This window comes from Cucurbita pepo, chromosome 8, assembly GCF_057944985.1.
Source record: "Cucurbita pepo subsp. pepo isolate OVF chromosome 8, ASM5794498v1, whole genome shotgun sequence".
NCBI lineage: Eukaryota > Viridiplantae > Streptophyta > Magnoliopsida > Cucurbitales > Cucurbitaceae > Cucurbita > Cucurbita pepo.
Window position 1 is genome coordinate 10,679,046 of NC_141805.1, and position 135,451 is coordinate 10,814,496.

Consider the following 135,451-nt stretch of genomic DNA (forward strand, 5'->3'; position numbering starts at 1 on the left):
AAACGTAAAGAATGGAAAATAACTACTATAAAAAGAGGAAATAAAAGAAGAAACCTCAACAGCTCAACAGCCCAGAGATAGAAAAGGAAAACTTCTTAATCTCTATGAAACACTAAACAGACCCTAAAATGGTTCATAAGACAGAAAGTTGAATGCTACCTTAATATAAACAACCATTGTTGCAAAATCATTGACGGATTTTCTTCTATTAGCATGCATATAAAATATTTAGACAATATTCAACCTGGTTTTCAGTTTTTATCGCAAGCAATCACGAGATGAATGAGTTTAAGTCGGAGATCTTAAGCAAATAGGGCGAAAACTATACATGTGGTGAATATGAACAGTAACAGTCGACATAGAAAACAGAGTATTCAGCATGATCTCGAGTCGACATAGAAAACAGAGTATTCAGCATGATCTCGAGTAAGGAAATATCAAAGAATATTCACCTACAAGTGAAATTGAAAGTTCGGGGATTCATATGGCTGATCTCAAGAAGGCCTTCAATGAACGGGCAGAAAGTTTCTTTATGTGAAGTGGGGTAGAGGAATTCCATTAGAGTTATACAGACCCCCTACCTGTCCTGTCACAAAAATTGGTGAGAAAATGAGACACATTGAATGGATCATATTCATATGCCAAACTTTGAAACTTCTAGTGCATAGATTCTGCCGGAGAAATCATTTAAAAGTGATTTCACAATTTGTTAATAAAAATAAGGAGAAAAAAAAAACAGAAAAAAAAAAGAGAGAAAATACTTCATAATAAAATAACAAAGTCTTGGTAATATAATATTTTTTAAATTGAATTTGGGGCAGTATAAAATTAGTAGGTATGTTTTAATACTATCTTGAATGTTCCGAATCTATTAGACTTTTTAAAGTTCAATGACTTCGAAACTAAACTTGTAATTTATCCAAAAAAAAAAAAATCTAATATCATAAATATTGGAAACTCAAAAATAATGTGTTCACGCCTTCACGGTGCAAGAACGGGAGAATAAGAAATAGACCTGGAAAATGGCTCGCAAGCATGGCTTTCTAAAGAGCGTAAGTTGCTTGAAGATACTCCACAATTTCAGCACTTTCAAACATACGCACCCCAGTGTTGGGGTCATCCAAGTATGGAACCTATCAGCCATTTGGTGCAAAATATCATTATTATCTTTGCTTGTTGGAGAACACTCAAAACATGACTAAGAAGTACCTGAAAGTGTCCTGCTTTCTCGTACAACTCTTGTCGTTTCGGGCTCCCACGAGCGCAACTGAATTAAATAAAACAGGAGAAGTAAACATCACAAAATATTGATGTACTTAGCTTTACTAAAGCATTCATTTTAAGAGACTTTACTTATGTACTAAATGCGGTAACTCCAACTCTACAAGTACTTCACGAACAAGTTTGCAAAAAGGAGAACCCTGACAGAGAAGAGAAGCATCGAGATTCAAATATAATGAACTTATAGCATTAAATTTTCAAATAAGTCTCTGATTAAATGACCTCATATGCCCATATTTCTAGTGGGGCAGGTGGTAGCTTTGATGGCTTATAGATAGAGCCCTGCAATTAAACGGAAGCAAGGTTATTTACAAAATTACCAAGTCTCATAAATTGAAGAGGTAAGAATTTGGAAATATACCCTGCCCATACGACCAATCATAGCAAAGCCTTCTGTCAACGTCTGCAACAAGAAGCTAAGTAAAATATAGCACAATGATGAGAAACTTATTACCTTAACCTATTACAATTTTTTTTTTTCTACAGGTCAATAAATACTAACAAAGAAAAAAAAAAGGAGTGAACTACGAACCGTCAAAAGTCCAAGAGAGAGAGAAAGAGGTACATTTCCATCGCCTACATGAACAAAAATCATAATCGAAAACTTGAATGAAGAAAATTTGATAGGGTATGTTTTGATCACTAAAACTGCTCTAATGGTTAAATGATGAAAATTAAAAGCTTTAGGAGTGTAATGCTCAAGCATCGAAGCAAAAAAAAGTATCATTTCCTACTTCAGCATTGATATGATGGAAAAAGTTCTAAAATTATGAAAAAGAGATTCAGCCTGTTAGGAATAACGACTCTCCACAATGGTATGATATTGTCCACTTTGAGCATAAGCTCGCATGGCTTTGCTTTGGGCTTCCCCAAAAGGTCTCATACCAATGGAGATATATTTCTTATTTATAAGCCCGTGACCATTCCCTAAATTGGCCAATGTGGGACTTTCTCCCAACCATCCTCAACACAGTCTTCTCCTTCTCCTTCTCCTTTAGGAAATCAAGGTTTAATGAACAAAGAAAAAAATAATAATCTATTTTCTAAGATATAATTAGGGGAAAAATTTATTGTATCAATTGTGAAAAGTCCTCACCATAGTTTTGAACCAGATACTTGATTATTTCATCTGATTCATACATTGAAACTCCTGTGTTAGGATCAACCTGCAATCAATTTTTCAGTAGTGGAATAATTGAGCTTCCATGCATTATCAACTATTTTGAATGAAAATTCAAATTTTGATTTGCTCCAAATAATGAATGAAATGGAAAAATGATAGTTTCAAACCATATATGGAAATTGCTGCTTTCCTCCCATCTGAAGAACTTTGGGACGGAAGTTTGGACCATTCCGAGGGCATGGATAGAATAGAATATCAAGATCTAATATAGCAACAATTTCCCTGACCTGCGAACACCCAAAAAAAAAAAAATAATAATAATTAAAAAAAGGAAATGTCATGGGAGTAATGAAAAAAATGGAAATGCAAGATCCTTCATTTGATGAAGTTCTTTTGGAGTAAAATTACCTTCCGACAGAATGGACAACTGTATCCGTTGATGACAATCCATGAATTGGGATGGTAATAAAAAGAAAGATTGAAGTTAGTTTATACTCAATCATAGTAAATTCATAACACGTCAAAATTTGAACAAAAAGGTCAGTCTAGGCTTTGGAACACAAATACCTCTCAAACTCATATATCTCAATAGGCTTCGTGGGACGAGGTCCCAACTTAGAAGTCTCTTTGACCTTGAAACCTATTATTAATTTAACAAGTGGCACAGATTGCAGGCAAAGACATCAGTTCAAAAGATCCTACTCCATGATCATAGCTTTTGGTTATAAAAATTGCCAAACGAGAAAATCTATCTCGAACTAGTTCAAATAGATAAAAAGAAACTTGTGAATTCCACATTCTTTTACATTCGTAAGTGTCCAAACAAACTTACACACCTCAACTATACTATTTTCACAAGACAATTGGAATTCCACATATTTAAGTGAAAAGTTCTAGGATAAACATCTTGTAGCTAATCAACCAAAAAAAAAAAAAAAAAAAAAAAAAAAGAATCTAATAAGAGTACTTACCAGCAATTTCAAGAGCATATTTGTCTGGGGGAAACTCATTTTTGGGAACCAATGATGCCGAATACCTAGCAAAATACAGCATAGAAGCAAGCCCATTAAGAACATTCCAACTTCCAAGCATCCATGGTCACACTCAACGAGAGTTATGTTACTGAAAGCTCATTCTGAGCGTCTTATATAGTTGCAATACGAAAGGCCATATTACCGACTTTAAACGAAAAATTAAAAGAAAAAAAAGGGACTAAACTTTTTACATTTTAGAAATAAAATAGACAGAAAGTTTCATACCCAGAGACAAATATACCAGTACCAAGCCTAAATACCAAGGCAAGAGAAGCGCCCAAGACATCAAAAATCTTGTCCGGTCTGACGCCGAAACGCTTAGGCTCCGGTGGCTTGAAATTGGGCGGAGGAGAAAATGAAGATGAAAACCCTACGTTTTCGTTTTCTTTAGTCCCCACGGAAGTTGAAGAACTCTCAGACGGCCGTGAGGTCGCTCGAATAGAAATTGAGCTTTTCGGGGTTTTAGTGCTCGGAAGTTGTCTTAAGAACAGAGTTGATGACAAATTCAGAGCTCCCGCCATTTTTCCGCTCCCGATTCTGACCTCCTGCTTGTCTCCGGAAGCTGGAAAGGTTAAGCACGTGATTTGCAGGCGTAAATTGAGCAAAAATATATTAAGTTAATAATAGGTGGTCCGGAATGTGACAAGTACTCTAGTTTAGCATTCTTTTCCTATTTATCCTGGGCGTGTGGATCGGATTATTTGCTATCCCTCAACATGAAACTACATATCGTCACTTTCTTCACGTCGCCTTGCATTTCGAACTACATGTCGTATGTTGCTTGTAAATTGTAATGTAATCCCCATGAAACTTGGGCCTCCATTACTATCTATCCTCTTATTACCCAATTTCCACCTTTTTGCCATTTTGACTTAATACCCTTTTATAAAAAACTAATTTCAATTGAAAAAAGAAATCAGATTTACAAATTTTTCTAAACTATTAAACTACTGAAATTCGTAAAAAATGACCAGAAAATTCATGATAATGGTTGAGTATATTTTCGACTTGATAAGTACACTTTTGCAAATAAAGATTGAAGAGTTAGGGATTACATAAATACGATGTAGAGTGGGGACGCCCTCATCATCCTCAATCCTACAAGAAAAATATTAATATTTCATAAGTAATTCAAATGACTTAACTGTCATTCTATTCTTTTTTTTCCCGTAGATTTGCTTTTAATCAAGCATATGAATATGATTTGTACTTTGAACTACTCTCTTTTAGTGCTCTAAGAGGTTGGGGTGGGAGCCTATTTTCTTTTATATTATATATATTAAAAGAACTATCCAATCAAACACAATAGCTTCCAGAATTTGTTTCTTGTTTTATTACTGTAGTTCACCTATTCTGAGTCAATATGTATCCAACCATCCATCTTCAAATCCTATTCTTACCCTTCACTCAGAAATCGAAGTTCTAGCAGTAGGATTTCCAGCTAAGCATTCAAAGGCAGTACAATGACTAAGTAACCAACTCTTTGGCTATACGGGACAATGTCAACAAAGTCGGTAAATAAAACGAGAAGAAATGGAACATCCATACGAGTTCTCACCAGGTGGAGTCGGATTTTCATCGCTACGCAATGTCTTACAAGCTGCTTCTAGTCATCTCCAGCCGGACGCGGACCTGCTATTTCGTTCCACCTCAGTTTCCTAGAGCTAACAAGAAGCAGGTTAGATTTTTTAATCCCAAGGTGGGAAATAGTGAGGTAAGGAATGAACTGGTAATAAAAACCTGAAGCTAGAAACCTGCTAGGAATGAACAATTTCCCAGGAGTTCATTGCATTTTGATGCAAACAAGCTAGAAACCTGAAGCTATAATTCTCCAGGAGTTCATTCCTAATAATTTAAAGAATACAGTCTCTGTAGTTTCCATCTATGATCACCAAAACAAGGATAAGAATAACAAACAGAATAAACAAGCTATGACGGAGAAAATATAGGGCAGACAGAGGTTTGAGATCACAAATCCCAAATACGGAATTAAAGTCCTCGTTGTATTTCTGTCTCACCTCGTTATGCTGCTGTATCTAAAAACCTTTATAGGCTGAAACCGCCAATTCAATGAACAAGGTCAAAATTATATAAAAAACTACCTATTCCTAAAATCGAAGTTCACATTTGAATTCTGGGCCAGCCAGCACAATTGGAGTAGCAGTTGGTTTTCCAATCCAATTGATATTACAATTATGAGGTATTTCAACTTTATATCATTCCACATTTTTCAGTTTGTTATAATGGACATAATCCCGCAGAATAAACATGAAGTTCAGTGTATCAGCATTTATCCAACTCCAAGGTTAATGGAAATTTAAACCATTATATCTGAGAGGTAGACCGGGATGAAATATTGAAGCCACTGGCATGTTCAAATCTATAGTATTGAGTTCCATTGGTGCACTATCCATTACCTAATGGAGCTCTATTTATAAGTGAAAGTGACATTTATACACACATATACAGTCCATAATATGAGTAAAAGGGGACTGTACAGCAGAGGTGAATTTCGAGATCGTATGATGGTAATGATGCTGCTATATTTCTTTCCTCTCAACTTCAAGTGCAATCTCATTTCGACGTTGAAATGGAAGAGTAAAGGGTGGATTATACTGCAAACCGCATACATAGAGAGTTAGCAACTATCAAAAAGCAAGCCAAGTATGCATTATGAAAAAACAAAGATATTACTTATTTTGGATAATCATAATACCTGTGCTACCTCCACAAAACTACCCGCTTTAACTTGAAACTCCTGGTCGTTCTTCAAAGCATCCCTTAACCTAGTTTCTCTTCGTTTAACTTCTTCATCAGTGACAAAACCTAATTGAACAACCAATAATAATAATAATAGTAAGAAACACGGTTGATTTGCGTAAAAACATTTGGAATCGAGGCTCCTGAAAATGTCATCTCACTATCAGCAACATTGTTTCAAGTGTTAAAAATATTGAAGTGTGATGATGTAAACTTGGCAGCAAATATTTAGTAAGTAATTGTTCAAAGAATTTGAACTTTTCCAGCAATATGCTTGGAGACTATGAAATGGTGCAAATTTTTCAATGAAGTATTCTACATAGAAAGAGTCGAGTTTCTAGATTAAATAGAAAAAACCTGAAAAGGCTATAACTGCAACAATTTTTCTTGGGACTTCTTGAATCCTAACAGAATTATCTTGGGGCACTGGCAAGTTTGGACCATATTTGGAGGGCATTACAAATGACATCTTCCACTGATCTTTACCATCGACCTGAAAAAACAAGGATGGAATAAAAAATTTACAATCTCAAAATGGAAACACATAAATACCATATATGAATACGAGAATGAAGGAAAGATGTCTAACTGGTGTCAACATCTGAAGAACTTACATTTTTCGTAATTACAGGGGTTGTCATATCCATTTTTTCCCCATCAGATTTGGTTTGGCTCGTCAAAACAGGTGTTGTCATTTCCATTGTTTCTTTGGCCGTGTTCTAGTATTACAACCAGATTTAATATTGGATGAAAAACAGAGATGAAGATTAACAAATTTCATCTCGGATGCTTCAAATCTACCTTACCGAAAAGGTACCCCGCCAAGACATTGAAGGATTGAGATGCGCCATTGAAATCAAATCCACTCTTTCCAGGCATGGTTGTTTCCGCTATAAAGTAGGGCTGTTCAACCGATCATTGCCATAGTTTGTGTGAGCTAATTTTTAGAATAAGTCGGTATTATGTTTAGCAATGAAGCAATGAGTCTGTACAAAAGTAAATTGAGGAGGTCGAAAATTATACCTCAACCTCTCTTATCTCGTATTCGTCTCTTCGACTTAAGACCTTGAACTTCATAGTCTCGAGATCAGGAACTAGGTTAACTCAACACGAATTAATAAACTAAAAATAATAATAAGACACAGAAATACGAACTATACTACATTAGAGCTAAATCGCAGGACAAAACTCGCAAGTGAGAAATTCACAACCTATCACACAGTACAAACAAAAATACAAATACCTGCCATCAAAGCCTCCTCTAAGTTCCGACTCTCGAACCTTTTAGGCAACAAGTATTTTGAAGTTTCGGAAGCCAATTCCAACAAGACTGCAGAACAACCGAAAAAATAGCGGATTAAACAAGAACAACAACTGTATCTTCGAGTTCAATCAATTACCAAATAAGATAATAAAATATTACCGCGCTGAGAGAGAGAATATGTTTGGGAAGCGAGAGCAAAAACAAGAGAAACTCGAGCTTCCTGGGAGGAAATGGTCCTTCGCGACTGTGAAGAAGCTACTGCAGTGCTATCCTTGACCGTAGAATCAGCGAAGATGAAGCTTGAAGACGATCGGTGACGGATTCTCGAAGATTGAGGACTTACAGATCCAAACGAGAGGACGAAATGGTTGCAGTGGAGCATTTTTTTCTTCAGCGATTTCAATGTTCTGTTGCAGAGAGTAGAGTTTGTGAGGCCTCGGTGACGGTTGAGTATATTATTTCCCCGCGAATCCACTCTCATGGCGTCGCCACAAGCCACTCTTTAAGATGGGCTGAAACTTCAAGCTTGGGGCTCTTCTCTGGGCTGAATCTTGAAAGATAGGCCCAAACCGCAACATCTCAAGTTGGGCTATCCCGTGGGCCGGGCCCAACAAATGGTATATTTTACCTTTTGTTTATTACGAGCTCGTTATGTATGACCGTAATTCTCATAATTTTTAAAACACGTCTACTACGGGTACGTTTCAACACGTTTACAAGGAATGTTTCATTCCCCACTCCAACCAATGTGGAATTTCACAATCCACTTCCTTGAGCCCCAATGTCCTTGTTCACACACTAATTAGTGTACGACTCTGATACCATTTGTAACAAACCCAAGTCCAACTCATTGTAACAGATTTTGTTCATCATTACCGTCAGCCTCACGATTTTTAAAACACGTCTATAGAAAGAGGTTTTCACACCCTTATAAAGAGTATTTCGTTCTCCTCTCCTACCAACATGAAATCTCGTAAATAGACTTAGAATAGTCCCGAGTAAAGCGCAAACGACACTGGAGCAAACTCGTGACTTGGATTAAGTCCAACCCAAAATGTCTAGGATAAGTTAAGACTCAAAAGTGAAGCTTAGTAAATCAAACCCAAGTAGATAATTTAGCACAAATGATTTGATATTTTATATTATCATTTGGATTGTGTAAATTAAGCTAATTTTGTAGATCAACGATAACACGATTATTTAATGTTTGTGTCGACTTATTTTCCCGGGTAATTGACTGAGATACGCGTTGAAGAACAAAAGGGTGGAGAAAGAATTGAAGAAAAACAATCCCGTCGCTTCCAAATCAGAGCCACTCACCGTAGGATTGTCACCCACTGCACCTATTTCGATTTCCATGGCCAATTCTTGAAAGTTTTATTCAAATTCCTCAAGTTTATGCGAATCATGGCGACAATCTCCACTTCTTTCGCCATTTCACAGAGTTCTCGCTTCTATTTCCACCCTCTCATTACTCTTAAACCCTCAATTTGCTTAAAGCCCTCTCCCGTTACTTTTCCGGCCATCCATACGCGGATTTCGCCGCTAGACTGTAGGGCAAGGGGTTCGGTTCCGGTTGTGAGAGCGGGCATTGACATTCCTTCCGATATCAGACCTGGAAGGTCAGTGGAGAGCGACAAATTGCCGACGGATGTGAGAAAGAGAGCGATGGAGGCTGTCGACGCGTGTGGAGGGAGAGTAACCATTGGAGACGTTGCAAGCAGGGCGGGACTTAAGCTCAATGAAGCTCAGAAGGCTTTGCAGGCTCTAGCTGCTGATACCAATGGCTTTTTAGAGGTATTTGTTGTTAACTCATAGAGTTGCATGTAAATTTAGGCGCTAAACCAAATATAATATTGCATTGGATATGCAAGAGTAGTTCATCTTCCACCGGAGATGACAAAAGGAAACACTAGTTTTGTTATATCTGTAGACTGTAAATGTAAACTATAGGCATTTTGAAGTTCTTAATTTTGTGACTGCAAAATTTTTCAAGATGTTCTTAACAGGTTTCTGATGAGGGCGACGTTCTCTATGTTTTCCCCAAAGACTATCGTTCAAAGCTTGCAGCCAAATCGTTTTGGATAAAATTTGAACCTCTCATAGAAAAGTCAAAGGTATCGGTCAGGGAATGTTGGGTTTATCTCTGAATTGTTAGTGTTAGGGAACAATTTTTGTGTGTTTAACGGCATTCTTAACTCAATTTTCAGGCCGCTGCCGAATATCTTGTCAGGGTTTCGTTTGGCACGGCTCTAATTGCTTCAATCGTTCTTGTATATACTACAATTATTGCTCTTATTTCAAGCAGAAGGTTCGCACTTTATTTTCAATAGTGAATCCTTTTCGCAATCCTTGATCATGAATAATATAGAGTACTGGTTTGAGGTAACTTCAAATTATTGATTCAAGTTTAATGATACAGTGAAGAGGATAATCGCGGAAGACGTGGCAGATCATATGATTCAGGATTCACATTCTATTTGAGTCCGACTGATCTTTTCTGGTAATATGTTTTTTCTTTGTCACACAATTGACAACTTTGTTTTAGAGGACTTTTGGCCATCATTCATCCTGTTTGCGTTGTGTAAGGTACTGGGATCCATATTACTATAGGAGACGTCGACTACAAACAGAAGATAATAAGATGAACTTTATTGAATCTGTATGTGATTAAATGATCTCTAGTCTTTATTACAATCCTGTTCTACTTTAGCTCAGATTTAAATGTTAACTTTGAAATGGTCTTCTTTTAGATTTTCTCATTTGTTTTTGGCGACGGGGATCCAAATCAAGGAATTGAAGAAGAGAGATGGAAGTTGGTAATATTTGAGGACTGTGTTCAGTGGTCCGTTACTTTCAATATTTTATTTTCCCTTTTTTCTTCTTGCCTTTTCCTGTTGAAATTTTTACATGAATCTAGTGTCTTAGTTCTTAACGAACTCCCTCGTTCTGAAGGGGTTTTCAGTTTTGTGTTCCTTTTCCTTGCTTTTAACTTTTTCCTCTCTTGGATGACCTTTCTCAGTATGAATTTTTATCACGATTATTGCTCCTCGAAAGACTCCCCTGTTTTATTATGAAGTTACATTTAATGTTTTTAGTTTTCTGTTTATTAGAAAAGAGTTTGTTGGGACAATTTACATAAATGACGTAGGACAAAAAAGAAGCAAAAGCCAGTAAGCCGGTTGCAAAGTTTCTTGACATGGATGCTAATTTCGTAATCTTTCTAGATCGTCACTGTTCACCTTTTGTTAATATTGGCTTCATTTTTGCCCCATTGTCATGCTTATATTGAGTTAAGGAGAAACTTTCTTTGCATTATCATCGACCATGTACCACTAAGTCAATCTCAGCCTTTTTTTTTTTTTTTTCTTTTTTGCACTTTTCTGTAATATAAAGTTAGTTATAATTGTTATCTAAGAGTAGTTTGTAGACATCATATGTATATGTAACTATTGATATCAGTTAACATTTTGAGCTATACTTGCAGATTGGGCAATACATCACCTCCAACGGTGGGGTTGTAACTGCTGAAGAGCTTGCACCTTATCTGGATGTGACAGAGGGGAACACAGTAAGTTAATGTTAGACTTTATACATTGTTCTTTGGCAGGCGTCAAAGAAGGCTTAAAGCGCCTGCAGAGGTCTTCCCAACATCTGCACTTTCTACCTTTACCCAAACAAAAAGAGTCCTCTCCTTTAGAATGTTGCTAAGACTGATAATTGATTTCCAAGGGCTTTTCAACGTTGACAAAGAACAACAGCACAAAATCCAATTCTCAGGAACAACACCATACTAGCTGATTATAATACTATGCCGTGGAGCTGTCTCGTGCTAGGTCCTTAGACTCCTTACTGTTAAAATTCCTCAAGATTTTGTCTATATCCTTTTAAACCCTGCTGGAAGTTTTAAGGATAGAGTAGAAGTAGTTGGGTTAATTGGTTGAGGTGCTCCAATTCCGATCACCCTTCAGCATGCTTCCACTTATTAAGGTTGCAAGAGTCCAGAGCAGACATGCAGAATATCTTAAGATTTGGGATTTCTCAAAAGATCCAAGTACTGAAGGGACCAGTCACCAACTTCACACTTGAAATCATCAGTCACTTCTTTCACGTTTGATAATGTCAGTCAATACCAACCATAATGAACTTAGCAAAATTGACCTTAAGAATTGGTGCCTTCTCAATGATGTGAATAATTTAGTCGTGGTTGCCAACCATCATTGATTGGCGGCTATTTGACATTTTGATGGGTAGAATCAACTCATATTTTATTGTAATTCAAATCTAATTTTTCTATTTGACTTTGTTTCATCCTCTTGATGATTGCAGGATGATGAATCATACATTTTGCCAGTTCTTTTACGTTTTGATGGCCAACCTGAAATTGATGAAGAGGTATGTTTAACGAGGTATGAAATGCTTGAATGGGTACAAATAGCTCTAGTTACCCATATTTGAGGTCAATAATATATGAACATAAGTCAGTTGCTACCTTGAGCCTTGAAGTGGTATGCTAATACAAAGCTATGTAATGAATCAATGATATGGTTTTATTGAAATGAAGAATGAAATAGTACTGCATGATGTGAATTTAGACATTTTGTTCTAATTCTATTAAATTAAAATTAGCCCTAAAAGCTTAAGCTATTAATGTTGGATGAAATTTTATTATTTGATAGAATATTTTTGGAGAGTAGTTGCCAGTAAAAAAGGATTTGTTGGAAGTGTGCAAGGTGCAATATCAGCTTCACATTCAGGGTTGGGTAGAAACAAGAAGATAAATTTTGAGGGAAAACAAAAAGGATTTTGAACATGTTAGGGGTAAAATTTGTCCTTATTGTTAGTATAAATATGTAAAATCTATAAAATTTGGTGTTTATAATGACTTTCAATATTCTCTATGGGAAACTTTCATAACTTTATGTATTTTTTCCTGAAGTAATAATTAATGCGAAAAGAGCCAATTGAAAAGCAATAATCATGCTTAGTGTTGCCTATCCTCTTCTGCACTCTGTTTATTGACATGTCACTTCGATTTCTATAAAACATATATATAAATATTCACTAAAAGTTATTTATTTATAGGGAAATATTCTATATCGATTTCCCTCCCTTCAGCGCACAGCTTCTTCTCAGCGGAGTGGAAGGAAGGAGTATGTGGGTAGAAAATGGGCTGACTGGGTTGGAGGGATTGAGAAATTTTTCAAAGAGAAGAAATGGGTCTTCAGGTACCGTGGTTAAGTTTCTTCGTCTTGTTTGGGAGTATAATTTAAATTTAATTAATGATCAGGACTTTTTTTTGTCTGCAGTAAAACAAGTTATTCAGAGAGAGCAATGGCCATTGGATTGGGAGGGCTTAATCTGTTTGGTGTTATAGTCCTTGGAGCCGTGTTGAAGTATGGATATTTAGACTGGATTGTTTGGTCGCGGTTTCTGAAAAATCTAATAATTTTCCCCAATTCCATTTTTGAAGGGATGTTGCCGTTAAACCAAGTGGACTTATCAAATTTGTATCAGATATATTTCCTCTACTGCAGGTTTGGTTTGTTGTAACTTCAAAATTCAGAAATTTCTTTAACGCCATTTAATTACTTTGGTAAAAAAAATTGTGATCATGAGAAAACTGTGCAGATATATGCTGGTTCTTTCTTCGCAATTCCATTGGTCCGGTGGTTCATTACCCAGAAGAGAAATGCTGAAATAGGAAAAAGAAACCAAGCAAGGCAAAAGCGTGCCCAAGCCCTTGAATTGCCAGATGTGTCACTCAGGCGCAAGGTAATTAATATTTAGATCACCAAAATAAGTTTGCTCCTCAGTAGATCTAATCATCTGTTTTAGGAGCGGATTGGTGCCAGATTTAAGAAGAAAGTACCATATGAACAAAGCTCTATTTTGTTTCTTTTTCTCCTCCCCAGTGTTCTGTTTTAGCGTCATTTTAGTACCCTGGTGATGTCTATTTCAATTCCTGCTTCTTAATCTCTTGCCTCTGCAGCAATTTTGTTTCATAATTTTTTTTTGTATTTTATTTACTTGGATTTGTTGCTCTTGCTTTTTCGAATTATATGCTCGTTGCTCTTACTTTTTCGAATTATATGAAGCTTAGAATCTAATTCTTTGTACAATCTTATCAGCTCCTCAGTGCCCGAGACATGGCCCAAAGAACTGTGATTGGTCAGGATCGAATTGTATATAGTACTGATCGAGACTTAATTGAACAAAATTATGAGCTCCAAGAATGGGAAAGGAAATTCCGAGAGATTGAAAAGTCAGATTAGAGGACTGGCCAATTGGTAGGGTATTGTATCTCACTCTTTAATCACTGATTGCCATTCCCCTATTGTCATAGAGCTTGCGAAGCTGTATTTGCTGTTTATGTGCACTTACCGTAATGATCAGGCTAAAGGATGAAATTAATATTTCTGTAGATAATTTTTACATAATGCAACGGCTATTAGACTGCAAATTTTTCTTCATTGATAATTTTACTACTGACGGGTAGATAGGTTTGGTGATTTATCTGTCAGGAGAATTATACCCCAAAGGTGAAAGGAGAGAAACTTCCTTAGACTCTTAGTCCAAAAACTTTCTTAGTTAGGTCTTTGTTTTGTCTTTAGGTAGACTTCATAGAATAGGCAGAGAACCAACAATACAATCAGATGAAAAATGAAAGAACCAACTATACGATTAGATGATTAGATGAAAAATGAAAGAGAAGAATATAATTGGGCTCATTTTTAGAACATAACTCAACTAATTAAGACATACTTTTGATCTCTGGGTCAGAAGTTTGAATCTCCCCACCCGACGTTTTGTTGAATTAAAAAATAATTCCTAAAATGTTGGGAAGTCTCATGAATGTTTGCTATGACCAACATTGAGATGGAAGTGTTGGATAATCCAAACACGAACTCTAGGAAGAAGAGAGGGAACATGAAGAAACTGAATAGTTAATATAACTTAGTTTTGATTTTTTTTTTTTTTTTTTTACTTCAAAATAGATGTGAGTTATGAATACACAAAAGGCACACAAGTAATACGACCTAAGAGTTTTTTTTTTTTTTTTTTTTTGGCAACTAAATGTAGTAGGGTTAGCCAGTGATCAGGTTCACACAAGTTGACCCTTCGACCTCTTCTTCATTGCATATCACTCGTTTATTTATTTTACGGCGGTGAATTCGTTCCCGGGCCTTGTACACACATCTCACTAGTTTATTTCTTTTGTAGATCCATGATTCAAGGTCTCGACAACATCCCATGCTCACAAAATCACTGAGATTTGATCAAGCTGTTGATTAGCTCGCAGGGTATGTGGTTCGCTTTTAATTTTGTTTGGTGAACTTGAACCTCCGTTGTGGGAGACTGCTGAAGACTGATTCTGCTTCATAAAAAGTTCTTTATTTTTTAGGATTAGACTGCATAATAATTATTCACTATGTTAAAAAAATTGATGGGGGCAGGCTGGGAGAATTGGTCTTGGTAATGGCAGATTCTTATCCTCATCTCTCTTTTTAACGCTGTAAAATTAAATGAACCAAATTGAAAATATAGCACAGAATAATTTGCATTTCTTGTTTGGCTTCCACATTCAACAGAAAAATCTGTAAATTGATAGCTTCAATGATGTCTGCATACTGTCCTTTGGCTGTGCGTTTTTCTAAAACGATGTTCCCAAAACTTAGCTTGGAGTTTGAAAACGCTTGTAAGAGAGAAGAAAGCAAATAAGTTCGAGTCGAAGTAGAACTACAGTATTTATAAGCTTAAAGGTTGGTTTTATGCAGGACAGTAAAAAACTGACAAAAACCAACAAACCGAACCAAGTTCACCGCTCGGGTTGGTTATTTTAGCTTATGTTTGATATGTTCACTTATTGTTTAGTAGAAAACCAATTTCACGGTTCAATTCTCAAGCTTATACTTAAAAAAGAGAATCAAATGCATAAATTGTTGTAGTTTCTCATTCTACCAAATTGATCATCGTTGTAATTGACATGTACTCGCTTTTAGATAGGAGGTTTAAATCTTAACCCACCAAGGACAAATTTGCCAAAATTCTTTCAACCATCTAAGTTATCTAACTCCCTCTATTCATAAACTAGAACCCAAGTCATTGCTTATGCCACCTGCTAAAATCCCAATAACCCAGATCCTCTATTCTCGATGATCAAATATAATGCACAAAAGCTTGTAACTCCAAACTCAAGCAAATAAAATATGATTAGAATCTCATGAAGAAACACAAATGTTCCATGTCAAAAAGACAACGTTTTTCCCATTGGAAATACATTCTCATTTATCATCCTAAGCCACCAGTTTTTACCTCTTCAATCCATGAATGTGTAGCTTTCAAGCGGCTAATAAATTCATTCTTCCGATGGTCTCTGCCCCAAAACTGAAATGTCCTCGTACCGTTTCTGCACAGTTGTAAGACCATCATATATCGTAATAGAGTTGGGAATGAGTTATGAAAGCTATTAATCAATATAAAAATTGTTTAGTAGCATCTTGTGCAAGCAAGATTGTAGTAGAAGGATGGATATTATAGATCAACATATAATAGGAGGAAAAAAAAAAAAACAAATAAAATAGCGATGATTGCAAATTACATTTATATAATTTGCCTAGCATGTAAATCCCACCCTTATTCTTAAAAACAGTTTTATGTGCCCTTAACTTCCTTTTTTTCCTCCCAATTTACCCATCTGCTAAGCAGGACATTCGTAAGTAAGAATGAGAAGTCATAAATACTATCTACTTTGCCAGTGTGGTAACTCTAACAGCCCTTCTTCACCAACTAGCAGCAACCTTAATGGACGTCATGGAAAAAATAGACGTTCCATTTCAGACTTTTTTTAGTTCAACAACATGCGGGAGTGAGGATTCTAACATCTAAGGATATAATACCTTAACCATTTGAATTATGCTTAGGTTGGCTCCATTAAGACCTTTTAGATTCAAACCAACTTGGGAAAATGTTTTTAGTGACTCGCGTTATTCATTACTGACAGCTCACTTAACATACAAGTAAAAGGAACCAACCCACTTAAGAAACAAGTAAAAAGCAGCAATCAAAAGCCTAAGTGCTTATAAAAAAATTGTTTTTGAACCATGAGGATATTGAATAGACAGACTGCGTAGGTGTGGTTTATAATTATCCCACGAAAATTCTAATACAGCCTTAACCTTGTAGAAATTAAGACCTTCCAAAACTTAAGAACACAAAGAACGATTTTAAAAAATAAGGAAGAACGAAAAGAAAACACAACAGATGAAATCTGATACAAGTACTACTTTATTGTCATTTCCAAATTCAATCTGTACCGAATGATGAATGGCATTTGAACAAATCTGACAAGTCCAAATAGCTTGCTTGTGTTAAAAAAAATATGAGAATTTCATATGCATCTTGATGCATTACACCTGGAAGTCATTTTAAACCAGATGATGAAATAGAAAAGATAATGAAAATGCAAGGGTTCTGCAATGCCATAATCTTCAACACAATAACCACAAATAGAAGCTGAAACTGATCGATAATTTGAAGCTGATAACAGAAAATGGGAGCCAAAACATCCGGAATAAAAAAATCAAGCATTCTGGATTGGACAACACAATAAAAGCCAAAATGATAGTCTATGTGAAATGTGTATATAAAAAAGCAAAGTAAATCATGTATGTGGGTAGGTTCCATACCCCGACATTGTTGTACTCCCAGAGCTTGTGAACTCCATAATCCACAGCCTGCACCAATGGAAATCCAGGCATTAAGGTAAAAATAAGATACCATAAACTTAAAGTAACAACACAAAACCAAGCAACTCATAAGTCCCACACTACAATTTAAGATGCTCAGGCCCATTACATAACAGTGCATAGAACAAACGAAGAAACGTCCTTATGTTTTTTTTTTTTTTTTTTTGGTTACCATTTCCACTTTTCATTATCGTGTAAAATTTAAATAAATAAATAAACGGAAGTCCTTTTCTATTGTAAGCAGACTAAATAATGGCCGAATTCCGCATTCCATACATGAAGAAAACATACTAAGTTACTTTACATAAATTAAGAATCTGCACACAATCGTGAAAGCAATTCATAGTAATATTTTGAATCAGTTCAATCATGTAACCGGACTTTTCAATTGATGCCAGAAACCAATATATGAATCCTCTACTCCTAATCAATTCTCCTTGTGCAGATAAACCATAAATTTCAATACAGTTCCACCTACTTCTTCTAGCCGGCGGCCACACATGAACAAGCTGTTCGTTGAATTTTTTTCATGGATCAGCGAGAAATGACCAGTCAATCAGGCAGTTTAATACCAATATTTAGTAATTTGCAAAAAAACTAGATCCTCAGATCAAACGCGGAAACGAAATTAATGAATTGACAATCCAAAAAAGAAACATAACAGACATAAATTAGCATAAAGATGAGGTAAACAACATTACCCGTTCTCCGACGAAAGCACCGGCGATGATGAAGGTAACGTAAACAGAATTACGGCGCATAATCACTCTGTACAGACCTTCGAAAAGGCCTCCGCTTCTTGAACCTGCTGAATTCATTGTCGATGTTCTCGCGAGTTCTTTGCCTTCTGATCTAAGCGTTAGGGTTAGCAAAAACTTCTCGCGCCTTTGGTTGAGAGAAGATGGGAATGGAGTTGCTTGATTTCTCGAAGGCGAACTATGAGGAACTTGACCGCAATGGACCGGTTTGAATTTCTAGAATAACCGTTATCGGTCTAGTTGAACCGCTTTGGTTTAATAGAATACTCCGCCTCCTAATGTCGTCTTTGGAATAACCTATAAAAAAAAATTTTAAAAAAAAAAAAATCTTGAACCAAATTAATTTTCTAATAATTACTTTTAAATTTTATTAATTTAAAATGTGTTTATTGTAATTTATTTTATGTGGTTTTAAAAAATAATAAATCAAAAGTATATAGATATCAAAATATTACCATTAAAAGAAGGTCACAACAAGTGGCGTCCAAGTGGCCAAAAAAATAATAAAAAAAGGTACAAAAATGTCATCATCACCGTTCAATTTCAAATTCTTAAAATAACATTTCAATTCGAGAACTTTTTTTAATAGATACTTGCACTATTGACCTGTGATCCCGAGCACTTATTTGTTATTCACAATGATATGAGCCCACTTTAAAGATAAGGACTCGTAGCAATAAAAATGTATTCTTTCCTTATAAATCCAAAATAATTTTCTAAATTAGCCGATGTGGGACACACTCCCAACAATTCTCAACAATCCTTCCCTCGAACAAAGTACACTCTCCAGCATGGCTCTAATACTATGTCAAGAATCACGACTCTCCACAATGGTATGATATTGTCCTTTGAGCATAAGCTCTCATGGCTTTACTTGAGTTTTCCCAAAATGCCTCGTAAAGATGTATTCCTTATTCATAAATCCAATAAACCCATGATCATTCCTTAAATTAGCCAACCTGGGACTCCCTCCCAACAATCCTCAATAGCCGGTTTTAGTTTTAGTTTTAGTTTTTTTTAGTTGGGTTGAGTTAAATATTCTAAAATTGAAAATTTGGTTCGATTTGTGGGTTTATATATATATATATATATATATATATATATATATATATATATATATATATATATATATTTGTCTTGTCGATCAACTAACTTAAAAATATGATTTATAATCCAACAAAACTATACTTTAAAAAACTATTTAATTTTTGAAAATAGGATTATAATCCAACGTAACCCTACTTTAAAAAGTATTTAATTTTTGTAAATGATGGGAGCGATATAATGTAACTTTGAAAATATTTGATATTTTAATTTTATGAGACTTTAATTACTAATTTTAACAAAAAAATAAATAAATAAATTTATGTCACCAATTTTAATAAAATAAAGTTTTATGAGTATGGCACAAATCATAATGGAATAACTTTGTTAATATTCGAAAATTTTAATAAAATCTTAGCTATAGTTTCTTATTTTAAATTCTATCAATTTTATATCATACTGAATTTTTTTATGTAATTTAATTTAATATGTAATATTAGATCATACATATTTCCAGTTTCCAATTTCAATAGAGCCGTGAAATCATTGTCTTGCTTCATTAAAGCGTTAAATCTCTGTAAGCCGACGACACGTTGAGGAGAGAACCCGCGGCGGCGCGTACTTATCCCTTCGCCGGCCATTAAAGTCTCCGGCTGCGTGGAGCTAGGGCTTGATAATCTTCCTGCTTTGCCGGCGATTTGGGAAAGAAATACCATTCTTGTGATGGAGCTTTGGGATGGCCGATTCGAGCTCAAGGAGACTGCAAAGCTTGAAGGTCACACTGATCGGGTATGGAGTCTGGCCTGGAATCCCGCCACCGGAGCTGAAGGAATTCCACTTGTTTTTGCGTCCTGTAGCGGCGATAAAACCGTTCGTATCTGGGAGCAAAGTCCTTCCTCTGGTTCGTGGAATTGCAAGGTTCTATTTCATCTGTAGATTTGTATTAAATGGATTATTATTAGAGTAGTTCTTGTGGTATTCGATTTTAACCTGGATGGAATCACTTTAGTTTAGTGGAAATTGTTCATTGAGTTGGTAGTTCTTTTACTACGACGTTTTCACGAAATATTTGGATTAGATGACTAATCGAACCAACTCAAGTTTGCATCTAAGAAAGTTCCTCATCTTCCAAGAATTCGTTCTGTTTATTTTGCAGTTTTATATGTAGGTGATTGACATTAGGAGCTGGAATGCTAATGTAGTGTTGTTTGCAGGCAGTTTTGGATGAAACGCATACTAGAACTGTTAGGTCATGCGCTTGGTCACCGAACGGAAAGTTATTGGCAACTGCAAGCTTTGATGCCACCACAGCTATGTGGGAGAATATCGGGGGTGACTATGAATGCGTTTCTACCCTAGAGGTAGTGTTCTGCCTATCAAGTATTGTATGCATTGTCACTATTCATTGCAAGATTTTCTCCTGATGATCTATATGAATACTGCTATCTGCCATTTTATTGTCCTTGTCTTATCCCAAGTATCAGTACATTGAAAAAGCTGTCTTGTTGGTTGACTTTTAGGGTCATGAGAATGAGGTCAAAAGTGTATCTTGGAATGCTTCTGGTTCTCTACTTGCAACGTGCAGTCGAGATAGAACTGTTTGGATTTGGGAAGTATTGCCAGGAAATGAGTATGAGTGTGTTTCCGTGTTGCAAGGACACACACAGGATGTAAAAATGGTTCAGTGGCACCCAACCCTGGATCTTTTATTCTCATGTAGCTATGATAACACTATCAAGGTACCTAACTCTTAGATGGCTTTGAAGACTATTTCAGTTACTTTTTTTCGTCTGCCTTTGGAAAGTACTTTGGATTTGCACAGGTGATATTAATTTATGATGATGAAACCACTTCAGGTTTGGGCAGGTGATGATGACAATGATGATTGGCACTGTGTTCAGACTATAGATGAATCTAACAAGTACATAACTATTTCGTTTTTCTACCATGTTTTCCTACAAATCTATCATCATTTCCGCAGGGCAGTTAACTTCAGTCTAACTAGATTGAACTTGATTATGATTCGGATTTTCTTCTCAGTGGTCACTCTTCTACTGTTTGGGCCCTTTCTTTCAATGCAACTGGAGACAAAATGGTCACCTGTAGGTAGGCTGTGTGTGTGGCAGCAATAAAATTTCAAATTTTCTTGGAAATTCAAATTACCCATTTCTTCATTCATTTGGAGTTAATAAGAAATGATTTCAAACCAAGTTTTAAATTATTCCATTGGGTGGATCTAATTTGACCATGGTCTAGTTTTGCAGTGATGATCTCACCCTTAAAATATGGGAAACAGATGAGACAAGGTTGCATTCTGGGGATGGCTATTCACCATGGTGAGGGATGCAAAAATTTCTTCTTCTTCTTCATCATTGTAATTATTATAATATGGCTTTGGAGTAATGAAACTTATTGATCTGATAAGTTTCGATGCAAGGTTCAATGTGATATGTTTTTTTTATTTTTTATTTTTTATTTTTTATTGTTAGTATATATTGGTTGGTAGGTTTTTGTGCTTAAAGTACAAGCATTGGCTTGGAAGGGTAAGAAATATTCATAATATATATCATGTTTTCTAAATGACACGGTCTCCTTTGATTAAAACCTTGTAAGCAAAGGAGTTAAAAAGGGATTGTGGGTGAGATAAACATAACAAGAGGGACTAATTTACAGAAAGATAAACATATGAATGTCTTGATGTATATGCGTGCTCATGAATAATGCAGCAGTAAAGTACTTCATGTGCATCTAAATACACAGTCAACGTGATAATGTTTCGGTGGGTGGGGTCTAATAACTCCCTTTATTTCATTCCTCAATGAAATTTGCTCCTATTTCCAAAGGAAATGATTCTTTTTTTCTGTAGTTATACTTAAATGGGTTTATTAACTCCCTTTAGTTTCTTCTGTTGTTCAACTTGTACTATGTCACATGCTTCTGTTGCCACCCATTCATAGATGTTTCGGATCAATTTAGTGTGAGAGGCATACTCAAAGAGTTGGTTCTTTAATGGGACCATCTTATTTGTAGCTTCGTTTATCTCCAAATATTATGCTACATCTGTTTTTCTGTAACCATGCTGATAGTTCTTTTATCTGGTTTTGTTAGGAGGCATACTTGTACTCTTTCTGGAAATCATGATCGAACAATCTTCTCTGTTCATTGGTCAAGGTAATATTACACTATTTTGTGTAAGGCTTTCATTTAAGGTATATGAAAGATTTTTGTTTATCTTGTGCTACCGTGTCTAAAGATGATTACTCCAGTAGTTAGCAAGAAATTAAGGTGTTCGGAAATTTGGTCATAGTATTATAATAGTAGAGTGCTTAGTTTAATTTATTCTCCATTTTGGAGCCTCTTGACAGCCTGAATAAGACAAACTTTCATTTTTTCAGTGATAATTCAGTTTCTTACAAGAAAAGAAAAGACAAGAAAATCATTTTTCAATGTATCCGTAACTCAGTTGATGAGTAGCTTTATTTACCTATATAATGCTACCTTTTCTCCCCAATTAAAATTATCAAGAGAAGAGAAGGCTCCCTTCCACTAATAAACACTTAATTCATTTCATCAAGAATAGATACATGAGACATTATAAAAAACCAAAGGGTTACCAAAATCATCGTATATTGGAAGTCTTGATGAAAAGTGTTTTCTCAGAAGAAAAAAAAAAAAAAAAAGTGCCCCACATGTACTTCACCTCAAGGAATCGGCTTAGCTGTAAATACAACTGAACTAGACCAAATCCCCATGAGTTCAAAATATCTTACTGTGGCCTCCTATTTATGTTATTAATTATCATAAAAGTTTCTTAACTAGTCAAACATGGTATGAGTTACGTTGACAACCAAATGTAAAAGTAGGGGGTTGTCTTGTGAGAATAGTTGTAATGTGCGCAAGTTGGAAAAGTTGGAAAGTTTACCGCACGTACTCGCTGCAGGAAATTCACTTAGTAATAATCTGTATTGTCACCCACAAATTTTAATTGGGTAACGTATTATGGTTTATTCTATGTAACTTTTATATTACCTGTGCTTTGCAGCGTTTCTTTTGCATCTTATATTGTAATTTCTATTTAACCATACATCTATGTGGCTGATGATTTTTGCACGTGAATGTGACAGAAACGGCATAATTGCTAGTGGAGCAGCTGACGATGCTATTCGTTTGTTTGTGGAGAATCAAGAGAAAATGGTAATGGAGGCTTGCCTTCCCTTGTTATTAGCATTTGCTCGCATCTGTACTATAATGTATCTAGACATGTGTATTACGATATCATTATTTCGTATCTTTTGGAAAATTTTTGTCATGGTTCGGTGCAGCTTAGTACGATTGTTGGACTGTTGTTTGTTCTTTTAAAAATATTAATGTGGGCCTACAACCTCTTAAAAGGAAGTAAAGATATGTTAAGCTCATGTTAGCATTTAAATATGCTATTAGTTCCAAGATGCAACATATTGTGGAACTTTCAAGTGAAATGAAACAATATTAACCACTCCCTTTTCATCGCAGGTTGATGGATCTTCATTCCAGTTGCTATATAAGAAGGAGAAGGCCCACAACATGGATGTAAATTCAGTGCAATGGAGCCCAGGGGTAAGGCTCTTATTTCAACCTGCAAAATGTTTTACACTAACTAGCATTTAAAGTTATTAGCTCATGACTGGAATTTAACTATAGTCATGTATGGACTTCGAGTAATCGCATTTGATTTCGTGGTGCTACTTTTTGTTGACTCAAATCCTACAGTAGCCACCATCTTGCAGCACCACCTATTTAAGATATCAAATGTTATAGAGTTAAACCGTTGTTTCATAGGATTAAGTTGAGATACACACGAGCTAGTTTAAACGAGAAAAAACATTGAAAATTTTGTTGACTTAAACGGTTGCCGAACTGCCCTCACCGTCATCGGTTCAAGTGAAAGTTCAAAGACCTCAGGTTTATAGACCCCTTTGCCTTGAGCTGTTAACTTCTGTCTTTTTGCTGGTCTGTGATATTTCAAATGACTTATTGCACCTATTATCTCTACTACATACGAGATGCCACACATTTTTCCCAGTCGTCGTTTCGATTTAAATACGAAGTTCTATCGTTCTAACCTTTTGAATCCAACTTCTGTCAGGAGAAGAGGCTTCTTGCTTCAGCGAGCGACGACGGTACAATAAAGATATGGGAGCTGGTTTCTGTTAGCTAATCCCTGAATTAACTTTTCAAATCATGGTTGTCACATAGCATTTTTATTACGAGTAACCAAAGAGGATCATGAATTATGTGAATTTCCAGCTGGTAGAAAAGTACCCATAATTTTGTGAACTTGTGTTTTGGGCCACTCATCTATTAATGTCTTCGTTATAAAATTTTTAATGGTATTGTTGAGTCTTGTTTACTATTTCTGCTTTTAAAGTTATTGAAAATTCTTCTCATAGAAATGCATAAGTGTTTGTTTTTGTATTTTGATTGTCCAATCAAGTATTGTGAAAATTCTTCAAAAGTACCTTTTTTTATGATCTAAAGTCGCTTTTTTTTCTTTTTTTTTCTTTTTTTTTTCCATAAAAGTTATTCCAAGCCCACTTTGAATGCTTGGTTGTGATTTAGCTATCCAAGTTGTTATTGGAGAATCTTATATCCAAGAATTTGATATTGGGATATTTGATTATCCAAAGCTTTAGATTACTAATTTTTTTTATTCCGGGAAGAAATTATATAAGATATTCTAAATTATGAAGCGATCCTAAGTTTTTAAAAAATGAGTCAAATATTATAAAATATTTAAAGTTAAATTACAAAATTTAGTTCTTGAAATTTTGAATTTGTGTCTATTTGATTTCTAAACTTTAAAAAATTATTACAAGTTCATCAACACTTAAAAGTGGGTACGTTTAATATATATCAATAAAAAATGGAAATTTTAAGTTTTGTGTTGATAAACTAAATTTATAATTTAAATTTTGTGTTGATAAATTAAATTTATAATTTTGAAACTTGATTAAACAAATAAACAAATTTAACCATGTTAATTGGATATTTAAACTTAAAACACAAAATTACACGTGGCCAAGTTTTGTAAACTCTTTTATTTATTTTACATAATTTAGTTTTTTTTCCTTTGAATTTTGCTTATTCTATATTCACGAAAACTGTAAAATCTTGTTTTACCTAAAATAAAATAATAAAAAAAAAGAGTCAAATACAGTTTTTTTTTTTTTCTTTTCAATATAACAAAACTATATTTAAAATGGATTATTTGAAAATATTTTAATGAATTTGTAGAGTATTTCATTGATTTGCAGAGGACAGAGAGAACGAAAAAGAAGGGAAAAAAAAAGTTTCATAGTTCAAAAAATTTTAAGATTTTATTTTAAATAAAAAAAAAATAGAGAGAGATGAATAGATGCAAATAAATGGTAAGGGAATAAAAACAATTAACAATAATAATAATAATAATAATAATAAACAATAATATTATTGAAGGAAAAGCATGAAGAATTCATAATTGTATTAATTAACAATAAAATGGAAAATCAAATGGCGAATGAAATAAAAGCAGTTTTGTTTGATTGTGTTTCCATTCAAATTCCTCTTCCCCAAATGTTGGAAACTAATAATCTTCAGAGCCTTGGGAAATGAATTTTCTTTGTTTTTTATTTCAATTAATCCTAACAAAAATTGACTGTAAATTCAGCACCTGTTCTCCACTCTGAATCCGCCATTGTTGGCCCTTCTTCCTTCTTCAACCAGCGCCGCCCTCGCCAACCCGATTCCAGTCGGAAATAAACAAGCATCGAAGCCGGAGCAATCAATCCACTCCTTCAGAAGCTCCTCTTGCCCCCATATATCCGGTACCCAGACTCGCCCGGCCATCTCCCGCCGGTGCCTCTTCAGCCTCTCCCGTCCGCCTTCCTCCTCCGCCTCCGCCGCCGTTGTCGTCTGTACTTGCATTTCCTTACCCGCGGCGACCTCCTGCACTTCCGATTCCGAGCGTTTTTTCGAAGCCAGAGACTCCAGTTCCTGTTCGATTCCGATTTTCTCCGCCGGTACAGGAGCTTTCTCGGCCGTCAATGGCGGCGGAGGAGGAAGAAAAGAATGAGGACGGTGAGATTCCATCTTTCAGAAACTGACTGGAATCTCTGTTCTTCTCATGCGGAAAAACCCTAGACGAAAGCTCGGTCCGCCATGGAAGAGGATTGTGGCGATGAATTTAGAGGGATTTGAAGAGTGAAGTCGAAATGAAGGAATGAAGAAAAGAGAATCCACATGGAGAAATCGGAGGCGTAGATTTGTAGGAGGAAAGATATGTGGTTTTGGTTTTGATTGGGAATTTGGAGCATTATGAGGCTGATGTTGATTTTGGTGAGGTCCATATGTGTTCAATTCATACACATACATTCATTCTACAAATTTCTTTATTACCAAACACCACCATCTTCCTTTATACACATATCTTTCTAATGTTTTTCACGTCTACAAATCTTAGCTCATCATTTCGAACACGGGTTTAGTAAATCGATCCATATTTTTTTACCCACGTGTCGAAAAACTATACAAATGAGTAAAAATGATTCAATGAAGCTGTTACACCGAGGCTTGTTTCAAATCACTAATGAATAAAATTGACATTATCAGTTTGGAGTCTAGAGTCTTAAGTTATGCAAAAAGAAAGATTTTACACCGACCCAACACTCGTTCATGCTTAAAATAATGACGAACACAAAGTGATGTTAAAACCTCCAAATTGGTACAAATGTGGTTTTGGGTTTAGAATATTCAAATTACCCAACAAAGAAAGCCCTTAAATTTTTTAACGATGAATAATTTTAAATTCACCGTTGCTATCAAGTGGTCCCGTAGCTCAGTTGGTTAGAGCGTTGGTCTTATGAGCCGAAGGTCGCGGGTTCGAGCCCCGCCGGGACCAAAAAAGTATAATAAGCTTTTTTATTATTTCATTTACTCTCGTTTTTTACCACAAACGCCAGATCATTACTTTCATTGCTCTCGTTGTATCGTATGTACTTCATTTTACAACGCCTTTACAAGCTCAGAAGAAAACGGAATCAAATCCTGTAGATGGAGGCAGGTGAAGAAAGGAAGAGGAACAGCACACAGCTCAAATTCCTGCAACACAGTTAACATCTGCTGCTGCTGCTGCTGCTGCTGGATGCACCAGGTTTTTCTCTGAACCATTGCAAGTTTTTAGGGTTTTGTGTTCACCATGGCTAACCACATTTGAGCATTTTGTTTCACCATGGCTACCACATTTGAGCATTTTGTTTCACCATGGCTACCACATTTGAGCATTTTGTTTCACAATGGGCAACTCAAGCTTCTCCTCATAACACCAAGCTTTTCCTTCGCTCTTTCTGCCTTCGTTTGAACGTTCTTTGTTCCCTCCAGGTACTGCAAAAATGGAGTTCCATCTCACAAATTACACAACAATTGCTAGCTATATGTAGCTCAAACCTCTATGAATTTAGAAACACATTCAACAAATTAGGATTGGTTCAAATCTATTGCTTGCTAGCCGATATTTTCCACTTTGGACTTTTCATTTCAGGGTTTACAAAGGCTTTTCCCCTCCCAGAATTCCACTCAACGTTTTTAAAACGTGGTTTGTTCCCCTCCCTAACTGGTGTGGGATCTTACAATCCATCCCTCTTCAAGATCCAGTGTCCTTGCTAGCACACTGCCTAGCCTCCTCACTCACACATCACGTGATGTCTAACTCTGATACCATTTGTAACAGCTTAAGCCCACTCACTCACACATTGCGTGATGTCTGAATCTGATACCATTTGTAACAGCTCAAACCCACTACTAGTTGATATTTTCTATGTTGGACTTAGTGCGTGATGTCTGAATCTGATACCATTTGTAACAGCTCAAACCCACTACTAGTTGATATTTTCTATGTTGGACTTAGTGTCCTTGTTGGCACACCGCCTAGTCTCCTCACTCACACATCACGTGATGTCTGACTCTGATACCATTTGTAACCGTTCAAGCCCGAGCTTATTCTCAAGGTTTTTAAAATGCTTTTGCTAGAGAGAGGTTTCCACATCTTTACCAAGAATGTTTTGTTCTCCTCTCCAACCGATGTGGGATCCACAATCCATCTCCCTTCAAGACTCAACATCCTCGCTAGCATATCACTTAGTGTCTTGCTCTGATACTATTTGTACCAGTCCAAGTCCAAACTCATTGCTAACCGATATTGTCGTTTTTGAACGTTCGGTTTCGAGTTCTCCTCAAAGTTCCTAAATTACATATAGATAGGAAGAGGTTTCCGCTCCGCAACTAAGGTGGGATCTCACAATCAAGAAAGAAGAAGAAGGAAGGAAGGAAAGGGTACCTGTTGCTTTCCCTTCCTCTCAAGCTCTGCCTGTTCATGTTCCAAAACCAAAAAAACAAGAACACAAAATCTGGTTAGAATCGCAACAGTGGACAATTGCTGTCTAAAAACATCAAATGTTTTCACATGATGTTGCTTACCAAGGCCTGCTTAAGCTGTCCATTTTCCTCTCTTAACTGGTTCAGCTCTGCTTCTAACTCCACCGTGTAAGCCTGTTTTCTAGCTCTGGACCTCGCCGCCGACTCCCTGTTCTTTATCATCCTCCTCTGTCTCCTCTCCACAACTTTCTCAACTGCCCCATCAATCACTCTCTTCCTACCTCTCAACCCAAATTGATTCGACTTATCCACTTGATTCCCGCACATTCCATCGGAGGAAACTGGACTCACAGGCGCCGCCATCCCCAACGGCTGAGCAGGCGGATATCCTCCTCCTCCGCCACCACCATAAGGAGCCTGTGACGAATAAAAACTGTTTCTTTTCCCATTGCTAGCATACCCAGTTGAAATGCTACCACCGCCAGCTGCAGATGTACTGAGTCCAATAGGCCTTGAAACATGACTACCACCAACGGCGTGGTTGCTATTCTGGTACAAACTATACTGCTGCGGTGGTTGCAATGCCTGCGCCACTCCTGCTCCGCCGCAAGGCTCTCGAACAACCCCTGCTTTGATCAGAAAATCCTCCAATGTCATCTCCCCAAAAGTGGGTTGGCGCGCGGCGGACTCTTGTGAATTGCTGTTTTGACTCTGCCCCTGATGGCTCTTATGAATCTCCGACCAAACCTCTTCCACCGTCTTCCGACACAACGGCGAAGGAACTGTTAGTGAACCTTGGCGACCCAAGCTGGCTTGCTTCTCTATATTGCGTTTCCCCCACGACGCTCCGGTCACCGGCAGGTGAGTCTGAGTATTACTCAATGCCGCCGCAGCCGCCACGGCAGTGGCGGCGGAGTGGCTGCCACTGATTGCTTGGTTTTCCTCCGCCGTCCAAATGCTGGTGAGGAACTCATCCATGTTCATTGACCCAAAATTCTTGCCACTCTCACAGAGAGTATGCTGAAATTCGTCCAGTGTAAGAGAGTAAATGGAGGATTGTCTTCCAAGGGAAGAGAATCCATTGTTTTTGAGCTGCTGCTCAGACTGCAATGGCGATTCCGCTTCATCATGAGACAACATTTCTGATTCTGTTATCACCATCTTCAAGTTCTTCCAATATCTATGAAGATCAGTGAAAAAAAAAAACAAGAATATCAGAGATTTCATTAATGGATGGAGAAGAAAACGAGCAAAATTTCCCTTTTTTGTATTAATTTTCAAATGGGTATGTCAAAAACTCCAAATTTAAAGAAACAGAGCTTTAATGGCGGAAACAGGGCAGCCATTGAAGCTACCTTTAAGAAATGGGGGAAGCAGTAAAGATGAAGAGAAACAGAGACTGCTATTGCTTGTGTAAGCTTGAGACTTTAAACCATCAAATCCAAAGCTTTCAATCTAACAGAAGCCGCCATTAACGAAGCTTTCTCAAGCTCTGAATCTCTGCAACAAAATACGAAGCTTGAAGACGACAAGGAACAGAGCAGCGTGCTTAAACTACGGCCTCTTCAGTATATATATATATATATATATATATAGCTTTACTGGGTGTCTTGAATTAAAAGGGTCCTGGTAAATGGTAGCCTTTTGATGACATTGTCTTGGGGAAGAGCCAGAGACAAAATAAGGAGAGGTGGAGCCCACTGCTTAAATTCCTCGAAGGAAGAAATTATATTTATTTATTTATTTTGTTAAGAGATTAATTTTTTATTTTTTATTTTAATTAAGGATTTGAAAATTGGAGGGCGTTCTTCTTTTGTTTGAACCTATCTACGAAGTCCATGACACGTGCAAGACACGTGGCTCTGTTTAGCTTTTCTTGACACTGTCTGGACTCTCGTAAACGAACACGTATTTATTTTTTGCCTCTAAGCTGGGTGGAGATTCTGTGTAGCTAGCTTACACACCTAAGTAGTGGATATCCAATGAGCATCTTCCACGTTAGCTGTTGTTTTGTTTCATTGGTGAATGCTGGGTAATTTTAGCAGCTTTAGGGTTATGACATAGAGGAGAGGTGATCTGGAGGGTACTTTGGATAGCGATATCGTCGCATGCAAGTTGGGATAGCTGAAGCCTAGGCACGTGGCACTTTTTAGTTGGCTATTTAGCTGTTTTTTTTTTCCTTTTAATAATAATAATAATATTTTATTTTTTTAACAAATAATATACTGAATATATTTTTAAAATTTGTTTTGTATCTAATATATTTCTTTATTTTTAAATTATTAATAAATCTTTATTTATTAAAAAAGTCTCTAGAATTGAATTTTTTAATTTAATGTCTAATAAATTTTATAGACACGAAGATAGTTAGGGTCAACTATAAATTCTTATATACAAAAAAATATCATATACTTTGGCTTTTTAGAAAATCTCACTCCTATATTGTGGAACTTGTAGCTCGGCAACGGCAATAGGAATGATTTATTAACGTTTTTTAGATTTAAGTTCAATGTCATTCCTGCCACAACAATTTTAATGTATAAATTCATCTCGAATGCATCCTTGAACCTAGATTCTCTCCTTGAAATAATAGTTTGAGAGATTATTCGACGTGGTTATAACTTGAAAGAATATAGTGGCTCTCCTCCGAAGTCCTATCCTATCCCTTAGACGTATGGTCAAAACACAATTTTTGCAATTTCTATCTCGTATATCCAACGTATAAAATTGTAGGCAAATCATCCTAGCATATGCCAATAATCTTAGGTCAAGTGAAAAAATATAGAAGATTTTCAAATCCTACCTAATTTCCAACCAACAAGTATCGTCTAGTCTCAAGTGATTATCTCATAAGATTAGTCAAGGAGCATACAAGATAAGGTCGAACACGACATCATTACACACTTCGACATAATTACACACTTTGAACCCTAAATTTCAACCATAAATTTCAACCATCAGTAAGAGAGATGTTGGTAGACGTATCCATTGTGGTCATCTCATGCAATGTAGTAGCAAGGATGAGAGACAAAAATGGAGTAATGAAGAATCACCAACCCAGCAGAAGCTGTAATAAAAGCCTATTTATCATTAAGAAGAAGAGCTTTAATGATGGATTCAGACATACCATCAGCTATGGGAAACCAATGACCGGCACCCGCTACCTCGTGATAATGAATCCAAGGAAGCTGTTTAGCAATGTATCGTTGAAGCGTGACAGGCACAATCTTGTCTTCATCTCCATGCCATAAATGGACAGAACCTTCTCTTTCTGGGAATGGGTTTTCCAGATTCAGAGGACTGAATTCCCACCTCCCAAATCCAACAATGGCGTCCCTGTGGATAGATTCCTGTTCTCCTTGTTGGGTAGAAACATGCTGAGAATTTCATGCAAGGATAAAATGTTAGCTAGTTAGCCTACTTTAGCTTTAAAGAAGTACAACAAATATGGGGTAGGTGTTGGAAATTATTGGGAGTAAGTCTCACATTGGTTAATTTAGTGGATCATGAGTTTATAAGTGAGGAATACTATCTCCATTGGTACGAGGCCTTTTGGGGAAGCCCAAAGCAAAGCCATGAGAGCTTATGCTCAAAGTGGACAATATCATACCATTGTGGAGAGCCGCGATTACTATCATGGTATCAGAGTCATGCCCTAAACTTAACCATATCAATAGAATCCTCAAATATCGAATAAAGAATTGTGAGCCTCGAATGTGTAGTCAAAAGTGACTAAAGTGTCGAACAAAGGGTGTACTTTGTTCGAGAGCTCCAGAGATACGATTCCTAATCAGTACGGTGATTTGAACCTCCTAGATACCAATTATCACCGAGCATTGCGTAATAGATTGATTAGTTTTGAGGGACAATGCTAGAAGCATTTTTAAGTTCAAAAACTTATTAACCACGAACTTGAAGTTTGGATCCAAATTGATAACTACTTGGTTTTTGAAAATTAAACCTAGAAATACTTTCACCTATGAGAACTTGAGTTCCGTTCTTTCTTTCTCGGCTATCATAATGGACTATTTTGATTCCAGGATCATATTTATAAGCTTTGTAACATAGGAAGACAGCCTTTTACCAGGATTCAATCCAGAATTCCCACTAATGCCTTCCAAACTTGTTCAGATGAATATTTTTCATTCCCTCTGTCTCCCAGTAAAGGCATTGCAAGGGGAAGCAAGACATCTTCATTTGGAACATATCCAATTTTTCCTCTCCCATCATGACTACTCGTTCAGTTACTCCCTCTACTATTTCCTGTTGGACTGTCCAACCTAAGTGTTTCCCACACAGATTTAAATTTCCAAAAGCCACCAAATGCCGATATCTTGGCTCCTACTACTCTCAAACAGTACTTTTTATACCCTTCACTCTCCCTTGTTATATTATCCTTATTTACTCTTTCTCTGTCTACTGGACAAATACGTACCCTCGTCATAGTGCTTACTCCTACCATATATTCCATTGGATTCACCAACCCCTTAACACTAATACAAAAGACAGTTCCTATCCTTACCTACTCCTATCCAAACTCCGTGTATTACATCACACTACTCATTCCATCCTTTTCCCACCAACCCTAACATACATAAAATGAAAGAGCGTTCTAAGGTTCCTATCAATTTGCCTCACTTCTATACGTGCCACCAAACAGTTTGGCAAACCTAATGTTATCCTTGTGTATTTGTAGCCTCTGCATTTCCCCCTCGTATGTATAATTTGTCTCCTTTCCTAATTCAACATTGTTTATGGCAGACTTCTGAATGTACCAAACCAACACTTGAGGGGGTAGGACGTTGATTTTTCCACGTTTACTTCCATCCCACCTCTCAGATTTGGCCAAGATTTTTTATTTTTTATTTTTTATGTAAGAGCATAGGAATCACCATTGTGCACCATCTTTATCATTTAAACAGTCAGCGTTGAATAAGATAAGATCCAAAAAGTAGAAACCAAAGTTTCATAAAGAAAATTCACATACCGCACATAATTCCCTGTCCACTCGCTTGGATTGGAGTTCTTTGTCTTGACGAGATCGAATGTTGGGATTAGATCCAACAACACTAGAAGAAGGAAACCATTTTTGTGTATACCACCAGTAGGTAAGCCAGGGGGTGTAATGAGCAACACGAACTGCCCACTGATCCCGCTGAAACTGCTGATAGAAAGCTTCCTTTGTTAAGTTTGCAGGGAGCCCAGGCCACCAATAGTTAATAACTGGCGCTAATAGTGCTGCCCCTGCTAGCCTGTTAGGAATATATTTTAGACAGCTCCAAACAGCCTGACTACCCATGGAAAACCCAACAACATAGAATTTGGATCCTAGTCCCAATTCATCAGCTAGCTCCTCTATATCAAAAGCAATAGTTTTCGCAGTTCGTTTCGGATTTGGATCGCTCTCTCCATAACCAGATCTGTCAAATGATACAATGTAGATTCCTAGGTTTTCAATTATGTCCTGCAAGATGTCAATAGAGATTACAATTGAGTGTTTAGAAGCATTTCCAGAACAATTAGAACATTAAAGGGAGAAACATAGATGATACCGGGGAGATGGTGTTTGCAACAATGGCATCGTGTCTGCAAGAACCAAAGCTATGGACATAGATAATTTTGAATTTAGCTGAAGCTTTTGGAACCCCATGCTCCTTGTATGCCAAATACCTACCGTCTCTAAGCTTTATTCTTGGTGCTGTGATAGGAGGACCATCAGGGGAGCCACATATTTTTGGTGCAGGAGGCTGGATTGCCTGATAACCCCAGGCCAAAAACCCAAAAAAGAGCAGCACTACTGTACTTTTTAGCAATCCTGTAATTTTAAGTTCTAATCAGAAGAGCAGTAGATACAACGGAACAAGAACAAGAACAAGAACAAGATGATGTTAAGAGAAAATCAATCATGTTATTTGTTCTATAATAACATGGAGACTATCTATAATCTGTAACAAAATGAAGACCCATTCCTACTCAGATTAGATTACAAGAGCGGCTAAAAGCCAAACGTAACACGGCAGCTAGTTCAATGCTTGAAATCCACAATACTACTCCGCTTAGCAGTAATGACAATTGGGGGAAATAAAACTGAAGAAATCCAATAGATTAGTAACAAGGAATAACAAGAATATGTCGCTAGTTTGATGGTGTAGACAAAAATTTCATGCCCGAGAGATTCAAAGCTGAGGTTAGAAATTGAAAACAGCACCATAAACTACAGATTAGGTCGATTTTGGTCATTGCTATAGCTTAGTCAACTTCATTAAAAACAAACGGAGAACTACAATTCCTCGTTACTTCCATCTTCAGATCACCAATTTCTTCAGAAACGAAATAAGCAACAACGCGTATCATTGACGTGCGAATTTCAGAATACGAGAAACAAAGAACGCCTAAAAATTCTAACAAACAGTGGAGAAAATGGAGATAGGAAAACCTGAAGAAATCGGGGAAGAACTGCTCTGCTTAGCTCTCCTTGTATGAGCTCTGGCCGATGCTGCGGAAATCTTCCTGTTCATACCACCCGCCATTAAAGCCCTCGGCTACTCGAGATCAAGTCAAATGGATAGATCTGAAGTGGGAAAAACAAAGAACTTCAAGCGCGAAGATGGCCTTTGTGTTTGTGTTTGTCAAAATAATATAGTTTTTAATTTTTTTTCTTACACGTGTCTTTCTTTTTCTTTTTTCTTTTTTCTTTAAATATTCTGTCTTACTACAACAAATTGATCTTGGAATTTATTATTATTATTATTATTATTATTATTATTATTATTATTTTATGAACTTGTAGTTGACCGATTAGTTTGACTTTTACTAATATACAGTTTGATATTTGTAAATGAACAGAAGTATGACACAAATAAATAATTTATAAATACAATTATTTTTATTAATTTTGAGTACATGTTTGCCTATATATATAGATAGATATTTCAAATGGGTCGTAAGTCGTTATGATATATTTTCAATAATGAATTTGAACAACAACGTGCCTAGATTGTCTTGGTTTAATAGTAATAACAAAGTTGAGACGAAGATGAACTATTATTTAACTTGAGACGGAGATGAACTATTATACATAAATGATCTCAAATGAACTATAAAAAGTGCATTTAAATCCATCCATCCCTCGAAGTAACAGTTGCTCAGGTGTACCGGTTGGAATTAGATTTATTGAAACACTGAACTTACTATTAGAATACTTAAGGGTTTAGTAGGATAAATTGTATGTTCTATGGTTATCATGTGATACTATGACGTTTAAAAACGAGCCACTAAGGCATGTGGTATTAGAGCGAACTTCTCCTAGTCAGATGTAGTTTGAAAACAAATCAAGAAAGAAGCTGGTAGACATGACCCTCAAGTAAAGGAGATGGTACATGAATGAACAGGTACCGCGTCTAGATAAGAATGACCATGAAAATAGGAAACCTCATTGATCAAGACATACGGGGTACAAATAGATGGCAACAACATAATCTAACCGAGCTCGTCTCGATGATCGAATACCTATCATCAAAACGAACCAGGAAAGACATAAACATTAGTCAACTACCCAACAGTTACATGCTGCAGCCAGAAACAGCCTCAAGATTCTGGTAACAATCGTGGAGGCCTTAGATAACAAGTTGAACTGTTCACTAAAACTAAAAGCTGAAATGTTTGTGGAACTTACTCCATGGGAGGAAAACAAAACAATTTTGCATTGTGAACCAACAATGAAACAATACGACGACTCGACATATCCTCCCACGATCTATCGATATATCCAGTAGATATCCTTCCATTTCTTTCCAACCAAAGGAAAGAAAAGAAAACTCTCATCTCTTACATATTTCCTTAGTTCTTATAAAGACAACATCTATGGTTCCTTGGTGGTAAGACCAACAATGCACAGAGAAAAGATCTAAATGATTTCGCCATGAACCCGTATCGAGAAATAACTATCTATCATCCCAAACAACCTTCCACCTCTATAACCAAGCGACGTGCTAACCCAATTCTTTCTTCAATATCTTGTCAAAAGAGAACCAGAAACATCAAACCAGATCAGTTAAAAGAGCCTGCCTGCCTACTACATTCTTCAAACCTCTGCTGGTTATCATATCAGCAAGGGCACATTTCACTACAGTAGGAGGTACATACAGGGACATTGTAGTGTATGAAACTACCTTCTCAGAGACCCATTCAGTAGATAAATAAAAAAGGCGAAGGGAATACATAACAACTTAACCACGGGCGCATTACTAGGACATTGAACATGATCCCGCTTATAGATACGAAGTTCAAAAGCTGGTCAAATTGGTTCGACACATGCAGACGATGTTTCGATGGCATTCGATGCTTATGTCTGGACACTCAATTCTTCCAAAGAAAAAGCCTAAAGACCAGTTTTAAGTCTTTCAAAACATTGCATGAAGACACTGTGATACTAAGACAAAAGAAGAAGCAAACAACAGGTTCAAAATCCAAAAGAAAAGAGTGGAGGCCAATCATCAAGATAAGATGCAACTAAACTAAACTTGGTTTATCTCCAAGATAATTGCTCAAAGGGGCATTGGTAACGCTTGGATATTGAGGTGGAGGCAATCATCAACCAAGCATACCATACAAATAACTTGAAGTGTAGATTCAAAACAAGCCATTCTGATACCTACAAGTAAACTAGCTTAACTCCCTTAGAACTCAAGGACACATTTGTAATCCTGTTTATCTCCTACAAAACTAACATGAGAAATGCGGACCATCCTGAAGAACTAAATAGAGAAATTAAAAGAACAAAGATATCTCATTTACCACATCAAGTATCCAAACTCTACCCATTTCACGTAATCAATATAGTAACAAAAAGAAAAACAATCAGGACTTGAGTGTTTTCTTTTTTTCAGGTAAGAAACGAAAGAATGCCAATGCTGATCAGATCAGAGAAGCATTTGCATTAGAACTAAAATATAACTAACAGAGAAAACAGAGTGAAAATCAAAAAACAAGCATACGCTATCAACCCGCGGTGCTCATCTCCACCATCAGCCAGAGAAACCATGAGACTCGTACAGATCCTCGTCGCCCACAACACAAAAACTCCGGCGACAGCGAATCTCATTATACCGGCTTGCGGTAGGAACAAGGACACTGCCGACAAAACCACAACCGGCAACATACAGTACCCAACCACGCTAGTACATGTGTGAAGGTTCAAATTACCATTCCGTCCGGCCAACATATTGAACACAACATATAGAAAGATGGAAGAAACGACAATCCATCCCAGAATCACGCCGAATTGGATCTTACCGGCGAGCAACTGGAAGAGGCCGAAGAACATGTAAAGGAGAATCGGCCCAGACAAGTCCGAGTCCTTGTGCACATCGGGTCTGACACGGAACGGATTCAGAATCGACTTGGTCTTCTTCCAGATTTGATCCGGATGGATCCCGAGTTCGTCGAGCAGGGGTTCTTCGTCTTCGAAATTAGCACCACCAGGGACAGACCCCCCAACAATAGAACCACCATAGATGCTACCGGAGGATGTTGAAGCAGCGGCAGCGGATCCGATGTCAAAGGACATAAACGGAATGCTGGAGCCGGTCGACCGAGGAGGCTGAAATGGCGCGGTCGCCACCCGCCGTTGTTGAAGATTGGGGTTGCCGCCAGAAGGGAAAACCACTGGCGGTACAGCGAATTCCTTCTTCACCGTCCCCATAGATTGCAGAAGAACAAAACTCCGAAATCTGAAACAGATTGAAATTCAAAACAGCTCTGAATCGAAGAATGATTTTGAGGTTTAGGGATTCGCCTCGCGATCGAATGCTCTAAACGTAGTGAGAGAAATGGTGAAATACTCGCGACAATTCGAAGCTCTAGAAAAGTAATAAAAGAAAGCGGTTTATATAGTACAGATTTCTAAGGGTATATCTGACTTTTCCCATTCCGTTTTTACTGGTTGACGGCACTTGTGGACAGGTTCTAGGCTAAGAATTTTCTAAGTGACTTAATGTGAGGTACGAAATTACATCTTTACCACCGTTCTTTATGGAAAACTACGAATGGGTATTTCTTTCTTTCGAAGTTTATTCATATTAGGAAATAAATTGATGAAGTCATTAAAATGATTTAATTTCTAATTATTTAGAAATAATCCTCTTAGAATTTTCAACCTTAATTACTAATTATGTTGCCAATTAAAAAATAACCCTATCCTATTAATTTGATTAAAATATTCAAACAACCAATAATATTTTTATTTTGTCTCGTCTACAAATTTATTTAGATCATTTTCGTAACATATTGTCCTTGACTTAAGAGTCAATTGGCACGTCGATGAACTATATACCTTCAGTGTCTTTACCTCTTAGCTCGACACTCTCCATCAATCTCAACTGATTATGAAATTTTGAGTTCCTACTCGAAACACAGTATGGTAACTAATACAAATTTAAGGTTTTATTGTCGTTAGCAGAGTTTTGTATATAAGTAGAGCACAATAATAAAATTTTCTTTTTTTATGAAATTGAACATGGAGTTATTAACACGTTAAATTAGTCTGAATTAAATAAAAAGAATTATATTCACACTAATTAAAAATATATATATATATATATATATATAATGGAGCGGATTTATTATTTTGATGTAATTTAATTACTTTTCTAATTTGCTAATTAGAAAAGAAAAAAGGTTGTTTGACTGACATGTCTCTCGCCTTGGGGGTTAGTCGAAGAAATTGCAAAGAACGAGAAGGGAACCCGCCGAATCGACTCGGCGTGCTCGAGATGGCGGGTTGTAGGAAGCGAGGCGATTTCGAACCGTGAAATTGACGGAAAGCGATTCAAATTCATCTCGGCCTCGATTACTTGGAATACCTGCCTTAGTTCTGCGTTTTAGGTTTGCTTGGATTGGGAAATCTAGCAATGGAGGAGGAAAGTTGTTCGATCTCCAAAGCAGTGGCAGTAACAGCCTGCACGGCCATGGCTTTGTTCTACGTCGCCGTTCTCTATGCTCCTACTTTGATTCTTCGTCTACCGCCTCCTACTTCTCTTCAAGTTTACATGACTCGACGGTTTCTGTGCGCCTTCATTTCCACCGCCGTCTCAGTCCTCGTCTGCGTTCTAATCCTTCCTGTAAGCTTCGATTGCTTTTTTCCGGTCATTAGTTTCTGAAAGAATGACTGTATAGTCTGTTTTTGCTATGAGCTGCTCCTAAATCATCTCCGGTTTTCCTTTTTTCGCATTGACACGTTTAATAATCATTTATCTCTGTTTGGAACATTCTTAGGAGAGAGAGAGAAAAAAGTTCGAGGCTATTCCGTTGTTAGGAAACGTTCTGCTACTGTTCACTTAAGGCAAAATGATCAATCAATATATTGTCAATACTCTGTTTTAGTAAGAACTATTTTATCATGTGAACCACTAGTAAACTAACCGGATTTTTTGAAGTTATTTATTTATGGCTTTACTTTGTGGATTTTAGAAAAAATGAAAAGAAAAACGAAGTACATTTTGGTTTAAAGAATGTATTGTTCATCTTGAGCTTGCAGTCAGGGGTTATCAAGCTTAACTGAATAACGAACTTGGATCCACCGTACCGACTAATAGAACTGGGGACAAGAATTCATGTATACATAAACCGACTGGTGTAGGATATAAAATGAATGAATCAATCTAATGGGTAAATTATAGATTTGAGATCATTACTTTTTAATTACCATGGAGAGGGGACAATTTGAGTTTAGCTTAGTTGCTTAAGGCATATACCTTCAACCAAGCGGTAAGTGCTCACCTCCACACGATGAGAGTATTACCATAAAAAAAGAAAATATTATGTAGACACGATTTCTTGTTACTCGTTCTGTAAGTTACAATAGATCTCTGGAATTTGTAATTCAGTTAATCTTTGTTACTCATTATAAGTGCTTAGTCCATATCTTACATATTTGTCTGTGCTAGATTTCTATCAAAATGCTGACTTTCTCCATCTCATGTTGTTTTATGCTAGATAAGAAAAATGGATTTTTCACTTTTATTAGCAGCTTATGGCATCCGAGCAGATCATATTGTAAGTGCAAATATCTTCTCCTCTGTTAGATAATACCCGTATTATCTAAGGTTTTCTTTAATATTTTAGTCAATTTTAGAATCTTGTAGTCTGCAGATTGGAAAAGTAAAATGAATCCTAACTTGCATCCTGAATTGCTATTTTATCTATGAAACAGTGGCAAGCTGTGGTCTTTCCTCTTTCATTGACTTCTTTAATGTACCTTGGATCAATGGCCTTAAAGTCTTTGTTATTTGTGGATTCATGGGGAGAACATATGAATCACGGAGAAGGCTCCCTTTTGGACAGTGCCATATTTTTTTGGACAAGATTTCTTGATTGGGTGCTATTAACGGTCTCAAATGTTTTAGCTTGGAGAAATTATGTTGTGGTGAGTACTCCAACTTTTCCATTCCATTTTTGGGTCCTCACTGTTTCCATCTCTTAAGTGATGGTAGTAAATGGATTGATGGTAGTAATGGTAGTAACTTTTCCATTCCATTTCTTGGGTCCTCACTGTTTCCATTATTGGAGAAATTATGTTGTGGTGAGTACTCCTACAAGTAATGGTAGTAACTGGATTGATGTGGTTACCTGATCACTGTCTTCAATCACTGAAGATTCATGATTTGGTTGGGAAGGCTTTGACTGACGTCCATGTTCTGGATGCTACTCGGGGGTAAAATATGCTTTGATTTTGAGTTCGTGAGTTGCCCTTTCTATAAAATTCAAATAGATTTCTTTAGAGTAGGTCATTATATGGTAATAAATTATTCTTTACGCTATGCTGAACCTTTTTTGCTTGGATTTGTTGGTTCATATGAAAGGTTTCATTTTGCATCACACATTTTTTGGACAGGCTCCACTAACTGAGGAGTTGGTGTTTAGAGCATGCATGATACCAGTTCTTCTATCTGGGGGATTTAAACCAACCACTGTGATATTTCTCTGCCCCATTCTTTTCAGTCTGGGTAAGTTAGACACTTCATCGTTTTGGCAGTTGAAACTGCCATACGTTAGAGTTTGTGAATGTACTCTCGTTTGTTCTTTATGGGGCATGACCTTATTCTTCTCTGTACTATTTGTTCTTTTCAGGATTTGTTGTTTTTCCCCCTATTTATATGAAATATGGGGCAACATTTCAAGGGTTTCATATTGAGATTTCTTGTTCTTGTACCATGTTAAATGACCACGAGACCTATAATGTATAAATGAAGAGATCAATTTTCATTGAGAAATATGAACTGTAGACCTAAGTTCGTGCTGATAATTAGGATGAGTTAATATTTTTCTCCCATGTATTTCAACATTTATTGCTTACATTTGGTTTTAGTTTATTAATTTGAATTGTTATGCGACCACTAGACTTTGAACATTTGGTCGTTCTGTGAATTTACTCATACTGGTTTCCATCATCACGTTGCAGCACATTTAAACCACTTTATGGAGTACTATGACAAGCAGAACAACAACTTAACCAAAACAGTTATGGTTGTAGGTACAAAACCTTTACCCCCTGAAAAAGGTTATTTATATTTTTGTTTTAAATGTTTATAAAGGATGTGTATCAGTTTTGCTTATTCTTTTTCCAGGTCTTCAGCTTTGCTATACTGTGGTATTTGGATCATACGCAAGTTTTCTCTTTGTGCGAACTGGTATCTGGAAAACATTATTTTTCATGCTATTTATTTTATAGGTCTTATTTTTTGGTTCTTTTGTTTCAGACTGCTATTCTATAATCGATTATCAAGTAAAAAGAGATTTAGATTCTAACTGTTGAACATGCACCAGCTTCAAGCTGAAATTGGAATGGAATGATTGTCAAGATCTTTAAATGTGCCACTCTATATAAGCTCAAACAATTTTGCAATGAAGTTCTATTTATATATTTTTTATATATCTTCTTTTATTTAGTTGTAGTCTTGGACAGATCTCATTTGTTTCATGGGAAGCATGTGTTCGCATTAATGCATTTCTTGATGATAACTAATGTTCTTATCAAATTGGCTAGATTAATAATGATACGGTCGCATTAAAAATTTGATGATGCTGATAAGAAGGTTGATTTTTAACATGACATCGAATATATTTGTAATTATTCTTATTAATGCTATTAGGAGGTAGACTGTGGACAATATCTTTTTGGTGCTTTCCTTTAGAGCTCTTGCTTAAGAGTTTTGTAATGAATATCCTTGGTCACTTCCAATTGGAGTGTTTGCTTTCCGTTCGTTGAAAGTAGCTTCGATATATTTCATTGCCACCAAAGAAGAAACATGATATCTAAGATAGATTGCACAAGCCTGGCCACTAACGTTTAAGCATTTGTAACCGTTCAACTGAGGATGGATTACTGGAAGAACTTAATTAACTATGGGAAAATAGTATTTGGTAATGTTACTGGCGAACTGATGATATTATTTTCCCTAATGGTGTAACTAGTGTCCGGAGTGGTATTGCTTTGAAATCTTGCTCTTGTATCATCCTTCGTAAATTGTTCATGCCATTTCTATGGGTTCTCTAATATCGGCGCATGAAGATGTCGCACTAATGCCGGGTGTCATATTCCTTGCAGGCCATCTTCTTGCTCCGTTAGTTGCTCATGTCTTTTGCAACTTTATGGGATTACCTGTGCTTTTTTCTGGAAGAAGAGGTATATTTACATTTTTCTGATCTAAATTCATCGATAACCCATGATAATAACATAAGAATCAAACATACTCCCTTTTCCCTTTGTATAGGAAAAATATGTTCCAAATTTCTCGTCATTATTACAATTCCATATAATTAGACTATTCTGTTCGCTACCATTCTTTATGAGAAGGTTTTCTACGTGGTCATTTTCTAAATGCAAATAAGTGGTTGAATTGGTGATCAGTGACCGCCAAAAAGAATGTCAAGAAAATGATAAATCCCTCTGTCTAGTGCTCGAAACATTCTCATTTAGGACTGGATTGGAGTCAATAGTGCAAGTTGAATTGTTATAGGTTCATTAATAACAATTCTTAAATTGCTCTGCACATTAAATACCACATGCCAAAGCTGAATTTAACCCTTTGTGTCAAGTTGATGTTTTCAACATTTTTTTTTCGCTGTTCATTTTTTTTATTAATTTGTCTGAGTTGAAAATAACTTTATCTAAACATCACAGGAGTGGTGAGCCTGGCATTTGTAGTTGGAATGGTGGGGTTCCTATGGCTTCTTTTTCCCATGACAAGTCCACATTTGTTTAACGAGAAAACAAATAACTGCAGATGTTGGCATGGACATTGTTCTTGGAACTAGACTGAAAAATCTTAGATTAGAGAGAAGGTTGGGAAGAAGAGAGAGAAAGAGAGGGAGAAGTAGAAGAAGGAATGTTCCTTTATTGAGCAATGTACGAAGGCTGTTTAGTGAGTAGAAAACCTGTGAATATATCTTCTCTTGTTTGCGAGTTGCAACAAGAATTAGAAAACACAAAGCGATTTGAATGGTTAATAGACATTATTGATTGTTGTTTGAATGAAGGTGTTAGGTAGCCAAGGATGTTGTTTTGGACCAAAGCAATAAAAAATGCTTGCATACTGAACCAGTTTCCATTCAGCTTCTGAAACCCTTCCACTCTTTGTAGATATTGTAATGATGGCCCCAAATCCGTAGGGTACCCTCCAAGTTGAGGATCTATCCATCCCCCCCCCCCCCCCCCCCCCCCCCCCCCCCCCATAACTTAGCTTCATCTTGGTTTGAGCTGAACTTCCATGGAAGAAGTGTTGAGAATGGTCAGAAAATGAAAGAAACAAGGAAGAGGGAGGGAAAATGATGATGATTATGTATGATGGGTTTAAAGGGACCAATTTGGTTGTTTTCCATGAAAAAGGAAAAGAAATTCAAATGGGTCATCATTTCTTATTACCCTTTCTTCTCACATTTGATAAATCTCGATGAATTTTCCTCGAAGGCCTAGGAGGCCTACAACAAACAGCCTCACACTAGCCCTGTAAACGCCCATTGAGTTTCTGGAGCTTTTGGAGTTTTGGATTGGACATTCTTCTTTATGCTATATGTTTTTTATTCCATGTCTCTGCCTGCACAGCTTCAACAGTTTTTTAGATTTAATTTTTTTTTTTAATGGTCAACCTGGCAACACTTTTATGGGCCATTTTCTTTATATATATATATATATATATATATATATATATATATATATATATATATATATATTGAATCAACTCTTTCATTGACTTTTCACTGTTATTTTCTTTTATCCTTTTGGTGAGATGACGTTTACCTACTGTTTAGATTAGATCCTCCCATCACTTTCTTCTCAGATGGAATACGAATGAAAAAGCCCCCTTTCTTATCTTTCATTTTTGTGAAAAAAATCATAGATTTTGGACTTTTAATACTTTATTTTGAAAATTTCCCTTAAACTTTCACATGGGTTTCAAAAATACCTTTGTGTTTTTTTAAATTTTATTGATATACTTTTTTTTTAAATTATAAAAATATATTTATCGTTACTACTATGTTTCAACTTTATTAAAAAAATTGGTGTATTTTTTTTTTTTTTTTTAAGTTTGGTATTTATTATTTGGACTTTTGAATGTTTCAAAGTACTTTTGTTTGTACAAAATTTAGATTCTAAATTCACTTTAATTTGATAAATAGTTAACCAAGTTCTTGTTTTTTTTAAAAAAAAATCATTATTTAAACTTCAAATATTCAACTGATTTTTAAACATTTCTTTTCATGCAAGGAAGCCACATGTCACCTACAAAAAATATAAGCCCATGGAAATGCTACGTAAATTCAGAACCTAAGGGAAAAAAATAAAAAATAGAAACATGGATGTAATCAAGCTTTTTTTAAAATACATCCACGTGGTTTTGTCTTAAGTAGCCAAAATCCTTTATTCTTTCCTACCTTTATATATCTCATACATTTTGTTTTTTGATTTTTTAGAAGAGAGAACGGAAAGCAATGTTTCTAATCCTTCGAATAAGTTAGTTGTGTGAAATTTAGATTTTACACACAATATTAGCATATGCTCTGAGTCTCGAGTTAGAGAAATATTAATTTTTTTATACATTAATTTTTTTATACATTGCAGCAAAGATTTGGCATTAAATTAAATGGGTAGTAAGAAAAAAACAATTTTTTTAGCAAACCCATTTTAAAATTTTAATTTCCAATCACAATTAGACATTAAGAGAGAGAGAGAGAGCTGATAAGCTGAAATTGATGTTCCCTTAGATAGGCTGATACATCATTTTTAAAGTACAGAAAAATCCATATCCTAACCCCCCAAAAAAGAAGATATAAAAAAAAAAAATTAAAAAAAAAAAAAAAAAAAAAGATAGAGAAGATGCTAAAGCTACAGACTACCCGCTACTGTAGTAGGCTATGGTAATTCACAAAAAATGAAAACAAAATAATAATAACTTTAGTGGGGCCATGATATCATCACCATCGTCTTCTTCCTCTTCTTCTTCCTCCATTGATATCAACGTGAAGAATTAGAAGGATTTGTAAGAGAAGCAGAGCATAGATTAAGATCAGGGATCGATTTCGTTTTCCCTTTGGACAATTTCTGCTTCAGTTCTGAAAGAAGAGCTTGATTTTCTTGGTTCAATATCTGTGCTTTCTTCCTCAGTCTTTCATTTTCCTTCATTATGTAACAGTTCTGCAAGTACAGATCCGAATTTAGCCTCTCCATTCTTCCAACACTTTTGATTTCACAATATAATATATCTATATCTATATCTCCTTCCCTTCTTCTTTATCCTGAAACAAACAAGAACAATTCACTCAGAAAATTTCTTCAAAAACAAACAAACAAACAAACAAACAAAAAAACCCAAAAACAGAGTAAGAAGATGAGTTAGGAGCAAACAAGTCGAAGGCTCAAATGGGTTTGGATTAGAAACTGAGACGAAGCTTTAGGCGAATACCCATATATAAACGACAGCTGAAGAGAGAGAAACATATATATATATATATATAGAGAGAGAGAGAGAGAAACAGAGAGAAACAGAGTAAAACAGAGGAAAAGGCGAAAGGAAGGAGACAGAGTATTGTAACAGCAATGGCTTCTTCTTCTTTCGGTTGCCTAAAGCTGAAAGGAAAGGATAATTCTAAAGCTAAGCACTTAAAAACATCACAAGAAGCTTCAAAAAAAAAAAAAAAAAAAAAAAAAAACTTTGGAGCTTTAAATACATTTCCCTATGAACAAACAAAAAAACACAGAAACAGAGGAATTTGTTTGAAGCACATAAAAACCAGGTAAAAAGACATCAAACCCAAAACAAAAACAACAAATTTGCACCAAAAAAACACCATTTTCTTCACAGAAGAAACAAATAAGCCACAACACAAGGGCATGTCCCTACCTTTCTGGGTGAAATGGATGCAAAAAGAGAACTTCAAGAACATATATATATATATATATATAGAGAGAGAGAGAGAGAGAGAGAGAGAGAGAAAATGGGTTGGTTGTTTTTTTCTTTATCTTTTAAAAAAAGATCACCTTTTTTGAAGATGGGTTTGTGGGGAAAAGAGAGAAGAGAAGAAGAAGAAGAAGAAGAAGAAGGCGAGGGACAAATGGAACAAAGAGGCTGTTAATTTATAGACTCATAGGTCTAGAGAGAGAAAGAAACAGTAAGAGAGAGAAACAAAATAATATAAAATAAATAAATAAAATAATTCTATAGGGACATTGAGACAATAGACATGAGACATGCCCCTCTTTCTGACATAACAATCATTTAACTGTAAGCATGGATGGCGGCCGGTTATAGGAACAACCTCAAAAATATTTTCCATTATTTTTTTAAACCCAATTTATTATAATTTTCTTTTTGTTTCTTCTTCTAAATTGCCTCTTCCAACTTATTATCCAAAAACATTCAAAAATCTTTTATTTTTTTTTTAATAATTTAATTAAGCTAAATTACAATGTAAGAATTTAAACGATAACGTATCGTCCTAGAATTAAATTCTCGAGAAATGAAGCGAAGGGTACGAAGCGTAAATAGGAGGAATGTAGAAGGGTATTTTGGTCATAAAATCCAACCTTATGGGGGGTTTAAGAGAGGGACAATTATGGGAGTTACGGCTAAGGGCATGTAAAATGATTCGCAATGATGGTGTGGATTGGCTTCTAAACCATCATCACAACCTTCTCAATACACCCACCAAATCCTTTTGTTTTCTCTTCACACCCACATATATATATATATATATATATATATATATATATATATATATTGCTTTTAATAAATTATTATCCTAAATTTTGTATGTCTATTTGTAGCCTCCCTTTCATTTACCTTTCACATTTCTAATCTCTTTGTGTTGGTAACTATTGGCAATAATCATTATTTTTCCCCTTTTTACCCCTTTTTTTTGGGGTGCACTTACAACTTTTCCTTACCCACTTGTGTGTTTATTTTGGGGATTTTATACCTTACTTGTAACCTTATATTTGTTCGTTCATTACGACCCCACTCAAAAATATATGTTAGACTTCAATTCATCTCTATTTCGAGTGAAAAATATTACTTTTTTAGCGTTTTTGTTTGACGGGTATTTGTAATATTTAATGGGTTTTTCAAAACGAGTAGAAAGATCTTAACTTTATTTAATTCATCCCTATTTCGAACGTAAAAGATTACTTTTTTAGTATTTTTGTTTGACGGGTATTCATAATATTTAATGGGTTCTTCAAGACAAGTAGAAAGATTTTAACTTTATTTAGTCATGTGTATTTGAAGAAAGCTGAAATCATAAAGCTAGGTATTTGAACGTGTTCCAGCTAAACACATAGTATTTATTCTTTAAACCAGAGATGTTTAACATGATTGTTCGAGCTAAGTTGGAGATATCGACTAATTACTTTTTTGGAACTATGTCTTCATGCTTACGTAAAATAGCTTCACGATTCAACTACTTGGCCTTATAATGGTTAGGACCATTTTTAACCCTTAGAATATGAAGCAATTGATGATGGTATTTTGTTGTTTTACATTATTATAAACCATTATTGCAAGGAAAGCAAGGATAATGAATGAAAGCATTTTGAAAGCAATGGACAAAACACAAAGAAATGAGGAGAAGAAGAAAGAGTTTGTATTTTTCCTTTTCATTGGATAGAATTGGAAGAATGAAAGAGAAGGGTAGGAGGGGGCCAGCCAGCCTCAACCCCTCTCATGGGTTATGAGTAGCTTAGTGTGAAACATCATCACTCTATATCATTTTAAGGGTATTTTCGTCATTTTAACTTCTCTCAATATGACTGTAAGGGTATTTTCGTCATTCTAACCTCCACGTCGAGCTTATCCATCTCTATATCTTTGCATCAATGCAATCATAGATACTCAAAGCAACGAAGGCTGGTATTGCCAAAATTACCTTTTTGCCCCTCTATAGCTTTTACCCTATTTGGCTTTTGAAGTGTTTAATGATAATAGTTATTGAGTGGTAGGGTGGAAAGTACCAAAATAAAATTATTTGCATGGTTGGGTAGCATTAATTTAGTTTTGTTTGATTCTTTTTTTCTAAAGTTGTTTTTATATTAAAGATTTTGACGTGAGTTTTTAAATTACCGTAACGTAAATAAAATAAAGATACTACAACTAATAAAAAAATAGACCACTAAAAATGTGAGCTCGAGATTATCATTCGTAATTTGAGAGGACATCAAAGGAAGACTAGAGAACAGTGATGAGCACTTAGTCCAAATTCTACGAGAAAAAAAGAAAAGGTAAAAAAATTTTAGGGTTGAATTGTTGTCGTCGAGTTTTATTTATTTTTAACGTGTTGTTTTTTTTACCAATTTATATACATATTAATCTATCTCTCCACGACATTTAATTATTACTCAATTCGTAAGATTTGAGGTCAGTAGCCTCCATGATTGATGTTCTCTATTATTTATTTATTTATTTTTACTTTTGCAATTGTCTCGAAATGACCACGAAGCTAATCCATTACACTTATTATTCTAGGGCTTTATTATGCCCGACAAAATAAGCCATACAAGATTTTTCGAACGCAAAAAAGTTTCTTATTTAATGATTGACACGGGTAATATAAGTCAAAAAGAGAAACTTTACGATTTTATAAATTAATTAATTTTCTTTTCTTAATAAAAAAAGTGATGTTTTTTAGACAAAACATTTGTTAAAAACATTTTTATTTCCAAAATTACAATAGAAAAATTGAGAAACCCATCATAATTATTTTGAAATTTTTAATTATGAAATTTCAAGAGAGTAATGAATAAATTAAAGAATTATATGATTTAATCATAAAAAATTATTAAAGTAAAAGAATTACTTAAATAGAAACCAAATTTAAAAGAATCTTTTTCAATCCTAAATGGCACACCCCGTAATTATTCGGAAAAACATGGGTTAAAGTATAATAAATTAAAAAAATATACGCATTTATTTAGAAACTTGACTTAGAAGATGACAAGTTTGAAAATCATAATATTTTGTCAGTTAATTATATATTAGAGAGAGAGAGACACAAACATGCATTAAATATTAATATTAATTCAGAATAATTAAATTAAAATATTTTCCTGTATCACTTTTTCCATTTTTTTAATTTGATTTTATTTATTTATATACTTTATTAAATTACTAAATATATGTTTTTATTTAAGATAAAACACATATTATTCACATGTATAAATTGAATATTAACAACTATTTTGAAGGTGTTTTTCTGTTTTTTTTAATATTTATTTTTTTTTATTTTTATATCATAAATTTTAATTTTTTTTCTTCGATATAGATCAAAAAAAAAATATTTACGATTTGAATATATTTCTAAACGTTAACCGTCACAATTTAAATTGATTTAATTCTTTATTAATTATAACATAACAAGAAAAAAAAAATCAATTTAGATTCTATTAAGAAGAAAAAATAAATTATCAGAATAATTAATAGTATTTGGTTGAATTATTTGATATTTAGTCAATATTTTATTTGGGCATTGGGAAATTGCTGAAATTTTTAGATTTTTTAGGGGTCAAAATTGAATATTTTAAAACCCATGTCTGCAGAAGCTAAATTTCATGAAACCTAGGGATATGGCTGCAAAGAAAGAAGTGGGGAAGGTCTGTAAATAGAAGTAAATATGGGGGCTAACAGCCGAAATGAATAAAAAGGGTTATAAATTGGGTCTGCGACAAACCAATCATGACATGCCCTAAAAATAATAAAGGGACTTGTGATTCCTTACCTTATCCATCCCCCTCTTAAATTGCCCCACAACTTGCCAATTTGTACTTAAAACTTTTCTTTTCAAATCAACCCCTATAGTTTTAATATTTCACGATTTTGGCTTAAAACGACGTTAAACTATAAATTTAGTCCTCGAACCATTCTTCTTTTGTTCCAAATCAACCCATTGAGCTGTGGCTTAAGAACGCCTTAACTAAACCTAAAAGTTAACTACTCTTCATATCTTCTCAATCCAGGTCGTCGTAATAGACAAACACATGACTCAACGTGTATATTATGCACGTAAGAAAAAAACAAAGAGCACAACCACAACGGTCTGAAGCCAAGTAAATGAAATTCTTATTATCATCTAAAAAATTGATTATTTTATTTTCATTTCTACATTATTATTAAATCGAAAAAAGTTACAATAATAAATTTTATAGTATACTTAATCAAGATAATATAATGTCAATATATACATAACTAGAACATTAGGGTAATTAGTTTGCTTGGGCTATAAATGGAGGGCCTCACTATAATTATTTAGGGTTAAAATTAAAAGGGGATGAAATTACTGAAATGGCCCACAAGGGAAAAAGGAAATGAAAAGGGTAAGGGAAGGGCAAAAAAGGGAATGGAAAATAGAGAGGGGGCCTTTTTTCTGAGGTCATTTATAATGATTTCACATAATAATAATAATAATAATAATAATAATAATAATAATAATAATAATAATAATAATAATAATAATAATAATAATAATAACAAAGTGCTGCATGGCTAATGATTATTTTCTTTTACATTATTACGGGTTAGTAAGTGCATTGAACCCTACACGTGAGTTACCTTTTTTTTTTTGGACCACACGTGTGGATATTTTAATTATAGAATTTCTTAAACTTCCACACGTACCACATTTCTTTTCGTTTTTTTTTTCCAAGTATTTTATTTTTAGAATTTTAAGGATTAAATTTATAACTACTAATTATTTGTTTTTGTTATTTATTCTTAAATGTATTTTTCGAAATTCAAACCAATTTTTAAAATCTAAAAAAGCTATATATGAAATTTGATTAGGAATTCAAATGTAATTATAAGAATGGTAAAACATATACATACTTTTTTAAAAAATAAAAGTAAACACGGAACAATTATGGAAATAGGTCTAAATTCCAAAATAAATAATAAATAATAATAAACATGTTTTGCTACGAAAATTCTTTTTCAATTTTAGTGGCAATGATTAGATTTAATTTATTAGTTTAATGGGTCAAATTTAGCAACAAAATAAAAAATATATATATATTGTTACGTCAACTTGAATCAACTCAAGGGAATTATCTTGTTGATCGAATATTTAGAGTAAGAACACATGTTTGAGATTCAAATCACTCACCAAGTAAAAATTGATCATGTCAAACTTGAATGATTTTCCATGCAACCTAAACTACATAAAATTATAAAGAAACTTAGACATGGGTTAAAGGAAAGCACAAATGCTCTATTCACTACATTTTCCAAGAAACTTAGACATGGGTTAAAGGAAAGCACAAATGCTCTATTCACTACATTTTCCAAGTCTCTTATATCGAGATAACGTACATGACTTTATAGAGTCTCAAAATGAAAACTCTTAACCTTCTATGAGTCATTCCAAAAGTTGTAACTTTCATACTTTATGACCCTAATTAGCCACTATGTAAATAAGTCTTAAAAACATAACTCTAAATTATCATAAACCCAAAACTTATAGTCATCCAAGAATAAATGGAGCTTGATTTTTTTTTAATGTGACATGGATTGCGATATCTTGTGATAATTTGAACATTTTCTTCACATCTTCCTTAAATTTTATTTTGTATGATTGATGTTCGAGTGCATATCACTGGGTCTCCCTACTTGTATATGATTTTATAATTTTTATTGAATTTAAAATTAAATTACAAATTTACTCTCTTTTTAACTTTTAAGTTTGTGTGGGTTGGTTTATGATTTTTTTAAAAAAAAATCTAAAAATGTTTAAACCTATTAAAAAAAATGCGAGCAAAAAAAAAAATTAATTAGTTAATAAAAATGTGAAATCTTGAAATAGAGACAAAATGGAAACTATGAAGGGTAAAAATGCAATATTTGGAAATTTATGGGAATTTAAAAAAAAAAAAATAATAATAATAATAATAAAACCCCATACGATTCAAACTCAATCCCAAGCGAAGATAAAGTGCTCTCAAGATCAGGTGGAGTTTCCTTTCTAGGAGGTTAGACAACTTTTAGGATGTCCAGTCCACTAAGTTTTTCTGTTTAAAAGAATCAAGCAGCTAATTCCCATTTGCTTCCCATAATCTAATTTGTGATTATGATCCATCACCAATCTAAACAAAACTTGACAACAGCCAAACACCACTTTCTCATAGAATCATCATTCTAACTCTAGATCGCTAAGAAGTCAATTCTAGCTTTGCCAAGCCCACTAATCACACTAAACAACTATCTACACATGCTACATTTGGTTGTCAAATAAGTTTCGTAGGACTTCGAATTATTGGTAGGTGGCCGAACTCATTCCTTCTATACTTTGTTTTTCATTGGCCCCGTTAACCACTACTAGGCCGGCTCATAGTGTTAGTACTCTTCCCATATTTACAAATCATAACCCTATAAATCAAATCAAGTTATATCAACTCAAGTGTAGCTCAACTGGTTAAGAATGTACCATCAATCAAGAGGTCAAAGGTTCGAATTTCATCTCCACACGTTATTCAATATAAGTTATACAAATTCGAGATATTATAATCCAAAGACATTAGAACAATTCTAGGTTTCTTAAATTTATCAAATATCTTTTCTATTGTTTATCCTAATACACCTACCAGAGCAAGGGGATGGGACAAGCAAGGAAGTTTCCAAGTGTCATCTAGATGAGATCAAGGTGGGGGCATAACGAAGAGATAGAAGTCAAATTCAAACCCTTTTTCTTTTGCTTTATAGCCTTTTTATCAATTACTTCAGCCCATTGCTGGGTTCACTTTTTTGGTGCTTTAATAATCCTGTTTAGATTTTGCAAATATTAAACAGGCACCATAGATTGTTTATACTGATTACCAAAGAATAAAATCCAACTTTCTTTTACCGAAAAGATCTATTAGGAGAAAGAGTTCCTCAATATTCCGACTAATCAGCAATCAAGATACCTCTACTTGATTTTCTCACATCCATATCATCCTTTTTTGGCCACCAGCAGATATTGTCCTTGAGAGGTTACCACACCCTTGTAAGGAATGCTTCATTCCCCTCTCCAACCTACCTCCCAAGTCTATCACTAGTAAATATTGTCCTTTTTGGACTTTTCCTTCTAGGCTTCTCCTCAAAGTTTTGAAATGCGTTTGTTAGGAAGAGGTTTCTACACCCTTGTAAGGAATGCTCCGTTCCTCTCTCCAGTTGACGTGGGATCTCTCAGAAGGAGAATCAATAATGACTCTTGTTTAACAAATTGGATCCTCAGCATTTTCTAAAGCCTAAATAATGATCCAACATTCTGTCCATTAGAGGCTAAATGACACCACAATAGGATCATCTTCAGTGACTCAACCTTCTTCATCTCTTATTTTATCTGGTCATGACTCTATGACATAATATCTATTAATTTAATACATCCATTTCTAACCAGTAAGCTTTTAGTCAGCATCAACACTATAAGCAGACTACCTAAGATCATAATATTAAGGGGAAGGAAAGTCTCCTCATAAGATCATGCTATTATATAGAGAGCTTTACAAAAGATGTATGATAAGGGAAAAGCAAAAGGCATTTACTTTATCCAGTGATTATTAAGGCCAATAGATTTCTTTATCCAGTACAAATGAGGGGCCACCATTCTTTGTTCACATTCATTTAATAGGTGGCCACAATTACTCAAAGAATTTAATAGGAAAGTAGTTAACATCAGAGCCACAGTTTCAAAAATAAAGAAAATGACATTAGTATACTGAACAGACATCCTCATGAATCCAATATGATATTGCTTATATTTTAGGAGGCATAAAAAAGTGGCAAGGAGGATATCAATGATTTGCCATGGATATATAATTGCAAGCTATTGATCAATGGCATATTGAAAAGCAAAGTGAAAATAATTGTGTTTATGAACAAGATTCAACCTGGCGACAATGGGAGTCTCATTTGGCTTGTGAATGGGGGCCGCAATGTTGTCAACTAGATGATCTGTGATTACAGCTTTCTCAACTGCATATGTCAGGAATTTCAGCTGTGATTCTTCTTAACCATAATCACTCACCATTGTCCTATGCAGTCAAATGCAAGACATACTTGAATGTACCTATAATACAAGTAAAGAAGGACAAGGGGGTGAGAGTGCATAATATTAGAGCTAATTATCAAGTTACCAAATACAATGCTAAAGAAGATACTATACAAATCCAGTAGACTAGTTTTGATATTTTTGGCTACATGCAACTTTTTCAACAACAAAATGAACAATATTCTTCACATCATTAAACATGTTAATGAATAGAAAATGAGTTATTGCTGCTGCCTCATATTGATTATGATTGAAATATGGAGTCATGAACATTATTTCCTAACGATGTGCAAAACAACATAAATCAAAAAAGATAAATTGTAGCATTCCTATTTCAAAAAGCTTAAACGAGACTAAAACACAAGAAGGAACCAAAGAATATTCTAGTCGAGGTGTGCGCAAACTGACTCAAACACTCGCGGATATGAAAACAAAATAATCACAAGTATTTCCCATTAAGCTTTTCAGAAAAAGTGACCTCAGATCAAAGAACTATATGTTCTGTTTGATTAAAATTGGCTAATTTACTAAACTCCTGCCTAACAGAATAAAGATGAATCTACTGAATTGACTGCAAACATTCAACTCTTAAAAGTTGAAAAACAATCGAGTATCAACCATGTAGCAAATGCACACAGCTAACCTATTTTAAGTTTTATTCAGTGAAGAACAAGAGGACCTAATAACTTGAATTTGTGTTATCTTGAACCATGTTAATGCTTAATAGTTAAATAAAGAAATGGACGCACTAGCAACTAGAAGAACTTCCACAAAAGAAAGGTAAGCATCCAAACTCTATCTTTAAAGCATGCAATGAATAAGTCCAATACGTTGGGCATTTGAGAACTCTAAACCATGAAATATGAGCACAAAACTTCGTCTCTTCTTGTCTGACCTTCCGAGAACATGCCATAAAGGTCCCTAATAGACAAACACGAAACCTCCAGATCGGAAACCTAAAATTCTGATCCATACTTTTCTTCTGCTGTTCATTTTACAAAACTTCCATTAATCTTAAACTAGAATCTGCAGATTCCAATTCGCATGAACAAACGAAATCACATGAGATTCGATACACAACGAAGAGAAAAATTCTTGAGCTCAAATTTCAGAAGATCGAGATCAAAGAAAATCGCTTACTGTTTTTTCCAAGTAAATGCGATACAGAGATTGACAAAGTTGATCGGGAGAAAGCCCTAGGATTCACCAGACATTGATCTCGGCCGTGGAAATTCGAATTCCAGAGCACCAATCAAACGCCGCCGTCTATTCCCTCCCTCCTACGGGCGGGAAATATTGGGCTTGAGTATTGGGCCACCCCCAATTATTTTAGCCCAAAATGGGCCCATCTCCATGGGCCTACTCACAATTACATTTTTAGCCCGTTCATCCTTTATATTATATTTTTATTAAATATGTTTTAATTTATTTAATTATTTATCATAACATCCCCTAACTTAAATGGTAAGCAATTGATGTATTTTCTCATAATTTAAATTTAGATTCCCTTGTCTACATTTCTAATATAATATTCTCACAAACTTTATACTAAGTGACTTTTATGTAAATATAAATTAAATATATTCGGATTCCGTTTCCATTAAACCCTTTTATTGTACACATTAAATATATTACATATTTTTAAATATTAACAAATTTATTAAACATTGTTTTTCTTTTTTAAACTTAAATGGCTGGCTCACATGTTTAAAATATATTTATAAAATAAATAAATAAATAATATTTTATTAAAAAAAATGTCAAAAATGTTGGATGATGAAAGTCCCATGTCGGCTAGTCAAGTTTCCTCGAAGGCAGTAAAAAATGACTAAGACTCCAAAGGAGTTGAGCCTCGATTAAAGAGAGGTGATGGATGATGAAAGTCACACATCGCCTAATTTAGAGAATGATTATGGGTTTATAATCAATGAATACTCTCTCTATTGATACGAGTCATTTTGGGGAAACCTAAAGTAAAGTCATGAGAGTTTATGCTTAAAGTGGACAATATCATACCATCGTGGAGAGTCATGTTCGTCTAACAAAGAACAGTGGCCAACCCAAAGAAGTGTTAGACGCCACAACTTCGAAGCACGATGTTTTAAACGTCGCGTAAAAAGCTAGCAGAAAATGGAGCGGTTGACGTAAGAATGGTGAAGGGCAGGTGATTTTATCATTGGCAGATTACTATATAAGCTATTAAAGAGAGTGAGTACAGTTTCATTTGGAACATTTGGGTAAAGAAACAACACAACTTCAAAGAGATTCCAATTCCAATTCCAATTCTAAGCTCCTTTAATGGACTGCAAAAAGCTCCTCTGTTTCTCTCTCCTCTGTGTTAAACCTAAAATAGATCATAACTGTATATACTAAAATAGTCTAAGATTTACTAGTTTATGATTTGAAGGGTTTGTTACCAAATCTATGATTTTATGGTTTGTTACCAAATCATAGATTTGGAATGTAATCTTCATTATACGCATCTATAAATACATGAGGTCGTGACCCATATAGGTCATCGTGCCATTCAATCTAACATGGTATCAGAGCCAAGGTTTATTTTTTAAACTCCTCGCCATGTCTTCTTCCTCCTCTCCATCCACCATCTCCAACACCGTCTCAACTACCATGGCGACTTTTGGCCTTAAACAATATCCAATCCCTCTACACCATGTTGTCACAATTCGTCTAACCAAAAACAACTTCATCATATGGCGTGCCCAACTCCTCCCCTACCTACGGAGTACGAAGCTTATGGGCTACCTCGATGGCACCAATGTTGCACCTGCCAAGCTGATCCCTTCCTCAACTGCTGCTGGTGCTGAGCTGGTCTCTAATCCGGCCTATAATCAGTGGTATGATCAGGATCAACAAGTCCTTAGCGGCCTTCTCTCCTCCATGTCTGAGGAGATTCTTCATGATGTGGTTGCCGCTACTACGTCCAAGGAGGCGTGGGATACCCTGCAGCGGATGTTTTCATCGTCAACTCGTGCTCGCACTACTCAGATTCGTGTTGAGCTTGCCACGTCCAAGAAACGAGATCAATCTGCTGCAAATTATTTTTGCAAGATCAAAGGGCTAGCCACCGAGCTGGCCGCCGCCGGCTCTGCCTTGCAGGATGATGATGTGATCGCGTATCTTCTCGCTGGTCTTGGCCCTGACTATGATCCCTTCGTCACCTCAATGACTACCAAGAGTGAAGCCCTCACCCTTGATGATGTGTTTGCACATCTAATGACGTATGAAGCTCGCCAACTACAACACCAGGCTGAACTTCAGTTAAATCTTGGATCTTCTGCCAATTATGCTAGTCGTGGTGGTCAGCAGAAGAATCGTGGGCGTAGGGATCGCGGTCGTGGTCGTTCTCAAGGTTATGCACCCTCTCGTCCTGCTGGTGATCGTCGTGGCCCTTCTGCTCGTCCTTCCTGCCAGATCTGCGGCAAAGTGGGGCATACTGCTATCCGCTGCTGGCATAGGATGGATGAGTCCTATCAAGATGAACCTTCTTCTGCTCCTCCTACGGCACTGGCGGCTACTTCCTCTTACAAGATTGACCCAAATTGGTACAGCGACACAGGCGCTACGGACCATATCACCAGTGACCTGGATCGTCTCGCTGTGCGTGAACGTTATCATGGAGGTGAACAAGTTCAAGTCGGCAATGGAGCAGGTTTGCGTGTTTTGCATACTGGTCATTCTCTAATTAATACTGCTACTCGTCCTCTTGCGTTGCGTAATATTTTGCATGTGCCTGAAATTTCCAAACATCTTCTTTCTGTTCATAAATTTTCTCGTGATAATGACGTATTTTTTGAATTCCATCCTTGGCATTTTTCTATAAAGGATCGACAGTCGAGGAAAAGTCTCCTAAATGGGAGGTGTGAATCTGGTCTTTATCCTATTAAGCCATCCGATGTCGATAATCTCAAGCACGCCTTGGTGAGCAGATCTACTACTCACGCCCAATGGCATGCTCGTCTTGGACATCCTTCATCTCAAGTAATAAAATCCATTTTGCGTCTAAATAATATTTCGTGTGCTAGTGAGTCATCTTTGTCAGTTTGTAATGCGTGTCAGTTAGCAAAGAGTCATCGATTACCATATACTAGTTTTTCCCATAGGTCTTCGTCACCTTTGGAACTTATTTTTTCGGATGTTTGGGGCCCTGCACCTCCATCTGTTGGGGGTTTTAAATATTATATTAGTTTCATTGATGATTTCAGTAAATTTTCGTGGATCTATTTGATGCATGATCGTACAGAAGCTCCTCGTATATTTTTGCAATTCCAAGCTCATGTTGAGCGCCTCCTAGATACTAAAATCAAGTGGGTTCAATCTGATTGGGGTGGGGAATATCAGAAAATTCACAACACATTTTTTCGTTCCCTTGGAATTGGTCATCGTGTTTCGTGCCCTCACACACATCAACAAAATGGGTCTGCTGAACGCAAGCATCGTCATATTGTTGAAACTGGCCTAGCCCTTCTAGCTCATGCTCATGTACCTATTAAATTTTGGGACGACGCGTTTCTTACAGCCACATATCTCATCAATCGTCTTCCTACTCGTGTCATCGATAAAAAATGCCCCTTAGAGCTTCTTTTTCATACCCCACCAAATTACTCCTTATTAAAAATTTTTGGGTGTGCTTGTTGGCCTCATCTTCGTCCTTATAACAAACAAAAGCTCTCTTTTCGATCAAAGGAATGTGTCTTTCTAGGCTACAGTTCTTCACATAAAGGGTATAAGTGTCTTGACACCGATTCTGGTCGTGTCTATATGTCTAGAGATGTCATATTTGATGAAAATGTTTTTCCATTCAAGAGAGCCTCACCTAATTCTTCCCCAATCATGCAGTCGACGCATAATGCCCCTGATTTGTGCACCTTGCATTTGGGTAATAGCAGTACTAATTTGGAGAATGATCACATGCATATGTCTGGGCCTACTAACTCTTTGGATGCAGAAAATTTGGTGTCTACATCAGCTTCGGAATTGCCGCAACAATCCTCCGCGTCGCTGCCATTCGAATCGGCGTTGGTTGTTCCGCCAATGATTGAGGCATCGGCTTCTCCGCCAGCAGATGATATTGCGCAATGCCCGGTCGAATCCTCGGCCGTTGGTCAACCAACTGCTGTAGCATCGGTTGCTCCCCTCGCAACGGCTGATACGGCCGTCCCCTCAAATGTGGATTCTGCACCTACTACTCATCCGTATGGTACTCGATTGAAGCACAATATCAAGAAACCCAAGGTGCGTACAGATGGAACAGTAACATATCTTGTAGCTCGGTCTTCTGCCTCTGAACCTACTTCACATATTACTGCTATGGAGCATCCCCTCTGGCGTCAGGCAATGAATGATGAATTTCAGGCACTTCAAAAAAATAAGACATGGCACTTAGTTCCTCCTCGTGCTGGTCTTAACGTTATTGATTGCAAATGGGTTTTCAAACTCAAACAAAAGCCAGATGGCTCTATTGATCGCTACAAAGCACGCCTGGTTGCTAAAGGTTTTAAACAGCAGTATGGCGTCGATTATGATGATACCTTTAGTCCAGTTGTTAAGCCCACTACCATTCGGCTCTTATTATCTCTTGCTATTTCTCGTGGTTGGGCTATTCGGCAGATTGATATTCAAAATGCTTTTCTTCATGGCCTTCTTAATGAAGATGTTTATATGAAGCAGCCCCCTGGATTTGTGGATTCTCAACACCCTGGTTATCTCTGCAAGCTGGATAAGTCGCTTTATGGCCTTAAACAAGCTCCGCGTGCCTGGTTTTCTCGCCTTAGCTCCAAACTATTACAGCTGGATTTTACACCTTCAAAGGCTGATGTCTCTCTTTTTATTTTTAACAAAACGGGCATTCAGATGTATATTCTCATCTACGTTGATGATATTATTATCATCAGCTCATCTTCTACGGCTACTGAGAAACTTCTTACACAGCTTCAGGATGATTTTGCCGTCAAGGATCTTGGTATTTTGAGTTATTTTCTTGGGATTGAGGTCCGCCATACTTCTAGTGGACTTATTCTGACACAACATAAATACATTCGAGATTTATTAGCCAGAACCAATATGCTCACCTCCAAAGGTGTGCCCACACCTATGCTTCCCAGTGAGAAGTTGTTATTGAATGGTGGTGAAAAGCTCTCACCTGAGGATACTACTCGCTATCGAAGTGTCGTTGGTGCTCTCCAATATTTGTCTCTGACACGTCCTGATATATCCTTCTGTGTCAACAGAGTGTGTCAGTTCATGTCCTCTCCGACTTCTATACATTGGGCGGCAGTCAAACGAATTCTCCGTTATCTACATGACACTATTGATATGGGTTTGTGTCTTACAAAGTCCAGCACTGATTTGTTGAGTGCCTTTTCAGATGCTGATTGGGCTGGGAATCCTGATGATCGTCGAAGCACTGGAGGCTATGTGATCTTCTTTGGTGGCAATCTTATCTCTTGGAGTTCGAGGAAACAATCGACAGTTTCTCGTTCTAGTACGGAAGCCGAATATAAGGCGGTTGCTGATGCCACTGCCGAATTAATTTGGATCCAAGTTCTCTTGCGTGAGCTCGGGATCTCGCAAGCGCGAGCGCCTAGCCTATGGTGTGACAACATTGGTGCCACCTACCTATCCGCCAATCCAATCTTTCATCGACGGACGAAGCATGTTGAGGTTGATTATCACTTCGTTCGTGAACGAGTATCGACTCGTCAGCTTGATGTTCGACTCATATCTTCCAAGGATCAGCTCGCCGATATCATGACAAAGCCACTGCCAGCTCCTTCTTTTAGCTATTTTAGGCGCAATCTGAACTTAGTAGTACATCGTCCAGATTGAGGGGGGGTGTTAAACCTAAAATAGATCATAACTGTATATACTAAAATAGTCTAAGATTTACTAGTTTATGATTTGAAGGGTTTGTTACCAAATCTATGATTTTATGGTTTGTTACCAAATCATAGATTTGGAATGTAATCTTCATTATACGCATCTATAAATACATGAGGTCGTGACCCATATAGGTCATCGTGCCATTCAATCTAACACTCTGCTTCTCTCTCCTCCCAGGTTCTCCATTTTCTCTCTCTAAAAACCCCCCCTTCCTCTTCCTTTCTCTCTCTACAATATATATATTTTTTAATTTGTTTTTGGGTTGCAGAATTATATGGGGTGGTTTGGGTTTCTGCTGGCGGAGGTGGCCACCGTCATCGCCACCGCGTGCGGCGGAGTGGACAGAGTCTTGGTGGAGGGGAGCTGTCGGATTCGAATCCTAGAAAGCTGTTTGTGTTTGGGGATTCTTATGTAGACACCGGAAATAACCGGAAACCGGCGGCAAAATCTTGGCAGTATCCTTATGGAATTACTTTTCCCGGTAAACCCACCGGCCGTTTCTCCGATGGCCGTGTTTTGACCGATTACCTAGGTAACCCTGAAAATCTAACCGTCTCTCTCTCTCTCTGTTTGTCTTTTTTTTTTCTTTTTTTTTTTGTGCGTGTATTTTGAATTATTAATTGTTTTGAATTTATTTAAGATTCATTTAATTTGGATAATTATGAAATTATGTTATTTTTAAAATTATATTGTTTTTAAAAAATCATTTATTGATCTAGATTAATAATTTATTTAGTTTTTTATTAAATAATTTTAAAATTATAGCAAAAGAAAGAAAAAATCATAATGAAAAAAGGACTAAAGTAGTGAAGAAGGCTCTTTATATTTAAAAACAAAAAGAATTAAAATGGTATGATTAAAGGAAATTCTAAACACAAAATAAAAATAATATTTAAAATGATTTAAAAAGCAAATAATAAAGATAAATTTGCTTTAGTTTTATGGATATAAATACAGGTGGTGGCCCACTCCCCATTGCTATTGTATTATTATTATTATTATTATTATTATTATTATTCCTTTCAAAATAATTTATTATTAAACACTTTAAATAGCACATTTTTTCCTTTAATAAAAATTAAAACAGGCTTTTAAAAATTAAAAAAAAAAAAAAAAAAACCTCGTGGTAATAATTTTTTTTAAATTTTATGTATTTTAAAAATTATAAAATTATATCATATCTTATCTATTTATTATTGAAACATTTAAACTCTTATCTAAATTCTATTTTTTTTTATTTTTCAAAAATTATTAGTGATTTATAAATTTAATAAAGTAAATAATAAAAAAATAAAACAATTTCACAAAATAAATAATATATTTTAAAAATTAAATGGAAAATAATGAAATAAATTTAAAAAATCAGTGCAAAAGGAAGTTTATTTTTTATTTTTTAATTTTTAATTTTTAATTTCAGTCAGAGCGTGGCACTTTTTGGCTGTAAAAACTCAAGACCGGCTGCATTATAGAGTCGGCTTTTTTATTTTTTTTTATTTTATTTTTATTTTTGCTTTATTGATATGGGGATGGCTGTGACTTTTGAGCATGTCAGTTTAGCGTAACCCTTTTCCTTTTCCCTGACAGTCAGTCTTTATCTTCAACTTCACTGCATCTTTTCCTATGTCATTTTCCCCCTTTTTTTTTTTCGATTTTATTTATTTTTTAATTATAGAATATATATTTTAATTTGACCAATTAAGGTATATTCTAGAATTTTTTATTTCTTGTGTTATTAAAATGTCGGTGGAATTAAAATTGGGTTTAATTAAGAACTGAGTTTAAATATATTGGAATTTCACTTTTTTTTTTTTTTTTTAATTAGTTTATGGTTCATATAATTTATTTATTTATTTGATTTTTAATGAATCATAAAAATTGGCTCCATTTCACGGCGCCATTGGGTGATTGAATCTTGTGTGTGCAGCCAAGTATCTGAGAGTGAAGTCTCCGATTGCGTACAAATGGCGGAAAGTAGGGTTAGGGCAACTGAAATACGGGATGAATTTCGCGTACGGCGGCACCGGCGTTTTCAATACCTTTATAATGAGCCCTAACATGAGCACTCAGATCGACTTCCTCCAGCAGCTGATCCACGAATCGACGTATAACACCCAAGATTTGCATTACTCTGTGGCGCTGATCTCCCTCGCCGGCAACGATTATGGTGTCTACCAGGCCACTGACGGCTCTGCTCAGGTTTTCCCCAACATTTTTAACGTTTAATTTCAACTCTAGAAATGATTTTTTAGTCAAAATATAAGAAGTTAAGCAAAGAATTTGGGGATTTTGTATTGAGTTTGGCGTGTTGGTGGCAGGGGTGGCAGCCATTTATAACGAAAGTGGTGAACCAGCTGGAGGTGAATTTGAGGCGCATCCATGGGCTGGGGGTTCCAAAGATAGTGGTGACGTCTCTGGAGCCGCTGGGCTGTCTTCCTAGCAGCACAGTCGCATCCTCATTCCAACAGTGTAATGCAACTGAGAATCTGCTTGTCAATTTCCACAATCTGCTATTGCAGCAATCTGTGGCAAAGCTCAACAGTGAAGTAAAAGATGCCTCTGCATCCACTTTCATCCTTCTTGATCTGTATTCCTCTTTCATGGCTGCTCTCAACAACAAAGGAGACCCTCTTGGTGACTCTCTTGATCTTTTGATCTTTTTTAGTCCACTAATTCTCTTATGCTCCTTAAAACTTGTTTAGTCCCATTGATTATTCGAAACCCACATGAGAGCTGACATTCTTCAACTAAAACACCCCTGATTTACCATCTTACCAGGATTTGTCCTCATGAGTCGGCCTAATGGTCAATATCAGTAAGGACCTATGTCAATAGTAATGGGTTAGAGAAAAAGGACATCCCAATAAGTCTTGTGTCCTCCTGCAAAGGATTCAGGCTTTGGGGGCCACATGCTTATGATTTAATATCCTATTTGACAGCAACTATATAGTAGGATTAGACATGTGTTCTTTAAGAATAGTAAGGTGCATGTCAGCTGGTTTAGATACTCACATATATTTAAATAAAAAGACTGATTTACATGAATGGACAACAAGATCGTGACATTGTACGTGTTTGCTATTGGACAAATGTGTAACAACCCAAGTCCACCGCTAGCCAATATTGTCCTCTTTGTGCTTTCCCCTCAAGGTTTTTAAAACACGTCTGATAGGGAGATGTTTCCACACTCTTATAAAGAATGTTTCGTTCCGCTCTTCAACCTATGTGGAATCTCATAGAATGCGACTTCTTTTAGTTAATTTGGCTCTCCATTTTTTAGAAGATTGTGCCCGAGATCTGGTAAACTAAGCCTTGGTTCTTCTGGAAATAGGTTGATTGAAGCATATTAGAGACTACAGCTGGGTTCCCTTGACAAGCTAGACAAAGTGACACCTGCTCCTTAATTATTCTGGCTTTTGGTTGTAATCCCTACAAAAGGTTTCCGCTCTGTAAACTATGCTTGGTACCTCTTAGGTCTCGTCTCAAAATATGGTATAGATTAAGATTCTTGCCTTCCATCACGAGCTAGAAAAGGGTCAATTGACTGACTTGACACTCCTCCATAAGAAGCCCACAAGCACACCTCCCTTTAAAAGTTTATAGGGTGTTTTTTAAGTGATTACCATGTTTTGTGCAGGGAACGTGAAATTTGAGAACCCATTGAAGCCATGTTGTGTTGGAATAAGCACCGAGTATGCATGTGGGAATGTGGGTGCGAATGGGGAAAAGAAGTACACCATATGTGAAGATCCAGGAGCTGCATTCTTCTGGGACGAAGTGCACCCTTCTCAAAATGGCTGGTTCGCTGTGTACTCAGCATTGCAAGCAAATTTAAAGCAGCTCTAAGCTTTAAATTACATAGAAATCAGATAAGTGACCCCCCAATTTGACAAGACATTTCATTCATTCAATGATCATCTGTCTTGTAGTTTTCAAATAATATTTGGCATGGCCCCTTTGCCTCTGCTCTCTGATTTGCTTGTAGGTATTCATCTTTCTCTCTCTCTCTCTCTCTCTCCCCCCCCCCCCCCTTGTGTCTTTATGCAAGTCTCCATCTTCTTCTTCAAGTTCAGAGCTAATTTTTTCTCTCTCTCTTGGTATGTGTATGAAACTTTTCATCTTCCTGGTCAAGTTCATAGCTAATTTTAGTTATATCAAGCATTTGTATGGTTGTTTCTGATTGAGGACACTAACTCTTTGGTGTGTTTAATACAAACTCTATCTCTCCCTTTCCATGGTTTCAGATTGAAGTCTCTGACTCTGATTCTGTGTGTGTTTAATACAAATTCTCTCTCTCTCTCTCTCTCTCTCGTTGGACAAGTTTTCATGCCTGATTTTTTTGTTTTCTTGGCTGCAACCTTACTTGAATAGGATCCATTCATTCTATAGTCGGTTAGGATCGCACAACAACACACACTCAATCTAGATGAACACAAAAAAAAAAAAAGGAGAGAGAAGATGTAAGGAGGAATATTGACTTTGAAGTTTGAAGTTTAGATGACTTCAGATACGTAGAAAGAAGAATGTAGGAGGCCGGAAGTACATTTTCAAAGCACTGCCTAAAGGATAAAGGGTATGTATATGGTCAGCTTCTTATATATAGCTTTACCCGAACATAGTACCAGTGCATACATATACAGCCTAATATAGCAACAACTTTACTATCTATAACCGTTCAGTAAGCTATAAGTAAGTTGCAGACTCAACCTTGTTAGGTTACTTATTTATAGCTTACTCAACGGTTATACCGACTTTGTTAGGTTATGGAGCCTAATGCTTATTTATAGCTTAGTCAACGGTTATACCAACTTGTTAGGTAACCTTATTAGTCTATGGAGCTTGATGCTTATTTATAGCTTAGTCAATGAGTAAAACTATATTTGGTAAATGACATATAACATATAAAGTAAATTGTCATAAATAATGCATAGGAAGGTAAAGCTAGGTAAAGCTATATATGGTAGATAGTTATATATATATAGTAGATGATTATATCTAGTAGAGTTATATATAGTAAGCTAAATGATATATATATCCAGCTTTGAAAATGTACTGTATTCCTACTATGTAGTGGTCAATACTAAACCTTTAGCCAATATTTTTTTTACATTTTCTATTTCCTATTCTTTGTGTTCATCTAGATCGAGTGTGTGTTGTTGTGCGATCCTAACAAACTTAATATGAACAACTGGATCCTCGAGTTTTATAGTCAGACTCTGTGTTTTGTACAAGTTCATTTTTAGCTCTACTACCCTTGGTCTTCTTCTTCTGGGTTTGAATGCAATATACCTTATCAAATTGAAAGCGAACCCACCTTGAAATAAGTTTAGTTTTATACGGCATTTTTCTTTTTCATCCCAAAACAAACCAGACAAAGGCAGCAACCAAGTTTACTGTGTTCCTAAAGAACAAGAAAAAGTTGATGCCTCCATGTGCCAAACAACCAAGTGCCAGTAGATGGGGCATTGACCCTTGTCTAAGTTTCATTACAACATTGATATGAAACATGTGATGAAATGTCAACACTCAATCTGTAAGGATGAATGAGGAATAGAAACCCTAAACCCTAATATATATGTATAATAATAATATGTTCCTAAACTATAAAGTTTATGTTTACTAACCCTACCTGTCTAATATTTATTTAGTTCGATAACTCTAATATTTTGGATTTTGCGTTTTGTTTGACCGTGTGTAGGTGGTGTCTAAGTTCCTATGATCGAGTCTTTCTGGCTCCTGTGAACATCTTTTCTTAATGTATTAAAGAGGTTCTCTCCAACCGGTGGAAAGTGGTGAGTGTCCACTAATGGTCATTCTTGGCTCAGATTCGATAATGCAATTTCAGGAGGAGTCGGTAGTTCTACCTTGGATCCTTTCGGACTTGGAGTACGTGGGACGCTGGGTCGAGGTTTGGTAAATCAACTGGTCTCTCCTTTCCTTTACAGTCTCGTAGCTTCCCTCTAGTTTTATACTCTTTAGAATTTACGAACCTTCTAGGTATAAAATTGAACATATGAATTAATTTTTTTAAAAATGTTCAAATATAATGAGATCTATCAAACAGTATGTTAACAATTTACTAATTTATTAGCTATAAATTTGAAAGTTTAAGGATATGGTGACACTTTTTCTAGTACAGGGATCTGTTAAACGTAGACTTGAAACTTTAAGGATGGAAAAGATAGCATCGATTGACTAATAAAGCCATCATGAACTCTTAATCTCCTTATCTAATAGAAAGAATAACAAGCTCATATGAAAACTAAAAAGATGAAAGACAAATTTATGATTTGTCAATCGTACACGTAACTTAGTGATAGTTATCTTGAAGTCTATGCTCAGATCATGATTGCACAATTTCACCTATCACGTGTCAGCTCAGTCAAGACTAAAATTTTATTGGATCGAACCCGTCTTTCATTTATTATTATAATTAAGGATAGGCACCACTCAAAGTGAGGAACATCACATCAAGAAGGCAATGACCCAACCCCACAAATGTATAACAATTGAAGCAACTAGAAGTGGTCTCCAATGGTAGTTGGTGGCCAATTGCCATCCCCACATGCAAATTTCTTCATTATTGAATCTCTTTTAACTACACAATTCCTTAATTGGAACACTGTTCCCTATCTAATTAAACTTGCCCATGTGATCATTTATATTTATATAATGGACCTAAGTTCATCCTTTTGTTTGACCATTAATCTTTCAAAATATCATTAACCATTTTACTTAATTTAAATTATGTCGTTCCATTAATTATTATTATATATATATATATTTTTGGTGCTCTCATATTAAAAAAATTTAGACACGTGTAAAATTTATTTTATAAATATAGTGGTCTCGTCCATCTGACTTAAACTCAACTAGTTAAGGCATTCGAAACTTTCACTAATAATTTTTTTTAACTGGGTTTTGATTTTTTTCTTTATTTTTTAAATTTTTATTTGTGTTTTTTTATTTAATTATGAAGGGTGGACTTAATTTAATATATAAACTAAATTTATAATTAGGCCATTAATTATAGTTAATATTTCAAAGCAGCTATGTGGTTTGGGAGACAAATAATGGTGATTTTTGCACAAAATTAATTAATATTTATTTAATATGAAATAATTTCGTAGGTTTTTTTCACATGGATGATATTTTGACTTTTGGCATCGAGTCATTTTCCCCGATTTTTTAAATAATATAATAAATAATTTATTTTTCAATAAAAAAAATTAAATTAATTTTTTTACTTTAAACTAAATATTAAACGAACGTTTCAATTCGAATGTGAACATAGTTCAACTAATTAAAAAGGAAAGCATTAGAAATTTTATAAATTCTATAATAAATGTTTGCGAATCATTCTGGGCTTTATATTTAATAATTAGTTTGGTCCTCTCTATATTTAATAATTAGTTTGGTCCTGGTTATGGCGCGACATCCAAATCTTTGACTCTGTTTCAGCTGTTTGTATGTGAGTGTGATTCACTCGACCATTTTGTTGATGAAATTTTTAACGTGTTTGTCTAATTTATTATCAGCCTCTTTTTTAACCGAAGAAAAACACTTATCATTTCCACTTTAATTCTTAGATAATATATGTAGGTAAGTCATAAATAAAATTTACATAAAAACAAAAATCGACCGTTGAATAATAGGTGATGGACTCTAAAAATCCCTATAAATTAGTTTTTTTATGCTAATAAAAATATTTTACTTAATAATTTGGTCACTAATAGTCCATTAAACTTTTATGGTTCGTCTAATAATTATCGAACTAAATTTATAACCTTATTAGACGCTTAGTGAGGGAAAAATAAATATTATATTACTATATTTTGAGTTCAAATATTATTTTTTAAACCACTTTTTATTCGTATTTTTTTTTTCATATTTCTATTTTTTCATTGTTAAAATAAATAAAATTTACACGTTGAGATAGAAAATAAGCTAAATATTAAATTTTAGGTAATCAATCATTAAACTCGTTTTATTTTATTTTTTTAATATCTTAATTAAAAATGTTGATTGAAACACTCGCACCTAAATGATGTGAAAGTTGTCTATTTATAATCAAATAAATTATAAGGATATGAAAATAACAATAAATAAAAAGATATCCATGGTAAAAAGTCAAATATCTAAAGATATTGGTAGATATATATTATAAACTATAATTTAATATTAAATATCCTTAACATTGACGACTACTAAGTCAATTTAAAATTTAAACTAAAACAAAAAAAAATTCGCATGTTTTACATGTTTTATATAGGTCGTCTCGAACCTTACCAACCTTCTAGTTGTTACTTTTACGAATCTATCCAGCTATTTAGCACACTCCAAAAAAAAACCAAAATTCCACTAGTAAGTAGTAACCCCTTACCAAAATAATAATAATAATAATAAATAAATAAATAAATAAATAATATATATGACCAACCAAATAGGCTAATTTAATCCAATTTAATTAAGACATGACACAGAGCAAATGTGTGTACGAAAGATTCTCTTAGCTAAGAAAAAAAAAAAAAAAAAAACATTACTGTAAAAACTCCATTAAAACCCTTCTTCTTCTTCTTCATCGGACTCTGTTTTTTCTCCATGGAAATACCCTTTTTTGTTCATCCATTTCTTGTCCTTTTCTTCTTCTTTTTATTATTTCTCTTTGTAATCTTCTTCTTCTTGAAGCCTAATTTTCTGTGCAACTGTGAAATTTGCCAAGCTTATTTGGCTTCCTCTTGGTCGGAAAATTTCTGCAACCTCTGCGATTGGTACACCCATCTTCTCCGGCAATCTCCGACCAAAACCATTCACATCCACGTTTTGCGGAACACGATTACGGCCAATCCCGACAACGTCGAATACATTCTCAAAACCAATTTCCAAAATTACCCAAAAGGAAAATCCTTCTCCTCCATTCTTGGCGATTTTCTCGGCCGTGGGATTTTCAATGTCGACGGCGATTCATGGCGGTTTCAAAAGAAAATGGCCATTCTTGAACTCGGACAACTGCCGATTCGATCGTATTGCTTTGAAATTGTTCGTCACGAAATTGATTCCCGGCTTCTCCCGCTTCTTTTCTCTGTTTCTGCCGCCGGCGATGCGGTGGTGGATTTGCAAGATGTGTTTAGAAGATTCGCTTTTGATTGTATTTGTAAATTCTCCTTTGGGTTGGATCCGATGTGCTTGGAGCTGTCTCTTCCGATGTCGGATTTTGCTGTCGCGTTTGATATTGCTTCGAAGCTCTCTGCTCAACGAGCCATGGCCGTCTCTCCGTTCATCTGGAAAATCAAGCGGATGCTTAATTTAGGTGCATAAACACTAAATTAAACATAAACCCATTATGATTTTGATTTAAATTTTTTAATTTTGCAGGTAGCGAGAGGGAATTAAAACAAGCAATTAAGCTAATTAACATTTTAGCTCAAGAAGTAATCCGACAGCGAAGAAAAATAGGAATCTCCGCCGGCAGAGACCTTCTGTCTCAGTTCATGCGGACTGTCTCCGACGAGACATACCTACGCGATATCGTTGTCAGCTTCCTTTTAGCTGGCCGCGACACGGTGGCCTCTGCTCTGACGAGCTTCTTCTGGGTTCTCTCAACCCATCCCGCCGTCGCGTCCGCCGTCGAACTCGAAGCCGACAGAGTCATCGGCGCCGGTTGTGACCCAATAAATTCCGACCAAATCCGGAAACTTTATTATTTACAAGCTGCCATTTTCGAGTCCATGAGGCTCTACCCGCCGATTCAGTTCGACTCCAAGTTTTGCAAGAATGATGACGTGTTGCCAGATGGGACATTCGTCCGACGTGGCACTCGGGTCACTTATCATCCATATGCCATGGGACGGGTCGAGGAGATTTGGGGTTCGGATTGTCTTGAGTTTAAGCCGGAGCGGTGGTTGAAAGACGGCGGTTTTTGTCCGGCGAATCCGTTTAAGTACCCGATTTTTCAAGGTGGGTTTCGGTTTTGTGTCGGGAAGGAAATGGCGGTTATTGAATTGAAAACTGTTGCTCTTTCGCTCATTCGTCAGTTTCGGTTTCGGTCGGTGACACCGTGTGTGGCGCCACCGCGATTTTCCCCTGGCCTCACCGCCACCTTCTCCGACGGGTTTCGGGTTTACGTTGACAAGAAGGAGAAAAAATCGAAATAAATTATGAAAATTGCTGTAAGTTGAGATCGTTATGGACCATGATCGTATAAATGTTACAAATTTATATTTCCATACGATATTGTTTTTTTAAGATTTTTCTTTTAAATTTTATAATTGTATAAGGTTATATAACGACTTATGTCTATTACTAATAGATATTGTCCGTTTTGACCTGTTACATATCGTTGTTAATATAACGTGTCTACTGGAAAGATATTTTCGCACTCTTGTAAAAAATGTTTCATTTCATTATACAATTGATTTGAGATCTCACGAGTTAATAATATTAAAAAAAATTATTTAATTAGTTTAATGATATCCTCACGTGTTCGAAAAGGGTTATTATTTTTAATATTTCAAGACAAAAATACAAAAGGAATCACATAAATAAAATATTTATACTGAAACTTTGGTTTATTTAACAATTTGTTTTGTACGATAAAAAAATATTATTCTTTCATATTATTTATGATTTTTTATTAGCTCGTTGATATTTTGAAGTGACTGTTCAAATAATAATAATAACAATTTGTTTTGTATAATAAAATCTTTTTATTTTTTTTATTTTCACGAATATAGAGATTACTAAATTAATTTTAATTTCATATCTTTTAAGATATTTGAGTGATTATGTTTTATTCATTTTATATGACTAAAGTAGATGGAATATTTAACAAAAAATAATCTAAAATATTTATATAATAATTACTTTAACTCAAAAAAAAAAAAAAAAAAAAAAAACCAATCGAATAATAAAAACTTAATTAGTTAATTTATATGATTGTATTAAATTAAAAAAAATAAAATACCACGTATATTGAAGAATTTTTTTATTAATTAATTTAAAATCATGTTTTGAATAATTTATCTCTTAAGTTTTTTATTTTATTTTATTTTTTATTAAAAATAAGTTTAAGCGTAAAAAAAAAAAAAAAAAAAAAAAAGTGGTAGACAGACAAGTATGAAAAGTTTGCAATAAAATAATATTCTTGGATTTAACTTTAAAAAAAGAGATAAAAACATCCTAGGAATATAAATTTCTATGGGCCGGAATGAAACGTGGGACCCACAAAAAGGCATTCGATGGAAGGATGACGTGGATATAATAAAATAATCAGCCGGATATTTTATTTTATTTTATTTTATTTTTGCATGATTTGGCCAATAGTAAAATAAGCCAAAATAGTAAATAAAAAAATGGATGGTTGACGTGGAATCCACGTGGCATTGGGAGGAGCAGGATGTGGGGTTGACGTGTCGGTTTATTTAATATTATAAGATAATTAAATACAGTAAATTTAAATATAAATATTTTTTAACTTTTTTGAAAGGTTAATATTATAATTTTGATAAAAAAAATATTAAATTTAAATTTTTAAGTACGGTTAGGACGAGTTATACTTGGATTATAAGATAAAATATTATTTTTATTTTATTTTAATAAATGTATTATTTAAATATCTAAATTTATTGTTTAAATTAACTTAAACAATAAAAATACTTTTCCAATTAAATTACCGAATCAGAGATAAAAGTAAATTTATAATTAAAAAGATAATTTAAGCTAAAAGATCAAATCCGAAAAGGAAATAAATTTAAAAACACCAAAACGGTGCGTTTCTCGTGGCTTTATAAAGTGTCGTCTAAACAGCGGTGCCGATTAGGGATCGAATCTCCGTAAACGTATAGGCCTTCAATCTCTATCAGCTCTAATATACATTACTGAGTATGGCAATGGAAGATCAACCATATCTCCCGGAAGCCTCCAATGGCACTGGCTGTGTGAAAGGGAAGAAGAAACCAGTGAGTCGGAAGAAGAAGGAATCGGAAAACAGAGCAAAGAAGAAACCGGAGGCTACTTCAGTCAACGAAGAGCAACCTGCAGGTCGTTCCGATGGCTCTGGAATTAAGGTTTTAGAGTTTGATTATTGCGTTGAAAATCACTTCAAGGCCATTGATACAATGGCGGAGCTCTGTGGTGATCGGGAGGATGGCGTCGGCGAAATTGATGAAAGTGACATTCAGCGGTTTTCATCATCCACCATTTTCTTAAGGTACGTATGGTTGCATGTTATTTAAAAATGATGCGTTGTGCTTTGCATGTAGCTTAAGGATTCTGGCATTGTTTGCAGTGATTAGTTTCTTTGATAGTTATGGCTTGTTAAACAGCTGAAGATGCTGTAGTTTGTGATTGACATGCAGTGAATTGAATATCGTATGCTTATTAGAATTTTAGATGACGTGAAATCTTGTTTATGTATTATCGATCACTGCTTTGCGAATTTCCACTTAGTTTTTGTGCTTTACTAGGGAATGGAGGTACTACAATTATGAACCGAAAACTGTTAAATTTGCTAGCGACTCGAGGGGCCCCGAGGATAAGGATGCTGACATCAGTGTAAACTTGCCACAATTTTCGTCTGCAGCTTTTCTAAAGGTGCTGGATTGGACTTGTAGTCTTGTCTAACATATTGGCATTGTCTTTTTCACTATATCCCCTGCTTAGTCTTTTGTTTCCTTGTTTGGCCCTCTTTCCCCCCCTGTTTTCTTCTTTTCCGGTGATGAGCTGCAACTGTTTAACATAAGTCCTAATTTAATATGCAGAATGGAGCACCGCCTGAAGCCGCCACATCGCTGGACTTTAGGTATGTTGTTTTGGACTTGTTTGTTTGTTTGGAAATTATGGTTTTTGTTGATATCATCGTAGGAAATATGAGGAGTAAACAAATTCAGTATGAGTGTCAAGGTTGTCAAGTTGAGCCCTGATCTAATGGATGCTTAATGACGGTCCCTAAGGACTTTTGGGTATTTGTATGTTGCGTCTACCACGAAAATTTGTTATTACGCTCTTTCCAATAGGTATCTTCCCCGTGAGACAATTGTGAGTGGAGCTTTCTGTATATGATGGGATTCAAATACGTGTTGCTTACGGTGCCACTTTGATGTTTCATATTTTATTTCTTTGGTATTAGCTGAAGTGGTTTCTATTTGTGGCCTAGAGTTGTCAGTTGTATGTGAGTTGAAGCTACTTTTTCGGTGTCTGGTGTAATGATATCTTTCACAGTTTATATGCACACTCAATCAATCGTTTTATTGATTTTTTTTGACAGAAACTTTGTTATGTATGTTGGTGGGCCGATTTGGGCTCTAGATTGGTGTCCTCAAGATCACGAAAGGACCGACTCCCTTATCAAATGTGAGGTATCTTTCCTCTTCAATTGATCTTTTGTGAAGTAGAATTGTTATGGATACTCATATAATGTAAGTGCAAAATATTGTTTTATTCATCTTCACCTATGGCTTTCACTTTCATTCACTTAGATAGGCACTGCCTTCTTGTTGTTCATACACTCTCCCTATTTATCAGAAATCCTTATTCATTTTTGTTTTTAATTATTCATGTCTCAACTCGTATGACAGTATATTGCTGTTTCTGCTCATCCACCTTGCTCTTCATATCACAAGATGGGTATCCCACTCACCGGAAGAGGTATGGTGCAGATATGGTGCGTAGTGCATGGCACTGAAAGCCATGAAGCAGAACCGACAAAAAATTCTGTGGCTTCCTCAAACTTATCATCTCAACCAAGGAAGCCTAGAGGAAGGCCACCAGGGCGTAAGAAAAATGAGGCATCGAACTTGCCATCTCAACCAAAGAGGCCTAGAGGAAGACCTAAAAAGAAACAAGAATCCAATGATAACAGGTGTGACAATTACTAACTTGTTCAGGCTATCGAATACCTAATACCTAGTTGGTTCATCTTACTTGCTTGAGATTGATGTTGTTGCCAAAAACTCTGATGAACATGTATTACTGGAAAACAGTGTTGAAAGGAGTACCTTGCAAGAAGTTCCTACATGCAATTCTGACGATGAAGTTCTTGCTCAGAAGAAAAGAGTGAGAAGAAAAGTTGAGACTAAGAATCATGTTGATGACGTGGGAACGTTATCACTTACAGAGAATCGAGAAAATGAATCCAATGCCATCAATCTTCAGGCAAATGAGAATGTTATAAGTGAATATTCCGGAGAAGACACTCTGTTATGTAATAATGTTTCAGAGAATGCTGGTTTAGACCCTAGCTCAATTGAATTTTCTATTCCCGAGAGTGTTGCTTTGCCTAGAGTAGTATTGTGCTTAGCTCACAATGGAAAGGTAGCATGGGATTTGAAATGGAAGCCAACTAACGCGTGTGATGCCAAATGCAAGCACCGAATGGGCTACCTTGCTGTCTTGCTGGGCAACGGATCTCTAGAAGTGTAATTAAACTGCTTTAACTGTCTTATCACATATTTGCTCTGTTACTTTATGCTTATATTTTTTGTCCATTCTGTTGCCTAATTCCATGGAATTTCTATCATAGAGGATCTAATGTTTGACATTTCTTGTTTGCTAGGATGAATGATGTTTTATTTGCGCATATCATAAGAGAAAAAACTACTATATAGTTTCTATTTCATCCTTGTAGATTTGAAGGTTAGAAATAGTTCATAGTGGTTTTATAAAGCCTCATGAATAGTCCCTATGGTTTGATAAAGGCGGGACTATTTAGGAAGGTTTTAAAATCAAACGGACTAAATTCTAACTTTCTCAAACTATAGGAACCAAATTTGTCATTTAACATTTTTTTAAAAAATTTGTTCACAATTCTAGTGGACAAAAAGTTATAGGTTAAATTACAAATTTGATCCCTAAGGTTTAGAAAAAGTTAGATTTTCCTCTTGATAGTTCGATAAAACTTAAAAGTAGTCTATAGTTTGATAAAATTCTCATAAATATTAGTATTTCTTAGGATTTTATTAACCCATGGATACTAATTCTAATATTTTAAACTATAGGGAATAAATTCTAACCTTTAGGAACTAAATTTCTAATTTGATAACAAAATTATATCCCTCAAAGTGCTTGTATTATCTTAATGTCAGTTAATTGCTGTTCTTACATACTCTGTTGTTTTAAGGTTTTGACTTTTGATGTTGTTCATATGTGTGCTTCCAATGCTTTACAATATCGGTTCTTTATCGATGATTGTGTAACCTGGTGATCCTATGTACTAATTGCAGTTGGGAGGTTCCTTTTCCCCATGTAATGAGGGCCATCCATTCTAAATGCAATGGGGAGGGCACAGATCCTCGCTTTGTAAAGTTGAAGCCTACTTTCAGATGCTCGGTGTTGAGAAGTGCAAATAAACAGAGGTATTTGGTTTTTTTTTTTTTTTTTTTTTTTTTTTTTTTTGATCTAATGACATGACAACTCTTCAAGTTTGACATGATGCATTTTGCAAAAAGAAAAACTAATGTGTTTAGGATTGCTATGAATTGAAGAGCACAATAAGCAGCCTTAGAGATGGTCATTACTCTCTGCATAATTGCACATTATACTATCATCATGTACAACCAACCTCCCTTTGTTTCTGATTACATGATCTTTTGTCATCGAGATAAATAACTTAAGCCGAAAAGTTTTTGATTAGTTGAATGAAGTTCTTGGCTTTTCCTGTTGTTAGAAGGTGTGTTGCTATGATTTACATTTAAGAATATTCAGTTCATTCTTGTATAATCCAGGAATTAGTCTTAGATTCCTTGTGGTGTTGACATGCGAACATTCTTACCATTTTTCCTTGCTGATTAAGAACTCTGGCTCCGTAGTTGGTCCTGTAAAAGAAATATTATATCATTCTGATTGAATTAAACTATAGAGATCAAGCGAACATTTTCATGGATTTTATTTGTTACTATATTCTTGGTTATTACAGTCGTCATTCATTTGGTAAAAATTGCAGCACATGTTAGCTATTTCTCTCGAATTTTACTTTGTGACTAACATTCTTTGTTACTTGCTAAATCATTGTCTATTGTTGGGGCTGCAGCATCCCTCTAACAGTGGAATGGTCATCAACACCTCCTTATGATTATCTACTTGCTGGATGCCATGATGGAACAGTTAGTCTTTAATTTCCCTTTTCTTTTATCGTTGTTCATAGCAAAAACGATGTGGTTCTTCTTGCATATAGGATGAACTGGTTCTGCATTTAGTTTCAGAAATTTCCTGAACTGCTTACTCGTTCTTTTTGATGAAATGTTGTTGGGTGCATGAGAAAATTGAAGTTCCTGAGGAGCTCTTTTTTCAATTATACAAGTTTTGAATGTTTTCTTATTTTTGTTTGTCATTGATACAACTTTATTACTGACATAAGTCTTGATCCAGTTTTGGATGTCCTGCCCTCTTGTTGGTTTGAATTTTCATTTTATGATGACTAAGACGTAGTTCGTTCATTCAGGTCGCCTTGTGGAAGTTTTCTGCAATTAGTCCCTGTGAAGGTTGATTTACTTGTCTGAATTTGTGTTTCTAATTCCATCTTTTGTGCAATTATAAGTGATATTGTCATCATTCTCTTCTTTCTTTTATTCAGATACGAGGCCTTTACTTCGTTTTAGTGCAGATACTGTTCCGATCAGAGGGGTTGCATGGGCGCCAAATGATAGGTTTGTAGTAGTAGATTTGAAGTTGAGCCTATTTATCTTTACAAACCACTGCGCCCACCGAAAAAGGGTGGAAAAGAAAAAGAAAAATTGGATAAAGATAGAATTTTTTAAAAAAGGAAGTGTCATTTCAGTTGAAATTTTGTTACTGATATTACTGTTAAGTTCACAATGAAATGTGGAAAAACATTTATACCTTCGACGACAAAAATAATAAGAGGAATATAACTATCATGAAATAACCAGTCTAGATTTAATTTATTATTGTTATTTATATTTTCTCATTATGTGCAGCGATCCTGAATGTGAAAATGTGATTCTCACTGCTGGTCATGGAGGTTTAAAATTTTGGGACCTAAGGTTGGTGGAGTTATTACTTTCATTATATTTTTCATTATTTAATTCTTTTTGTTTTTGTATTAAAAGGAAATTAGTGTTCTTTTTTGGGACAAAAGAACAATTTTCTTTTTATAACGAAAAATCAAGCTTTTATTGAGATAAAAGGAAAGAATACGAAAGGGCATAAAATAAAAACAGCAACAGGACAAGGCAGACATTAACTATACAAGAAGGGCCTCCAATCCAAAAAATAATGCTTAGTTATTGACTGGACCATTTTCTGGCCAGAATCTTGAGTTGAAAGGGTGAGTCTAGGTGGAGGAGATGGTCTGCAGATACCTGTCTACTACTTTCTTTCTTGTTAGTAGTAAACTTGATATGAAGTTAATCTCCTTTTGGGTGTAGGGTAAGGTGATTCCCTTCTTCCCTTTCTCTTAATTGTTGTGGTTGATGTGTTTAGTTGGCTGTTGGAGAAAAGAGCTTGAGGACTTATTAATGGTCGTTAGGTTCGGGAAACTTTAGTTCTAGTATCCCAGTTGCTTTGCTGATGAGAGGAAGAATGCATACTTTCCCAGTTCTGGAGTATATATATAAGAGGAAATTATCAGGATTTTGGCTAGAAGACGCTATATGACATCATGAACTATTTGGATAATCTCTATTTCTTAGTAAGGAACTCGTGACCGGTTTATTATCCAAGACGCTCAAAAGATGCCCAAATATGCTCTTAGTGGAGGCTGCTGTTTCGTAACGGCCCAGGCCCACCGCTAGCAGATATTGTCATCTTTGGACTTTCCCTTTCGGGATTCCTCTCAAGGCTTTAAAACGTGTCTGTTAGGAAAAGGTTTCCACACCCTTAGTGGAATATCACATGTTTGCTTTGTGAAATATCACTTGTTATTTCATTTATTCTATGCTCATTACTTATAGTTAAAAATTTCATGGTTTCTGGTCCGTGTTATATTGTCTCATTTCAACTCCATTGAATCATTACAATATTTTATCAGAGATCCTTTCCGCCCTTTGTGGGACCTTCATCCAGCGCCGAGGATAATATATAGTCTGGATTGGCTTTCTGATCCTAGGTACATTTCTTTTTAATCTTGATATAGTTTAGATTAGGCCACACCTAGTTGTTTAACTAATTCTCTTTTATTTACAATGACCCTATTCTGGTTAGCTGCGCTATCTTATCCTTCGATGATGGAACATTGAGACTTCTCAGTTTGCCGAAGGCTGCGTGTGACGTTCCAGTAACTGGTAAACCCTTCACACGGGTAAAACAAAAAGGTTTACACACTTACTGTTGTACATCAACTGCTATCTGGAGTGTTCAAGTATCAAGGCAGACAGGTATTTCTGCAATTCATGGTTTATTAATTTCGCTGTGTTTCATTCGCCTAAAGGATTTATATAGCTAATGGTAGCTAGAAGAAATAACTAGAATCAAAGTTATCTACTAGAGACTAACTTATACCATCAAACACTAACAATGGATTTTTCTCCGCACTGTATTGGTCTCATTTACTGCTATCATCAGTGGCCTCTTCAGCTCTCAGTTGTAGAGCGTCAATCTTGTAGACTGAATTCGAAAGGAAAATTCACACCTAAATATTACCAAACAGGCGATTTGTGAATCGAAGTTCCTTCTGGGAATAAAATAATAAGCATGTCCCAACAGTTTACACCCTTCATATCATAAATTTCCCAATGATGATTTTAGTTTGTCCTGTATACAAATAATTTTTTTGGTCAAAATGTTGAAGCCTTTTATGGTTATTCTGTTGTTTTGAAGATCCATTTTGGTTTTACTTTTAAATTTCAACACAATCAAGTAAACTATCTTGTTCTTATCACATACATTTAAGACATAGCAACTGATGATTTCAGGCATGGTTGCCTACTGTGGTGCTGATGGAACTGTTGTTCGTTTCCAGGTGAGTTCAACCGGTTTATTATAATCCTAGCTTCGTATAATCTACCTTGTTGTTCATTATTTATGTATGTGTGTGCATATAAGTAAAATCATGCTTTGAATTATCATTTCATTATTGTTTTTCTTTCTCGTTTAATATATCAGCTTACTACTAAAGCGGTGGTGAAAGAAAATTCACGTAATCGAACCCCACAGTTTGTATGTGATTACTTCACTGAGGAGCAGTCTACCATCACAATCCACACTCCAGAATTAGATGTTCCGTTTCCTTTGAAGAAGATGTCCAACAGACCCGACCCCCCGCCATTGTCCATGCGAGCCATTTTATCTGAAATTCAGTCAAATGAAGGAAACCACAAAACCGCTGCAGCTTCATTATCAGAAAATGGAACGTTAGGTAACGTCAAACCTGTTGATTCTGGACTTCTCTCAACAATGTCTTAACAAAACTTTCACCAAATTATCGATGCTATTGCAGCCCCTTGCTCCGATGACGACTTTAATGTTGAATCTGGATCTGAGGATACACCGACGCCCATCAATAAGAAAAGCAAAACTCAATCGAAGTGCAAAAAGAAGGGAGAAAAGGATAACCAAGAATCGGAATGTAGTGATGAGGCTAACGATGTGCCAACGAATAATGGCGGTGTGCCTGGTTCAGGGGATAGCCCTGAAAATTTACCTCCCAAATCAGTTGCAGTGCATAGAGTGAGATGGAACATGAACACGGGGAGTGAAAGATGGTTGTGCTATGGTGGAGCAGCTGGACTTCTACGCTGTCAGGAGATTCTTCTGTCTGCCCTTGATAAGAAGTTGATGATGAAGAAATAAAATTTGTTTGAAAAAAAATGGCTTTGCCAACATGTTTATGGAAGCTGATTTTCACGAAGCGACCCGTGCTCGCTCTCGATTCCTCGTCAATCATAAGATCAGGTTTGCTTCTATTGGGCAAAAGGAAGCCATTTTGAATTGTAATAGACATAATCGTAACCGAGCCATGGTGCATTCGTCCCCGAGGGGCTAAATTATGGGAGCAGCCAAAGGAATAACAGGGCATGACCTTGGGATAACTGAAGAAGATGAATTTGATTTGGATTTCGAGTTCAGTTTGAAACGGACCTGTACATTTTTACTTGGAACAATTGTTGAAGGGAACCACGCCAGTCATGGTGTAAAATAAACAGTATCTTTTCGCGGATACATAACCTAAAATAAGTGACACGACGGACGTCTCCTGAGTCGGGTTTAGGATGTCACGGGACAGTTCGGCTACAAACTCAACTTCAATAAGTCTACGAATCGAGAGCTTGGTTCGATCTTGCTGACTTATTCTTTTTGGCATTGAACCTGTTTTGATCACCACTTATGTAATGTAAATGAACTTTTAGATATTCTTTCATTCCTTATTATATTTCTTGGCATAATTTTATGACTCATCAAGAATTTGAAATGAAATAATGTTCTTGAATCCATTAAAACGAGAGGGTGCCAAAATTATTAAGGGTATCCATTCAATCCATTTTATTTCTTATTATTATGGACATACTTTTAATTCATATGCCATAATTAATAGAATATTTAAATATAAGAGCTATTTGTTTTTTACACTTATTAATCTATAGACAAAATGAAATTAATGTTAGCCATAATAATGGATTATCTATTTGATTATTTACGTCCATGATAACCATAATAATGGATTATCTATTCGATTATCTACATGGATAGTTACGTAGATGTCTAACAATATATAAAATTAATACATCATGTATTGTTTAAATAGATACGAAAATTAATGAAATTGGCTTACATCATAATTTTGATGAAATTATCAATTATTCATTTTTAAATTAAAAAAAAAATCTTTTTTTTTTTTTGTTTAATTTGGTTATATATGGAATTATTGTTTATACATTTAAAAAATAATAATTTTGAAATATTAAATCCCATTTTATAACCATTTATTTTGAAATTTTAGTATAATTTCTTCCCATTTATTTATGGGAAAAAAAACGTTTGAATTATTAATTAAAAATTAGAGAAATAGAAGAAAGAAAAAAAAACAAAACAAAAAAACAAAACAAACAAAGTGTTGTTTTCATTAGCAACAAATCTTGGTTTGAAGAGGTAAATGTTTCCTCCCCATTTTCCTCTAAACCCTAAATAAATTCTTAGAGATTCAAAAAAAAAAAAAAAAAAAAAAAAAAAAACACAGAGAAAACCCACTTCCTCTCTTCTATATATATATATATATATATATATATATAAATATATATTTCAAATCATTCATTCTTAAACAAAAAATATGAATTACAAAATGCTCAAAGGCTTCCTCTCATTCATTTCCCTCATCGCCGCCGTGGCCTCCTCAACCCACGTTCCCAGAAAGGTATACAAACCCCACCGCCGCTGCCTCACGGTGGTTTCCGCCACCTTTTTCTTAATTTAAAATATTAACTTGGATTTGGACAGGCTTATGTTGTGTATATGGGAGCATTGCCAAAGGTTCAGAGCCATGGAGTTCTTGAACAATATCATCACAGCCTTCTTGCTAATGCAGTCGGAGAGTAATTAATTATTATTATTATTATTATTATTATTATTACCCAAAAAAATGAAAATTTTGTTGGGTTTTTTTTTTTTTTTTTTTTTTTTTTTTGTTTATTTTGATTTTTTTAATGGGTTTTTATTTATTTATTTATTTTAGTGAGGAATTGGCGAGAAAATCCAAGATTTATAGCTATGGAAGGAGCTTCAATGGCTTTGCTGCAAAGCTCTTACCCCATGAAGCCCAGAAACTGGCAAGTTCGTCTGAATTTCCTTACTATAACTAAAATCGGTAAATATTATCACAATATAATTTAGGAATAATTTAATTTCCATTTTATTCGAAAAAAAAGTTGTGTTTTTAAGATCTAATAATGGTCAGATGAACACCGACCCTTAAAAAAATGATATTGTTCACTTTGAGCATAAGCTTTCGTAAATTTGCTTTGACGTTCTCCAAAAGGCCTTAGCCGATGTAGGACTTTCATCATCCAACACCTCCCTTTAATTGAGGCTCGACTCCTTTTTCTTTTGGAGTCTTAGTCATTTTATCGAGGCTCGACTCCTTTCTCTTTTGGAGGTTCTGATACCATGTTAGATAAACACGACTCTCCACAATTGTATGATATTGTCCACTTTGAGCATAAGCTCTCATGGCTTTCCGTTGGACTTCCCAAAAGACCTAAGGTCTCGTACCAATGTTGATTATAAACCCATGATTATTCTTGACGTGGAACTTTTATCATCCAACAATAATAATGCAGAGGAAAAAGGCGTGGTGTCTGTATTTCGGAGCACTACAAGGAAGTTGCACACGACAAGATCATGGGATTTTTTGAGACTGTCGGTGGCTGCCAGCCGCCGGAACGCGGCCGCAGAGTCGGACATGATTGTCGGATTGTTGGACTCCGGGATTTGGATGGGGAGTCCCAGTTTCAAGGACGATGGCTATGGCGAAATTCCTTCAAAGTGGAAAGGCCACTGTGTCACTGGCCATAACTTTACCGGCTGCAACAGGTATCTCTTTCTTCTTCTTTTCTATTATTTTAAGGTTTTTTTTTATTTATTTTATATAAATATGTTTTTGTTTGTTTGAAATAATTATCTTATAATAAATTAAAATAAAGAGTATACTATGAACAACAAAGTTGATCATATCCAATTTTATTTAATTTCACAATTTTTTTATTTTTTTTTTCTAAAAGCATAAAATTAAGGTTGACAATGAGGGTCTAAATTGTAATTTCACACATTCAGGAAAGTGATCGGCGCCCGGTTCTTCAACCTGCAGGAAATAGACGCCACAATCAACCAAAGCCCCACGGACGAGGTGGGCCACGGCTCCCACACCTCCTCCACCGTCGCGGGAGCCACCGTAGACGGCGCCAGCCTCTACGGCATCGCCGGAGGCACCGCGCGGGGCGGCGTCCCGGCAGCGAGAATCGCCATGTACAAAGTATGCTGGAACGTAGGGTGCACGGACGCGGACCTGCTGGCCGGATTCGACCACGCAATCGCCGACGGAGTGGACATAATATCGGTGTCGATCGGTGGCGGGTTGCGGGAATTTTTCGAGGATCCAATCGCAATTGGGTCGTTTCATGCAATGGCAAAAGGGATATTGACGAGCTGCTCCGCCGGAAACAACGGGCCGGGGTTGACAACGGTGGAGAATTCGGCGCCGTGGATTATGACGGTGGCGGCTTCCACCATTGATAGAGATTTCAGTACCGTTGTGAAGCTGGGAAACAATAAGAAATTATCTGAGTATAAAATTAATGAAAATAAAAGCATTTGAGACCCAAAATTAAGGCTTAATCCATGCTTTGAATGAACCAGGGAATATCACTCAATACATTTTCAACCAAGAAGAAGATGTCCCCTCTCATCAGCGGAGGAAGGGCAGCGTTACCCAATCATCCGAATGCAAGGTACGAACAACGTTCTTCCAATAAATCCACGAGAGATTATTTGTAAAATAGCTAAGCGATTCCCTTTTTAAATTGAGTTGACCAGAATATGTTGAAAGAGCCAACGAGATGTACGAATCCATATTCTCCTAGAAGCATACGAGTACTACAACGTATTTGGGTATCTGGTATATGCTCCTAGAAGCATACAAGTACTATAATGTACCTCTACGTGGGTATCTGGTAACCATTATTGTAATGTACTTCTAAGTAGGTATATGGTAACCATTACTGTAATGTGCATCTACATGGGTATCTGGTAACCAGGTAATGTGCATCTACATGGGTATCTGGTAACCAGGTAATGTGCATCTACATGGGTATCTGGTAACCTGTATTGTAATGTGCCTCCACATGGGTATATAGTAACCAGAGTACTGTAATGTGCATTTACATGGGTATCTGGTAACTTGTACTGTAATGTGCCTCTACATGGGTATATAGTAATCAGTACTGTAACGTGCATCTACATGGGTATCTGGTAACCTGTACTGTAACGTGCATCTACATGGGTATCTGGTAACCTGGACTGTAATGTGCCTCTACATGAATATATAGTAACCAGTACTGTAATGTGCATCTACATGGGTATTTGGTAACCAGTACTATAATGTACCTTTACGTGGGTATCCGGTAACCAGTATTGTAATCTGGTAACTAGTATTGTAATGCATCTCTCCGTGGGTATCTGATAACCAGTACTGCAATATTATTTTCAGGATATGATTGATTAACGGTTCATTAGAATCATATAAACCAATACCCAGAACTTCCATTAACAAAATAAAATAGAACGGTCTGATTTTGTCCATTTTAAGCATAAACTCTCATAATTTTACATCAATCTTGAAAGTTTTGTGAAGAAAAGTTTCGGTTTTAGGTGGTGTGATGGTGGGAGTCTTGATAAGGGTAAAGTGGAAGGGAAAATATTGTATTGTTTGGGATCTTTAGATCAAGAATACACAATCTCGGAGCTTGGTGGTGTCGGAGTTATAGCCAATCTTATGAACAATACGGAGGTTCTTGCCGTCACTCCAATTCCTGCTACTCATCTTTCCTCTCAAGATTCTGACATTGTTGAAGCCTATATCAACTCCACCCAGTATGTTCTTCGTTAAATTACGGGTTTTGTTTTTGGGTCGGGTGAAATATTTGAACCTTTAATCTTTTAGCTCGGGTTCGCAGGAAACCTAAGGCAGTGATAATGAAGACAACCACTACCAAGACAGAGGCTCCTTTCTTGGCCTATTTTTCTTCAAGAGGTCCTCAGTTCATAGCCCGTGATATCCTCAAGGTATATTTAGTTTCAATTTTATTTATATATATATATCGTTAGTAATTAGGACTCTCCATAATGGTATAATATTGTCCATTTTGAGCATAAACTCTCGTAGTTATGGAGATAGTATTCCTCACTTATAAACTTATGATCTTCCACTAAATTAACTATCGTGGAACTCACACCCAATAATCCTCAACATATATTTACATATATTTTTTTTGTATGAAAATTAAATTGGAAAAAAAAAACAGCCGGATGTTGCAGCACCAGGGATGAACATATTGGCGGCGAACACAAAACTGGCTACAATTCCGACCGGCAAACATTCCACTTTCGACATTATGTCTGGAACTTCAATGGCATGTCCTCATGTCGCCGCCGCCGCCGCCTATCTCAAAACCTTCCACCCCACTTGGTCCCCCGCCGCCATCAAGTCCGCCCTCATGACCACCGGTCTGTTTTTTTTCTCTTTTCTTATTTTCTACACCCTTTTATTGGGAATTATTGTTCATATATATATATATATATATATATATATATATATATATATATATAACTAAGCTCACTTCCAATGCAGCGTCGCCATTGAAGATCGGAGAAAGCCAAGACGAGTTGGGTGCCGGTGCCGGCCAAATAAATCCGACGAAAGCCGTCAATCCAGGCCTGATTTTCGACCTCTCTCGCACCTCTTACATCTCTTTCCTCTGCAACAAAAATCACTACGCCGGCACCGCCCTCGCCATCCTCGCCGGCGACTCCTCTTTCAACTGCTCCGCCGTCACGCCGAACACCGGCTCCGACGGCCTCAACTACCCTTCAATGTACGTCCCAATCGACCTCCAGGCTACCGCCGTCTCCGCCGTCTTCCACCGGATTGTCACCCACGTTGGCTCCGGGCCGTCCACATACAAGGCTAAGGTGAAATCGCCGATGGGTTTGTCTGTACGAGTGTTGCCGGAGGCCTTGAAGTTCAAACGGGCGAACGAAACGCGGTCGTTTAAGGTCATGGTAAAAGGGGCGGTGGCGACGGAAGGGAATGTTCTTTTGAAGGCTTCGCTTGAGTGGAGTGATTCCAAGCATAACGTTAGGATCCCAATTTTAGCATTTAGAAGTTAATTTCATTTTATATTTGTTAAATCTTTCCTTATTTTGTCACGTCACATTTCCAAGATCTTAGGTTAATGTTTTTGTTTTAGTTTGTTATATCACGTTTCCAAATCTTTCAAACCTACCCACCTCTCAATCATTCTAGCCCAATCTCTTGCTTATTTAAAAAGAACGTACTACTCTGCTCGGTAACAAAGGCAAAGGCAAAGGGAATGCCTCAAAAACAAAGCCAGAAATCTCTGGTTTTTCCGCAAAATCACACGTGCTGCTCCGGTTATCTTGTTTGACAGGGGACGTTGGTTCAATACATTCGGTTTGAGCTGAAAGATTGAATCACACCGGGTAAGAAAGACAAGCTTAGTAGGATTCTCCAAACATATAAACAAGGAGGAAGCAACCGGTCCTGAGGAGGATACCGATACGCATACATTCTCGCATGGAAGAACCTAGCTGAACCGGATCAAGGGTCCGACTGAATCACACCGGGCAAGAAAGGCGGACTTAGTAGGTTTCTCCGAACGTATAAACAAAAAGAGGAAGCAACCGGTTCTGAAGAGGATACTGGTATCCGCATACATTCTCACATGGAAGAACCTTGCTGAACCGGATCGAGGGTCCTAGCCGAGTTCGACTGACCTTCTTTGGCTGGCCATCGCCTTTTGTAAAAGTCTTACACAGGAGAAACAACATCAACACCCTCAACTGCTCCAACTGTGTTCCGGGTATGTTCCTGAGGAGCTTCATTCAAGTCAGGCACTTCGGTTTTTTCTTCAGCTGAAGGCAAGCAAGAATGTCTGCTTTCTGAATACACAACTACATTTGAAGTATTAGCACTGTTCTGGGAAGTTGAATAAACATCCTCTTGATTATTTCCCGTGAGACACGAGGCTTGAGGACTCTGTAGATTCCTATGATCATGATGAGGCAACATCCAAGAACAAGGCACTATACAAAAGGGTGTTCTTAGGCCATCTAAGTTTTCTTGTACATGGGAATAATCAGACACACAAACATTATTATTCCAGGAAAATGAATACTCGATGGGATGACAACGACGTTGTGTAGTTCATGATAACGACTTGAAGGTTGAACCAAAGACGGCCAGAAGTACGACGCGCAAGGAGGGCGACTAAACAAGAAAAGAGGGTAGTTGGTAGGTAAAGGAGGCATCAGAACATGAGATGATCTATTGTTTCCTGGAGTTTCTTCCTCCTTGGGCCTTACTGCTTGAGCCATCTAAACACAAATTAGCGAGCAAGTGAATCTTGGGGAGATTTGGTAAGACCATGACCATACACATTTCTTAAATGCAACCCCATCCTAACCTGTTCCTTTAATTCCTTGTTAGTACTCTCCAGAGATTGGTACTCTTTCAAGGCGAACTCCTTTTCCTTGATGGTTGAAAATCACAAAATGAACGTAAATTAAGATTATGACAAATGGAAAAGTTACAGAATGTAAATGGTCAGTTATTTTCTTTTCATTTCGGGGGTGGGTTACAAGAAGAAAATAGTATGATTCTGGTGAATGCCTACCCTCTTTTGTTGGTGACAACAGAAAACTGAAGTGAGATTGAGAGGAGGAGTGATTTGAGTGATGGGGAGGGAGGTCCTTTTATAGGGGGATTCCCGGAGTTGGTTGAGATTTGTGTGGATGAAATTGAATTCACCTCCTCCTTCTCTTCGGCAGTAACTCATTCAAACTCTATTATTAGCTTCAACACCCTCCCTTAAACTGAATTCTGCGGAAATCAGTTTAGGACTTCACTTCGTCATCTTGATATACATCTTGGATTCTGCACATCCCCATCTTTCTTCTAAGCTTCTCGAACAATGGTTGTTTCAAGGGCTTTGTGAATAGGTCTGCGATTTGTTCATCACTTCGGCAAAAGTTGAGTTCAATAATGCCTTCTTTACACAAATCACGCAAGAAATGAAATCGAACATCGATGTGCTTGCTCCTTCCATGCAACACAGGATTTTTAGACAACTTAATAGTTGACATATTATCACAATATATAACCGTCGTACCTGGTTGCTTCTGATTAAGAATTTCAAGCATTTTTCTTGTAGAATACCCCCAAATCAAAGGTTCCCCTCACATAACGAAGTATCCTTCTTGCTGCATTGAGATGTTTTTCCGTTGGATGCTCCATGTAACGACTTATCATACTAACCGCATACATGATGTCTGGTCTTGTTGAAGTTAGGTACATCAAACTTCCCACAATTTGTTTGAAGTACCGATTATCAACCTCTCGCCCGTCAATATCCTTGTGCAACTTTAAACTCAATTCTGATGGAGTTCCAAATGTGCGCTCATCCAATTTAAACCTTTCAAGTAATTCTTGAGCATACTTCTTCTGACAGATAAAGTTACCTGCGGGAGTTTGAGTAACTTCTACTCCAAGAAAATATCTCATCAAGCCAAGATCTGTCATTTCAAATTCCTTCATCATGCTCTTCTTAAAAAATTCAAACATTTCTTCATTATTGCCAGTAAATATTAAATCATCAACGTATAAGCAAATAATGATAATGTTACCTCCCTTTTCAGTTTTCACATACAACGTATGTTCATACGGGCATTTAGTGAATCCCATCTTCTCAAAATGAGAATCAATGCGACTGTACCATGCGCTCGGAGCTTGCTTCAAACCGTACAAAGCTTTCTTCAACTTGTATACTTGTTCCTCTTTGCCTTTTTTAACAAAACCTTCTGGTTGCTCCACATATACCTCTTCTTGAAGCTCTCCATGTAAGAAGGCCGATTTCACATCAAGTTGATAAATAGGCCAAGATTTCTGTGCTGCAATAGAAATTATGAGCCTGATAGTGTCTTGACGTGCCACTGGTGCAAATGCCTCCTTATAATCAATTCCATACTTTTGCTTGTATCCTTTTGCAACAAGTCGCGCTTTGTACTTATCCACCTCACCGTTTTCATTCAACTTGGTTTTGAAAACCCATTTTACTCCGATTGTTTTCTGTCCTCTAGGAAGATCGGTGAGCTCCCAAGTCTTGTTCTTCTCTATGGATTTGATTTCACTGTCCATAGCTTCCTTCCATTTCTTCTCCTTTACCGCTTCTTCATAGACAATTGGATCACTATCCATAAAGAATGCAAAATAACCGCTATCACTTGATTCATAGTCCATCTCATAATCAATCATCCAATTTGGTCTCTTTCTTGTTCTTGGATTTCTTTGATTATGATCATGATCTTCTTCTACTGGTTCTTCTTGTTGAGCTTGTGATGAGCTCTCTCCATGCTCAAAGTGAGGCTGAATTGGGGCTTCAGTTTGTTCTTCTTCAAGATCTACAGGAATCTGCTGATTCACAGTGATCTTTTCTTCCCATGTCCAAGTCTTCCTTTCGTCAAAGACTACATCACGACTTATCACCACCTTCTTTGTCAAAGGATCATAGAGCTTGTACGCCTTAGAGGTCTCGCTTACCGCCTTAGAGGTCTCGCTTACTCCAAGGAACACACACTTCAAACTCTTGTCCTCAAGTTTCTTTCTCTTCTCATCAGGAACGTGTGCATATGCTATGCACCCAAAGATTCTAAAGTGGTCTACTGCAGGTTTTCTTCCGCTCCATGCTTCTTGTGGAGTCATATCTCTAACAGAAAAGGTAGGACTCCGGTTGAGAATGTGAACGGACCACACGACAGCTTCAGGCCAGAATTCCTTCGGGACTTCTCCTTTATTTAGTAAACTTCGAACCATGTTGAGAATGGTCCTGTTTTTCCTTTCGGCCACACCATTTTGTTGTGGTGTATATGCTGTTGTTAACTGCCTCCGTATGCCCTTCTCTTCACAAAATTTAGTAAACTCGTTCGAGCAGAACTCTCCACCTCTGTCAGTTCTTAAAGCCTTGATTCTTCTTCCAGTTTCCGTCTTCATAGTAGCACAAAATTTTTTGAAGCAATCAAAGGCTTCTGATTTGGCGTGCAAGAAATAAGTCCATGTTTTTCGACTAAAATCATCGATGAGGGTCATGAAATATTTCTTGTTACCATTTGATGCTGGAGAGATGGGACCACATATGTCTGAATGAATCAATTCCAAAATTGCTTGAGCTCTTCGTGATTTTCCGGATGGAAAAGAGTTTCTTTCATGTTTTGCTACCACACAACTCTCGCAAATTTCCGTTGGTGGAGTAATATCTGGCAACCCAGTTACCATCTTCTTTGAGGACAGCGTCTTTAATCCTTTAAAGTGTAGATGACCATACCTAAAATGCCAAAGCCAGGTGGTATCTTCCTTCTTCACCATCAAACTTTTGGCAACGATATTTAACGTCAACGGATATAGACGATTGGTGGTCATCTTCATCTTAGCAATCGATCCTCTTTTGGAGTCATAAATCTCACATTCATCATTTTGGAATGTGATCACATACCCCTTTTCTTGTAACTGACCGATACTAAGTAAGTTGGCCTTTAGATCAGGAATGTAGAATACATTAGAAATAGACTCTACAAAGCCATTTCTAGTCTTGATATCTACGGTTCCTTTCCCCGTCACTTGGAGAGTTGAATTGTTGCCGAGAGAAACCGTAGTATGAAAATTTTCATCCAGAGTTGAGAAGAATTCCTTACAACCTGTCATATGATTGCTGCATCCAGAGTCTACGACCCATACACCTTGATCTGCAACCTTCATAGCATGGAATGACATTAATAATGTTTCTTCTTCTCTTCTCTCCACAAAATTGGATTGATCTCTTTTCTCCTTTTGGAGCCTGGTATAACATTCATTTTTGTAATGTCCAAGGCGTCCACATCTGTAGCATTCCACCTTAGACTTGTCAAAGTGTCTCTTGCCTTTGTTTTCATAATCATTTCTGACTAGGTCTGCTGACCTGCCAACATCTCCACTTCTTTCTCGACTGCCTCTCCCACGACCTCTGCCTCTTCTTTGCCCTCTACCTCTAGGGCTTGAAGCTTCACCTGGTGTGGATATTTTTAAGGCTGTCATCTCCTCTATTGCACTTGTACGATTGAGCCTCTGCTCATGTACTAACAGGGAGCTTTGGAGTTCATCTATTTGCATCTCTTCGACATTGTTTGCTTCTTCGATAGAACATACAATGTAATCGAACTTTGGAGTTAGTGATCGCAAAATCTTTTCTACGACCGCAACCTCCGTGATTGAACCACCATGCATCCTCATTTTACTTGCAAGACTTATAACCTTGCCAATATAATCATTCACCGTTTCTCCCTTTTGCATTTGGAGAATTTCAAAGTCTCTTCTGACGGCTTGTAATTGAGCACGTTTTACTCTCGTTGAGCCTTGATACTTCCTCCTCATAGAATCCCAAATTTCCTTGGATGTCTTCTTCTGAAGCATTGTTTCCAAGATAGTCCTATCAATGGACTGAAATAAATAGTTCTTGACCTTTAGGTCCTTCAACTTCGATGCTGCCAACAGTTGCTGTTGACCAGCTGAGAGTACCTCGCCTTCATTTGGCTCTTCATAACCCGTCTCCACCATATCAAAGAACTCCTTTGATCTGAGAAAATTTTCCATCAACATCGCCCAATGATCATAGTGACCATCGAACCTCGGGATGGCGGGCTGAACGTAGCTCTCAACTTGTTTTTCTGCTGCCATTTTTTGCTGCTGCAAGATAGCTCTGATACCAGTTGTTGGTGACAACAGAAAACTGAAGTGAGATTGAGAGGAGGAGTGATTTGAGTGATGGGGAGGGAGGTCCTTTTATAGGGGGATTCCCGGAGTTGGTTGAGATTTGTGTGGATGAAATTGAATTCACCTCCTCCTTCTCTTCGGCAGTAACTCATTCAAACTCTATTATTAGCTTCAACATCTTTAAATTTTCATTTTCCCATGCTAAATCAGCAGCTTTTTTGGTTAGTTCCTTGCACAGAGCCTGCAAAATAACTATCATCGTTAGAGTTATATAATAGTTTTCGTTTGAAGACTCAAACTTCTCTCTACTGCGACTATACATGTAGTCAAAGGCATCCACAGATGGTTTAGTGTAACATGTAGAAATCAACAAACAAAGGAACGAAAATAAGAAGGATTTTCTGCAACCTTCGTCTTGAATTATCACAATAATGTTAGAAAACACGAAACTCGACAATGGTATGATATTGTTCACTTTTAGCATAAGCTCTCATGACTTTGCTTTTGGTTTTCCCGTAACAATAAAGATAGTATTCCTTACTTATAAACCCATGATCTTCCCCTCAATTAGTTAATGTGAGACTCCTCTCCCAGCAATCCTCATCAATCCTCCCCTTGAATAAAGTACACCGTAGAGCCTCTCCTGACGTCTATGGAGCCCTTGAGAATAGCCTCCCCTTAATCGAGACTCGACTCCTTCTCTGGAGCCCTAAAACAAAGTACATCATTTATTCGCCACTTTTGACTACACCTTCGAGGCTCACTACTTATTTGTTCGACACTTGAGGATTCTATTGACATGACTAAGTTAAGAGCATGGCTCTGATACCATGTTAGAAACCACTAACCTCCACAATGGTATGATATCGTCCACTTTGAGCATAAGCTCTCATGACTTTGCTTTTGGTTTCTCTAAAATGCCTCGTACCCATGGAAATAGTATTCCTTACTTATAAACCCATGAATGTGGGACTTCTCTACCAACGATCCTCAACAAACAATGAATATATGATACATAATTTGAGCTATAAAACCAAAAAGTACATCTTGAGAGAAATTCTTTGAACCTGCCTACGCCGAATTGTCTTCCTGGCTGACTCTCTATTTGCTAAAATCCTTCGTATTCTTCTTTCTTCCTTTTCAGCCTGAAGAAGAAAGCCGCTTATGTAAATGATTGAAAATAGATAATAAAAACGTCTGGTAACCAGTTCAAGCATAACCTCAGTTAGATTACGCCTTGACCTCCTGCAGCCAGATAATGGGTAGCTCGTAGTGCATATAGGACTCACGTTAAGTGATTTAGCCTCCTCCTTCTCTGCCTTCAACATCTTCCTGGTCGTTTCCCACTTGGCGTGGGATTGATTTGTACATTCCTTTTCTGATGGCTGATGACTTACCACTCCACTTTCCTGCTACAAACAAAAGTGTTTTGTCAAGGCCTGCATAAGTAATGAACTTTGCATCAATGCTTTAAGTTTTCACTCACACCATAAATGGACAGAATGGCAATACAATTACACGGCAACCAGTTTGACATGTCAAATTAACATAAACCGATATCTAATTCGGAAGAACAAATGGACTTGTTGAAGAGAAAAGCCAAACGCTCAACAGTTCTAGTCAAATCATCAATAATTTGAAGGGTATACTATTATATGTTTCATGAGATAGCCAGTGGTGTCACTTAATCAATCAATGGCCCACTTCTTAGTTTGAATTCTAAGACAAAAAACTCCATATTCTTAATTCTGCTCCAAACGTCAGGGATAAGTAATCACCAATTTGAATACCAGTTCCTTAGAATCTAAAGACCAAAGAGATATAGAAATGAGAACTAATCAAGCCCCTAGGTAAGCACATTTTCCAAACAAATCAAATTGCTTCAAAACTCAAGAAGTCTTCCAGATTTATACACTAGAAACAGATGGCGATTGCTCCTTGATCGATCAACAACGCATCACTGCAGCAAATAATTATTTGTATACAATGTCAATACTCATATAAGAACATCATTCAATTTCCTCTGTCATTAACGAGTGCAAACTTTTCCTCAACCTAATACCACCAAAATCCAAACCAAAGAGGTAATCAAACACAGAAAGAAAAATCCAATCAAAACCTTGAGGAAAAAAAAAAAAAAAAAAGGTAATCAACAACCTGAATCCTAAGGTCCAAATCCACTCGACTAGGTAAGGAGTCGACAAAGCCACAAATCGGCGCCTCGGTCTTAACCTCCTTCCTCGCGCGTTTCCCCTTCCATTTACTCTCCCATTTCGCTTCCGACGGCTCACCTCCACTCTCCCGCACCGCCAAAACCGCCAAATCCGCAAGAGCCTCCGCCGCCTCAATCTCAACTTTGACCATCTGATCCGCCGCCATGAACGAGGAAGAAGAAGACGAACACGTAGAAGACGAAGAAGAAGAACTTAAACCTGAACAACTGGTCCCCTCTGAGTACTTGGAAGAAGAAGCCATGAGAGCAAAACCATAAAAGAAAGAGAAAAATTCAGAGAAGAAAGAAAAAGAGAAGAACAGTGAGGATGAGTGTGAGTGTGAGAGAGAAAGAGCGCGTGTGGGTGAAAACATACGCGCCTCCATGTATCAGAGTAAGCCACGTAATGGATTCCGCACTCGTAAAAAATTTACACGTGGCAAGACCCGCCGTACAAGAACTGTAGGCCACGGCGCAGTGAAGTGTGGCTTCTCAATTTAATACCCACGTGGCTTTCTTTTTTAAAAAATTATTTCTTTTTATTTTTTATATTTTATTTTTTGTGCGTTGGATAAATATTAAAAGGACCCCTCTACAAGAGGTTAAAGTGGCAACGTGGCAGATGGAGGACCATTATTTACCTCATTTTATAATTTTTCAACCAATTAAGTTAAATTATATATTTTGTGATTCTAATTTATAGAAAATTTAAATATATATTTTTAATATTTAAGGACGAGAATATTCAACAAATTAAAAAATTTATTAAATATAAAATTAAAAGTTTAATAGGGACCCAATTAAAAAAGCTCTAATTTTAGATATTATACCTTATGAAGATTTAAACGTTACATAACATTCCACATCGTTTACATATTTTTTTCAGAACATTGTAAGTTCGAGGGATTTAAGGTTACAACTATCATGACCATTTAATTTAAGGTATCGGATGTCGGAGTGGTTGGGATCGGGAAGCTTGCCATTCTCTTCGAGTACGACGGAGTTGAAGCAGTCCTTGGAGATAGGTTGACATGCTCCAGTGCTTGAACTCGTAGCTCGACCGGGTAGTCAGCGACACAGCCGATCCTCGGACCTGCTCCCGTTGTCCATTTGAGCGAAAGTTGATGGCCTAACTGATAAGAGTTTGCTACCTTCTTTGAGTTAATTCTCTGCAAAATCACCTCCTTTGGTACATCGGCTCTTGGGCTCTTCAGGCCACCGGATAATGCCCTTTTGTATTCTATTTTGCCTTCAACTTGGGAGACCTGAGCTGATTCTTCCTCTGTTTTGATGTCTAGTGCTTCTAGTTTGCTCAGAGAATCGGCTTTGGTTCGACGTCCAACCGACTTCAAATCGTCGTAGCCTTCGGAATCTTCACTTGTTGGACGTACCTGAAGTGCAGAAGAATAGAATTTAAGGGACTTCGTTTATCATGGGACGTGTTCGTTGGCCTGTTTTGCATAGGTGGTTTGTTAAGTACCTCGACATCCTTCACAATCACTCCATTCTCCTCGAGGTATTTCAAGAAGATGTCGAGATGGTCGTCGGTAGGCTTATAATGTCCACTAGATTTTGAGATTACCTGCCATCAGAGAATGAACTATTATCGTGAGATCCCACATTGGTTGGAGAGAGGAACGAAGCATTCTTTACAAGGGTGTGGAAACCTCTCCCCAATAGACGCGTTTTAAAAACCTTAAGGGAAAACCCAAAGAGGACAATGTCAGCTAGCAGAGGGCTTGAGCTGTTACAGTTACAGACAAGCAAATGACATCAACCCGTTCGGGTTTTTTTCGAAATTCTTTCATTAACATGTCGGTTTTCACACTTGGAATGACCGTATAATTACCTTAGGAACTCCGTCGTCTACCTCTAGCCGTCCAGCAGCCAATGTGGTTCCTCCTGCCAAGAAACTTGAGTGGTGGAAAGCTCCTTTCTTCTTCTGAAAAACATCAATGGTGAATTCATCAACTCGGTACACTGTCGAAACAAAATTGCAGCTCAGGAAACCGAATGACGATCCTCACCTCACCAGCATAAAGCCTCTTCGAAGTGCTCATTACAAATATCCATTTCGTCCCTTCCGGTCCTCTCTTGGTATCAAGGAAAGCTCCGCTTTGTTTATGGACGATTTTCCCATCTACAACGACATATTCGTAGCTGTCTCGCTCTTGCTGATATCGATAAGTTAAAGTTATCTTGACGGTAAAGCGAGGAAGAGAGGGAAAAAAAACACAAGCGAGATAGGATAAAAAGTCGACATACAGGTCCGAGATACTTGATGGTTTGCTGCCGAAGATTCGATCTCGGGCATTCTTTAAGGTCGACATCTTTGCCATCTCCAACATCAAGCCTGCAAAGTTTGAATAGCAAGAAACTCAGACAACAAATTGCAAGGATCTGAAGCAAAACCTTTTGGAAATGATGTAAATGTTAATTCATTAATGGTAAATCCCTAATGGAAACCAGATTTTATTCATTCACTGTGACTTTTGATGCATGCTTCAGCAGTTAAAATAAGATCTTTAAATACTTCTGCAGCGAACGAGATAGAGTGTGAGATCCCACGTCAATTGAGGAGGAGAACGAAACATTCTTTATAAGGGGGTGGAAACCTCAAACTAGCCGACGCATTTTAAAAATCTTGAGGGAAAACCCGAAGAGGACAATATCTACTATCGGTGGGCTTGAGCTGTTACTAGTGATATCAAAGCCAGACACCGGACGATGTCCCAGCAATGAGGCTAAGCTTGGAAAGGGGGTGGACACGAGACGGTGCCAGCAAGGATGATGGGCACCAAAGGGAGGTGGATTGAAGGGTCCCACATCGATTGGAGAAGAGAACGAGTGACAGTGAGGAAGCTGAGCCCCAATCCTGAAGGGGGGTAGATTATGAGATCCCACGTCGGTTGGGGAGGAGAACCTCTCCATAGCAGACGCGTTTTAAAAACGTTGAGGGAAAGCCCGAAGAGGACAATATTGGCTAGCGATGGGCTCGGACAGTTACAGATAGAGATCCCATCCAGATTCTTGTTGATCATATGAACATATGAAATGTACGAGGATGAACCAGAACATACAAAACTCATCTTATGATCTTTAAGATCAAGTGAACTGTGCAAAAATTTAGACACTAAAATGGATATAAACTGCAAAACCTTTCAGGGACAACCCTTCAAAACTCTTGATTCAGACATATTTCGTAGAAAAACAGAGATCCAAACTCCAACACGACAATGAAGAACAGATCATTTCAGATCAAAACAACAAAAAAAAGAGCCGACAGAAACAACCTTAAAACAAAAAGCAATTACCAGTAGAAAAATGGCTGACCAGCATCTGCTTTACACCATTCTTCATAGTACAAATGCAAACTATGTCCATATCTATGTCTAGGATCAATCTGAAAAGGGAAAAGAAACAACAACAAATCAAAATCCAACACTGTTCTTGAGATTTTCCAACAAAGCTTCCACTTACAGCTTCGATCCAATGCCGAAAAGTCAGTTTCCGAGCTTTAGCATCCTTCGACAGCCCCTTCCCCACCTGAAAAAGCCCTCAAATTCATCCATTAAAACCCATTTTCAAGTCCCCAAATGTGAAGCAAAACAGCTCAGAAACTAAACCTTTGAAGCATTCAAACCAACACGATTCCACCGAGAAGCAGCCGTTTCAGGTTTCAAGAAATTAAAGAACGAAATCGTACTATGATTCAATCTAGCATAATCAATCGCCAACCACCTTCAACAAATTTCACGACCATAATCAGTATAAATCGAAATTCCCCATTTTCAGACAAAAAAAAAAAAAAACATAATCAGACAGTGAATTTCACCAGAGCTCTTCGGCGACGACGGCAGAGTCCGCCAACAGCCGGCGAGTCCTGTAGCTCCTGTACACTTTCTGCAGCTTCACAGCCGAGCGCTGCCGTGCCAAGTTCACCTCATCCCCGCCTTCTTTGATCATCTGGGTCAGTTTCGCAACCCCATTTGAGGGGTCAACGGCGGAGGAGAAGGGCATGCAGACGGCATCAGTGGGCGGAGAGTCGGCGGAGGAAGAGGGTTGTTGATGGTCAGAAGGAGGGAATACAGCGTGGGAGTTGAGAGGGTGTGGAAATGAAGAGTGGTCCAAGGAAGAAGAAAGGGTCTGAGAATGAACCTCCATTTATGGAGCTTGAGAGTGAAAACAGAGGATTCTGAAATTCCTTTTCAGGGAGAGAGGAAGAAGACGATGGGAGTGTGTGCAAAAGGGGTTTATTTATGGACGATTACTTTAATTCATGTCTGTCCAGCACAGCCAGATGTTTTACACTAGTAATTTTACCCACCCCACAAAAAAAAAAAACAAAAAAAAAAATATAATAATATAGAAATAATATTTATTCACATAATCTTAAAAACCTAAAACAAAAAAAAAAAAAAAAAACATTATTTTAAATACAGGTGGATATAATTAACATAAACCGACATGTCGTGTCGGAATTATTTAAAAAAAAACTCTCATGACTGTTTGGTTGGATTTTTGTTGTCAATATTTTTATTTTTATTTTTTTTACATTTTTATTTTGACATTTTTAGCAATATTAAATAGTCTTAATAAGAGAAAAAAAAATGTAAATTATCAAATTAAAAGAGTGGTCATGGTTGATAAACTATATTATCATTAATCAAACTCGATCTCTAATTTAATTTAGAGAAGAGGCAATGTTGATTTCTCTTGTGACGTTATTGAACCTGCTTTTCAACGAAAAACTGTTCATATAAAGTAAATTGTGAACACTCTCATGACAAAAAAATTTTAATGATCAGTGTCGTACAACATAAACAACAACTATGTACTATTTAAGTAGTAGCGTACTATTTATGAGTCATTTAAGTTCAAATAGCTTCTAATTTAGATCGGCAAAATATCTTGAATGCATTTGAATTTCATTTTGTACATTTTTATTATATCCACGTCATTTTTAAAAAGAATCCAATTTAAAGTAGAACGAAATTGAGAATGTCTTGGACCACAAAAAATAATAATAAATAAATAGTACAATAATGATAATATTATATTTATATATAAGAAAGGAAGAGGCAGATCACGTGGAGTGGAATGTTGACCAAATTTGTGTTGACCAACTTTGCTACTGAAGACCGGAAAGTCTTTGACTTTTATTTTGTTTAAAGAAGTTGAAAAGTTTTTTATTTTTTATTTTATTTTATTTTATGAAAAACACCAAAATCATTTGTTTGCTATTTTTTTTAATTAATTTTATAACCTATTTTTAAAAATAATATTAAAATATTTCGAAATTGAAAATTTTCTTAAAATGCATGTGAGTGTAGACAAAATATGCTGAAAAGACTCGTCTTGGTCTCTCTTAAAAGCGAGGAGTAAATAAAGTATTATGTCTCAAAAAATGTGGAATGCATCAAATAGAAAATCTTGATTAATAATTCTCGACATAAATTATTGTAAATTTTAAAAATATTGAAAATAAATAAAATGTGGGGTATTCACATTTTATAGTCGGTTTTTTTTTTTTTTTTTTTTTAATTGGTCTCATGTGAGCCACTCTCACGAACAAACCTTTTATTATTTGAAATATTGAACTCTATTTCGTATGCAACTTCAAAATAAAAGTTTTGTTATTTTGTGTTTGTGTAAAGTAATTGACGTGTGCTTGGTCCTTCTGTGGACGAGTTGTTCGTGGATACAAAACATTCAAAATAGGGTAGTCAATATCAAGTTTCATGCCAAAATTTCCCAAATAATTGAATCAATGACCTCAACGAGTCAACTTCAACTTGGACCCGCTCCTCGTGGCCGATCCCTTAGGCTCGATGGCTTTTTTAACCTTTGAGCTTTTACTCTTAACGGTTTTTGTAGTAGTCGATAATTCCACTACTAACAAAATTAAACAAAATTTTAGATTTTAAGTACACCAAAATGTATAACATTCTTTTAAAAATTAAAAAACAATAAATAAATAAATAAATAATATATATTATATATATATATATATATATATAAAATATGATATGATACGATACGATTGAAAAGGAGTAGGTGGTGTGTGAATTTAGTAAGACAATGACTAAATGACTAACCTATTTAAATTTTAATTTTAAATAGAAAAACCAACCAACATAAAATTTTATTTGTATTGGTGGGCGTCAGCGAAATTATTTACTTTTTAATTAATGAAGTGATTGATGCTTGTCTTTATTCATTTACGAATCTAGAAGTAAATAATTGTACATGCCACATAATTGACATTGTTATGAATAAAATAAAGCTATACGAAATACAAGGTTGACTTAGGCTTAGTTGATTACGGGATTAACTTAGCCTTAAACTTAGTATCGATCAAGCTAGTTTACAAATTGGGAATAGACCTACGTATTTTGATCGTCATGAAAAGTACCTATAAAATTGGTTTATCATCATGATGTATTTAATATTTATCGTCCAAATTAAATATAACCCTTTTAATTTTGTATTTTTTAATGTAATCAAATTAAATACGGTAACCCTTATCTAGCATAGGGAACAAAGTTTTTTTTTTTTTTAATTATTTATTTATTTTTGTTGTTGTTTTGCTTGACCCATGAAATTGTCAATTTTTTTAATTAATTATACGATTGCTTTTACATATAAATATTGATGTTGGTTCGAGGTTAGATGGTACCGAGTCTAAAGTTAACTGGACCCTTGATCGTGTAGTCCTTGAGACAATCTGGTTTAGGGTTCAAAATCTTGTAAGGTACCTTAATATAGATTATATTCAATCATTATCCTCTACGGGAAGGAAATTATAGGAGTGTTTGTGTATAAGGTTGGGTCCGATCGGATTAAGATACTCTTTAAAACCTAACCCGAGTTGTAAATTTTTTCAACTCGAACCACCTTTGTTACGTAATGAACTCAACTGAATCTAATCATAATTTTTTTAAGTTAAACGAGTTGTTGAGATGATTAATTTAATTTTTAGCCTGATATAAATATCAAAATATGCAGAGACTCTCGGGAACTTGCCAAAACATTTCTGGGACAGGACGGACATGAGGTTGTACGAACAAAAAGCAGCTGAATCGGCTACCCATAAATGATCATAAGCTGCCAAGGTTAGGTTCCGCCCTACCCATTTAGCCCAGAATTAGAGTGCAAAACCGTTCAAATGTTGGATGAAAAATCAACATTGTAATGGTTTCTGTAGTTCAATGATTCTATATGTGATCAACCAAAATCAAATGCGAGCCGTCAATCCAATGCCGCATTCCGATCAAAATCCGGACAAAACCAGAGTGGTCTGCTGCGTCGGCGACGTCCATGGCTAATTACCCCAGATTTCTACGCCGCCCACATAATTTTCTTGGGCGATTACTGCGACAGGGGACCAAATACCCGAGAAGTAATCGATTTCTTGGTCGGTTTACCCTCCACATACCCAAACGAGAAGCACGTTTTCCACGCCGGGAATCACGATTTGGTGCCTGATTGTGAGGGTTCCATTTTGGATGCTGGACCGACATTTGAATCCCATGGTGTTCCTCATGGATCTGCTGGTATTGTTGCCCTTTTCCATTTTTACTTATTGCTGGGATGTTGCCATGAATTCGTTATGTTTCATGTTTGAAAGAAATCACTGTTGAAGCTCGTGTCGTGTTGAAGCTAGTGTTCTGTCTCTAAATGTTCTGTTTCTTGCTTCATTGGCAATGCTTCCATTTCTATGTTGGTTCTCATTTTGAATCTCTCTTTACGAAGCTACCTCCTAGTGCTTTGAACCTTTTAGATTGAGTCTCTACAAAATGAACGCATTAGCTCCCGTCTCATAACTATTTAGATCTTGTTTGATGACTTTGGTTTTTTGTTATCGAAAATTATGCTTGTTTTCTAGTCAATTCTTTACGAGTGCTTTTCATTTTTTTTAAAACATTTGAATTGCTAGTGTGAGATCTCACGTTGGTTGGAGAGAGGAACAGAGTATTCCTTATAAGAGTATGGAAACCGTGAGGTTGTTGACGATATGTAACGGGCCTATGCTAATGGTGGGCTTGAATTGTTACAAATGGTATCAAAGCTGGACGTTGTGTTAGCAAGGACGCTAGCCCTAAGTGGGGTGGATTTTGAGATCCCACGTTAGTTGGAAGGGGAAGGAGTCATTCTCTATAAGGATATGAAATCTCCTTCAAGGAATGGTTTGGAGAGGGGGAAAGATGTTCAAGAGCAACTCAAGTTTTTGAAACCCAAAGACACCAAATTGCCCAAGATAGTGTCTTTGTGGGAGGAAAAACGTTTGGGATATACCAAACGTGAGGGCTCAAATTCCACATATTAGCTGTGTTGGATACTGAAATTGAATTCGTTACTTTTATCAGATCCATACGGTGGGGAATGAAATATTTCTTATAAGGGTATGGAAACCTCTCTCTAACAGATGCGTATTAAAACTGTGAGGTTGACGACGATACATAATAGACCAAAAAGGACAATATCTGCTAGCGATGGACTTGGACTGTTACAAATGGTATCAGAGCCAGATATCGGGTTGTGTGCCAGCGAGGACGTTGGGTGTCACGGTCATGTTCGTCCAAGACGTGTTGTCCATGACCACATGCCCACGACAAGCCAAACCCTTTATGTCTTTCCATGTTTTAGTGTTTTACTTTTGGACAATATCTGATAGCGATGGACTTGGGCTGTTACAAATGGTATCAGAGCCAGATACCGGGCTGTGTGCCAGCGAGGACGCTGGGTGTCACAGTCATACTCGTCCAAGACGTGTTGTCCATGACCACATGCCCACGACAAGCCAAACCCTTTATGTCTTTCCATGTTCTAGTATTTTACTTTTGTATTTCTATGAAGTATAATGTTTAGGAAAAATCATGTCTAGGTCTGCCAGATATGAAATGCCTCATAATGTACTTTAGTGATATGACTAGTTGTCAACTTCTCCCTACCAATAGTTATATATTGTGATTGTTACTCTCTTGGTTGCATATATAACGTCCCTTTCAAAATCTCTCTCTGCCATCGTTTTCTAAACCTTCTTAAACCAAGGCCAGAGGCTCGAGCATACGTCGTTTGGCCGTAGGCGAAGTAAGAACGAATTGGCATAGCTCACTTGTCGTTGGAAAGTGAGTGTCGCACAATCGCAAGTCTGTTGCCATCAAGAGTGCGATTGCGACACTGGGCCCTTGAGAGGGGTGGATTGTGAGATCCTACATCAGTTGGAGAGGGGAACGAAGCACTCCTTATAAGGGTGTGGAAACCTCTCCCAGACGCATATTAAAATCGTGAAGTTGACGGCAATACGTAACAAGCCAAAGAGAACAATATCTACTAGCGGTGGGCTTGGGCTTGGGCTGTTACAAAATGGTATGAGAGCTAGACACCGGTCTGTGTGCAAGCGAGGACGTTGGGCCCCCAAGGGGGGTGGATTATGAGATCCCACATCGATTGGAGAGGGGAACGAAGCACCCCTTATAAAGGTGTGGAAACCTCTCCTTAACAAACACATATTAAAACCGTGAAGCTGACGGTGATACGTAACGGGCCAAAAAGAATAATACCTACCGGCATTGGGCTTGGGCTTGGGCTGGTTTTCATCCTTACCGCGCAAAAACTTACTGAAGTTGAGGCATATAGATTGTATTGATCTTGCAGGAAGTAGGTGAGGAACCATGGAAAGCTTCATATAGATGGCTCAAGACTCATCATTGTGCGCGACACTGATAATATGAAACAGCAATCATCAAGGTCAGTCACAACTGGGAATTTAGCTGATCATGTCTCATTTTATCTTGTCCAATCACTTCATGATGCTTTATTGATTGATATCATAAGTTCACCTCAGACTGTTCTTAATAAGAAATTTTGGGCTCTATTTCTTGCTATGGCTACCTCACCTCTTCTATTGTGGTATTTGATCACGTTGTGAAGTTCTCTTCATCAAACATCTTATACGACATAGATTTAGTCATAGGCTGTCTTTCTTCCTTGTCACACCCTGAGGTTCCTTGTAACGATGGTTTTTTTCTAGGTAACGACAAGAACGTATCGGTCAAGTGGCGGGATGTGTGCTAATTTAAGTAATGACAAGAACGACATTAATTTTACTCGAGAGTTAAATGGAGCAGTTGTCTACAAAATTTTACTAACTGGCATGTAGTAATGATTTTTAGAGAAGTCGGGTCATTACAACTACTCGTTTCCGAGATATTTTGAGACTATAGAATATACTTTTTAGAAACTAAAATTCTGATGGGATTTCTCTTTTTGGCAATAAAAAATTGAATGGCCCTCCAAATTTCATCTTCAAAATGGAAAGGGCCATTTGGATTTATTATTTCTTTCATTTTCATTAATATTTTTTTGTAAAAATATCACAACTTTTTATTTATTATTATGATTTTTTTTTGGTAACATTTTAAATTTTGTTATATTTTTAAATACATATTCATTTGATTTTACCTTACGAAAATGATCGGTCGCCTTTTCCTATCATCAATGTTTTTTTTTTTGATATTGTTAAATTTCATCCAGATTTTTAATTCTTTTAGTATGTTTCAGTACTTTGTTTCGTTTATCTCGTAACTTATTCAATTATGTATTTTCACTTAAAGTATTGATTTTTCATTAATAGTGGAAATGTCAATAAAGTATTGAAATTTCTTTCATTCGTCGATGTTGACAGACTGATAAGATGATAATTCTTGTTTAACAATATACGAGGATAGAGTCATTCAAACTAATCAATTGAACTATGGTCAATTTAACTGTGAGTTCCCACCTCGGTTGGAGAGGGGAACAAAATATTTCTTATGAGGGTGTGAAAATTTGTCCCTAACAAACATGTTTTAAAACTAGTAGTGAACTTGGACGGTTACATTGATGCTTTTAAAAATTCCAACTTTTTCACCGACCAACATAAGGTTTTTCAACATGTTTTGTCTTAAATCACGTGGTTAAATATTATTATTGTATCATAATTTTAAATTAATTAGAAAATTGGTTGATGATTCCATAAGCAATCTAACAAATTTAAAATAACATTAAACTTACTTTGATTAATGAGTCATTTAGAAATGAATAAAATATATATTTCTTTATTAAGTAAAATAAAAATATAACTTAAAGTTAGAGAGAGAATGCAAAAATTAAAATATAAAAAAAGTAAGAGAGAGAGGATAGGAAGAAAGGAAGGGACACGCATACCGTCAGGGATTCAGATTCACAGCCTCTCATATCTGATCTCCACAAAACGACGTCGTACCAACGTGGCTTGCCTCATCAAACCATATATATATATGTTTTTTCATTTTTTTAATGTTGTACCATTTTTCTTTTTTCGTATGAAATTCCAAATTTAGCCTTAAGATTTTTAAAAATATATTTATATATTTATATTAATTACCATTCGAGTTAAACAGACATTTCTAATAAATATAAATAAATAAAATATACATTATTAAATAAGAATTCAAAAGGTTTAAATTTATAAATGAAAAAACATTATTATTATTTTATTATTATTATTATTATGGCGATTTAATTTTTATAATGGCAAAATCAGGGAGAACAGAATTTGTAGTAAAAAAAAAAAAAAATCGAATGGTGTAGACCCACGTGACGTGACTGTCCACGTGTCATACAATCTCCCTTCCTCTTTCTTCTCTCTCGCGCCGTTCGTTTCCCTCTCTTTCCGATTTCTGTGAATACTGAATGCTCACTGAGTAAACACTTTTCTTTTCTAACTTCACGCAGTTTCATCACCTTCCTCTCAGTGAATCCTCTCCGCTTCTTCTTCTCCACCTCTTTCTCTCTCGTCGGAAAATGGTTTATACGCTCCCAGGGATTCGGTTCCCTGCAGTTCCGGCGCTCTGCAAGTACTCCGACTCTTCCTTCAATGGCGACAGGAAGATGCCGCTATCTCTCTTCATGAGGAAGGAATCGTCTGCTAGTACTCACCTCACTTTTGCATTTTCCTTCTTCATAACACTTTAATTCTTTGCTGACATGTAGACTCCTGGAGCTCGTGTTGATTTTCGTGTTTGACTGGTATTTTTGATTAATTTTGCTGGAAAATGTCGTTTGTATGCTTTGTAAGGTTTTTTGTATGATTGGAATTGGATCGCCAGTGTTGGCTGTATGTGTACGTTGTGTGTTGAGATTTTTCTGGCTGGTTATTATCTACGGGAAGTATTTTGAGTCATTGTTTGTTAAGAGGACTTGTGAACAGTTTAGTGGTTAATGAACTTTAATTCGTACTTGTGAAATTACCTACACTGTATTTCTGTAGATGGAGTTGATTTGATCCTTGTTTGCAGGGAAGATTGTTGGTACCAAGTCCACTCACGATTCTAATTCCGTGTTGTCGACCGCAACTGCTGCTTCTGGCAACATACTGGTTCCTGGGAGTGAAAGCGATAGCTCTTCGACTTTGGACGGCGAGTCTGAAATTTCTGGCGTAGTATCAGAGGATGATCAGGTTAGTGATATTTATGTTCTTGGTTTTACTGAGTTCTTACTGCTTAAGTGTAATTTAGGCTGATATTTAAAATCATTTAGTCGATATTGGGAGCGAAGTTGCTATTTAGAAACCACAGACTTATAGTCAGTCATTGATTTTGTATGGAAATGAGGTGGTATAAAAGAAGTTCAAGAGAGACATCCTAATTGGCACCTACAACCAATATGTGTATTCTTTGCAATCCTTGCTGTGATGCTCCTTCTCTCAATGCTTTGGTGAAAGCTCTTCTGATCGAATATCTCAAAAAAAAAAAAAAAAAAAAAAAAAAAAAAAAAAAAAAAAAAAAAAAAAAAAAGAACCTAGATCAGTCCTTAATACCTTGAATTCTATCATCTATGGTCTCACCAATCTGAACAAGAAAGTTTTTGGTCATTTGGTCTCATTAATTTGGATACCCCGAAAATAGATCTATTTTTTGCAACTATTTTCCTTCTTTGATTGCTTCTAGTTGGAAGGCTGTTTTTTAAAACCATTCTAACTATAGGTGAGATGTTTTGAAACCTTAAAGGTATACTTAGAATCTTAAATTCCAAATCCATTTTAAACTCAATCCTATAAATCAGCGGTCTGGCTATCTTTGCCCTGTATAAGTACTGTCAGTAAATTTATCTATGTCTAGGCCCATTCAATTACTTAATTTTTGGTCTTTCTTCTAAAAGAGATAATTTAATATGCTGAAAACAACCAGCTGGACTTGCATTTTTTCATTCTAAAGACATTCATGAGGATAGCTTGTCTATTAGTCGTATTGATTTGATGTCTTTACTTTTGTCTATATACCCATGTTTACTTTCGTTGTCACATCAATAAGTTTCTTGACAGATTACCTTCATTATTTTTGTAACTTGGTTTCAGGTGCTTCATGATGTAGATAGTCAAACAATAGAAGCTGATGAGAAGCTGATGGATCAAGCACCACTGGAGGAAATATCAATTCCTTCAAAAAGTAGCTTGGCCGAACCCACTGTGAGATCCATTCCTCCACCTGGCAGTGGGCAGAGAATCTATGAAATAGATCCATATTTGTTGGCTCACAAAGGACATCTTGATTACCGGTAAGTCTGTATCGTCATCCTTGGCAAGTAACTTCCATTAGTTTTAAAACAAGTATAACACTCAATAAGACATCATATTGAAAGAAGCTAAGGGGATTCCAAAAATTTATACATCTGATATTAATGAAAAGGAGAATTATAATTACAGTGAGGATCTCTGGAAAGGAACTTTGAAGAGACTTTGAAGTATATGTACCGAAGTTCCTTCACTTTCTTTTGAAGTATCCTTGAAAAGTCTTTCTAGGTAAATTTTCTAAATAACCCCCTTAGTTGCATTCTCCAAAAGGACGTTGCATTTCATTGAAAAGATGATCTCTCAGGATTTGTTCAAGGTTGAAAGAAGCATTCTTAGGGAAGGACCAAAATTCTTGAAGAACGAACACACAGAAGTGCATGAATTGATGGTTTTGGTCCTCCCATCCCTCTTTCAAAGACAGCATGTGTTGGGAGAGAAGCAAAATGTAATGCCCTTTATCATTAAATTTCACAAGAAAATTTGAATGTTCTTGGGGTCTTTTGCGAAATGTGTTAAAAGCCACATGTATAAGAGGGAGAAAAGTGCCAAAGTGAAAAATAGCTCCGAGGCTACCCTCAACCAAGAGGTCAGGAATGCGAGTCTCCCCACCCCAAGAAGTGAGAAAAAGGGATCACTTCCCAACCAAGCGGCTCCATAATCAGTACCCTCAGCCCATAGAAATGCCTCTCATCTTCTTTTCATGAGTCTTGATGACGTTTGCTGGCATCTGGAAACAAATATGATGTAAATGAGCATACTCAGAAATAAAAAGAAAAAGAAAAAATTGAATAGTGAGTTCTCTCCCTTTCGAAAAACCAGCTTTCTCATTTATCAAGTCTTTTAGAAATTCAAATAATAACAGTGGAATCTTTGAAGAATATCAAATTTGCAGAATCTTTCATATTCCTTTTATCACTGACCTTACATAAAAAAAAAAAAAAAAATTGTTTTTTCTCATAGCATGTCGGATAAAGTCTAACCATTTGTGTATATATTTAGCTATGAACAGTACAGAAGGCTAAGGGAGGGTATTGACCAGAATGAAGGTGGGTTAGAAGCGTTCTCCCGTGGCTATGAAAAGTTTGGTTTCACACGCAGGTAACTTTCTTAGTTTTATGTGCTGCCTGTGTCTCTCTCTCTCACACGCACTTGGAAGTGTGAAAACACTGATTCAGACCACCTTATGATTGGCACTGTTGTTATGTGTAATAAAATCGGAACTTGTAGAACAATAATGTTTTATCTAGTCTTTTATTGATATTTCAGCAATCTCAGATAATTCTTTTACTGCTGTATGGAGAATATATTTGTATGTCAAAAATAAAGTATTAAAGAGGTATACAGATATTTCAGCAATCTCAGGGAAATAAGGATACCAAGTATGTAGAAATATAAAAATAGTTTACGACCAATAAATGAAGTAAACGTGAAATTATATTTTTAGCAGTATTTGGTGATTTCAATGAGAATTTGCATGTGAGTCAAGATGCGGATATGTACTTAGGAGCAGGTTTTGCCCAATCCAAAGTGACAAAGGTGATTTTGAAAGTCATTGTTTTAATCTTGTGAAGTGTTGTTTGTTTAGCTCAAATAAATAGCCTACTTATTCCAGAAACTTGGAGTCATTAGAAGACTAGTTAGGACTATTTTTGTCATTTTTGGTGAAGCTTCATATGTGGCTCGATTATCATATTCATACTTCATGTTTCCTTAATTTTATCATATCTATTCTTGATTAGTATTGTTTTGTTATTTCTGCAATAAAATATTTATGTTCGTTTAAGATATCTTAAAGTAATTCCTTCCATTCCAATAAAAAAAATCGTTCACGTCTACCATGGATTGAATTCACTTCGGATTCAAAAGAGCACATAGAAGTGCGAGCCTATGGGAAGATTCGAGACTTCACCTTTCTCTCCCATTTGTTAGTTTATCACCTGAACGAGTACTTCTCCCCCTCGCTCTATCCTAAATGGTCATTATCTCCTCTCCCCTTTCCGTCTACTAGTTAGGTACAAAAAGGCACCCCACTTACTTTACACTTCTTACCCACTAGTTCTCCTTCTCTTTCTGTTATATACGTTGACAATAGGAGTAGATCACCTTCTTTTTCCAATTAATTGTTATTTAAACCATGCATGATAAATTTCTTGTATGGTTTCTAAATTTGTTTTCAATTGGTTTTTTCAGTGCCACAGGTATCACGTACCGTGAATGGGCACCAGGAGCTACGGTCAGTTTTCCATTCAATGATAACAGAATTCTTAATTTATTCTTGTTCAGTTGCTTGCTTTGGCATTGATCAGGGAACTATTTAGAAACCATAGCTAGTCGAGAATCATAATATTTCCTTTCAATGATAACCTTTCCCTTTCGAGCTTCCCCTCAAGGTTTTTAAAACTCGTCTGCTAGGGAGAGGTTTTTACACCCTTATAAAGAATGCTTTGTTCCCCTCTCAGAGATGTGAGATCTCACAATTTACCCCACTTCGGGGCTCAGCGTCCTTGCTGGCACTCGTTCCCCTCTCTAATCGATGTGAGATCTCACAAACGGTAGTTTTGTTGTTCACTAATTTTTTTTTTTTTTTTTTTTTTTTTTTTTTTTTTTTAATTTTTGGTGTTTCTGGTGCATTTATAAGTTCTTTAATCTGAAAATTGTTAGAAATCACGGCTCTCCACAATGGTATGATATTGTCCACTTTGATCATAAGCTCTCATGGATTTGCTTTGGGCTTCCCCAAAAGGCCTCATACCAATGGAGATAGTATTCCTCAATTATAAACCCATGATCTTCCACTAAATTAACCAATGTGGGACTCACTCTCAATAATCCTCAACAAAAATAAGGGGTCAGATTTCTACTGTTCTTGAGGCAGAGCTTATTCTGGCATTCCTAGGAACTAGCTTTTGTGACTACCCCCACCAAAAAAAAAAAAAAATAAATAAATAAATAAAAAATACTAATCCCAAAACTGTCAAGGACCCTATTAGTTTGACCTTTTGTCTTATAAGATGATTGCTAATGTACATGTCAAGAGATTTAAAATGATGCTGCCAAAAGAGACTAATGCTCAATATGAACCCCACAAGGGAGTGAAAATAAAACAGAAACTAACAAAAATCACAAAGGAGATGTAAAATGATGCTTTCCTCGACCATTTCTATGTTCGTGTGACCTTTTGTTGGAAAGTAGTGGTTCACAGTTGAAAAAGGGTACAGAATGTTTCCATCAGTTTTTTTTTGCGATAAATTAGGAAGAAAAAGAAGGCATAGCATTTACTGTGAATCTTCGGAAGGCTATTTAACAACATTATTAATAACCTGTCCATCGTCCAATATAAGGGAGAATTCAATTTTAACTCTCATCGATAGATTTTAACCCATGAGTTGGCCTAGTGGTCAATAAGAGCTATGGGTATAATAAAGAGATCCCAGAGATCAGAGGGGATGGTTCAATCCATGTTATCCACCTACTTAGGATTTAATATCTTATGTGTTTCTTTGTCAATCAAATGTAGTAAAGTCGAGCAGTTGTCCCGTGAGATTAGTTGTACTAGCGGGCTTGGAAACTTGTGTATATAATATATATACTCTTATTGACAGCATTTTTCGAGCTGCTTCACGCTGGCTGGCTATATAAAAGAATGCAAGGGTTTCTAGAATGGAAAGATTAAGTTCGGATCACTTGCTATCATTTGTAATCGGGTCCTTAGAAATTAGAGAATATTGGTCTTTATCGGAATAACATCCTTCTGTAGAAGTTAAGGAATCATGCCCCCCTTGAAGATTGACCCTATCACGGGTTTATCTTGCAGCTCAGTTTTTAAAGGCCTCTTTATGATCTGAGTCTTTTCTCACCTCCCTATTTTGTTTTTCTTGTTGACTAACTTAACAAATTACTTCTTAGAGGCCATGGTCTGTGTTTTGTGAAAGGCTTCAATGTGGGAGAAAGCTCCCTTGTCATTAACTATCTTAAGTTTGTTTTTGACACAATTCTCTTTACTTCTCCTTTGTCGGCTTTTTGAGAAGATTTCTTCTACTATTGCAGAACATGTGAGGGATTTTTATTGGATGGTAATTGGTGACACATTAGAAATTGGAAGCCCTTTCATAGTTTGGAACAATATGCAACTTCGTATCCTTTCTCGAGGACAGGGTTTTGACATCTTCCTATTCTTCTTCCACCTGTTTGTCACTGTTAGAGTGGTTTATTCTTTGAAATTTCTCATCAAAATTTGCAAAGAAAATTCTTATTCCCCGAGGAGCTCCTTGAATAAACGGAATTCCAACTGGTTTATTATTTTCACTAAAAGTGAAGTCATTCTTTGAAAAAAAAAAGATCCTCAGAACAGCTGAATGAACAAATTCTTTGAAAATTCAATGGTGATTTAGGAGACCAGATCTCTTAACCATTTTCCCATTCGTTTTTGGTTCTTCCTCAAGTTCTTTGTTGAATGTTGATGTCTCTGTTATCCCTAGAAGTCTCCAATTTCTTCACATTAATGATTGATATCTCGTTTCCATTTCTTTTAAGTTTGTCACAAGGGATATCAGAATCTCTCGAATATTTTCACACATAAAAATCGTTAAGACACTAGCAAAGTTGATTTGGTCAATTGATGAGACATAGATGTCGTCCAAACTGCTATTTCCTGAATGCACCCAAACACATAAAAATCGTTAAGACACTAGCAAAGTTGATTTGGTCAATTGATGAGACATAGATGTCGTCCAAACTGCTATTTCCTGAATGCACCCAATCGGCTTTCATTTAATTGGAAAACAATATAGCTTGATGGTTGTTTGGAGCAATTTTCTGGCATTTTCTACTTGAGTTTTCTGTGCGTTTATGTTTTTTATGAACTTCGAGGAAAATAACTTCTTTCTTCCTCTTTTAGTCAGCTGCGTTGATTGGAGACTTCAACAATTGGAATCCTAATGCAGATATTATGACCCGGGTATGTGATATTTGTTGTAGATCCCAACTGCCTATTGTTTGGCCTCATAAATTTCTTTGCTCTCTCCTCTCTCTGAACCGATACTTATTGAGCATTTTAGTACTCTTTGTATTTAGAATGCAATTTACAATTATGTTTTTTTGTGTGCAGAATGAGTTTGGTGTCTGGGAAATTTTTTTGCCTAATAATGCAGATGGTTCCCCAGCCATTCCTCATGGTTCTCGAGTGAAGGTACATATTCTCAAGACGGTGTATAAATTATGCAAGGAAAATAATTTGATTTTAGGACTCTAGAAGATATTCATTTGGAGTTATGGACGTTTATTTATTTATTAACTAATTATTATTTATTATTATTATTATTATTTTGATAAGAAACAATATTGATGGTACAAAATTAGAAAAGAAGGGGAGAGCCTGCTCAGGAGTTGAAAAAGACCCTCCGATTGGATATGTGATTAGAGAAGCTGTAGTAACAGAAAAGGGGGAGCAATTACCCCAAGTAATAACCAGAAAAATTATAGCATCCAAAAATGTATCAAAAGGAAGCCCCATTTCTTCATGTATTCTTTGCTTCATTTCTACCCAAGGAAATGTTAAAAAGTTTATCATCACTAGCCCAATAGGGTCAAACCCAATAATTGTATGAGCTCATTGTTTATATATTTAGGAAAAAGATTCAGGTATTTTCGAAATAAAGATATCTAGGTCACAGTAACAGAAAAGAGGGAGCATTTACCCCAAGTAATAACCAGAAAGATTATAGCATCCAAAAATGTATCAAAAGGAAGCTCCATCTCTTTATGTATTCTTTGCTTCCTTTCTACCCAAGTAAGACATATAAAAGTCCTCACAATGTGCATCCAGATAAGCTCTGATTTCCTTTCTAAATGGGATTTCCCTAAAACATAAGAGAGAAGGTGTGACGTCCAGAAGAGGAAAAGAGAAGAATTTCACATTTATATGATACAAAAAGATGGTTTTGTGATCCGGAACTATTCAGGGGAGGAAGAGAAGAATAGCATATTTACATGTTACAAAAAGATGGCCTTGTGATTCAGAACTATTCTTGCAAATGAAACACAGCAATAAGGAGAGATGTTCATGCATCCTACATTGGAGCTTGTCGTGGGTAGCTTCATTCTTGCTGAATTGCCATGAATTTAAAATAGTTGAGAAGAACTTGCTGAATGACCTTTTTTATTGGCCAAGACAGAGTCAACAATTGACAAATACTGATATTTAATAGTATTTTCAACAATGATGGGAGGGCCTAAAACAACTAACCTAAGGTTGAAACATTCATCTGAAGCATAGTTTGCCTGTGTGCAACACTTAATAGATTCAATCTTCCTACGTGAGTTAAAGACTCAATAGGTTCCTGATTAGTGTGTGTGGCAACTGTAAGTCTTTCTCTGTGTCTCTTGGATGCTGTTATATTTCTTCACTCAGTTCCATTTGCCGAGCTTCGTTAGATTCTACCAAAAGTGAGGTTTTTCCAAAGAAATGTGATGTACTGATTTGATTGCGTAACTTGGGTTGGGTTGAGAATTTTTTAAGTAGATGGATGGTTTGTAGCGCTTAGTTTAGTTTAGTTTAGTTTTTTTTTTTTTTTTTTTTTTCTGATTTTCCATCGTGTATCTGAATTGTCGATACTTGTAGATTCGAATGGATTCTCCTTCTGGCATCAAAGACTCAATTCCTGCTTGGATCAAGTTTTCTGTACAGGCTCCAGGTGAAATACCGTACAATGGCATATACTATGATCCACCAGAAGAGGTATATTTTATAAATTTACCAATCTATCGTATAATTGTTTAGGCAGTATGGAAAACCTTTTGGAACTGCAATTTTGAAAATATTAATAAATATTGGGAAAATAGATTACTGACATTAGATTATAACGTTCCAAAATGAATGGCTAATGGTACATTTTTTTTTTTCATTTTAGTGATATTGACCAAAGAGGAAAATTAATTATATTCTTAAAATTTTCTCCGGTTATTTAGGGAGATCATGGGTGAGTAAAATCCTTAACTATTGCATTGTTATTTGGTGATAATTGCTTGCTTACTGGCTACTTATTATTGTATGACTTTCTACAGCTAAGCTGCAAACTGCTTTGTTTTACTGGAATTTACTTTCTGTTTACCTCTCGTTATTGTAGGAAAAGTACGTATTTCAACATCCTCAGCCAAAAAAGCCGAGGGCACTTAGAATTTATGAGAGCCATGTTGGTATGAGTAGTACGGTAAACATCTTCTGTTCCCTATGATAGATACTTTCTGATTTCTGTTTAAATGCTTTTCCTCTTTGTTTTTTTTTTTTTTTTTCCCTGTTTTCTTTTATATGGCAACATTACTTCCTACTCAAGATTATGCTTGGAAGTGGCATAAAAGTGTTAAAACACTTTAAATTGTTTGACCAAAGTGACCCACAACTGTGGATGAAGATCATTAGACAAAGTCTACGGTGTTTAGCCTCTCCAAGAAACCAACCAAGAAAAAAGAATTAATGTACCTTGGAATTTTGGCTTTCTATATGAAACAGAATGTAGAGCTTAAACAGGTAGAAGAACATTTTCATTGTAATTTGACTGCTGTGTTAAACTACCCAAAATCACTAGTGAAACTAAAAATGGTTACTTTATTGGACTTTTTAATTTCCAACAATCCTTTTGTCCACCCCTTGTTTTCTCTAGGATAATTTTAAAATTTGCACGATTTACTTGGAAAGTACGTGGATTAACTTCTCAAATTCATGTCTTTAAAAATACTCCCATTCCTTTTAACCATATGTCTGACATTAAAGCTTTGACTACATTAACTCAAAGAAGACTGAGATTGACCACAGGAGATTGATATATGCTACATAGAGAACTGACTGAAAAAACTCCCAAAGAATCTGAACTCTAACCTCTGGCATCCTCCCTTGAAACTGATGCTAAATTAGGCAATAATAGACCAAATTCTTCAAGTTCGTTATCCTTAAAGTTTCTTCTACTTTCAAATTTTCAGCTTTGAAGAGAACAACCCCAACAGTTAAACACAGAACCGTTTGGAGAAGAAACCACCTGATAGAGATGTGGATAAACAAGTTTAAAAGGAGAATTACCCGACCATTTGTCATGCCAAAAAGAGCTTTGCTTGCCATTTCCAAGCCTGAAATGAGTTAGAGTTCAACAAGCTTCCATGGCCTTCGCAAACAGCCACTCCTTTTGCCAACAAGGCCATATAATATGCTTGACACCACTTGACACACTTCAGAGAAGGCGTGATGAAAATTGGCATAAAATAGATAGGAACATTGAGAAATACTGAATTGCACAAAAGTCAATCTCCAAACCCTAGATAATTGAAATCTCTTCCCTCCATCCAACTTCTAAATAATTTTATCAGAAATAGTAGACCAGAATTGAGAGGATTGAGAGGATTTTGAATTACCTCCAAGAGACTCCACCTTGGAATGGAGCTTGGAAGTAAGCTGATTCAACCGAAAAAAGATCCACATTAATGCCATAAACCGCATGCCACAAGAGTTCATACTTAACCTGCCTAGTAGTTTCTAGAGACTTTTAAGCTTTACTTCCTTTTTTGGGGAAAAAACCCTAATATTTACTTGGAAAAGCTTAAAGAAGGAAAGGAGTGATTGGAGAGTTGAGAGAGAAAGATGGAGCTATTTAAACATTACTTCATGATTGATTTGTAGAATAAAAATGGATATTGAAATATTCATTTACATATGAAAGTCTCAACATTCTTATGTTGTGCCACTGTACAACATTCTTCATTCACATCTATTGCTGAACATTGAATTTTAGGAACCTATTATAAATACGTATGCAAACTTTCGAGATGATGTCCTTCCTCGTATTAAGAGGCTTGGATACAATGCTGTTCAGATCATGGCTATCCAAGAGCATTCCTATTATGCTAGCTTTGGGTAAGTTCATGTTTATTATATGTGGATTTTTCTAAATTATGCTGCAGTTTTTAGTATAATTGTGTTAATAAATGGTATGCAGCATTTTGAGGACTTTTGCCATCACTTTGTGTGGCATCTCCCGGCATTCAATTTGTAACTTTCGCACTTTAATGTAGGTACCATGTTACCAACTTTTTTGCTCCTAGCAGTCGCTGTGGAACCCCTGAAGAACTTAAATCTTTGATAGATAGAGCTCATGAGCTCGGTCTGCTTGTTCTCATGGATATTGTTCATAGGTAAGCAAAGAGAAAGAGACCAAGACTGTGGAAAGAACTGGAAACTCTATTTTATTTTCAGAACACGACTTTGTAGGAGAATTGTTTTTTTCCCCCTTCTGTTCTAAATCCCTTCAGTATTCATTACCTAGATCTATTTTTTATAAAAGTTTCCTTTTAAAATCATGTGGCATATATGGAGGTGATGGGTAATTCCTGTCTACTTCTCTTCTAAATTGATGACAATAACATGCAAAAGAACTAGAGAATTAAATTTCATCAACCCTGACTCCCACAGGTTTATGTTGAAATATCATCACTAGCCCAAGTCAGGTTTATGTTGAAATATCATCACTAGCCCAATAGAGTCGAGCCCAATAATTGTACGAGCTCATTGTATATTTATTTTAGTAGAGATTTTAGAAGAAAGAGATCTAGATATTTTAGGAAAAAGATTCAGACTTGTTAGGTCTAGATTTAGATTTGTTAGGTTTAGATTGCGTAGGCTCTAGTATAAATACTCCTCCACCCTACCTAGGTTATTCATCCAAGAAATCCAAAAACAATAAAAAGCAGAAGTATTCTACAGAGTGTCCTGTATTCTCTTCTCGATCGGTGTTAATAAAGAGTGCGAGTGTTTCCCACAGTGAGTTGTGTTCAACAGTTTATGCATGCCGGATCTAACCAATTGTTCTTTGTAAATACAATTTGACATATTTTTAGTAGGAAAGAAGAAAATTCATTCCTTGATAGAATAGAATCTATAACTGAAAAAGAAAAAAGAAAAAAATCCAATGGGTCCGGTGATGCAGTGTAAAATTTTCAAGACACTGTTTCCTCTGACCACAGTTTTTCAGATCTTTGACTATATGTTCAATTCCATTATCTGGCTCTTTGTTTACCTTGCTTGATGTTGAATATTCTTCCAAGTTTTTTTTCTTATCATCTATTTTCCATTTTAAAAAATTGTAGTTCTTTATTGGTTTACCTCTGATTACAAATACAGTCATTTCTTTGTTTCCCATGTTTGATGTTGAATATTCTTTCAAGTTTGTTTGTCTTTATCATCTATTGTCCATTTAAAAACACCATAATTTTTTATTGATCTATATTTTATTACAAATACAGCCATGCATCAAAGAATGTGTTGGATGGACTAAACATGTTTGATGGCACTGATAACCATTACTTTCATTCTGGATCCCGAGGTTATCATTGGATGTGGGATTCTCGTCTTTTTAATTACGGAAGCTGGGAAGTAAGTTTTTTCTTTTTTAAATTATAAATTGTTGGAGTATTGATATAATTAAATTTACCATAACCCATCAATTTAAGTTGATTGGTGATTTAACGTGGTACCAAAGTAGGTCTTATGTTCGAACCCCTTAACTGATTGGTAATTGAACAATTGTGTGTCTGTATGTGTGGTTGAACTCTGCTTTGTCCCGTTTATGTTTATCTCATGTCTATATATAACCTAAGGTTTCATCCTTCTATACCTTCTTTTAGGTACTAAGGTTTCTACTATCAAATGCTAGATGGTGGCTCGAAGAATACAAGTTCGATGGGTTCAGATTTGACGGTGTGACCTCCATGATGTATACACATCGTGGCCTAGAGGTACACTATTCAAGGGGGGTTGGGGAACTTACCTCACAAGATGGGGCAAGGTGTCGGGCTTTCGTTTCTGAGAAATTTGGTTTCGAAGGCTTATTTCCCTTGTGTGTGTGTGTGTCTATATATATATATATAGAGAGAGAGACATTTTAAATGTCATTCCTATATAGAGATATTATATAGGAATGACTTTAAAATTTTGATCAAACAGTCCCCTGCCTACAGATCTGCCTACAATTGTTCACTGTTTCAGGATTTATTATATTATATTCATGCTTTGGCTTATGACGAGAACTTTTTTCTTTCTTTCTTTCTTTGTGTGTGCTTTAGGTAGGGTTTACTGGAAACTACAACGAGTACTTTGGATTTGCTACAGATGTAGATGCTGTGGTGTATTTGATGCTGGTGAATGATATGATTCATGGGCTTTATCCTGAGGCTGTTACAATTGGTGAAGATGTATGTTTCATGAATTTATCATAAAATGACACTTGTTTGTAACCAGAGCTTTGTTCTTTTTCCTTTATATACCGATATAGATGTTAGCAACAATAATAATAATTCATATACACCATTCAGGAATTCAGTGATTATGTTAAAATTTGTGAATATCTCTAATATTGATATTAGGGGGGGGGGGGGGGGGGGGGGGTGTTCCATCCGTGGGTGCATCTTAGGAACTATTTGGCGCAATAAGGGAGAAATTTCTTCACTTGTACCTTGAGGACAAGAAATCTTGCTGATAAAAATAAGCGTTTAATTTTTCAAGGGGTAAACATTGGAAATCAGGTTAGTTAAAGTTAAAGGAGAGCATACATTTTTAAGCAGGGATCGAGGCATGAGGTAAGCAACTGTCAATGGGTAACTTTGTGAGAGTAGACCTCCCACGCTCCATGAGTGCCTTTTAATGGATTTTAGCTTGAACCGACGGAAAACTGACTCTGTCAATCAATACATATTCATATTTTGTGAATATCTCTAATATTGATGTAATCAACTAATGTTCGTTGAAAGTTTGTTAAAGTTCTTCATATTAATTTATCTTTGAATATTATCAATATGATGATAAAACTTTGCTGATTCTAGATGTGAAGTTGCATATAGGTAATTATTTAATAAATCATAACGGTTTAGATTCTTAACCGGTTTGACCGTTATAATGGTATAGTATTGCCGTCTTCTCATGAGGTTAAATGTTAATTTTGCAGGTCAGTGGAATGCCTACCTTTTGCATTCCTATCCAAGATGGTGGAATTGGATTTGATTACCGGTTGCACATGGCCATTGCTGATAAATGGATCGAGCTTCTCAAGTATGTTGTTTTCTTCCTCATACTTTATTTAGATTTGCTAAAAATACATATCGGAATGTTCTTCAATTTAGTTATGACTAAAATACAAAATTAATTGTGATCAAATTTATCTTTTTATTGATCAAATCATGTGTCATACGTCCCTAGTGCACGACATAACCCATACAATATTGGAATGACAAATTTTCAAAACAAGTGATGACCTATTAATAAAACAGGGTTCATTTTAGAACTTTTTTTGAAGGATTAAACAAATTTGGAAATGTAGTAGGGCAATGCCTCCTTGTGATATATTTTTATTGAAGTTTTTCTCCACCAAGTGTACGTAAAATAGTTTTGAGATGCTCTGCTTAACCAATTTTGTGTATGGTGTAGGAAAAGCGATGAAGACTGGAAAATGGGTGATATTGTTCACACGCTTGTTAACAGAAGGTGGTTAGAAAAGTGTGTTGCATATGCTGAGAGTCATGACCAAGCTCTTGTTGGTGATAAAACAGTTGCGTTCTGGTTGATGGACAAGGTTAGTAAACATCATCCTGAACTCGTATTGTGAACATCTCTACTATTGATGGACATCACACTTGAAATTTAAGGCTGTTGCTCAAGTATTATTGGGTTGTTATTTCATGTTCAAGTTGTTTTCTTAATTTCATTATTTCCTTTTCATGTACATGCCCCTAAGGTTTAGACCATGTTGATTTTGAGGTTTAAGGGGAGAAAAATCCTCTCAAGAAAAAGAATCTTTGTTCAGAACTCAGAAGCTTCACATAGTTAGTATTAGAAAGGACATTGAGTTGTTTGATGGTGCTTCCAAAATTTCTAAAAAGCTTCTCAAATTTTTCATAGTTTCAAAAGCATACATGTAGAATGATGGTGTTTAAACGTTTAAGATATTCTCTTGGCTTTTTCCCCCCTTTGGAAGCACATGATCTAAGCTTCGCATTCTTTCATAAGTGCTAGTATAGTTATCTCTGGATACTTCTATTGAAAACGTTCTCAGACTTACCACATATTCTTTTCCATTCATAATTGCATGCAGTAAACTAACAACTAAGTTATGTAGGCTCCATACGGAACTTAAATTCTGAAGAATAGAATTCACTATAGAAATGTGAGTTTATCTTTCATTTGAATCGCATGTTGTGTTTGATACTAACAAAGAGCAGTCAACTACACATATTCATTATATTGTTAAAGTTACAAGCCCGGAAATGAATCCCAAAAGCAAGGTAGCAGATTGAATTTCGCATTACAAGAATATTTCAAGATATGCTAGCATGCTAATTTCTTCTAAGCTCCGTGTTTTACATTTACTATCAGCTACTGAAATTTTTATGAGTTTGTCAGCTTGGCTCAAAGAAATAAATAAACAAAAGGAACTATCAGAAAGATGGATGAATGTAGAACTACTCATAAATCACTGTAAATTTGTCCAGAATTGGGGCTAGTATTTGTCTAATTGTAGATTTTGTGCTCAAACTCCTCATCCAAGTTTATTACGGGAGTATAAGTATGGAAACCTCTATAAATTTTAGATGTTTAAATGAAGTTCACTTTTCGTCTATTGTTTTCATTTCTTCAACCGTTCATCCAATTTTATGAGGCATCGGGTTTTAGTTTTTTATGAGACATAAATTTTATTAACCTATACTTTGAAATTAACTTATATCTTTTCATTTCAATTTTTTCGTTTGTATTAAGATGTTCCATTAACCTTATGGAGCACATACAAAGAGGATTACTTCTGCTGTTAAGTCTCCTATATTCATGTTTGCAGGACATGTATGAATTCATGTCTTTGGATAAACCATCAACTCCTGCAATTGATCGTGGAATAGCATTACATAAAATGATAAGGCTTATTACCATGGGATTGGGTGGAGAAGGATATTTGAATTTCATGGGGAATGAATTTGGACATCCTGGTAAGATACTCCCCTGCTTGGTCTTTTATTGTTATTTCAATGGGATGATATTTCATATAAATCATTCATTATATGGCAGTATCATGGTTTTATCAAAATGTTGCTCTATTATTTCCTCTGGAAAATCATTTGTCTTATATCATCCTTCCAGAGTGGATTGATTTTCCAAGGGGCGATCAACATCTTCCTAGTGGTGCAGTAATTCCTGGAAACAACTTTAGTTATGATAAATGTCGGCGTAGATTTGATTTGGTGAGTAATTTCCCACTTATATTTTCTTCTCTAATTTAGGCCAATACTTTGGTGAAGAGCGATTCTCACGTGTCTGAAGTCTCAACCTTAGGTTTCAATGCCTCATATTCCCTTGCTGATATTTGGTACAGTACAACAATGTCAGAACTCAAATAATTAAAATATCGACTAATTTTTATGGTAACAAGACTATAAACTCAAAAGGATGCTTGATGAAACCAAGGTTTAGCAAGTTTCTAGATTATGAAGAAAAAAATGAAGCAGAAGGATTTTAACCACGTCGTTAATATGTTTGCTTCTGCAGTATGATTGGGGGAAATTATTTATTTATTTTAATTATCAGATAGCTTGTATTTCAATTCTATCCTTGACTATGTTGTTTTGCTCGATAGTTAAATAATTCTCTGAGTTAGCCTTGATACCCTCTAACGTAAATATTTCCCCAAACTTCTGTTAATCTATGTCCTGATCAGATTTTCCACGTTCTAAATAGCTTCCCCAAACTTCTGTTGATCTATGTTCTGGTCGGGTTTTCCACACTTTAAATGGTTTTCGCATTGATTGTGCTCTCACTCCTGTCGTGTACATTAGACGTGATCTACGAATTGTGATGTCTTGAATTCTCTTAAATTCTATTGTTGTTTTAGGTTTCCCTTTCCTTTTCAGTATTATTTATATTGTTGTGGTATTTCACATTCTCATTCTCAAGCATTCAAAGCTTTCTTGATGCCTCCGTACAAATTGCTTTTATTTCCCCATGAGCCTGGGAATGTTATTTCAATATCATTTTAGCTTTCATTTTCTTTTAATAATTTCATTATGGTTTTCAATGCTAGAAAATTTTGTTTAATTTTAATTGATACTTTTTTCATTTAAAAATTTATTATGTAATGTATTGGTTTTTAGTAATTGCACTATTTCATCAAATTCTTGTGGTATAAGCCATTGTGAAATACCTCTGGAAACAAAAAAGTAATTGTGAAATAAAGATAATTACATGTTCCAGTGGATATTTTACATGTAAATACAATTATCTGATATTCTTTAAATGTATAGTTTTTTCATTTTAAAAATATTTTGTTCCAAGGTAAAGTGTTCCATACACATCTAATAAAGAACTTTGGGGAAATGCATCCTAGTCGTAGTCACCAAATCTGTTCCAGTTCAGAAGGACGGACCAGTTGATACATATATTTAATAAATATGTCTGTACTAACATTAAGGTTGCATATGTGCACTCAGGGAGATGCAGAGTATTTAAGATATCATTTTATGCAAGAATTCGATCGGGCGATGCAGCATCTTGAAGAAGCATTTGGCGTAAGTTTTCTCAGTTTTATAAAGCTTATGTTTTTCAATATTGAGACATTTTCCCAAGTCCCTGGATTATAAAATTTAAATCACATCTAATGACTGCATGACCTGACATGTAAAAATGTCCAACTATGCTTAAACGGTTTATTCAGTCCAAGTTTATACAACGAAGGTGTGTATTACAAGTTTGCGTACGTGTAATTTTACTTTCCAGACGTTGTAATGACGGTCTCATTTTTCTCGTTAAAGTTGTCTCGATTGTCCCTACCTGGATTTTGCCTTTTTGTTGTCCATTTTTATTATAACAGATCAATCCAATCAATCCACCCTTAACCCTAAAATCTTGGTTCTATTCAAATCTGATGGCTTATTTTAAGTTTTTGTTTCTTTCCACTAGAGTTGTAGGGCACATTTATGAGATTTCTTTTTTCACTCTTTCTCTCTCTCTCATTCTTGTACATTTTTTTAACTGAAAGTCGAAACTCTCTGCACAAATTTTATATTTAATATTTTAATCAAGTGTCTTCTGCTAAAGGAAACGTACTGCAACGTCTGGATTGACATGCATTTTTCGTTGTTAATGTTTTTTTTATAAGTATATTTGATCCTATCTAACCTGCTTCTCTACAAATTTGGTATTTCAGTCTTTTAATTTTATGTCTTCTGTCATCAGAGCTGTAATGCAGAGTGGAAAACTTTATTGGATTGGCAGATAATTCTCGTCTGCTTAAATTGTCTTAATAATATCTTTTTATCATAATTTCGAAGTCGTCTTTTTTTTCCCTTGCTGACTTTCATGTGCCTAAAAATCTGTAATTACCAACCATAGTTGGCTTCAAAAGTTCAGAAATTGCACATTAAACATTAACTGGTGGTTGCAGTTCATGACATCTGAACACCAATACGTTTCCCGAAAGGATGAAGGAGATAAAGTCATTGTGTTCGAAAGGGGGGATCTGGTTTTTGTTTTCAATTTCCATTGGAGTAACAGCTATTACGACTATCGAGTGGGGTGCCTCAAGCCAGGAAAGTACAAGGTATAGTATGTGTAATATTTTTTAAGTTCACCCATGGGTGAGAAATTCGAATTTCGGGTCTAAACATGTTTAGAGGATACGTGTGTCTAACTAGTTGTGCTATGTTTACATTGTCATAGTATGGGGAGTATTAAAATTGTCACTATGATCTTTCTCTTACACATTTTAATCTGGTCAAACTCTAATGTGGCATTGGTTGCATGTTGTAGATTGTCTTGGACTCAGACGAGCCGTCGTTTGGAGGGTACAATCGGCTTGATCATTCTGCTGAGTACTTCACATTTGTAAGATGGTTTCTTTAGATCTTTTTTTAATTAGATTAGTCCATGATAGATATGGATTCACATTTTTGCTTGTGCAGGAAGGAAACTATGATAACAGGCCTCGTTCATTCCTAGTATATGCTCCTTCCAGGACGGTCGGGGTCTATGCTCTAACACCAGATGATTCTGAGCTTGTAGAGGGCGAAACCAAAACCAAAACCAAAACTGAAATCGAAATCAAAACCGAAGCCGAAACCGAAACCGAAACCGAAACTGAAACTGAAACTGAAACTGAAATTGAAACTTCAATGGAGTAGAGTTTCTGATGTGAAGATGGTACCATTCATGGTGTACCTAGAAAACCATGTAGCGAAGATGGTTCAACACAGAACCGATGTGGAATCTTCTTGCCAGACAATTCTGCCAGGTAATTGGATTCATCAATTAACAAGGTATAACCTTTCATCCAATGCAATGAATTTCATCTGCGTAAAGTAAAGACAACTTCAGAGGATGAGTAGATGTTTTTACTGTTCTATTTAATTCTTGTCAATTATATTGGTTGTTTCAGATTCCGGAGCTGGAAATTTCTTAGTAGAACGTGTAAGTACATAAAACTCTTTCCAAATACCTAGTCCTGCTTAAATTATAATGAAATACGGTAGAGTCAGCCAAGAAAGAATGCCTATAAGATCTTTAGTATAGTCAGCACTTCACCTTTTCCCAGTCTTAATAATGTTGTTTCCCCCTAGAATATCACCATCACATTGGTAGATTTGGATCGAAGATTTTTTCTTACTCTAAATCACAAATTTAGTTGATGCTATTTAATTTTAGAAGTATTTAATAGGTTCTTACCCTTTAATTGCGTGTAATTTATCTCAAAAAGTTTAAATTTAACCTTCTATTTTATATCTAATAAATCATAGAACTCTCAATTCTTACTTTTTTTTTTATTATTATTGTGTCGATTAGGCCCTTTAATCTATTATACATTCTTTAATCCTAATTTATAAATCTAGAGATCGTATTGGATAGGCTTAAATTTGGTTATAATTGAAGTGGGATTAATGAATTTTTGTTGAGGGGGGTAGAAAGGTGAGTGGGTGAATTATTCGTTGGTACAAAGAGTGGCATTAAACCCCATGTGATTGTTCAGCAAAGCAATTAATTATTTGTCTGACATGTCGTATTTCAGTAAAGATATCCTTCCATGTGGGTGTGTGCTGTCTGCCGCAAATTTTGCTTGTGAGAGAGGGAGACATTTTATTTTATTTTATCTTATTTTTTTAATTTGGATTTTTGGACTTACTCTCTTTGCGTAATCTTTATTTAATATGCAAATTCAAATCCATGACAGGACAATAATTTTAGATTTTTATAGCCCCTGCCCACTGCCTCAACATAAACTTTCATTTCATTTTATGTTGTGTAACAATGTACGAGGTCTAGATGCTTAGGTCGGATATATTATAAATTTAGTTTCGAGTTTTCTTTGAAGTTTTAGTTGAATCGTACAAATTGAAACTAGAGACTAGATTGAAATTTGAAAATAAAGTTATTTTAATTATTTTTTTACCAACGAATGAAAATTTATTTATTTTTCGTGCTTATAATTGGATCATAATTTGAAAATCATGCAGGACAAAAATATAGTCAATGAACATTGGTTGAGATTTATATTATTATGTTATCGAAAAGAAATGATGGTCTGTTGAGTCTCTACAATTTGTTTAATATTTCTTAAGAAAATATTTAAATTATTAGCAAAATTAAAAATCAAATAGGTCAATATTTTTGTATGTGTTAGAAAATCATAGGCAAAACAATAAAGATGACAAGAAAAATAAATGATATAAGCAATTTTCAACCAACCACATTCTAAACAGGTGGGATGAAAGTGGAGCTTGAAACTCTTTTTTTTTTTTTTTTTACACACAAACATAAATTAACCATCCAGCAACCAAATTAGAAGCATTGAAAACAAACTACAATTAGAGGTCATGCCAATGTAAATTAGGAGAAACTTCAAGTGCTAATATAGCTAGCTTCCGAGTTCGTTGCTCTTTGCAACTGATGTAGTATACTCGTTGGCGACGAGTTGTTATTAGTCGATCGCAGCACCTCTGCCAGCGGTCCACCCATCGACGCCATCTGCGTTGCTGCCCACCCAGCTGCCCAATTCAAATGCGTGTGCTCCCGCTCAGAATTGCCATCCTGATGAATATGATGGCCAACCCCTTGATCAGAGCTTCCTCCTGTCGACAATTTCAACGACACGTCCGAAGAGGATGATGGGTTCTCGGGTATGGAGATCGAAAGGGAAGTGGTGGAAGCGGATGTAGAGTTCATTTTTCGGGTGACGTTGTCGCTCCCATTGTTGTTGGACCTTGGCCAATCGTCGAAGAAATGCCTTAATATATGGCTGTCGGACTTGGCGTCTCCGGCAACGGCTTCCTTATGGGATTCATAGAAATTCTTGTGCTCCGATAAGGAATCCGAGCAAGAACTGCAAAGAATGAAGAACAAGAAGGTACATTGATTTGAAGAGTAAAGAAGCCGAATAAATAAAGTTAGAGAGAAAAAAAGGGAACATTGATTTGAAGCATTATTAGGCAGAAAGTTGTGGTTGGGGAAATAGTGTTGTACAAATTAAAGAAGAATCAAAAGGCTGAAAAGACGAAAGAAAATTTAAGTGGGACCCAAATAAAATCTAACCGTTGATTAAGATGGAGAAGATCAACGGATGGGGTTTGTCCAGACAAAGAGAAATAATTCCCACTTTCCACAGCCAGAAAAGGCCGACCACCGCCACCAACAACACGGTTGGTGTTGGAACTGAGAGAACAACCACCACCGCCACCATTAGCTCCGGCGGTCGATGTGGTGGTGCTGGGGTTAATTGTGGCAGTTTCCACAGGCTTTCTTGAACGGTTACGGCCACGGTGCATGTGGCGCTCGCAGTATTTCTGCCCGGCGACCACATCTCTTGAACAACGCCATTTTTTGCCGTCGGTTCTCCGACACCGGCCGGGCTCAGGATCCATGGCGGCTCTGCCCCAGTAACCTGCTTGCAACACTGAATAAACAAAACCCCATTAAAGAAATGAAGAAACTTCTCTCATTTTATTGATTACATAACCAAAACACCACAAAAACATCTTCACAATTAATGAACTTATGTAAGAAATGAGACTTACAAGAAGTGGGATAATGAGGGAAATGCTGAAGAGGGTGATGAAGAAAAAATGGAGTACTGGAAGAAAGAAGGCTTTTCTTAATGGTGTGAAGAAGCTCCGGCGGTACGGCAGCTCCGGCCAACATATACCGGAAAATGAGAGCTTGAAGCTCAAGCTCCTGCCTCTGAGCAGCACTGAAATAACCCCACATCCCTAACAAAACAGAGCAATAAAAAAACAGAGCAAAGCCGAAGAAAAAGAAGCAGAATAAGAAGGGAAAAGAAAAGGCTCACTTGGGAGTGTATTAGCAGAAGGAGTTGAATCGGGAAATGGCGAGAGGATTGATGAAGCTTTGGAGTTGTTGTTGGAATCAGATACGAAGAGAGGAAGAACAGAGGAAACAGAGGAAACAGAGGAAACAGAGGATTGTGGGTGTTGAAGAAAGAACTTGGATATCTTTGCAGAATGTTGTTCCTCTGACTCCTCCTGCTCTCTACATTGCTTCAGATGAAAGTCCATTGAGACAGACAGAAAGAAAGAAAAGGAAACACACAAAAAACAATTGGATTCAAATGTCTTATGCACCTCTCTCTCTTCTGCTTTTAAAATATAACATAACAATATATTTTAAACTCTGTGAGTCCCCTTTCCCCACTGCCTTGTGTGTACTCATGTGTGTTTTTTTGGCACTATACATTCCACACACACACACACACACACAAAAGTGTTCTTTATTCTTTTGTTAAAGTTACAACGTTGTCTTGAACTCTAAAAAAGAAATTTGTAACAGCTCAAGCTCACGGTTAATAGATGTTCAAGTTCATCGCTTGCAAATATTGTCCGTTTTAGCTCATTACGTATCATCGTCATTCTCACAATCCACCCCCCTTGAGAGTCGAGTGTCCTTGCTGGCATACCGTTTGATGTCTGACTATGATACCATTTGTAACAGCCCAAACTCACTGCTAGTAAATATTGTCCGCTTTAGCCTGTTACGTATAGTCGTCAGTCTCACTGGTTTTAAAACATGTTTGTAGCCTGTTACGTATAGTCGTCAGTCTCACTGGTTTTAAAACATGTTTGTTAGGAAGACGTTCTCACACCCTTATGAGAAATGTTTTGTTCCCTTTTATAACCAATGTGGGATCTAACAATCCACTCCCCTTGGGAGTCGAGCATCTTCACTGGCACACCATTTAACGTCTGGCTATGGTACCACTTGCAACAGCCCAAACTCACCGCTAGCAGATATTGTTCGCTTTGGTTTGTTACGTATCGTCGTCAACCTCGCGATTTTAAAATGCTTATGCTAGAGAGATGTTTCTACATACTTATGAGAAATGTTTCATTCCCCTCTCCAACCAATGTGGGATCTCACGATCCATCCTCTTTAGAGGCCCAACGTCCTCGCTAGCACACCGTTCGATATCTGACTCTAATACAATTTGTCACAACTTAACACCACTAGCTTTGGCTCATTACGTTGTCAGCCTCACAATTTTAAAACATGTCCGTTACGAAGTAGTTTTCACACTCTTATTATGAATGTTTTATTTTCTTCTCCAACGAATGTGCTCACAAATTCGAATGCTAGACGTATAATGAACGTGATAGAACGTCGTTTTTTTCTACTTAATCTAGTTAAGTTGTTTCGACGATCATCGTGTCAATCTAAGTCACCAGACTGTCATGTCAAATTTTCATCCAACGTTCTAACAAAGATTAGGACGGTGACCACGAGAGCTCTAGGGTAGGGTAAGGGCACTTGAGGAAAAGACGGTTGGAAGAAGAGGGGGAAATAAATAGTGAGAGAGGGGGAAGGATGTGTAAAGAAAAGTTTGGAAGTAATGGAACTGAAACAAGTATGAGTTGAAAAAGAAGGTTGCAGTGTTCTTCTTTTTGCTTTGGGAACAACATTTGTTCGTAAATATTAATGAAATTGTTTGGTTTTTCTGTGTGTTTGACTGTCGTGGAACTCACCATAAATGTCTTCTTTTTGCTTCTTCATCAATGATGTGTTAAAGAAAGAGGCTAGTTGGTGTGGATTTACCCATCCACCTCAATTATAACCTAATATTCATACTCGGGTTTCCCGAGACAACTTGAAGAAAGCAAGAGAACGATAGCGATCAGGTTGGAACCCCGAGATATCATCCTAATGTTCATGATTTTTGTTTGGTATCAATTTAAAACTTTCGTTGTAGTTCAAGCAACTCTCTTATCAGTACATATCTATATCAGTATTGGTGCTAACCGTTTTTTATTTTTTTTTATGATTAATTGACTGATTATATTAGGTTTCGACTCAGGTAACCGAGAAAAACTATTGAAATTTTGAGGGTTATATAAGTAGAGAGGAGACAAACTGTGTAGAAAACAAGCAAGTTACAAGAACTAGGGTTTTAAAGTGTCATTTAATAAAACATATGAACTATAATAGATAGAACGATTATTTAGCCTCGTAATTTGATTAATTTTTTGGTATGATATCGTCTACTTTGATTTGTTCGGTTTTTTTCTTACTGAGTTGATTCGGGATTTTCTCGTGTACAAACAAACAAATTAGAACAGAATAAATCAAACGTAAACCAATTAAATCAATCTTTTTTAAAAGAAAATAAAATTGATAGACAGTAATTAATCAAGTCATAAGCTCAAATAATAAATATATATATATATATATATATATATATATATATATATATATATATATATATATATATATATATATATATATTATTTTAAAAGAATCGAGATATTCTCTTGAACTTGGCAAATAAATAAAATATTTTATTTATTTTATTTTATTAAAAAATTAGTAATTTAAAATAAAATAAGGGGCTAGTATTTTGACACTAGCTCCAAAACCCAATGAAAAAAGTAAGTAACGAAGAGTAATACTCAGATTACATAAAACCCAGCTTTTTTCCTTTTCCTTTTTTTCTTTTTTTTTTTTCTTCTTTTTTTTCGAAAATGTTTTGTTCTGTAATTTATTATTTTAATTTCTGAAATCTGTTGTCTTTTTTATTTACCCCAACAGACCGTCTCCAATCATTGTGTCGTTTTGGTTCTCTCATGGGTAATATCGTAATTTTTTTTATCTTCTATTTTTCTCTTTCTATTTATTTTTACCATGCAGTAAAGAAAGGTTGCTCGAGTTCTTGTAAGGTCAACCCTCAACGATAAGCTTGCCATACAATACTATAAGTCCGATAGAAGAGTTGGATGGTCTACTCTCCAGGGCCTCACTCATATCTTGGAGGGGTATGACCGAGTCACGAGGGCTTAAATTTAATTAAACTTTTTAATCTATAAATATTAATCAAATTTAAGTCCTCTTTAAGAAAGTAGGAGTGTTTCTTAAGCTGATTATTTATTGACAAGGTTTAAATTGAAAGCGTGAGTAAGAAGCAAAATTTATTCTGCTTTTACCCCCAAAGAATAAAAAAAAGTAAAAAACACGTAGGTAAAGTTGCGAGGGGATTTTGGCAAATTCTAGGGGCATATTTGTCAACATGAAAAAGTTACCCACAACCACAAACCACACAATTCCAAGCTTAAGGACTAGGTGACACAACCTATCTAGGAACTCCTACCCTACCCTCCGCCCTACACTCCCTTCCACCTCATCTAATTCGTCTCTATTCCTAGAAATAGGATCGATGATGACGAGAGTTTTTTCTCTTTTGGCTAAATAAGAATTGATATATAGTCAAACATGAGATAGTGTGTCAACGAGGACGCTGAGCTCCAAATGAGTGAATTTACCTTATATCATTTAGAATGAAACAAAATATTTTTTTATAAGGTTGTGGAAAACTCTCCCTTGTTATTAGAACGGTGAGGTTGGTGAGGTTGACAGCAATACCAGTTATTTTTATAAATTTTGAAAATATATTCACATTTTTTATGGTAAAAGAATTATTTTTATTATTTAATATATTTTAATAGAAAAGTTAACTTTAAATTTGATTAAAAATATAGACAAATTGGATGTTTGAAAATAATTTTTTATTAAAAAAAAAAGTAAAATATTATAACAAAAATGATAGTTTAATGGGAATGAAAAAAATAGAAAGGATCATCTCACGTGTCTGAGAGAGAGTGAGAGGAGGGGAGCATTCGACACTGTCCAGTTTTGTCAGAGAACTGTCAGATAAAATTCAAAAAACCTTGTCAGACCGCACAGCTCCTCACGTGGGTCCCCTTTTCTTTTATTATTTTTTTATTTAATTTTCTTACATTTTTTGTTTGATACAAAATTAAATTTAAAAAAAAAAAAAAAAAAAAAAGAAAGAAGAAGAAGGGCACGCCGGCACGCGAGGTATCACGTGCCTCCACGTGTTTTCTCATCACGTGTCTTTTCTTTTTTGTCTCCTTATGCTTCCCTATCTCCCTATTGCGCTTGAGCTTCTCTTCAGTGTATCCACTCATATTGTAAGTTTCTAACTCTAACTTAACTGCCTGCCTCTGATTGGACCACGTCAGGTCGTGTTCATTTTCCTTAAAAGATTTCGGCCCAAATTAAACTGGGCTTCCACCCAATTCCGCAAGCCCAATAAACCCAGAAGAATGGACTGGGTAGGCCCAAAATGATTGGGCCCAAAAGGTATTGCGGTCCAAACCGGCATACCTATGAAAAGCTCTATAAATAATATTTTAAAAGCAAAAAAAATATATATATATATTCAATGTTCATTGAAAAATGAAGGGCATAATTGAGAAACTAACATATGGAAGAGGGTATAATTGGAAAAACATATTTCATACAAAGGACAGCGGCGAATGCGACCAATGCTGTTTCTTAAAAGCTGAACCATATAATGGGCCCTATGGCCCACTTGGGCCGTTCGATTTGACTTCCAACGGCCCGTCCGAGAGGGCAGTTGATGGAAATGAGGACAAATTTTGTGGGTGAGATTCTAACCTCGAATACATCAAACAGTTGAACCAAAACGCTTCAATTTTTATTTAAATATTTATTTATTTCTTTTCAACTTTTTTTTAATTAATTTTTAATCACTTTTTTATTTTTATTTTTGTTGAACAAACTTTACCTATTTATTGGGTTTAGCATTTGATTTATTTTCTGTACGTCCATGGATTCATCTCTAAGCTAATATTTATGGCTATTAAATATTTATTAATTAAATGCCCTAATTAGTATTAATTTGAGAAATAAATTTTTTGTTGTCTTTTTTTTTTTTTTTGTATTTACTTACAATATTTTTAAGGTATACCTAACCAAATTATTTGAAGAAAATAGAAAGGAAAATTAAATGAGAAGCAAAAATATTAATTTCCAAAAATGGATATAATTAAATCATAATTCCAAATCGCATGCCGTTAAAGTTGAGAATCAGCAACCGTTTCTGGGCCCCACCAGGAGATTCCTGGGGTCAGCTTTGAATTTCATGATTTGATCCTGGCCGTTCATTTTTATCACATTCTTTTTCTTCTCTTTTCCACTTTAAATTGGTCAAATTTTGTATCATAATTACTTAAAAATAATAATAATAATAATTTTCGCCTAAAACTTGTCAAATTAATTATAATCTCAAACTTTAAAAATGTTACACTTTTAATCATTTTATGTTACAAATATTTAGAATTATTTGAATTAAATTGTTACCAATTTATTGACCGTTATAAATATAAATATTTTTTGGCGTTGATTTTAGGTTTTTATTAATAATATTAACTAGAAATATAAATTTTAATTTATTACGTTATCTTATAAGGATAATATAAAATGGTGTTTGAATTTAATAGGAGAGATAAACAGTCTAAACTATTACATTCATCACCAATAAATAAATAAATAAATATACATAATATTTTTGGAGAAATAAATTGAATAAAGTAAACCTTATAGTAAAAAGAATAATCAAATTAAAGCTTATAACATAGATTCTGTCTCCATCTCTTAAATTGTTTAATCATAACGTTGTGTACTTATATTTAGTTTTAAAATGCACACAAGTCCAATGGTTTTATTCTAATGAAAACGTGCTTCATTCAAAGAGGTGTATTTAAAGGTTTTTTTTTTTCAACATCCTAGACTTAGGGCGGTTTGGATTAAAACATTGACTTTAATATTTTGTTACGTTTTGAGCGTTTCTATATTTATATATATGAAATAATTGTATTAATGTCAAATTATTGTAAAGGGCTACTATCACTATGATCGACTAATTAACACCGACTAATGCTAGAGTGGTAGTCGGAGGTGATAATCAGAGTTGTCG

General features: G+C 35.9%; 17 protein-coding genes, 3 long non-coding RNA genes and 3 other non-coding genes across 28 annotated transcripts; 12 read left to right on the forward strand and 11 right to left on the reverse strand.

The window, feature by feature from the left end:
* Positions 1-283: 283 nt before the first annotated feature.
* LOC111801175 (Thioredoxin family protein) lies at positions 284-4,073 on the reverse strand. Of its 2 annotated transcripts, none has more exons than XM_023685172.2 (13): positions 3,664-4,073; positions 3,376-3,440; positions 2,972-3,044; positions 2,813-2,831; positions 2,572-2,691; positions 2,378-2,447; positions 1,814-1,857; positions 1,643-1,684; positions 1,504-1,563; positions 1,354-1,421; positions 1,210-1,267; positions 1,016-1,133; positions 284-581 (listed from the first exon to the last, which is right to left on the reverse strand). In XM_023685172.2, the coding sequence occupies exons 1-12, from the start codon at positions 3,957-3,959 to the stop codon at positions 1,044-1,046; spliced, it is 1,005 nt and encodes a 334-aa protein (XP_023540940.2). In that variant the 5' UTR covers positions 3,960-4,073; the 3' UTR covers positions 284-581; positions 1,016-1,043. The 2 variants fall into 2 exon arrangements, with proteins under 2 accessions (XP_023540940.2, XP_023540941.2); XM_023685173.2 differs by having other exon boundaries at positions 284-586.
* Positions 4,074-5,748: 1,675 nt separating this feature from the next.
* Positions 5,749-7,921, reverse strand: LOC111799764 (SOUL heme-binding family protein). The gene is made up of 8 exons (XM_023683234.2): positions 7,622-7,921; positions 7,442-7,528; positions 7,222-7,292; positions 7,000-7,101; positions 6,813-6,917; positions 6,556-6,691; positions 6,155-6,264; positions 5,749-6,053 (listed from the first exon to the last, which is right to left on the reverse strand). Exons 1-8 carry the CDS (start codon positions 7,842-7,844, stop codon positions 5,979-5,981), a joined length of 909 nt encoding a protein of 302 aa, XP_023539002.2. The 5' UTR covers positions 7,845-7,921; the 3' UTR covers positions 5,749-5,978.
* Positions 7,922-8,683: 762 nt separating this feature from the next.
* On the forward strand, positions 8,684-15,029 carry LOC111800759 (uncharacterized protein At5g03900, chloroplastic-like). 2 transcript variants are annotated; one of them, XM_023684593.2, is made up of 14 exons: positions 8,684-9,259; positions 9,472-9,579; positions 9,673-9,773; positions 9,885-9,965; positions 10,052-10,124; positions 10,216-10,281; positions 10,950-11,033; positions 11,792-11,857; positions 12,548-12,690; positions 12,772-12,858; positions 12,936-12,999; positions 13,094-13,237; positions 13,594-13,752; positions 14,687-15,029. In XM_023684593.2, the coding sequence occupies exons 1-13, from the start codon at positions 8,861-8,863 to the stop codon at positions 13,735-13,737; spliced, it is 1,560 nt and encodes a 519-aa protein (XP_023540361.2). In that variant the 5' UTR covers positions 8,684-8,860; the 3' UTR covers positions 13,738-13,752; positions 14,687-15,029. The 2 variants fall into 2 exon arrangements, with proteins under 2 accessions (XP_023540361.2, XP_086982585.1); XM_087126459.1 differs by lacking the exon at positions 14,687-15,029 and having other exon boundaries at positions 13,594-13,935.
* A 628-nt stretch (positions 15,030-15,657) lies between these two features.
* LOC111799747 (cytochrome b-c1 complex subunit 9, mitochondrial-like) lies at positions 15,658-18,154 on the reverse strand. The gene is made up of 3 exons (XM_023683206.2): positions 17,913-18,154; positions 17,152-17,199; positions 15,658-15,872 (listed from the first exon to the last, which is right to left on the reverse strand). Exons 1-3 carry the CDS (start codon positions 18,027-18,029, stop codon positions 15,822-15,824), a joined length of 216 nt encoding a protein of 71 aa, XP_023538974.2. The 5' UTR covers positions 18,030-18,154; the 3' UTR covers positions 15,658-15,821.
* A 1,386-nt stretch (positions 18,155-19,540) lies between these two features.
* Positions 19,541-24,405, forward strand: LOC111801132 (protein CIA1). 2 transcript variants are annotated; one of them, XM_023685118.2, is made up of 10 exons: positions 19,545-19,931; positions 20,228-20,374; positions 20,534-20,752; positions 20,870-20,934; positions 21,054-21,119; positions 21,278-21,349; positions 22,122-22,184; positions 23,138-23,207; positions 23,526-23,609; positions 24,139-24,405. In XM_023685118.2, the coding sequence occupies exons 1-10, from the start codon at positions 19,737-19,739 to the stop codon at positions 24,208-24,210; spliced, it is 1,053 nt and encodes a 350-aa protein (XP_023540886.1). In that variant the 5' UTR covers positions 19,545-19,736; the 3' UTR covers positions 24,211-24,405. The 2 variants fall into 2 exon arrangements, 1 of the variants encoding a protein (XP_023540886.1); XR_002816088.2 differs by lacking the exon at positions 24,139-24,405 and having other exon boundaries at positions 19,541-19,931; positions 21,270-21,349; positions 23,526-23,605.
* Positions 24,406-26,854: 2,449 nt separating this feature from the next.
* Positions 26,855-26,928, forward strand: TRNAI-UAU (transfer RNA isoleucine (anticodon UAU)). Its single transcript has one exon. It is a non-coding gene; the product is annotated as a tRNA-Ile (tRNA).
* A 95-nt stretch (positions 26,929-27,023) lies between these two features.
* On the reverse strand, positions 27,024-29,979 carry LOC111800628 (protein ABSCISIC ACID-INSENSITIVE 5). Its single transcript, XM_023684414.2, has 5 exons — positions 29,756-29,979; positions 28,503-29,580; positions 28,363-28,392; positions 27,285-27,410; positions 27,024-27,219 (listed from the first exon to the last, which is right to left on the reverse strand). The coding sequence occupies exons 2-4, from the start codon at positions 29,559-29,561 to the stop codon at positions 27,318-27,320; spliced, it is 1,182 nt and encodes a 393-aa protein (XP_023540182.2). The 5' UTR covers positions 29,562-29,580; positions 29,756-29,979; the 3' UTR covers positions 27,024-27,219; positions 27,285-27,317.
* A 1,250-nt stretch (positions 29,980-31,229) lies between these two features.
* On the reverse strand, positions 31,230-35,011 carry LOC111800978 (uncharacterized). Its single transcript, XM_023684919.2, has 4 exons — positions 34,837-35,011; positions 33,953-34,215; positions 33,388-33,864; positions 31,230-31,777 (listed from the first exon to the last, which is right to left on the reverse strand). Exons 1-4 carry the CDS (start codon positions 34,928-34,930, stop codon positions 31,481-31,483), a joined length of 1,131 nt encoding a protein of 376 aa, XP_023540687.2. The 5' UTR covers positions 34,931-35,011; the 3' UTR covers positions 31,230-31,480.
* A 2,158-nt stretch (positions 35,012-37,169) lies between these two features.
* LOC111799701 (Integral membrane Yip1 family protein) lies at positions 37,170-38,256 on the reverse strand. Its single transcript, XM_023683146.2, has one exon. It carries the CDS (start codon positions 38,101-38,103, stop codon positions 37,345-37,347), a length of 759 nt encoding a protein of 252 aa, XP_023538914.1. The 5' UTR covers positions 38,104-38,256; the 3' UTR covers positions 37,170-37,344.
* An 814-nt stretch (positions 38,257-39,070) lies between these two features.
* On the forward strand, positions 39,071-43,998 carry FACE2 (farnesylated protein-converting enzyme 2). The gene is made up of 8 exons (XM_023685137.2): positions 39,071-39,520; positions 40,395-40,454; positions 40,612-40,824; positions 41,293-41,404; positions 41,860-41,931; positions 42,026-42,088; positions 43,006-43,083; positions 43,582-43,998. The coding sequence occupies exons 1-8, from the start codon at positions 39,311-39,313 to the stop codon at positions 43,713-43,715; spliced, it is 942 nt and encodes a 313-aa protein (XP_023540905.2). The 5' UTR covers positions 39,071-39,310; the 3' UTR covers positions 43,716-43,998.
* A 1,639-nt stretch (positions 43,999-45,637) lies between these two features.
* LOC147791541 (protein LITTLE ZIPPER 4-like) lies at positions 45,638-46,977 on the reverse strand. The gene is made up of 2 exons (XM_087126421.1): positions 46,799-46,977; positions 45,638-46,193 (listed from the first exon to the last, which is right to left on the reverse strand). The coding sequence occupies exon 2, from the start codon at positions 46,123-46,125 to the stop codon at positions 45,913-45,915; it is 213 nt and encodes a 70-aa protein (XP_086982547.1). The 5' UTR covers positions 46,126-46,193; positions 46,799-46,977; the 3' UTR covers positions 45,638-45,912.
* Positions 46,978-54,601: 7,624 nt separating this feature from the next.
* On the reverse strand, positions 54,602-56,099 carry LOC111800706 (uncharacterized). The gene is made up of 2 exons (XR_002816009.2): positions 55,796-56,099; positions 54,602-54,983 (listed from the first exon to the last, which is right to left on the reverse strand). It is a non-coding gene; the product is annotated as an uncharacterized LOC111800706 (long non-coding RNA).
* A 1,062-nt stretch (positions 56,100-57,161) lies between these two features.
* On the forward strand, positions 57,162-67,923 carry LOC111800107 (GDSL esterase/lipase At5g03610). 2 transcript variants are annotated; one of them, XR_015422247.1, is made up of 7 exons: positions 57,162-57,296; positions 62,021-62,042; positions 62,134-62,397; positions 63,790-64,061; positions 64,181-64,496; positions 65,500-65,959; positions 67,561-67,923. XR_015422247.1 is itself a non-coding variant. In XM_087126288.1 (6 exons), the coding sequence occupies exons 1-6, from the start codon at positions 57,264-57,266 to the stop codon at positions 65,706-65,708; spliced, it is 1,116 nt and encodes a 371-aa protein (XP_086982414.1). In that variant the 5' UTR covers positions 57,162-57,263; the 3' UTR covers positions 65,709-66,105. The 2 variants fall into 2 exon arrangements, 1 of the variants encoding a protein (XP_086982414.1); XM_087126288.1 differs by lacking the exon at positions 67,561-67,923 and having other exon boundaries at positions 65,500-66,105.
* LOC147791542 (small nucleolar RNA Z247) lies at positions 58,074-58,213 on the forward strand. The gene has a single exon (XR_015422335.1). It is a non-coding gene; the product is annotated as a small nucleolar RNA Z247 (small nucleolar RNA).
* A 2,484-nt stretch (positions 67,924-70,407) lies between the features above and the next one.
* On the forward strand, positions 70,408-72,090 carry LOC111800106 (cytochrome P450 94C1-like). The gene is made up of 2 exons (XM_023683685.2): positions 70,408-71,172; positions 71,238-72,090. Exons 1-2 carry the CDS (start codon positions 70,464-70,466, stop codon positions 72,014-72,016), a joined length of 1,488 nt encoding a protein of 495 aa, XP_023539453.2. The 5' UTR covers positions 70,408-70,463; the 3' UTR covers positions 72,017-72,090.
* Positions 72,091-73,692: 1,602 nt separating this feature from the next.
* Positions 73,693-82,244, forward strand: LOC111800171 (uncharacterized). The gene is made up of 16 exons (XM_023683762.2): positions 73,693-74,070; positions 74,327-74,453; positions 74,621-74,661; positions 75,127-75,217; positions 75,437-75,720; positions 75,842-76,276; positions 77,081-77,212; positions 77,887-77,959; positions 78,298-78,337; positions 78,430-78,502; positions 78,794-78,859; positions 79,846-79,923; positions 80,019-80,191; positions 80,729-80,775; positions 80,919-81,171; positions 81,253-82,244. Exons 1-16 carry the CDS (start codon positions 73,745-73,747, stop codon positions 81,603-81,605), a joined length of 2,592 nt encoding a protein of 863 aa, XP_023539530.2. The 5' UTR covers positions 73,693-73,744; the 3' UTR covers positions 81,606-82,244.
* A 796-nt stretch (positions 82,245-83,040) lies between these two features.
* Positions 83,041-83,667, forward strand: LOC147791543 (uncharacterized). The gene is made up of 3 exons (XR_015422203.1): positions 83,041-83,163; positions 83,247-83,341; positions 83,482-83,667. It is a non-coding gene; the product is annotated as an uncharacterized LOC147791543 (long non-coding RNA).
* Positions 83,668-83,873: 206 nt separating this feature from the next.
* Positions 83,874-87,931, forward strand: LOC111800436 (subtilisin-like protease SBT4.15). Its single transcript, XM_087126308.1, has 8 exons — positions 83,874-84,338; positions 84,579-85,117; positions 85,161-85,252; positions 85,506-85,558; positions 86,172-86,393; positions 86,477-86,585; positions 86,825-87,026; positions 87,151-87,931. Exons 1-8 carry the CDS (start codon positions 83,944-83,946, stop codon positions 87,687-87,689), a joined length of 2,151 nt encoding a protein of 716 aa, XP_086982434.1. The 5' UTR covers positions 83,874-83,943; the 3' UTR covers positions 87,690-87,931.
* A 92-nt stretch (positions 87,932-88,023) lies between these two features.
* LOC111800433 (uncharacterized) lies at positions 88,024-96,047 on the reverse strand. Its single transcript, XR_015422250.1, has 6 exons — positions 95,497-96,047; positions 94,560-94,751; positions 94,407-94,484; positions 93,498-93,580; positions 89,006-89,084; positions 88,024-88,916 (listed from the first exon to the last, which is right to left on the reverse strand). It is a non-coding gene; the product is annotated as an uncharacterized LOC111800433 (transcript).
* Positions 96,048-96,351: 304 nt separating this feature from the next.
* On the reverse strand, positions 96,352-99,807 carry LOC111800432 (IQ domain-containing protein IQM3). The gene is made up of 9 exons (XM_023684117.2): positions 99,387-99,807; positions 99,178-99,292; positions 99,032-99,097; positions 98,866-98,954; positions 97,817-97,904; positions 97,579-97,725; positions 97,401-97,493; positions 97,032-97,133; positions 96,352-96,942 (listed from the first exon to the last, which is right to left on the reverse strand). Exons 1-9 carry the CDS (start codon positions 99,713-99,715, stop codon positions 96,484-96,486), a joined length of 1,488 nt encoding a protein of 495 aa, XP_023539885.2. The 5' UTR covers positions 99,716-99,807; the 3' UTR covers positions 96,352-96,483.
* A 2,778-nt stretch (positions 99,808-102,585) lies between these two features.
* Positions 102,586-105,890, forward strand: LOC111800172 (uncharacterized). 2 transcript variants are annotated; one of them, XR_015422122.1, is made up of 3 exons: positions 102,586-103,107; positions 105,194-105,304; positions 105,588-105,890. It is a non-coding gene; the product is annotated as an uncharacterized LOC111800172 (long non-coding RNA). The 2 variants fall into 2 exon arrangements; XR_015422121.1 differs by having other exon boundaries at positions 105,212-105,304.
* Positions 105,891-107,237: 1,347 nt separating this feature from the next.
* Positions 107,238-126,706, forward strand: LOC111800430 (1,4-alpha-glucan-branching enzyme 2-2, chloroplastic/amyloplastic). Its single transcript, XM_087126137.1, has 22 exons — positions 107,238-107,507; positions 107,875-108,035; positions 108,933-109,132; positions 110,148-110,246; positions 111,339-111,381; positions 114,046-114,105; positions 114,256-114,336; positions 115,768-115,884; positions 116,273-116,356; positions 117,926-118,047; positions 118,206-118,325; positions 119,433-119,562; positions 119,814-119,924; positions 120,252-120,380; positions 121,130-121,233; positions 121,609-121,753; positions 123,011-123,158; positions 123,310-123,410; positions 124,653-124,730; positions 125,606-125,761; positions 125,971-126,045; positions 126,123-126,706. The coding sequence occupies exons 1-22, from the start codon at positions 107,381-107,383 to the stop codon at positions 126,339-126,341; spliced, it is 2,610 nt and encodes an 869-aa protein (XP_086982263.1). The 5' UTR covers positions 107,238-107,380; the 3' UTR covers positions 126,342-126,706.
* Positions 126,707-127,859: 1,153 nt separating this feature from the next.
* On the reverse strand, positions 127,860-129,833 carry LOC111800434 (growth-regulating factor 3). The gene is made up of 4 exons (XM_023684122.2): positions 129,497-129,833; positions 129,225-129,416; positions 128,743-129,103; positions 127,860-128,533 (listed from the first exon to the last, which is right to left on the reverse strand). The coding sequence occupies exons 1-4, from the start codon at positions 129,720-129,722 to the stop codon at positions 128,053-128,055; spliced, it is 1,260 nt and encodes a 419-aa protein (XP_023539890.2). The 5' UTR covers positions 129,723-129,833; the 3' UTR covers positions 127,860-128,052.
* Positions 129,834-135,451: the final 5,618 nt, after the last annotated feature.

Bases quoted from the DNA above. Each gene is read 5' to 3' on its own strand.
- LOC111800171 (XM_023683762.2), top strand. From the start codon at position 73,745: ATGGCAATGGAAGATCAACCATATCTCCCGGAAGCCTCCAATGGCACT. The intron at 76,277-77,080 runs GTAATTAAACTG...TACTAATTGCAG, and splicing joins GGCAACGGATCTCTAGAAGT to TTGGGAGGTTCCTTTTCCCC. The intron at 78,860-79,845 runs GTTGGTGGAGTT...ATATTTTATCAG, and splicing joins TTAAAATTTTGGGACCTAAG to AGATCCTTTCCGCCCTTTGT.
- LOC111799701 (XM_023683146.2), bottom strand. From the start codon at position 38,103: ATGGGGACGGTGAAGAAGGAATTCGCTGTACCGCCAGTGGTTTTCCCT.
- LOC111801132 (XM_023685118.2), top strand. From the start codon at position 19,737: ATGGAGCTTTGGGATGGCCGATTCGAGCTCAAGGAGACTGCAAAGCTT. The intron at 20,753-20,869 runs GTACCTAACTCT...AAACCACTTCAG, and splicing joins GCTATGATAACACTATCAAG to GTTTGGGCAGGTGATGATGA. The intron at 23,208-23,525 runs GTAATGGAGGCT...TTTTCATCGCAG, and splicing joins TGGAGAATCAAGAGAAAATG to GTTGATGGATCTTCATTCCA.
- LOC111800978 (XM_023684919.2), bottom strand. From the start codon at position 34,930: ATGGCGGGTGGTATGAACAGGAAGATTTCCGCAGCATCGGCCAGAGCT. The intron at 33,865-33,952 runs GTATCATCTATG...GACATCTTGCAG, and splicing joins TTGCAAACACCATCTCCCCG to GACATAATTGAAAACCTAGG. The intron at 31,778-33,387 runs GTATGTGAATTT...TGAAATTCTCAG, and splicing joins TGGACAGGGAATTATGTGCG to CATGTTTCTACCCAACAAGG.
- LOC111800434 (XM_023684122.2), bottom strand. From the start codon at position 129,722: ATGGACTTTCATCTGAAGCAATGTAGAGAGCAGGAGGAGTCAGAGGAA. The intron at 129,104-129,224 runs GTAAGTCTCATT...TTGTTTATTCAG, and splicing joins CCCTCATTATCCCACTTCTT to TGTTGCAAGCAGGTTACTGG. The intron at 128,534-128,742 runs GTTAGATTTTAT...CATTCTTTGCAG, and splicing joins CTTCTCCATCTTAATCAACG to TTCTTGCTCGGATTCCTTAT.
- LOC111799764 (XM_023683234.2), bottom strand. From the start codon at position 7,844: ATGCTCCACTGCAACCATTTCGTCCTCTCGTTTGGATCTGTAAGTCCT. The intron at 7,293-7,441 runs GTATTTGTATTT...GAGTTAACCTAG, and splicing joins AGAGGAGGCTTTGATGGCAG to TTCCTGATCTCGAGACTATG. The intron at 6,054-6,154 runs GTATTATGATTA...TGCGGTTTGCAG, and splicing joins GTTTTGTGGAGGTAGCACAG to TATAATCCACCCTTTACTCT.
- FACE2 (XM_023685137.2), top strand. From the start codon at position 39,311: ATGGAGGAGGAAAGTTGTTCGATCTCCAAAGCAGTGGCAGTAACAGCC. The intron at 41,932-42,025 runs GTACAAAACCTT...TTCTTTTTCCAG, and splicing joins CAAAACAGTTATGGTTGTAG to GTCTTCAGCTTTGCTATACT. The intron at 42,089-43,005 runs GTATCTGGAAAA...TATTCCTTGCAG, and splicing joins TTTTCTCTTTGTGCGAACTG to GCCATCTTCTTGCTCCGTTA.
- LOC111800628 (XM_023684414.2), bottom strand. From the start codon at position 29,561: ATGGTGATAACAGAATCAGAAATGTTGTCTCATGATGAAGCGGAATCG. The intron at 28,393-28,502 runs GTAAGCAACATC...GAACATGAACAG, and splicing joins GACAGCTTAAGCAGGCCTTG to GCAGAGCTTGAGAGGAAGGG. The intron at 27,411-28,362 runs GTACCCTTTCCT...CCATTTTTGCAG, and splicing joins AGAGGAAGGGAAAGCAACAG to TACCTGGAGGGAACAAAGAA.
- LOC111800106 (XM_023683685.2), top strand. From the start codon at position 70,464: ATGGAAATACCCTTTTTTGTTCATCCATTTCTTGTCCTTTTCTTCTTC. The intron at 71,173-71,237 runs GTGCATAAACAC...TTAATTTTGCAG, and splicing joins CAAGCGGATGCTTAATTTAG to GTAGCGAGAGGGAATTAAAA.
- LOC111800430 (XM_087126137.1), top strand. From the start codon at position 107,381: ATGGTTTATACGCTCCCAGGGATTCGGTTCCCTGCAGTTCCGGCGCTC. The intron at 119,925-120,251 runs GTACACTATTCA...TGTGTGCTTTAG, and splicing joins ATACACATCGTGGCCTAGAG to GTAGGGTTTACTGGAAACTA. The intron at 123,159-123,309 runs GTAAGATACTCC...TCATCCTTCCAG, and splicing joins GAATGAATTTGGACATCCTG to AGTGGATTGATTTTCCAAGG.
- LOC147791541 (XM_087126421.1), bottom strand. From the start codon at position 46,125: ATGGAGAGGCTAAATTCGGATCTGTACTTGCAGAACTGTTACATAATG.
- LOC111800759 (XM_023684593.2), top strand. From the start codon at position 8,861: ATGCGAATCATGGCGACAATCTCCACTTCTTTCGCCATTTCACAGAGT. The intron at 10,282-10,949 runs GTAATATTTGAG...CTATACTTGCAG, and splicing joins AAGAAGAGAGATGGAAGTTG to ATTGGGCAATACATCACCTC. The intron at 13,238-13,593 runs GTAATTAATATT...CAATCTTATCAG, and splicing joins ATGTGTCACTCAGGCGCAAG to CTCCTCAGTGCCCGAGACAT.
- LOC111800107 (XM_087126288.1), top strand. From the start codon at position 57,264: ATGGACTGCAAAAAGCTCCTCTGTTTCTCTCTC. The intron at 57,297-62,020 runs CTCTGTGTTAAA...TTCAATCTAACA, and splicing joins AGCTCCTCTGTTTCTCTCTC to CTCTGCTTCTCTCTCCTCCC. The intron at 64,497-65,499 runs GTGACTCTCTTG...TGTTTTGTGCAG, and splicing joins CAACAAAGGAGACCCTCTTG to GGAACGTGAAATTTGAGAAC.
- LOC111799747 (XM_023683206.2), bottom strand. From the start codon at position 18,029: ATGAATTCAGCAGGTTCAAGAAGCGGAGGCCTTTTCGAAGGTCTGTAC. The intron at 17,200-17,912 runs GTAATGTTGTTT...CCATTGGTGCAG, and splicing joins GTGCTTTCGTCGGAGAACGG to GCTGTGGATTATGGAGTTCA. The intron at 15,873-17,151 runs GTATGGAACCTA...ACAACTGTGCAG, and splicing joins GGGAGTACAACAATGTCGGG to AAACGGTACGAGGACATTTC.
- LOC111800432 (XM_023684117.2), bottom strand. From the start codon at position 99,715: ATGGAGGTTCATTCTCAGACCCTTTCTTCTTCCTTGGACCACTCTTCA. The intron at 98,955-99,031 runs GTAAGTGGAAGC...TTCCCTTTTCAG, and splicing joins TTCGGCATTGGATCGAAGCT to ATTGATCCTAGACATAGATA. The intron at 97,134-97,400 runs GTAATTATACGG...CTCTGATGGCAG, and splicing joins TAGACGACGGAGTTCCTAAG to GTAATCTCAAAATCTAGTGG.
- LOC111801175 (XM_023685172.2), bottom strand. From the start codon at position 3,959: ATGGCGGGAGCTCTGAATTTGTCATCAACTCTGTTCTTAAGACAACTT. The intron at 1,685-1,813 runs GTTCGTAGTTCA...TTCTTGTTGCAG, and splicing joins TCTCTCTTGGACTTTTGACG to ACGTTGACAGAAGGCTTTGC. The intron at 1,422-1,503 runs GTCATTTAATCA...CTTCTCTGTCAG, and splicing joins TAGAAATATGGGCATATGAG to GGTTCTCCTTTTTGCAAACT.
- LOC111800436 (XM_087126308.1), top strand. From the start codon at position 83,944: ATGATATTGTCCACTTTGAGCATAAGCTCTCATGGCTTTCCGTTGGAC. The intron at 85,118-85,160 runs GAGACCCAAAAT...TGAATGAACCAG, and splicing joins TAATGAAAATAAAAGCATTT to GGAATATCACTCAATACATT. The intron at 85,559-86,171 runs GTAATGTGCATC...TTTCGGTTTTAG, and splicing joins CATGGGTATCTGGTAACCAG to GTGGTGTGATGGTGGGAGTC.